Source organism: Moschus berezovskii, chromosome 4, assembly GCF_049115385.1.
Source record: "Moschus berezovskii isolate FMDL1 chromosome 4, NW_MosBer_1.0, whole genome shotgun sequence".
NCBI classification, from domain to species: domain Eukaryota; kingdom Metazoa; phylum Chordata; class Mammalia; order Artiodactyla; family Moschidae; genus Moschus; species Moschus berezovskii.
Window position 1 is genome coordinate 88739291 of NC_142463.1, and position 128140 is coordinate 88867430.

Consider the following 128140-nt stretch of genomic DNA (forward strand, 5'->3'; position numbering starts at 1 on the left):
TCCTTCAGTTCAACCCAGTGCATAACTGCTGAATACCCCACTCTCTGGGACTCACACAGATTTAGAGTCAATGCCTTCAAGGAGTGCACAGTCTTAATCTGATCAGGTACCTTGTTTTATATTTTGACAGAGCATTCACATATAGTAAAGCATTATAGAATTTTAGAGAAGTATATTGAAAAATATGTTCATGGTTCTAACTTGAGAGTTCAGCCCATTGCAGCAAGATGTCTACATGGAGGCTTCCTGCAGACAGGAAAGTGTGGGGGTTGCAGATTAAACTATAGTTGAAGAAAATGATTTATTAAATGAAATAGGGCAGCTTTTTCTCTCCAGATCTAGATTTTCCAGGTTTCTGTCTTCCTACTGCTAGACTTATTTTAGCACAAGGCCTATTGCACTGAGGAGTTCCCTCAGATAATGTATACATCGAAGAGAGTCTTTTGTGATTGAAGGCATGTTCTCCTCCACTCTCTCATGAGGAATCGCATTTCTAGATAGGGGAAAACATCCAAACATCACTGATGAACTAGTAGACTGAGCGTTGCCAGCAGGTGGCAGTGTGAGTCTAGTGGAAATAGGAAAGATGCCTGTAGGTGGGGAGGGGGAGCATTGCCTGGCAGCCATTTTAATTTATTTTGCCTTTTCCTTTGACTTTGCCCTCCAACCCTTCCTTCACCATACTTCAAAGGAGAAAATCTTGAGTGCAAGGATATTGCTAATTTAGGCTGAAATTTCTTGACACTGTGACCTCACTGGCATTTATTATAGAATTTGACATATGCTGGTTTATTTGCATTTATTTTTCTCTGAGTTGATCATGAAGGAAATAAAATTTTCTCTTCTATTCTGCTGAGAACTTTCCCAACAATTTCTGTCATGACCACCTTCCAGGAGTATTCTAATCACCAGGATCACTTGGTAAAGTTCCATATGTAATTCTTAAGCTTGTGAAAGCAGTTCCTAGGCAAAATTTGACTTATAAATCCACTGAAGAAATCAACAGTTTGAGAAAATTGTGCTCTCAAGTTATTTTTTCTCTCACCCTAGTGTTGTTGGAGTAACTCTCAATCCTAAATGAAAAGCTGTAGTCAGGACTCCCAGGTAACACCTTATAATGGCATGGTAGAAAAGGAGTGAATTTGGAGTCAGATCTACTTACTCACTGTGTGAACTTGGAAAGATGCTTAATTTCTCTGAGCCTATTTGTTTATCTGTAAAAATGTGGATAACAACCCACAATCACAGGGTTGTTGTGAGGAATAAACGAGATGACACATCGAAGTACCTAGCCATACTTGGCAAATAGGTACTCAATAGTTTTTTCTCCCCTTCTTCTTGCCCTTTCCCCCCATAAGTATTGATTATGGCAGAGCAGCCCCCTGTATTCTAACAGTCACTAGGAAGAGTAGGAGACTTGGAACTTTGAAGAACTGGCATTGATAAATTAAGGTGCATGAGGCTATTTAATGTGGTTTTCACCTTATATATCTTTCTGTTGGGATCTTATATTCTAAGGTCTAGGTTCGATTGGGGAAATAATATTTAATCATAGGGAAAGGTCTTGGGGGCTGCAAGAGTTCCCTTCCCTAGAATGTACGGTGAATGTTTTTGTGGGGCTCTTTGGAAGTAACGGTAATGTAGGGCTACTTTCACCATAGAATCCAGGATTATGAGTAAAAAGACTATCAGTGTGGGGCTTTCATAGGGGATTTATCAACTTCCAGGTGATACTATAGCTGAGAAACAAATTTTACTATGACTTCTCTTTTCGTGTGTTACCACAACAGGAAATTTTAATAGGAGATTCACAGGATGCACTGGTTTGTTTTAGGGTGTGGAACTTTGGTTGACTAATCTTGGTAGAAGTCCTAAGCCCTTAACGCACGACAATATATCAAAGCTAAATCTGGCTTGTGTGGGGCAAAGGCAGAATGGAAATATCATGGAAAAACCACATTCTTACCTTATGTAAGATCTGTTACAGTAACAGATCAAGAGATCCTTTACCGACATAGTAGCTGGGCAACTCTCAAGCCCACTGGGTACCAGTAGGTGAGCCAGAGGAGAGGGCAGAAAGGGACTGCAAAGTCCCAGGCATGGTGGGTCTTAACTTATTCCAGATGTGGAGCGTGACAGCGGCGAGGCCCAGACTCTGTAATTCTCATCCCATAGCTCTGGCTGGGACGACGCCAACAGACAAACTATCCTACATTTGGTCTCAGATCTCCACAGCCAGAATTTAACTGGGTTTTCTGACCAGTGAGGAATTCCCAGCAGAAATTCCCGTGCGGGTTGCGGGCTTTTACTTGGGAATTCCCATTCCCCATGCCAATCGGGCGTGCGCCCTCGGGAGGGTGCCTTGAACCGGAGAAACCAGTCCCTGGTATCTCTGTATTCATCCAAATAAGACAGCCAAAAAGGTGGAAGGGGACTGAAGTCGGCGCCCGGTAAGCTCGACAGGGCCGCCCTACATCACGGAACCGACACTGGGCGTCCTGGTCTCTCTCTCTCCGTACTTCCGCTTTTGGTCACGCCTCCTTTACCCCAGCTAGGGAGGTCGAAGAAGTAACGGCCGCGGGCGTTGCCGGAAGTGTCGTAAAACGCCGGATATCCGGTTCCTCTGGGCGCTCCGGGAGCTGACGGAGAGGGCCGCCGCCCAGCAGTAGACTGTCTCCGCCTGCCAAGCCGCAGTCTCCGCGGTTAGCGAGTGAGCCCCGGCCCGGTCCCTTCTTCCGCCGCCGCCATGGGGTGCACGTTGAGCGCCGAAGATAAGGCGGCGGTGGAGCGAAGCAAGATGATCGACCGCAACTTGCGGGAGGACGGGGAGAAAGCGGCCAAAGAAGTGAAGCTGCTGCTACTCGGTGAGGGGCTGGGGGCGGGGCTGGCGGGGTGGTTTAGAGGGCCCAGGCACCTGAGAGCCCTAATGGGGGGTCGGGCCGGGCGGGAGGAGAGGACCCCGAAGAATCTGGAGGGCGTGACGGACGTGGGGCGGGGTGTGGGGTTGCTGGCTGGTGCCGGAGGGCGTGATGAGGGGTGGGGTTTTGGGGTTGTAGGAATTAGGCTGGAAAGAGGGTGTGTGCCACCATGCTGGGATTGTGTTTAGCGAAGGAGCCTCGAAATGTGGTCCAGTAGGACATTGAGAGTATTAGGGATATGGGAAAAGCTCATAAAGGGAGAGCTGATGTTAGAGAAGGTTTTTCAAGGGAAGGGTTAGAGTGAGTTGGTGTTGAGGACGGGAGAGTGTGTTGGGCTTGTATAATGGATTGTGAGTTTGGAGTATGGTGATACTTTATGACAGATTAGAACTGGGGGGCTTGAATAAGTAATATAAATAGAGAAGGGGGCTTGGACAGAGTGGTCACGTAGGACCCTGTTGTTAGAGAGTGGACATTTTGAGCTCTCGCTGAGGGGGAAGAACCCTGGGTTATCCCGGAACATAAAAGGTGTATGGTTGAAATAACTGACAAGTTCTCAGGTGTAAACGAAAGGAGTTTGAGTGTGGAGGCTGTGTATACTTATCCACTCTTTCCTATCATTTTTGTTTTCTTAAGGTTTTTTTTATAACTCCTTCCATTGTTTTTGTAAAGGGGGAGCTGGTGTGAGCTGAGGATATTTAAGGACTGGCTTGTTTGAGGTTTGTGGCATAGGATGTGATGACAATAGGTTACACAGTGGGAGTTGATGAATATTTGCTGGGGATGATGTGCAGTGGGAATGCAGTTATCTTAGGATAAATTATGGGATTGGACTTACTGTAAAAGATGTGATCGTGACAGACTTCTGTTGAGCTGGGCTTTTTTGTTTGTGTCTTCAAACGAAAAATATTGGCTTCAGGAATTACTGTTTATTTTACTTGACATTAGTTTTAAGTAGTTTTTATGTACAGTAAGATGCATTTTACTCAGCCTGGTTAGTTTTAGAATTTTTGAGAGATTGTTTTCTAGAAGCTCAGTATATAAAATACCCTGATGTCAGCTTACCAATAAATCAGGCCACGTTTTTCTTCACTGTTAGTATTATTTTCTAGGGATCTGTTAGGGAAGAATAAGTGGTTTCTGTAAGCAATAGAACTTTGCTTTTTAAAACAATTGATTTTTGGAAAAAAGAAGTTGCTTTAGGAGAAGTGCCAGATTTTTATGGTGTGAAGCTCCAGAGGACAGAATGCACCACCATAACCCAGCGTTTATTTGGGGTGTTCAGGGAACCCATGCTAGTCTCTTCATGTTAACCTATTTGACAGTTTGTAGATTGCAGAAGCCCTGGTAACAGCTTTTTGAATAAAGAGCGGAAGTTATGCACTGGAGTTTGAGCCTTCAGTTTGGGTACTTGATTTTACAGAATGTATGAAAAAAAAAATTGAAGTTCCAAACTGCTGCTTTTCCATATAACAGGTATCGTTTGTGAATGAGCATGGTCCCTGGTACGTAGTAGATGCTTAAATATGAACTGTTAACCAGCATGTACCAGATACTTTTGGACATAGCTCCTTGGGACCTTTCAGATGTTTGATATAGATAAATTATAGTACTCAATGCATTAGCCTTGTTTCTGTTGATCAGTTGGTTATGAAAGTAAAGGTGTGTTTTTATCTTCTATGATTATTTTGGTTTACATTAATAATCAGAGATCCCCTCAGGATATTAGGCTGTTGTAATGCAGGACTTTATAAATAGTGTGTTTAATTAAAAACAAAATTAAATACATGATCGCTTAGGAAATTTCAAAAGCAGTAGGTAAAAATCAAAGTACTACAACATTTGCTTTTACTTTTGAATTTCATTGTTTTAAATAAGTTTTTTTTTTTTTTATTCTTGAGCAAGTTAAATGAACAGATTCAAGCAGGTTGCAGAGAGAGAGATGCATTTGCTTGAGTCATGACATAACACACATATGAAATTAAAGTTATCTTCCTTGCTTTTTCTATAAACAGAATGCCTTCATAACAGTATACAAATAATTTTGCTGTTGAATACCTCCTTTGATATACATGCAAGTCATTTTTACTTCCTCTCTGAAACTATCAAACTTGGTCTAAGTTGCAGTCATTGTTATTATTTTAACAAAATGAATGTTACCAATTAAAGTTACTGTAGAAATTCAGGAGGAATGCAGTATTGTAATTGTTTTGTTACTTTTTGTTTGAATTTCTTTCAGATGTGTTATTGAGAAGTTCTTGATATACTAATGTCTAATCATAATATTCTGTAAAAAAATTATGTTATACAGGTCTTGCTAACCAGAGTGTAGTGCATAGGATGGCTTGCAGTGTGCTGTTTGTAAATGTTTTATGGTTTTGAAACTTTAAATCATTTTTATGTTTTTAAATCATTTTGTAACTAACTTTTCAAATTTCACAGCAGTTGGAATGATATTTGAACATTTTTGGTATGATTCCACCAGTACACTTTCTGAATTTGGCAACTGAAAATATTTGATTTGGAAGATTTATACCAAGTAGTGTTTAATATCATCTGTAACATTTTGTACTTTATTTTTCAAGTCATAATTTTATAATATAAAGAAAAATGTATGTTATTTTCACCAGGTCCCTCCAGTTTACGTTGGTAGTCTATACAAGTATTATAATTTTAAGCGTGCAGCATGATGTGACCAAAGTTGGGAATCACTGGTATAATGGATATGAGCACTGCTTTTGGAGTCACATAAAACTGAATTCAAAAAAAAAAAAAAAAACTGAATTCAATTCCCACCTCCATTTACTAGCTGTGAGACCCAGAGCATGTACCTTAACCCTAGGAGTCTTATTTTCACATATAAAGTGGGGGATGTGATACTTATTTCTAAAGCTCAAATGAGATATGTAAACTGTTTAGCAAATAAATAGTAACTAAATGGTGACTTCTGTTATTAAAATGATTGGAAAACATCATTTTAATTGCTTTTTTCAAGGGTGTTTCAGACAGATATTTGATTATTTTTCGAATATTAATGAACCCTTTTCAAAAGACCTGCAAAGAATTTTTATATAACTCTTCTGTGGTAAAAGGAATTAAACATTATCTTTTAGTTTTGTGAGTTATTGAATGATCTATTCCTGTGCTATCTTTGTCCATTTCTTGATAGTTCCCCTTAGCAGATCTTGAGAAAGCATTATTATAATGTTTTCTTCTTTAGGATTTTGCTGGTAGTGGCAGGGCAAAAATTAAATTGCATGCAGAGTATTGGAAGAAGAATAAGAATTCACTTAAACCCTATATTTTATAATTTATTTACATCTAAGTATGTGCATGTTACTGACTGAATATGCTTGTTATTGAAAATCAGACTGTCCTATGATAAATATGCTATTATTTTAACTCTCATAAGGTGATATTCTTTATAATGTTTGCTATTTATTTGGCATAAGATTCATAGACAGCTTTGATTTCTTGTGATTATGTATCTCTTGCCTGGGCAAAAGAAACTGGCATAAAAAATAGAGATTCACATGCAAAAATAGGTTGGATTATTTCTTGTAAGAATTTACTATTCTTTGTGTCTTTTATTTGCATTTCTATAGTCTGAAACTGTGGTATCCTTTTCAGCAGTTACAATATTGTGATCTTGCCTGAATATGCTAATTCTGTAGTAAGTATTATTGGAAGGACTGATGCTAAAGCTGAAGCTCCAATACTTTGGCCACCTCATGCGACAAGTTGACTCACTGGAAAAGACTCTGATGCTAGGAAAGGTTGGGGGCGGGAGAAGGGGACGACTGAGAATGAGATGGCTGGATGGCATCACTGACTCTGTGGACGTGAGTTTGAGTGAACTCCGGGAGTTGGTGATGGACAGGGAGGCCTGGCATGCTGTGATTCATGGGGTTGCAGAGAGTCGGACACGACTGAGCGACTGAACTGAACTGAACTGATAGGAATGACCATAGAGTTGGGTGCTTAGTACTTCTGGATTTGATGGGGCCTTTAACTTTTTAATTGTTGCTGCAACTGTGTTTCGTTAATTCCCCAGTGATTAATGAACTGCTCACTACTGCTTCCTCGAGTCAATATATCCAGTACAGAACTTGACTCCCCTCTTCACTTCTCGTCCCCAAATCCACCTCCTGTGAACCTTTCTGTTCTGGGTTTGTCATTCTCAAAATCACCTACCCTGAAAACTGAACTTTTTTTTTAACTCCTGGCTTGCTCTCATCCATATAACCAGTCAGTTGTGTGACTCAGTTGTTAACCAGATTTTTGTATTTCCTGGACCAGTAAAATTAATTTTTTTGTTATTGACTCGACTGATGTCTCCAACATTGTATTTTTCTTAGTAAATATATTTTTTAACTATCCCAAGCGCCATCGATTATGATTACTATTTTAGTTTCCTTTCCTCCATGAAACCTTTTTGATGATCTGAGTTGGATGTGATGTATCCCTCTTTTTGAAACCTCATAGTGCTTTTTGTGCTATCATCTATCTTGTATTATGATTATTTGTAAACTTAGCAGCTCCTAACTATGTATGGCCTTTGAGGGCTGAGTGAACTTGGTATTTTTATATCTGCTGCAGCACCTAATATGCTAAGGTGTTTTGCCTGTAAGAAATAGAAACTCATTCCTACTTGTTCCAGTCAAGGAGGTCTTTGTTGAAAAGACACAGTAGGCAACTCTATAGGCATCAGACATCCAAGGATAGATAAGAAATGAAATACAAGCAGGTCGAATGCACGTGGAATGTAATACTTGTCCCTTCCCCCACTTCTCCTAGAGTAGACTGGTCACTTGCTCTGCTTTGTTGGTAAGTCACCTCTTCAGATCAGCTTTCTCTGCTCACTCAAGACCTCTTTGCTCCTACTTCCCTTCCCCAAGTCTTCAATTTTGACTTACTGTGATACCTCTGGCTTACACCTTGTCTCATCTGGTAGTTCAGGTACTTCATATCATCTGACTTAGGTTCCCAGGATTCTCATTCTGGGTTCCTGGAAAAGAATATCAGATTGGCCCATCTCTGTCAGGTGCCTGCCTGTGGTGGGAATATGGCAGGGTTGTGGGGTATCATGAGTTTCATAAGGCTGACCCTTTCAGGAACTAGGTGGGCCAAGTTCTCTATTAAAAAGGCTTGGCTAGAGAGTTAAAGTTTAATAGATGATAATGCCTACCTAGAAGACACTCATTAAATGTAAGCTGAACTTAATGGAATGAGATTAATTGAAGAGCTAAACGTATCATTGTTTAGTTTTGCTTTAATTCACAAGAGCTTGGCTGCTAATTTTCAACGTCAAGTTGTCATTTTGTGTGGTTGGGAGATGTAGTTAAATTCAGCTTCAGGTAGATGCAAGATTTTAAACTCCCATTATCAACATATCCAACTCAGAGATTTTCTTTTCAGCTGTAGGGGGCTTGAGTTCAATCCCTGGTAGAGGAACTAAGATCCTAAATGGTGTATGGCGAGGCCAAACAAAACAGCAACACATCCAACTAGAATAGTTAATGTCACCTTAATTTAATTACCTTTGATTTTTAATTCAGGAATTAATTTTCTTAAATGCATATAATCAGTTCAGAATCTATGGATCATTGTCCCTACTTCTTCCTGGCTAACTTTTCCCCCTATTATTTTTATGAGCACCGGAAAATTGTCCAGAGCTAAGGGAGGAGGGAAAATGGACCATTTTCCTCCTTGTTAATAACCTCGCTTAGAGGTTTTTGTTAGGGAGTAGGTAAAAACATTTTGCAAAGAGATTGCTCTTAGATTTTAGTTATCCATGCTGTGTCTTCTCCTTCTATTTGGCTTTATATGGAGGTGGGACTTGTTAGGGGAAATGGGAAGGAAGATATGCTTTAAGTATTCAGGAGCTAGAATATTAGCAGTAAAGACCAAAAAGTTAAAATGTGGGTCTTATAAGAATTGTCTAGAGCAGTGGACACTAAATTTGTTCAGATTACCAGTTTGTGGTGTGTTGTTGTTGCTGTTTAGTTGCTAAGTCCTGTCTGACTCTTTGTGAAAGTCCCATCTGACTCTCTGCAACCCATGGACTTGTAGTCCACCAGGCTCCTTTGTCCATGGGATTTCCCAGGCAAGAATACTGGAGTGGGTTGCCATTTCCTTGTCCAGGGGATCTTCCTGACCCAGAGATTGAAGCAGGCATCTCCTGCTTGGCAGGAGATTCTTTATCACTGAGCCACCTGAGAAGCCCATAGGGTAGGATGAATTGAGAGATTGAGATTGACGTATATATACTATTGATATTATGTATAAAATAGATAATGAGAACCTACTGTGTGACTCAGAGAACTCTACTCAGTGCTCTGTGGTGACTTAAATGAAAAGAAAGGAAATCCACAAAAGAAGGGATATGTATATGTACCGCTGATTCACTTTGCTGTACAGAAGAAACTAACCCAACATTGTAAAGCAACTATACGCCAATAAAAATTATTTAAAAACATTTGTTTTGTAGTCAACAGAATGCAGTAGACTAATAAAATCCATCTATTTGGACTGGTAGTTCAGTTGAGAAATAGGAGATAGCATGTAATGTAGGGCACAGAGCAGAGACTGAAAACTGGAAGAGCAGTCCTCATCTCTGAGCTTCATTTTCCTTTTTCTGTACAGTGAGGTCCAGCCTCAGGGGTCCCTTGTCTGTGAAGTTAATATTGTCAACTAGATGAAATATTTTAGCAAGTTATTAAGAAGGCTGTATTTGTGTTATTTCTCTTTTTCTTGAGTTTGAAAGTAGTGTAACATAATAAAGCTGTTTAGGAAGATAGTTAACAAGTTTAAAACTTGAAAGACATAAATTCATGAAGTACTTGTATGTAAATATTCAAGAGGATATAAATAAATTCTTCTAGTATTTGATTTTCCCACCCATTTTAATTATCTTCATTTTGGTAGAATTCTTTATCAGTGTTGGGCAAGTTAGAGTTATCTTTAAACCTTTATCTATCCAGGCTATTGTTTTACCTACGTAGCAATCATCCCTTCATTTCTGTAATTCAAGCTGCTTGAACTGAATAACAGTGTGTTAGGATCATTGTTTAATTGTTCCAGTTTTGATGCAGCACTGTATGTAAATGGAATACACTATTTTCGATGTCTTGCTATTAGGTGCTAACAAATGAACATATCTGATAAGAACCAAGTAAAGAAAGGATAACAGAAAGACCAAGTTTGTTTGATTTGTACCTGAATAAGTACCTAGGTGATCTTTGAAACAATTTTCAGGAGGATATAGTCTTTTGTTTTCTTTTTGGATGTGCTGCACAGCTTATGGGATCTTACTTTCCAACCAGGAATTCAACCAGGGCCCATGACACTGAAAGTGCAGAGTCCTAACCACTGGTCTGCCAGGAAATTCCCAGATAAAGTCTTTAGACATGAGTTTCCTTTGATTTCTGAGTAAAACTTAGAAGATACTTAAGGATTAGCTGAGATACATTGTTCTGTTACTGTTTTTTTGCTATAGTCACATGTCTGTATCTCAAATAGGTAAATGTTTTAATAATCATATAAAAGTCTTAGTTTTTTGAGTGTCGTTAGTATTTTACATCTCAAAAAATTTTCATTGCTTCAAAGTAGATGGTGTCCTAACTTTTTCTAGCTGTTCATATAAATCTACAGCTGGCATGGCAGGTATGTCTCACCAGGATTGAAACATATACTATTTGTATATTTAAATTGTTCTTGTATTTCCTGCTTTTATTCACATGGCCTGCTGTTAACACTTACTACGGTTGTAAAATAGGGACCATTTAACTCAGACCTCTTTAAAATGAGCAAGATAACTTGATTCTTGTCATATTGTAATTAATCTTCCTGTAGTGATTGATCGTGCAACCTGTCTACACTTGGTTAAATACTCAAAATTTCCTTTATCCTTTCAGGTTGGATTTTAAAAGTAAAATAGTATTCCATTGAATTCTGAGAACTTGCGAACATGTTATCTTTAAACATTGTATTTGGATTTCTGTTTTAGTCATGTATTGAAATCCCTAGTTTTTATAGGTTTTATTTAATGGATACTATTTTATACTAAGATATGACCTTGGAACTTACCAATATAATTTTAGAATCATTAGGTTACAAATATATTAAAATCAGTTGAGAAGGGGCAAAGCTCCTCTTTTGAACTAATGAGGAAATGAATTTTGCCCCGACCTTGAAGTTATGTTTTACAAATTACTGTAAATTACAGAAGGATTGTTTTAGAGTGAGATACCTTTAATAGACCATTTCCCCCTCTATTTACTGCAGTTAAAACATGGGAATCATTAACTTCAGAACAGGACTCGGTTTGAAGGAATGATATAAATACTACAATGATTTATGTAGATATTGTAGTTCTGATGTATGTGACGTGATGGCACAGTCTTAACCTTTCTGTGCAAGTTATTTTAATATTGAGTTATGTATGTATTTTTGAAAATAAGAACTACTTCAGTTTAATGATGTAAGTTTTTTTTTTTTTAACCTTTTTGCAGCATTAATAAATCCTCACATGTTTAGGCTCATTTCAGATTATTGAAAATAATTTCCTTTCTTTGTCTATGTCTCAGAAGACAAGTATGTTTCTTATTCTTTTATTTTTGTTATTATAGTTGCAATTAAAATCCACATTCATGTTCTCATTTTCAACTTTTCTTGACCACTTAGAAGTTTATTTAGTAAGCTTTTTGTTTTGGAATAATTTTAGGTTTGTAGGAAAGCTGCAGAAATAATGCATGGAGTTCCTGTATAGTATTTGCTTGATCTTCCTTAGTGTTGATGTATTACATAGCTGTGGTTTATTTGTCAGAACTAAGAGATTAATGTTGATGCATTAATGTTAACTTCACACTTTATTTGAAGTTCAGCAGTTTTTCCATGAATGTTCTTTTTCTGCTGCAGGATCTAATTCAGGACACTGCATTGCATTTAGTCAAGGCTACTTTTCATTAAGCTTTTTGGTTTTCAGTGTTCAGAAGGAGGCTTGTTTATTGACTGTCTGATTGTCTTATGTGTACACAGGTACTTTGCTAGCCTGGAGATATAAATTCAAGTTGTGGAGATATACAAGTAAACAGTGGTAATGGAATGTTGTTATAGAAAGAATAGCCAGTTTTGGTAGGAGGGAGAGACATCTCAGGGGAGTCCTCTCCGAGGTGACATTTGAGATTGACTTTGAAGGATAGATAGGAACTCTTAAGGCAGAGAGTAGAGAGAAGCACATCCAGGCAGAGGGAATAGTATGTACAAAGACTCAGAAATATGAATGAGCAAATAGATTTGCCCTGGAGTAAAGGGTTGGCATGGGAGGAGTGTAGGAGGTAAGGCTGGAAAGGTATACAGGGGATTTGGAGAGTATAGATTTGAATTTAGATTTGTTGTTGTTTAGTCCAACTTTGCGACCCTGTGGACTGTAGCCAGCCAGGCTCTTCTGTCCATGGGATTTCCCAGGCAAGAATACTGGAGTGGGTTGCCATTTCCTTCTGCAGGGGATCTTCCAGACCCAGGGTTCGAACCCGCATCTCCTGCACTATGGGTGGATTCTTTACCACTGAACCACCAGGGAAGCCACTAGATAAAGATAAATACAGATAGAATTTGGGGGAAATCATCTAGAGACTTTGCATTCTCCTCCCTTTTATTACCTCTTTTTTTTGCCATTCTACTACTAATTCATGCTGTAATAAAGGTTAGTAGAAGGAAATACATGTATGAACCCAGACTTTTTGGGGTTTTGACTTATAGCATTGGTGAGCATTTATATGGTAAAGGAAATTGAAATTGTAGATATCCATAGGGATGTATAACTGAATTTGAATTGAAACTGAATTGAAATTATAGACAACTGAATTTATATTTTGTTATTGGTGAATTTTTAAAGTTGGTATTTGCATTCAGTTAAATAGGCATTTAGAAAAGTGCTGTATGCTGCCATCAATGTTTGAGACTTAGGTAGCGATATGAATGTAATATTTTTAGATGTGAAAATTTGATGAATGGATGTAACATTACAGTTAATTTTGTAGGACGTCACTGCTGTGAATTATTTGTATGGGTTAAATATGTATTTCACATTTCTGTCTCACAGGAAAATTTTGAGGCAGAGCTAGCTGGTAAGAAATGTGCCTATTCAGAAATAGTTTTCGGTCAGGTCACATGTACATACCATGTAATTTAGCCTTAGCACTACAGTGACTTTATGTTGCTCTGCTTTCAAAGAAATAAAAGGAAAGTTACTCACCAGAAGCCAGGATTAGAACATTGCAGCAGTCAGAAAATGAGCCCCCTTCTTGCTCACAAATGACTGATCCCTTAAGCACACTTGTTATATTTCATAAAAGTGAAGAAGAGAGCCTACCTCCCCCTTTTAATTGACTTGTTGTCCAAAGAAAACACATGATCTTTAGTAACACTGTTCATATTCTCAAGTGAAAATATTTTGAGGAGAGCTACTTGGCTAAGTGAGCTGCCTCTTTTTTCAAAAATATTTTGTCCCCATTTAGGTGGTTTATGATGGAGAAGGCAATGGCAAGCCACTCCAGTACTCTTGCCTAGAAAATCCCATGGACGGAGGAGCCTGCTAGGCAGCAGTCCATGGGGTCGCTACGAGTCAGACATGACTGAGCGACTTCACTTTCCCTTTTCATTTTCACACATTGGAGAAGGAAATGGCAACCCACTCCAGTGTTCTTGCCTGGAGAATCCCAGGGACGGGGGAGCCTGATGGGCTGCCGTCTGTGGGGTCACACAGAGTTGGACACGACTGAAGTGACTTAGCAGCAGCAGCAGCAGGTGGTTTATGAACATTAACTTTCTACTTTTTGATTTATAATATGGCTTGTAAAATGATAGGATCATGTCTGTGAAAGATGTGAAGCGGAACAAACCCTACACCACTGTGTAAGCCAGACATATTTTGGTTGTTAGAGATTTTAAAAAAATTCTCCCCATCCCTTATTGCATATTTACCGTCTGGAAATATTTAATGAAAAAGTAATTGATACTGGGAGGAGACACATAGGTAACTTCAGATAACTGGTAATGTTTAACTTTTTATATTGAGTGATAGGTACACATATATTTGTTTTGTCTCTCACATGTTATAAATATCTCTTTCATATTCAGTATTTAATTGAAGCAACTTAAAAAGGTTTAAAGGCCAGAAAAGGGGTTCAGTTAGGTTCAGTCGCTCAGTCATGTCCGACTCTTTGCGACCCCATGAATCACATCACGCCAGGCCTCACTGTCCATCACCAACTCGTGGAGTTCACTCAAACTCATGTCCATCAAGTTGGTGATGCCATCCAGCCATCTCATTCTCTGTCGTCCCCTTCTCCCCCTGCCCCCAACCCCTCCCAGCATCAGAGACTTTTCCAGTGAGTCAACTCTTTGCATGAGGTGGCCAAAGTATTGGAGTTTCAGCTTTAGCATCAGTCCTTCCAATGAACACCCAGGATTGATCTCCTTTAGAATGGACTGGTTGGATCTCCTTGCAGTCCAAGGGACTCTCAAGAGTCTTCTCCAGCGCCACAGTTCAAAAGCATCAATTCTTCAGCGATCAGCTTTCTTCACAGTCCAACTCTCACATCCATACATGACCACTGGAAAAACCATACCCTTGACTAGACGGACCTTGGTTGGCAAAGTAATGTTTCTGCTTTTTAATATGCTATCTAGGTTGGTCATAACTTTCCTTCCAAGGAGTAAGTGTCTTTTAATTTCATGGCTGCAATCAGCATCCGCAGTGATTTTGGAGCCCAAAAAAATAAAGTCTGACACTGTTTCCACTGTTTTTCCATCTATTTCCCATGAAGTGATGGGACCAGATGCAATGATCTTAGTTTTCTGAATATTGAGCTTCAAGCCAACCTTTTCACTCTCCTCTTTCACTTTCATCAAGAGGCTTTTAAGTTCCTCTTCACTTTCTGCCGTAAGGGTGGTGTCATCTGCATATCTGAGGTTATTGATATTTCTCCCGGCAATCTTGATTCCAGCTTGTGCTTCTTCCAGCCCAGCGTTCCTCAAGGGGTAGGAGAAGGGGACGACCGAGAATGAGATGGCTGGATGGCATCACTGACTCTGTGGACATGAATTTGAGTGAACTCTGGGAGTTGGTGATCGACAGGGAGGCCTGGCGTGCTGTGATTCATGGGGTCGCGGAGACTGAACTGAACTGAACTGAACTTTTTAAGGCAGTTCCATTCAAAGTGGTGGTCGTAGTGGTTTTGTTTTGTTGGGTCACAAGGGATAGAAACTCACTCAAACTAGCTTAGAGTTGAGGAGGGGAATTATTGTTAAACTAGAGATAGATTTATGAAAACTACAGGAAGAGCTGAAGAATCAGGCTGCAGAAACTGGAGCAGTACTGGCATTGGCCACCTGTTGTCTGCCTTTATTCTGTTTCTTTCTCATTGTCTTCATTATTCACTATTTCTGCCTCTTTTTACTTTGTCTTTACAATTCTCCTTTGTGTCTTCCTCTCTTTTTTGTCTCCTTGGTCCCATACATTCTCATTCTCTCTTCCCTCAGTTATTTTTAGTGTCTTCTTTTGTGCAGTGTCTCTCTCATGACATCTCTGAGTCTCTCTGTGCATTTGTTTATACTGTTCTCTCTCCAGACCAACTTTCTGAATCCTTTCCTTTATGGGGGACTTCCCTCATGTCTCAAACGGTAAAGAATCTGCCTGCAGTGCAGGAGACCTGGGTTCGATCCCTGGGTCAGGACAATCCCCTGGAGAAGGGAATGGCAATGCACTCCAGTCTTCTTGCCTGGAAAATTCCATGGACAGAGGAGCCTGGCAGGCTGCAGTCCATGGTGTTGCAGAGTCAGCCATGACTGAGCGACTAACATACCTTTATGGTATTGATGTGCTATAATGGTAGTCTAAATTTTCATACATTGTGATCTTGTAGTTTAGGGTGACTTTTTCTGTGTCTTCTAATGCAGAGTCCTCCAATAATTGATTGGTTCTACTCATCTTTTGGAACTAGGTCACAGAGGGTGTAGGCCTTCTGTCAGCCTGTGACTGGGTGGGTCCTGTGTGAGCTATTTACTGATTATCCAGTCATAGAGAGGGGCATGGCCCAGATCCTGTGGTCCCCAACCCGCAAATGAAATAGGGATGTCTCCAGAGGAGGTTATGGGCAGCCAGGTACTCTTAATATATCAATTAAGTTTAATAAAAATTTCTTAGTGCACTTTTAGTCTCTTTGGTGATTGGTATATAGTTACTTCCTAGAAAAATCTTTCTCAGAGAGGAGACCCTTTATCTTTGTCCTGTTCACAACTCACTGCCATCTTTAATTGTTAAGATATTCATTCATTCATGTAATGAGCACTCAACATTTGTTGCACTCTTCCAGGTATTGGATACAGAGTGGACAGGACAGACTGATACCATTTAATTTCGCTGAAGCGGATAATGGGTATAAGAGAGCTGGAAAAGGGTTTGAGAATAAAGTTTAGAGGGGAATGGGGGGAATAGGGGGCTTCCCTGGTGGCTCAGATGGTAAAGAATCTGCCTGCAATGCAGGAGACCTGGGTTTGATCCCTGGATTGGGAAGATCCCCTGGAGGAGGGCATGGCAACCCAGTCCAGTATTCTTGCCTGGAGAATCCCCATGGACAGAGGAGTTTGGTAGGCTACGGACCATGGGGTTGCAAAAGAGTCGGGCATGACTGAACGACTAAGCACAGCTTAGGGGAGAATAGGAGACTTGTGAGTGAGCCTGAATGTATTGTCAAGTATAGTTGTGAGGTGAGAGTTGAAGGCATAGCCACGAATGGGTGTGGGGATGACTAAAGATAGCAGAGGAATGGAAATGTCCTATTTCTGTTAACTGCCCACATTGAAAATTCCATCTATTGCAACTGGCATTTGCAAAATGTGATTAGGCAACGCTGAATCTCATAGAAACTCAAGCCATTTTTCCCACAGTTAATATGTGTCTACTCTGTCCTAGAATGTGCTCTAGATTGGGGAAAGAGACACAAAAAGAAGGCACTGTTTTTGTGCTTTCGAGGAGTGTGCTTTTGAGTTTAGGGCTCAGTTCAGTTCAGTCGCTCAGTTGTGTCTGACTCTTTGCGACCCCATGAATCAGCACGCCAGGCCTCCCTGTCCATCACCAACTCCCGGAGTTCACTCAAACTCATGTCCATCGAGTCGGTGATGCCATCCAGCCATCTCATTCTTGTCGTCCCCTTCTCCTCCTGCCCCCAATTCCTCCCAGCATCAGAGTCTTTTCCAGTGAGTCAACTCTTCACATGAGGTGGCCAAAGTATTGGAGTTTCAGCTTTAGCATCAGTCCTTCCAATGAACACCCAGGATTGATCTCCTTTTGAATGGACTGGTTGGATCTCCTTGCAATCCAAGGGACTCTCAAGAGTCTTCTTTAGTGCCACAGTTCAAAAGCATCAATTCTTCGGCGATCAGCTTTCTTCACAGTCCAGCTCTCACATCCATACATGACCACTGGAAAAACCATAGCCTTGACTAGACGGACCTTGGTTGGCAAAGTAATGTTTCTGCTTTTTAATATGCTATCTAGGTTGGCCATAACTTTCCTTCCAAGGAGTAAGCGTCTTTTAATTTCATGGCTGCAATCAGCATCCGCAAAAAGAGCAGCAAAAAGCAAAGGAGAAAAGGAAAGATATAAGCATCTGAATGCAGAGTTCCAAAGAATAGCAAGGAGAGATAAGAAAGCCTTCTGTGATCAATGCAAAGAAATAGAGGAAAACAACAGAATAGGCAAGACAAGAGATCTCTTCAAGAAAATTAGATACACCAAGGGAACATTTCATGCAAAGATGGGCTTGATAAAGGACAGAAATGGTATGGACCTAACAGAAGCAGAAGATATTGAGAAGAGGTGGCAAGAATACACAGAAGAACTGTACAAAAAAGATCTTCACGACCAAGATAATCACAATGGCGTGATCACTCACCTAGAGCCAGACATCTTGGAATGTGAAGTCAAGTGGGCCTTAGAAAGCATCACTATGAACAAAGCTAGTGGAGATGATGGAATTCCAGTTGAGTTTAGGGCTAGTGGAATACTAAACAGACCCCAACCCAAATAATTAATTTGTTCAGATGTTAGTGTTTTGGTGTTTGACATTAACCTGTGTAGGGTCAGATTGAACCTGGTCAGCGTCACTTTGAGGAAGAATTACAGAGATGTGGAAGGATTTTCAGGTTGTACCAAAAAGAGTTTCCATTGTAATCAAAATCAGGAAAAACCCATTAGCAGTTTATGAGATTAGGAGCTGGAAAGAGAGTCAAAAATTTTTTTCTTATAGAGTAGCCAGAGCTGGCTAGAGATAAAATGAGATGATGTGATTGGGAACGACAGTTTGGGGCTTAATCTTGGAAATTAACTTCTAGGGCTGATGCTGAAAGGGAATAATCTGTGCCAACCAGCAGAGCAGGGAGTATTAATTGACTGTGTTCAGAGGGAATAGGGGAGGCTTCAGCAAAGAGTTGAGTTTGAATTGAATAGTATTTTCAAGAATGTTTAAATGCAGAAGACTGGCATGCTTAGAGGAACAGTGGACTGGGTGAAAAAATTATATTTTAGGTTAAGGAAACTTGCTAATTTCATGAGGAAAAAAACTTCTCCTGCAAGACTATAAATTTCTAAACTTATTTGTCTCTGAAGTCTCAATGTCAAGCAGTGCCAGGCAATGCAAGATATGTTTGTGTGGTTTTTTTGTTTGTTTCAAAGGCTGAATAACAATTTTTGTTTGTTCTGTGACGTTTTCCCCATCTGTAATTTTGCTAACCATTTCTTTTACTGAGTTCGAAAGCTGGGAACTAGTCTTTGTGTTAAGTATTGTACCTTGAAAAGCATGTTGAATGAAATGTCAGTTTTCTACCTTAATCTGAATTTTTATTCTGTTAGCTACTTTTGCCTTAATAGAAAGGAATCAGTATGAACAATAGATAATCTTTTTTAAAACATTTATTTTTAATTGAAGGATAATTGCTTTACAGTATTGTGTTGATTTATGCCAAACAGCAACATGAGACCCCTCCCACAATAGATAATCTTATTGGAAATAGCATGAATTGTGCATCGGTGATCTTTAGTTATAGATATTCACATTTTTTTTATGAATAGTAATCATTTTGAATGTTATTCTAGTTTGAGACTGTATAAATACAGAATATCCTTGAGCATGATTATAGGAGCTTGGCTGCTAGACAGCTCTTACCTTCTCACTGTTGTTGCGCTCTTTAATTCTTTCTGCTCTTTGTTCCTTGACTAGAGTGCATAACTGGAGAACATGCTGATCACTGTGTTATGGTAGTACTGTGGATTGTTGGATTAATAGGAAGATGTGACTCCATGGTTTGATTTGAAGCCTCTGTGTGTCAGAATTAGTTAGTCTGCCTTTAGTATTGTAATACAGTCATTGAATATTAGCATACAGCCATAAAGCACATTTAGGCCAAAATCCTTCACCTTTTATGTATAAGGAAACTGGGCATTAAATTAGGTGACTTGCCCACAGTCACAAGCTAGTCATGGCAGAGCTAGGACCAAAGTCTCCTCTTGCATAGAGTGTGTTACTGCATGGCTGCCCTGGTGGCTCAGATGGTAAAGAATCTCCCTGCAGTGTGGGAGACCCAGGTTCGATCCCTGGGTTGGGAAGATCCCCTGCAGAAAGGCATTTAACTAAAAAAATCTTTTAAAGTGCCTGAGTTTTGAACTGTGGTGTTGGAAGACTCTTGAGAGTCCCTTGGACTGCAAGGAGATCCAACCAGTCCATTCTAAAGGAGATCAGTCCTGGGTGTTCATTGGAAAGACTGATGCTAAAGCTGAAACTCCAATACTTTGGCCACGTCATGTGAAGAGTTGACTCGCTGGAAAAGACTCTGATGCTGGGAGGGATTAGGGGCAGGAGGAGAAGGGGACGACAGAGAATGAGATGGCTGGATGGCATCAGCGACTCGATGGACGTGAGTTTGAGTGAACTCCGGGAGTTGGTGATGGACAGGGAGGCCTGGTGTGCAGTGATTCATGGGGTTGCAAAGAGTCGGACACGACTGAGTAACTGAACTGAACTGAACTGAGTTGTAAATGAAAGGTGAAAATAATTTAGAAAGAAAAATAAAATTTACTGACCAAGCTTTCAATTTGCTGTGGGAGAGATGATGTCTATACCTCTTCCTGTCATATGTTCCCATAGTCTGATTTTGGAGGCCTATGGAGAGTCCATGAGCTGTATCTTGGTCTAGCACTGGCTAGAGGGTTATTCAAAAATAGTGACATGCTGGCGGCTGTGCAGACCTCTAGAAAAGAGGTTATGCTGCAGCTGTAATTCTGGGCTTTTAGGAGTTTCATGATTTCACCACAGAAACAAGTGTTTGAAAGGAAAAGAGATTTTTCAGGTGCCACTGGAATAACTACTAGTATATGAGGTAGAAGGAGGTAGTAGTGCAGAGACCTGTGGGGAAAAGAAAAAGCTGCAGAGGTGCAGATGGGTGAGAAGTGTGGGAGAAGAGATAGCAGGCAGGAGTATCTAAAACTGAAAATAGATTTAAGGAAGAAAGTGTCTTTGTTTCTCAGGGTGGGGCAGAGAAAATGACTAATGCTTTGATGTAGTGTGCTGTAGCTTTTAGGTTGTAAGTTGCTGTTTAAGTGTGTGACTTCAGATTCTATCTATGGTATTGTTGTGAGAGAGCAGTTAAGTAGTTACACCATTTCTACTGCGATTTTGAATCAACATCAATATCCAGTATCCAACAAGTTTTTATTAAGTTAAGCTCTTTGGGCCTTAACATCACTTGGTGGTACTCAGAACAGAGAAAACAGCATTCACAAATAATGGCTAGTTAAAATTTATTGAATACCTCATATGTACTGGGCCCTGCTCTAAGAATCTCCTATGGACTCCTGTTTTATAGATGAGGAAATTTATTATGCCTGATGGCACACAAATATGAAAGAGCATAATAAACTCACGTACCTTCTTTGGGCGGACTTTAAAGCTTTCTTTTAGTCGAAAGAGAAAAAGAGGAGGTATCAGGTGACACGGTGTTTTTGAGCGTCAGCCATCTTTCAGGGTTAATTTTTAAAATCAGTGTCTATGTAAGCTAAATGTGTTTACTGATATATAATGATTTATTTATGCTAGCTATTCACTGACCTTAAAAAAGAAAACCTGCAAAGAAATCATCACCCCCTCTTACTTTCACACCCATAATATAGTATATGTTGTGGGAAGAAGTAGAGGGGGCCTGTGATGTGAAACCTGCTCTCAAGGAGCTCCTTAAAAGTAAAATTTAGAATATATTTAGGTAATTATAGTGATTTTACAGTAGAGTATATATTGGTAAATTGTTTTTGGTTTTATAGTGTTGGTGATTGTGTGCACTAAGCTGTACACGTTTCTTTCTTGTTCTGTTTGACAGTTTATAACATGATTTTTAAATTATTAATAATTTATTCTCTGCAGACTGCCTTACTTCTTTTTTTGAGAACAGGGCCATCTAACTTAGTTATTTGTCTTCATTTTCTCTCAAAAATCTCTATAACTTCAGCTCTCAGCCTTTTTTCTTTTTTATATAGGATGTCCCTTAGATAAATATCGTTAAAAGGATAAATCTTTTAAGCTGAACTTATCCCATTCCTTCCTGTCTCTGGAAACTTCCAGATTTTACCCCTGTGTATCCCATCACCTGCCCAGTTCTACCTCTTCTGCCTGCAAAGTCATCTTCAGTTCCTTCCTCTCCAAGGCATAGTTGGTCTTTGCAATTCTTTTATGTCTACTCCATTCTTTATATCCTTACTATTGAAGATTGGAGATAGTTAAGTGAATCTCTCCTTAAACTTGATGAATTTTGAAGGAAAATATGTAAAAAGATGTAGATAAAATTAGGAACTTTCAAACACCACATGTAAGTGGGGGAAGAAGGTGAGACAAGGGAAGCAGTTTAGGGAAAACCTAAGAGTGAGAAGTTACTAGAGAACTTACTATTGAAGCAGTGGAGCACAGAGGATTGAGGTGAAAGTATAGAGTTCAGACTCAAGAAAAAGGGTTATAGAAGATGTTATAAGAATTTGGAGAATTATTAGATAAACTGAATTTTTTAAAAAATAGAGCCATTTGGAGATGATGAGAAGGAAGAGGGGCCTTAAGCTAGAAGTTTGAGAAAATTATAGCAGTAACATACAATAGATATAATGTCAGGCTCAGACATGTGAAGAATAGAAAGCATTAATTTGAGAAATGCAAAAGAGGAAGATTTGTTACAGCCTGATGTAAAGAGAGAAGGGTGGGTGGCTTCCAGATGACTCTTAGATTTCGTACTTGGAAGAAAGATAAGATGGTGGTGCTTTTCATAGTGATCTAGAAACTGAATGGGTCAGACTTGGTATAAAGTGATTCTTTTCTTTACTTGTATGAATGCCCACTGAAACAGATCCTGTGTTTAGTTCTGTGGTAAGAGGTGCTTTCTTTTAAGAGATAGAACTAGATGCCTGATAAAAACCTGTATGTTGTGTGATAATGTTGTATGGTAAAGAGAAGACAAACTGACATTTTATCAGTAGCTTTGGAAAAACGAGAGAGAGCAACATTTAAAAAAATCAGCACCTTCATGGGGTAGAACTTAGTGGGATGAGTAGAAATTGATTCTGAGATTAATAAACTTATTTCACTCAAAATAATCCAACATCAGTGATTGAAATGCATTTTCATTATATAAAAGAATGGTATATATTACTTCATTAATCACTACTTTTCATAGTTAATTTTGTAGTTGTTGCTAACGTAGGATAATCTGGGAATCCTGTGTTTGAGACTATATAAAATATAACTGGTGTGCTTTTGTATTCTCTTCCTCAGAATGAAATCATTAAGGTTTTTTATATATGCATGGGCAAAATCACTTCTTTCCAACACTACTATTCAGTTCAGTTCAGTCGTGTCCAACTCTTTGCGATCCCATGGACTGCAGCACACCAGGCTTCACTATCCATCATCAACTCCAGGAGCTTACTCAAACTCGAGTTAGTGATGATATCCAACCATCTCATCCTCTTTCGTCCCCTTCTCTTCCTGCCTTCAATCTTTGCCAGCATCAGGGTTTTTTCCAGTGAGTCAGTTCTTCCCATCAGCTGGACAGAGTATTGGAGTTTCAGCTTCAGCATCAGTCCTTCCAGTGAATATTCAGGACTGATTTCCTTTAGGATGGACTGGTTGGATCTCCTTGCAGTTCAAGGGACTGTCAAGAGTCATCTTCAACACCACAGTTCAAAAGCATCAATTCTTCAGTGCTCAGCTTTCTTTGTAGTCCAACTCTCACATCCATACATGACTACTGGAAAAACCACAGCTTTGACTAGACAGACCTTTGTTGGCAAAGTAATGTCTCTGCTTTTTAATATGCTGTCTAGGGTGGTCATAGCTTTTCTTCCAAGGAGAAAGCGCCTTTTAATTTCATGGCTGCACTTAGCACCTGCAGTGATTTTGGAGCCCTCCAAAATAAAATCTGCCGCTGTTTCCATTGTTTCCCCATCTATTTGCCATGACGTGATGGGACCAGATGCCATCATCTTAGTTTTCTTGAATGTTGAGGTCTAAGCCAACTTTTTTACTCTCCTCTTTCACTTTCATCAAGAGGCCCTTTAGTTCTTCTTCGCTTTCTGCCATAAGGGTGGTGTCATCTGCCTATCTGAGGTTATTGATATTTCTCCCGGCAATCCTGATGCCAGCTTGTGCTTCATCCAGCCCGCGTAACACATGATGTACTCTCAATATAAGTTAAATAAGCAGGGTGACAATATACAGCCTTGATGTACTCCTTTCCCAATTTGGAACCAGTCTGTTGTTCCATGTCCAGTTCTAACTGTTGCTTCTTGACCTGCATACAGATTGCTCAGGGGGGAGGTCAGGTGGTCTGGTATTCCCATCTCTTGAAGAATTTTCCACAGTTTGTTTTGATCCACACAGTCAATGGCTTTGGCGTAGTCAATAAAGCAAAAGTAGATGTTTTTCTGGAATGCTCTTGCTTTTTCGATGATACAATTTGAACTCTGGTTCCTCTGCCTTTTCTAAATCCAGCGTGAACATCTGGAAGTTCACGGTTCACACACTGTTGAAGCCTCCTGGCTTGGAGAATTTTGAGCATTACTTTGCTAGTGTGTGAGATGAGTAAGGTTGTGCGGTAGTTTGAACATTCTTTGGCATTGCCTTTCTATGGGATTGGAATGAAAACAGACCTTTCCCAGTCCTGTGGCCACTGCTGAGTTTTCCAAATTTGTTGGCATATTGAGTGCATCACTTTCACAGCATCATCTTTTAGGATGTGAAATAGCTCAACTGGAATTCCACCACCTCCACTAGCTTTGTTCGTAGTGATGCTTCCTAAGGCCCACTTGACTTCACATTCCAGAGTGTCTGGCTCTAGGTGAGTGATCACACCATCCTGGTTATCTGGGTCATGAAGATCTTTTTGTATAGTTCTTCTGTGTATTCTTGGCCACCTCTTCTTAATATTGTCTGCTTCTGTTAGGTCCATACCATTTCTGTCCTTTATTGTGCCCATCTTTGCATGAAATATTATCTTGGTTTCTCTGATTTTCTTGAAGAGATCTCTAGTCTTTCCCATTTTATTGTTTTCCTCTATTTTTTTCCATTGATCACCGAGGAAGGCTTTCTCATCTCTTCTTGCTGTTCTTGGAACTCTGTATTTAGATGGGTATATCTTTCCTTTTCTCCTTCGCCTTTTGCTTCTCCTCTTTTCACAGCTACTTGTGAGGAGTCCTCACACAACCATTTTGCCTTTTTTCATTTCTTTTTCTTGGGGATGGTCTTGATTACTGCCTCCTTTACAGTGTCAGAACCTCTGTCCATAGTTCTTCAGGCACTCTATCAGATCTAATCCCTTGAATCTATTTGTCACTTCCGCTGTATAATCGAAAGGGATTTGATTTAGGTCATACATGAATGGTCTAGTGGTTTTCTCTACTTTCTTCAATTTAAGTCTGAATTTTGCAATAAGAAGTTCATGATCTGAGCCACAGTCAGCTCCCAGTCTTGTTTTGCCTCTGCATTTTTGGCTGCAAAGAATATAATCAATCTGATTTCAGTGTCCACCATCTGGTGATGTCCATGTGTAGAGTCTTTTCTTGTGTTGTTGGAAGAGGGTGTTTGCTATGTCCAGTGTGTTCTCTTGGCAAAACTCTGTTAGCCTTTGCCCTGCTTAATTTTGTACTCCAAGGCCAAATTTGCCTATTACTCCAGGTTATGTCTTGACTTCCGAGTTTTGCATTCCACCCCCCTATAATGAAAAGGACATCTTTTTTGGGTGTTAGTTCTAGAAGGTCTTGTAGGTGAGGTCTTCATAGAACCGTTCAGCTTCAGCTTCAGCTTCTTCGCTACCGTGAGAAAGTTCTTTGTGTGCTACTTGATTATTAAGTATTTTAATGCCACCCCTGATTGTCAATTAAGTAGTAAGAACAGAGATGAAACCATATATAAATGTCCTTTTTGATTCTGTAAAAACGTAGATATCTGACATTTTAAAATGATTTGAATGTTATTTTAACCAACAGTTTTGGTTGATAAAGAGAAATACTATCAACGGATTAGAAAGGATTATGCTTTTAAAGCAAAGTTATTCATCTGTTCAACATTACTTACCTATGTAACCAATTTATATCAAGCGCAGTTCTAGACCCTGGGAATACAAGGATGAGTAAACATTCATGGAGCTTATATTTTGTGGAGAAGACAGGAAATGAATAAATAAATAATGTGAAGAAGTGATTGGTAGTTTGTAAAATATAACAGAGTAAAGGGAGAGAATGTGCTCATTTGGGGGCTGTTTAGATAGATTAGTCAGGGAAGGCTGTTTTGAGGGAAGCAGAAACCTGGATGCAGAAGATATTGCAAAAATTTATTCTAGGCAGAAGGAATGGTAAAAGTGAAAATCATGAGTCAGGATCTAGCTCATTGAGAACCAGTTTGGTGTGTTGGAGGAAAAGCAAGAAAGCTGGTCTGACAAGTGCAGAGAACAAAGTGGAGAATAATAGGCATTGAGGGTGAAGGAGGAGGCAGGGGCTGGAGCATATTGGGCCTTATTGCCTGTGAATTTTATTTTGAGTGTAATTGGACATTATAGGAGAGTTTGAGGACAGAGTTGTGACAAGGTCTGATTTACATTTTACAAAATTCATTCCAGCTGCTGAGTGGAAAACTGACCATAGGAAAGGTGAGATCCGAAACATTTAACCATTTGGGAATCTTTTGCAGTGATCTAGGTCTGTGATTTTCAGTGTATGCTCAATACCATCCATTGTGGTGCAAGAAGAAACTGTTAGAGCTGTATATTTATTTTTAAAATCTCTATGAATTCAGTATACATATCTGTCCTGGCACCCACATTCCATCTGTATATTAGCTACATGTCACCAGTTTTGGACTGAGCAAGTGGGTAAATGCTGATGTCATTTACTGAGAAGAGAAAACACAGTAGAGCGAGGTTTGTTTGAGGTTAAGGGTGGGGAAGCAGTAACTCATTTTGGACATTTTGAGATGTCTACTAGAAATACGAGGTTATCAGGTAAGTGATTTACATTTATGACCCTGGAGTCAAGGTTAGAAGCCAGGATTTAGATTAGAGATTGAAATTTGAGAATCATTAGCAAAGAGGCAGTGTACAAGAACTTTGGAACCATCCTGTGTAAATGTAGTTTTCAACTTTGGCATTCACTGTGTAATGGTGGACAAGTTAATTTGACATCTCTATAAAATGGAGATAGTAATAATATGTACGTCACTGGGTTATTGTGAGGATTAAATAAGTTAACACAAGCAAAGTGTTTGAACAGTGTCTAGCATGTAGTATTCAGTGGATGTTAACTGTTACCAATTTATGAATGGTGTTTAGAACTGTGAGGTTAGATGAGATGCCCTAGAGAGTGAATAGGTAGAGAAACCATCCAGGGAAGGAGCCCTGAAGCAGTACAGCCTTTAGAATTCAGGGACAGGAGGGAGGACACTGAGAAGGAGTGGGATAGGAGTCAAACCAGTAGGATGTGGATTCTGGTAGGTTGCCTAGTGAAGAAAATATTTCAGGAGAAGTCATCAACTTGGACAGATTCTGCTTTTGAGGGTTTGCGTAAGATGAGGGACTGAGAATTAACCATTGAATTTGTTAAGATGGAAGTTACTGAAGACGTTGAGAAGTGGTTTCAGTTGAGTAGTGCATAAACACCTGATTGGAATAGGTTAAGGAGAATTGGGAATACAGTATGGACAACATGTATATATATAGACAACTCAGAGGGGTTTGGGTATGAGAGGAAGAGAGAAAATGAAGCGGTAGCTAGAGAAAGATTTGTGGAGTCAAGAAAAGGTAGGAAGTGGGGTGTGTTTGAGGGACTTCCCAGGTGGCGCTAGTGGTAAAGAACCTGCCTGCCAATGCAGAAGACATGGGTTCGATCCCAGGGTGAGAAAGATCCCCTGGAAGAGGGCATGGTAACTCACTCCAGTATTCTTGCCTGGAGAATCCCATGGACAGAGGAGCCTAGTGGACTACAGCCATGGGATCACAAAGAATTACACACAGCTGAAGTGACTTAGCATGCATGCATGCATGGGTGTGTTTCTATGGATTATAAGATGGAAGGTAATATAGCAAGTTTGTATACTGATGAGATTGAACCAGTGGGTAGAGAAAACTCAATGATGTTTGAATGACATGGAATAATTGTAGCAGCCAAGACATTGAGTAGGTAAAATAAGGTGGATAAGTTCAAAGTTGGAGGGGTTAGTCTTAGATATACGGGAAGAGATAGTTCATCCACTAATGAAGGTAGAGAAGATTAATGAAGGTGCAGATAGACGAAGCGGCAAGAATACACAGAAGAACTATACAAAAAGATCTTCATGACCCAGATAACCAGGATGGTGTGATCACTCACCTAGAGCCAGACACTCTGGAATGTGAAGTCAAGTGGGCCTTAGGAAGCATCACTACGAACAAAGCTAGTGGAGGTGGTGGAATTCCAGTTGAGCTATTTCACATCCTAAAAGATGATGCTGTGAAAGTGATGCACTCAATATGCCAACAAATTTGGAAAACTCAGCAGTGGCCACAGGACTGGGAAAGGTCTGTTTTCATTCCAATCCCATAGAAAGGCAATGCCAAAGAATGTTCAAACTACCGCACAACCTTACTCATCTCACACACTAGCAAAGTAATGCTCAAAATTCTCCAAGCCAGGAGGCTTCAACAGTGTGTGAACCGTGAACTTCCAGATGTTCACGCTGGATTTAGAAAAGGCAGAGGAACCAGAGTTCAAATTGTATCATCGAAAAAGCAAGAGCATTCCAGAAAAACATCTACTTTTGCTTTATTGACTACGCCAAAGCCATTGACTGTGTGGATCAAAACAAACTGTGGAAAATTCTTCAAGAGATGGGAATACCAGACCACCTGACCTCCCCCCTGAGCAATCTGTATGCAGGTCAAGAAGCAACAGTTAGAACTGGACATGGAACAACAGACTGGTTCCAAATTGGGAAAGGAGTACATCAAGGCTGTATATTGTCACCCTGCTTATTTAACTTATATTGAGAGTACATCATGTGTTACGCGGGCTGGATGAAGCACAAGCTGGCATCAGGATTGCCGGGAGAAATATCAATAACCTCAGATAGGCAGATGACACCACCCTTATGGCAGAAAGCGAAGAAGAACTAAAGGGCCTCTTGATGAAAGTGAAAGAGGAGAGTAAAAAAGTTGGCTTAGACCTCAACATTCAAGAAAACTAAGATGATGGCATCTGGTCCCATCACGTCATGGCAAATAGATGGGGAAACAATGGAAACAGCGGCAGATTTTATTTTGGAGGGCTCCAAAATCACTGCAGGTGCTAAGTGCAGCCATGAAATTAAAAGGCGCTTTCTCCTTGGAAGAAAAGCTATGACCACCCTAGACAGCATATTAAAAAGCAGAGACATTACTTTGCCAACAAAGGTCTGTCTAGTCAAAGCTGTGGTTTTTCCAGTAGTCATGTATGGATGTGAGAGTTGGACTACAAAGAAAGCTGAGCACTGAAGAATTGATGCTTTTGAACTGTGGTGTTGAAGATGACTCTTGACAGTCCCTTGAACTGCAAGGAGATCCAACCAGTCCATCCTAAAGGAAATCAGTCCTGAATATTCACTGGAAGGACTGATGCTGAAGCTGAAACTCCAATACTCTGTCCAGCTGATGGGAAGAACTGACTCACTGGAAAAAACCCTGATGCTGGCAAAGATTGAAGGCAGGAAGAGAAGGGGACGAAAGAGGATGAGATGGTTGGATATCATCACTAACTCGAGTTTGAGTAAGCTCCTGGAGTTGATGATGGATAGTGAAGCCTGGTGTGCTGCAGTCCATGGGATCGCAAAGAGCTGGACATGACTGAGCCACTGAACTGAACTGAGATAGATTGAAGGGTTTGGTTATGGGAAAATGAGATAATTTTTTCAGAGTGCTTTACTTTTTCCCATAAGAAGGAGGCGGAATCATTAGCTGAGAGTCAGAGTGGGAAAGGGTTTGTAAAGTTTGAGAGAGAAGAAGTGGTGTCAGCTAGGCATTTTGGGAAGTAAGAGAGTGAGTTCACTAGGGAAGTGCAGGTGGAATGTCAGGGAGTTCAGGGGCCCCATCTGAGATTATTAAAGTGATTCCAGGTGGCTGAGGAGGGAAATGTGATTTTGAGGGAATATACAGTGGAAAGGTGGTAGAGACAATGCCCTCTCTGCTTCTGTTTTGAATTCTTTAGTCATGGCCAAGAATTGACCATTGGATTTGTTAAGATGGAAGTGTCTTCTCAGGTTCATGGATATAGACAGGAATTAGTGAAAGTGAATAAGCCAAAAAATAATCATTTCCTTTTTGCCTGTATTCAGTATCTATATCATGCATGGTGTTTCATGTAGATGATGAGTTTGTAGAGGTGTTTATGTTGCCATATCTCCTTTAGAGTGCCTGCTTTACACAAGTTATATCAAGATGGCACTGGGACACTTTCAATGAAGTATATTTGGTTGCTGAAAAAAGTGTGTGTGTGTGTGAAATCTCTAATGGAGAAGCTTTGTAGTTTTTCCTGATAGAAAAATCTCATCAAAGTTTTCCCTGGGACCTGTGGTTTCTGTTAATCTAGAATTATCACTCATGTTGACTTCATACTTTTCAGCTGGATTACAGATGAATTCAAAGTCTGGTTTTCTTTTCTTTCAGGTGCTGGAGAATCTGGCAAAAGCACTATTGTGAAACAGATGAAGTAAGTTGGAACATGGTTTTTTTTTTTAATTTTCTTTTTTTTTCCTTATTTATTTATTTATTTGCATTACAATAGTTTAATATGAATAATCAGAACTAATTAACAGTATAACAATATTTTACAACTGAAATAATTAAAATAAACTATAAAATTACTACATAAAACAGGTCTGATCTAGCTTATTTACTTTCTATAATCTCTTCAGTGCTGCAAAACCATTTATTTCTTTTTCTTTTTTCATGTTTTAATAAACACTTCGTCTTTTTGTATTGTTTTCTTTTTCATCACAATAATAGAAATATAACACCATATATCACTGTAAAACACATTTCCACATAAATGCTGATAAGCACAAAATATTTTTCATCATTTACATTTTAACTGTAATAATATATGGCAGGATTAAAGCTGCATCCATCATGTGTCTAACTAACCTTGCTGTAATGAATATTTTTTTTAAACTTTTAACAATATATAAAAGACTGTGCTGTTTATTTTTTATTTTTTTTTAATCAAATAATCCAATTTTATTTATTTATTTTTTTTCAAGTTGAACAGACTAAATTTCTTTAAACAAACTTACTTATACTCCAGAGTCCTTTAAAAACTTAATAGCATTTATACATTGAAGGTATTTGATTTTCTTGTAACTAGCACTACAAATGCAACAAGCATTTGAAGCAACAAGCATTTGACCCAACAAGTAAAACTTCCTACAGTTCATAACTTTAATGGAACATGGTTTTTTGTAAAACTGTTCAATACATTTCCTCAAAATGCGTACAAGTCCATAGTGTCTTTCATTTTAGTTCCATGGTAATGATTTGTGGTTTTCGTTTTTTTAAAGAATCATTCATGAAGATGGCTATTCAGAGGAAGAATGTAAACAATATAAAGTAGTTGTCTACAGCAATACTATACAGTCCATCATTGCAATCATAAGAGCCATGGGACGGCTAAAGATTGACTTTGGGGAAGCTGCCAGAGCAGTAAGTGTTTCTCATTTCTTCTTTACTTGCTCTTTTTCAGTAGATACAGTTAAACAAAATCTGCTTCATGTTTTAGGGAAATTGACAAGGTGTAGCAAAGTACTGTCTGCTCATTTGAGATGTGTTAACAATCTACTTTAAGAGATATTTGATTACTGCCACAAATATAAATCTAGGAAATGGGATTCTGTGGATATACTGTAGGTTTTTGTGGTAACTTTTATTTATTTGCTGCTTTTGCAGTGCTGTTGACATTTGTAGTAGTAAATGACAATAAATTAAAATGATCTAAAAGAGGTTGTCATGATAAGTAGCTCTGCTTTCTGAGGTGTAGCAATTAAAAACAAATATCAGTCTCCAGGATAAACTTGATAAGGACATGAACACTAAGTCTCGATTTTAGGGGCGATTTTCCGCTATTCAGGAATACTGTATCCTTATACTACACTGTACTATAGGCTATAGAATTGAGTTTTACCATGTCCTAGTATAATTTTTGAAATGTCAGATATTCAGAAGTTGTGTTGATTGATTATAGTACTTATTGGGCCCTGAAAGTGTAGTTTGTAAATTAAGATATTTGATACAGTGGGGAGAGGGCCAAAATGAAGGTGCAGGATTTTTTATATCATCATTAGGAAAATTCCAAGAGAAGGCTGGGAATGTATGGAACACTTTCCTAGAACTAAGGGAGTTATCAGCTGTGTTCTTTGTCATACTTAGGTGCTATGGTCAATAAAAGGAAGTGACTTCGGCAGACTGCCTGGAAAGGCAAAGCCTCTATGTCTGTAAAGTGGCTTAGGAACTCTTCTAAGCAACTGTCAACTTTTCAAATAAAAATTAATATTCAGTAAATAATTGTGAAAAGTATTGGAGGGAATCATAGTAAAAGAATGGTTATAATTGATAATGTTAGACTAGGAAGTCTAGAGGTGTCATGAAGGAAGGGAAGCTGTAATAGGGATTGTAAATTGATTGGAGAGAGGAGAGTAAAAGAAAAAGTGAAGAGGAATGTGTGGGGCATGACTTCGACATTTTTGTAGAAATTCCATATCACAGAAATTAGAGACTCTTTCTAACCCTTTGAGCAGGAAAAATGTGGTGGCTGAGACAAGAATAAATGAAGTTTTTATTTTTGTCTTATTCCTTTCTCTCCTTTCTCTCACCAGCTGAAGGATACAGGCTGTCTTCTTCCTTCTTCCCCACACCATCTACCAGGTTTTTCTCGTTTTCTTTCTTCTTCCTCTCTTTTCTCATTCCTTCTTATCACCCAGCTCTGTTTCTCTGTCATATTTGCTGTGTCCAGTAACTGGTTAGTAATACTCTCCTCCCTCTCTTCATTGGCTTTCTCTCCATCTCAGTTTCTTTCTTTCTTTCTTAGTTTCCCCCTTTTTTCTTTCTCACACTTTATCCGACTCCTTTCTGTCCTCCTGGCCATTCCTTCTCCTTTCCTTTCTTTCCTCTGTCAAATTAGTTGTTATTAATCTTTGGGTCCCATCATTCCTTTGTCACCAGATGCAGTTGACATTCTGTCTTAGAATGTTCAGGCTGCTATAATAAAATGCCACAGATTCAGTAGCTTATAAATAACTGAAATTTATTCCTCATACTTCTGAAGGCTGGAATCCTGAGAACTGGGTGCTAGCATGGTCTGATTAGAACTCTATTCCAGGTTGCAGACTTCTTGCTGTGTCATCACTAGGCAGGAGGGGAAGGGATCTCTGGAGTCTCTTTTATAAGGGCATTCACCCATTCGTGAGGGCACCACCCTGATGACCTAAGCATCTCCCAGAGGGCCTACCTCCTAAAACTATCACTTGGACATTAGGATTTCAACATAGAAATTTGAGGGGGATACAAACATTCACACCATACTAGCCCTCTTTCTTTCATTTCTTTCTTGATCAAATCAGTACCATTAATCTCCAGGTCCTAACACTCCTGTGTCACCAGAAGCAGTTGCTTTGTTAATTCCTCTCATGCCTGCTGAATCACCTAGCCCTCCAGCATCTACTCATAATCTACAACCCTATATAATTTTTTGAAGTTTCTCTTTTTTTTTCTTTCGTATTTAAGGATTTATATTTATAGCTCCTCACTTATCTTTTGATAGATTTTTATAGTTGGTGGGAGGATGAATGGAAAAGCAAAGGGGTGTGGGATAGGTTGCTTTTTCATAGCTGCCTTATAGGTGGACGTATGATGATCACTGAAAAGAGGGACCTCTTTATGAACCTGTAAAAGAGGGTTTATTGTGGACAAGCAGGAGTAAGTCTCTAGAAGGGGTTAAGGGAAAGATATTTCCTCCTAAAACTTAACAAAGTCAAGACAGCAAAAATATGTAGCAGTATCTCTGTTTTAAAGTTTCTAAAATTAGAATCATGGTATTTAAAAAAACTAATACTTATTGAGGTTTTTGAATACTTGCATGAGTGTATGTCAAATTTCAGAACCAAGGGACTGTAAAGTCTTTATTTTTTTAAACTTTTTTTTAATTAAAAAAAATTTAGTTTTATTTTTGGCTGTGCTGGGTCTTCCTTGCTGTGTAGGCATTTCCCTAGTTGCTGTGAGTGAGGGGGTACTCTCTAGTTGTGGTGCATGGGCTTCTCATTGCTGTGGCTTCTGTTGTTGTGGAGCATGGACTCTAGAGCGTGTGGCCTTCACTAGTTGTGGCTCCCAGGCTCTAGAGTACAGTAGTTGTGGTATAAAGGCTTAGTTGCTCTGGCAGCATGTGAGGTCTTCCTGGATTAAGAATCAAACTTTTGTCTCCTGCATTAGCAGTCAGATTTTTTACCACTGAGCCACCAGGGACGTCCCTATAAAATCTTTAAATGTTAAATAAGGCAGTATACCATATATAACTTCCTTGGTGACTCAGCATCTGCCTGCAGTGTGGGAGACCCAGGTTTGATCCTTGGGTCAGGAAGATCCCCTGGAGAAGGAAATGGCAACCCACTCCAGTATTCTTGCCTGAAAGTCCCATGGACAGAGGAGCCTGGTAGGCTACAGTCCATGGGTTTATACCATATACGTAGAAGGACATGCCCACTGTTGAGTACATTACCAGTCTGTGTAATTTTTGAGCTTTTCTCATTCGTCCCTTTTTTATAAAATTATTATCTCTGAAAATAGAGGGGAATATAGATATTCAGTTCAGTTCAGTTCAGTCACTCAGTCGTGTCCGACTCTCCGCGACCCCATGAATCACAGCACGCCAGGCCTCCCTGTCCATCACCAACTCCCGGAGTACACTCAAACTCATGTCCACAGAGTCGGTGATGCCATCCAGCCATCTCATTCTCTGTCGTCCCCTTCTCCTCCCGCCCCCAACCTTTCCCAGCATCAGAGTCTTTTCCAGTGAGTCAACTCGTCGCATGAGGTGGCCAAAGTACTGCAGTTTCAGCTTTAGCATCAGTCCCTCCAATGAACATCCAGGATTGATCTCCTTTAGAATGGACTGGTTGGATCTCCTTGCAGTATAAGGGACTCTCAAGAGTCTTCTCCAACACCACAGTTCAAAAGCATCGATTCTTCGGCAATCAGCTTTCTTCACAGTCCAACTCTCACATCCATACATGACCACGGGAAAAACCATAGCCTTGACTAGACGGACCTTGGTTGGCAAAGTAATGTCTCTGCTTTTGAATATACTATCAAGGTTGGTCATAACTTTCCTTCCAAGGAGCAAGCGTCTTTTAGTTTCATGGCTGTAATCAGCATCTGCAGTGATTTTGGAGCCCAAAAAAATAAAGTCTGACACTGTTTCCACTGTTTTTCCATCTATTTCCCATGAAGTGATGGGACCAGATGCCATGATCTTTGTTTTCTGAATGTTGAGCTTCAAGCCAACCTTTTCACTCTCCTCTTTCACTTTCATCAAGAGGCTTTTGAGTTCCTCTTCACTTTCTGCCATAAGGGTAGTGTCATCTGCATATCTGAGGTTATTGATATTTCTCCCAGCAAGCTTGATTCCAGCTTGTGCTTCTTCCAGCCCAGCGTTCCTCATGATGTACTCTGCGTATAAGTTAAATAATCAGGGTGACAATATACAACCTTGACGTACTCCTTTTCCTATTTGGAACCAGTCTGTTGTTCCATGTCCAGTTCTGACTGTTGCTTCCTGACCTGCATACAGGTTTCTCAAGAGGCAGGTCAGGTGGTCTGGGATTCCCATCTCTTTCAGAATGTTCCACAGTTTATTGTGATCCACACAGTCAAAGGCTTTGGCATAGTCAATGAAGCAGAAATAGATGTTTTTCTGAAACTCTCTTGCTTTCTCCATGGTCCAGCGGATGTTGGCAATTTGATCTCTGGTGCCTCTGCCTTTTCTAAAACCTGCTTGAACATCTGGGAGTTCACGGTTTACATACTGCTGAAGCCTGGCTTGGAGAATTTTGAGCATGACTTTACTAGCATGTGAGATGAGTGCAATTGTGCGGTAGTTTGAGCATTCTTTGGCATTGCCTTTCTTTGGGATTGGAATGAAGACTGACCTCTTCCAGTCCTGTGGCCACTGCTGAGTTTTCCAAATCTGCTGGCATATTGAGTGCAGCACTTTCACAGCATCATCTTCCAAGACTTGAAATAGCTCAACTGGAATTCCATCACTTCCACTAGCTTTGTTCGTAGTGATGCTTTCTATGGCCCACTTGACTTCACATTCCAAGATGTCTGGCTCTAGGTCAGTGATCACGTTATCGTGACTATCTTGCTCGTGAAGATCTTTTTTGTACAGTTCTTCTGTGTATTCCTGCCACCTCTTCTTAATATCTTCTGCTTCTGTTAGATAAAGTTTATTAGAGAGGGATGGGTCTCATATTACTGGGAAAAATACTGGAAAGAATCGCAAAAGAAAAATATTACCGGACTACTTATAATGTAGTTGATTGCTTCCCTTCCCCCTTTACTACTTCTTTATGGATTTGTTTAGCAGTTGCATTCTTCAGTTCAGTCGCTCAGTCGTGTCCGACTCTTTGCGACCCCATGAATCACAGCACGCCAGGCCTCCCTGTCCATCTTACAGTTAATTAAAAATCTCCTGAGACAGATAAATATTAGATTCAAGGCAGATCTGTGTTTATTTTTAAAGTATCTGACAAGCTGGGCTGGGTAGAACAAGCAGTCACAATTCTCACAGCCCTTTCTGTCCTCTTTCTCTCTCACATGTTTTGGTTTTTAAAACTGTAACCACTTAGAAAGCTGTGCCTGTGACTCAGGAAGTTTTGATCAAATCTCTTTGTGGTACTTTCTTTTTCTTCGTCTACCTTTCTTCCTCTTTCTTATTTAGAAGATTATTATACTTCGGGGAAACCTGGAGACTCTGAATTTTTCCTTTACGGATTTATTTCCCCGACTAGACATCCAGACTCCGTAAATGCTTCAGTCTCTTCTTCTTCCTGTTCTTCTGTCTGAGATTTAGGGGGGAAAAAGAGAACAGTGTTGCATTAAACTTGATTAATGTTTTATTCCCTTTGATGTGTTTAAACTTTACCTCTTATCTGTTAGTCTTTTCATTTCTATTTTTATTGTAGGCTTCCTTTAACAGAATGGGGATATATTCCATGTGCCTGACCAGTTTTTTCTGTCAAAGAAATCACGAGTAACCAGCATGGAGATTTGTAGGACAGTCAGGAGAGATCTTTTCAGGGAATGGTGGTATGAGAAGTGGTAGTGGGAGTGAAATCATTCCTCAGCTCTGCTCTGCACTTCTGACTGTAGTGGAGTTAGAAGGGAGGAGACAGGCTTCATTGTAAATTCTCTCAAACTACACTGCCAAGAAAGGTCTCTTTCATGTTTCTTTCTGGAAGTAGTTACCATGTATTGTATATTTGCATGTGTGTGTTAACGAGACACTTATTAAGTCTTCAAGAAATAGGGAATCATCTGTCTCTCTCCCTTAAATGCTTTCCTCAGGACGATGCCCGGCAATTGTTTGTTTTAGCTGGCAGTGCTGAAGAAGGAGTCATGACTCCAGAATTAGCAGGAGTGATTAAACGGTTATGGCGAGATGGTGGGGTACAAGCTTGCTTCAGCAGATCCAGAGAATATCAACTCAATGATTCTGCTTCATAGTAAGTAATTTTTCCCTGTGAAACTAAAACAGAAAGTATCTTGGTGACCCTGTCAAAAAGTTCACTGCCTATTCTTAAGGATATATTTTAGGAACTGACACTCTTAGAATTCTGTAGGATATATTTATAAAAATTGTTTCAGTTTAGGGTTATAGAGCCATTGGTCGTTTTGTGTGGCTTGGAGAAAAATATTTCCTCTTGGAATGTAAATGGGAGACTTGGCATCATTAGAGTAGCTCTGTGGTCATTTATAGTAAATAAGTGAGAGGAGAAAAATCAGTTGAAGCTGAGTCCTGAATTTCTTTCAACTCAGTAAGTTCTCTCTGCCTAAGGGCTTTACATTGATTGCCAGCTAACAAGAGAAGTTAAAATTGTGATATCCCGTTTATGCATACAACTCTCTGTGGCTGGGCTGCACTATGGATTTTTCTGGTACTAGTTACCGCTTAAAAATCTTTTGTCTAGATCACAATAATAGACTTTGTATAGAAGGAGAATGTTGAGTCTTGGGACAAAGTTGAAGCATCTGTTTGTTAAGAAAGTTCTCTGGAGTGTTACATAGTTTTAAAAAATTTGTAATTAATACTTCTGTTAAGCTATTACATGTTGGCCTATATTGCTTCTTTTACAGTGTGTTTATAAGACCTGTATTCAGAATGTGTGGGTTGTTTTCTTAATGTTGTTTTGGGGTCTTGGTGTGCTCTTGTTACCTGTATTCATCTCTACTAAATGAAGGAGTTCTTAGCATTAAGGTATTTTTTCCAATATAATATTCTCCTACTTTTCCTATCATTCTAGCTTAAATTGTTATAAGAAGAAATTAAAACATATTTGAGAAACATATTTTTTAAATGAAAACTTGACTTTAGAAATGTGTCTGGATTCTATAATTCTCTCCGTAGTCATCAAAGCTAGATTGTAATTTTTAAAACATGGATTCAGTAAGCTCTGAATCCTCCATACCTGAAGACACAAGATTTATAGAGTGTTTTTTTTTTCTTCATAATTGTTGATCTAAGCTTGACTGATTCCCTAACATTAATGATGGTATTTAGTTTTGTGCGTGTGTGCATGCTGAGTCGTATCCGACTCTTTGCAGCCCCATGGACTATAGCCCGCTAGGCTCCTCTGTCCATGAAATTTTCCAGGCAAGAATACTGGAGTTGGTTGCCATTTCCTACTAAGTTTTAAAGAGGATCTTTAATGATTCACTTACTATGGTATCAGCTGTTTTAAAAAAAAAAAAATTGGGGGGGCCTGAAATTGTGAAGAATTTAATTTAGCTTTGAAACAGTTTTTAAATTATTTCACTGAACAAATCAAGTTTCTTTGGAGGTATTTATTTGTTTTTGGCTTAGATTAAAAAGAAATCTTTAACTTTTCTGTTTCATGAATGAAAACAGGAGGAAATAAATACTCAATTCTTACTGAACTTAGTAGTTCTTTTTAATTTTAATAATTCAAACAGCATTTCTAATGTCCTGGCAAATGTTTAAACAGACAAACGACTCATTAATTTAAATGTCTGAGGGCTTTTGTTTGGTTGGATTTTTGTACTGTGCAGTGCACAGTTGATTTAGTATTAAATTCCATGAATCTTTATTAAGAATAGTGTTTTCATGTTTTTTAATTGGCTTTCACAGTTACATTTTGGTAGAATTAATACCACTTTTGTGTAGTGTATAAAGAATCTACCTTAATTGTTCTGTGCTCGATTCCCTTTTTTTCCCTCATCATTTCTAAGATACTGAACATCTGATTTGTTCTGCCACTTTAGTGACAGGTACAGATTCTGCTTTCAGCAAGGAACTAGTTTAGTCTGTTGACTTGCTCTGCACGTGGTTGGCTTCATTAGGTAAAAATAAATGTGTATTTTACTTACTTAGTTACCTAAATGATTTGGATAGAATATCCCAAACCAACTACATTCCAACTCAGCAAGACGTTTTGCGGACGAGAGTGAAGACCACAGGCATTGTGGAAACACATTTCACTTTCAAAGACCTATACTTCAAGTAAGTCACTAGCCTTTTTCTAGCTATGCCAAACACAAATATCTTTCCTTTAGTTAGTATATGTTAATCAGGGTATAATTTATCTAGGCAACTTTCTTTGATTCAGAAATTTATAATTATATTCATCTGCTAGTATTTGGCTGTTTTAAGTGAATGGGGGTCCAAGTATTTCTTCTTTCTCCAAATAGCATCAAATTGTTTTTCTATTTGGAGCAATTTGAATTCAAAATTAAATTTGAACTTACGTATCAATAAAAGTAATCATGTGGTTACCAATTTATTTTATCTTTAATTTTATTCTTTTCAGCTGCTTTTTTATTGGAATCACCAAAACAGGTATTGAATGTTTGTTGTTTAGAAGGGTAGCAACAATACTAAAAGGATAGAAAGTAGTGTTTTGGTTTAGTTTATGTGGCTTTGTTCTGGCATTTTGATATTAAAATAGAAATGCTTTTCTCACCAGTGTCAACCGTTTCTTACTGGATCTCACTTCTCTTTAAGTTTAATGGAATGAAGCTAATATTGTCATGGCCTTTGATTAGTGCACAGTATAATGCACTGCTTAATTCTTAATACTGTGTACAGAGTGGAATATTGATTTGGGGTAGAGTTAATTTTCAGAAGTAAGATGATTTATAAACAATTACTGTTTTAGAGAGAGAAAATTCTAGTATTCTAATACAGAGGATTTTCTCATCAGCATTAGTAATTCTAGAATAGGCTTCAGCTTGTCTCTGTGTTAATAGACCTGTCTTTTTGGTTCCTGTTTTCTGCTTTTGTGATCTTTGAGCTTAGGAGTAAACTTTCCCTCTTCAATATATGATGTCCTTTTTAGCTACTTTGTTATGCTTTTATGTAGAATGTGACATTCAGCATTATTGCATGCAAATGTAACTTCTAGCTCAGATTCTCTCAATTTTATTTTCTCTGAAAAAAATTGCTTCATAGAATTCTGTATGCAAAACATAAAACTTTCTTTGTAAACAGAGTTTACATAGAATTCTGTATGCAAAATCCATACAGAGTTTAGCTATTACTAGACACTAGTTGAGGTCTTGAAGTCTTAATACACCAAAATGGATTTGAAACCTGATGGAGGAAAATAGCAGTTCAGCTGAATATTTTTAGAGTAGGAGAGCTGCTTATCATAGTACTGATGAATTTATTAACAAGAATAGCAGAGTCTCCATGGATTATAAATCATGAAACTGTAAAAATGAGATGACTATGCTATAAGATTAGTAATCCATTTATAATTATATGTCATGACCTTTACTTATTTAATGTGGGAAACTTGTTGATGTCATAGTTGATCTTTAGCTAGGTAAATCCTATTGGTCTCTTTATGTCAGGATTAACAGCTTGATCTAATTAAGGTTCTGCACACACTTTATTGTTGGCATATAGTTATCTTGTTATGAAGTACTATTACTTCTTCCTTTTCCTCTTCTCTCTAGGCAAAAACCACTATCCATTTATTCAAACATTTATTGAGCATCTGCTATATGCAAGGCATTCTGTAATTGCTTACTTGCCTCTCAGTTATGAGGTAATGTTTATAAAGTGTTGATGTTAGTGAATGATACTGTAAATGTTAATATGTGTGAAAAGCCCACTTTGGGAACTTCACAGTGTTCTACCAGTTTTACGGATTTTATAGAAAGAAATGGTAGAGCATTCTGAAATTATTGGTGTACCAGTGTGTGTCTGCCCATGAAAGGTCCATGGTGAAATATGTGATGTTAACTTTTCTAAAACTTATGACGTTGTATTAGAGCCAACTTGTGATTACCTCATTTCAGGGGTCAGGACTAAAGTTTCAAAAAACTGTGTAAGAACAGCCAAAAGTGAAAGTTGGATCATGAAGAGATGAGATGACTGTTCTTTTCAAACATGCACTGAAAAATTACTCAACTATGCCTTAAATTTCTCTCAATCTCTATAGGAAATATTCTCTGGAAATAGACACCTGGTCTCTGTAGATCTGACACACTGAACCACCCTGGCAGAGTTTAACCTTAAAACATTTTATCATTGTCATCAAACATATATCTTAAGAGTAGCTATCTATTTGTATACATAACCTCCTTAGACCCTGGTACCAGTTAAAAAGCAAAGCAGTGCAGGTCCTCCTTTTACTGTAGGTGGTACAAGAGGATACTGCTGACAGAAGCAGTTTACTCAGAATATCAAATTAAGTCTCCTGGAAGGGATTAGTGGACTAAAACTAATCAGAAGTGGAACATAAGGTGTGTAAACGGTTTTGAGGCTTTGTTATTATTAATTAGGTTGAGACTTGAAGTTGGAAAATACTGGTTCAGTTTTGTGTTTAGACACTGGGTTCTTAGAGTTCTACCATAGAATATAATTTACTTTTTTCTGCAATAATCTTGAAAATATTTTCCTTAAAGTAAGAAAAACATATCTCAGTTATAACTCAATTTAAAGAAAGAAAAAGTAAGGAAAACAAAATTTTGAATCAGTAGAGTTATGGAAGCAGGATGCAAGTTGGAGATTTATGTTTTTTCATTGTTCTTTTTCTTTTTTATCTATTTTAACTAAAGAGATAAATCGTTTTGAGAAGTAGAGTGGTATTGTGGGTACCAGCTTGGGTACAGGAATTAGAGCTCCAGTCCCCATTTTTTAGTAGTGTTCCCTTGGGCAAAGGAACATATCTGCACCTCAGTTTCTTCATCTGCAAAATGGGGATAATAATGGTACTGACAGGAGTGTTATGAGGGTTAAATGAGTTAATGTACTTAAAGATGTTTAGGGTAGTGTCTGGCGAATGTTAGTTGTTATTTTTACTATCTCAGATTGTTCAAGTATTGTTCAGCTCTTCATTTTTCCTCTTTTCCCCCTCCTTCCTTTAATCTATTTCAGTGCTCACTCTGCTGACTTTTGGCACGTCTGGAACAAGCTTTGATAGAGAGGAGGCTCAGCTGTTTCTCTAAAATGAGAATCTTGATTGTTCAACTTTATTTTCTCATATTGTTCTCTTACATTTAACTACAGATACTTTTTATCTGCTTCTTGTTTGTCTTTTTTTTTTATTATAAATGGGGTTTTGAAAATGCAATAGTGGGAACTTCCCTAACCATTTCAGTTTAGAAATGTGTGTGTGTGTATGTGTGTATGTGTGCCTGACCTTGCTAAAATTGTGCATTCTTTCCCCTTATTCAGGATGTTTGATGTAGGTGGCCAAAGATCAGAACGAAAAAAGTGGATTCACTGTTTTGAGGGAGTGACAGCAATTATCTTCTGTGTGGCCCTTAGTGATTATGACCTTGTTTTGGCTGAAGATGAGGAGATGGTACGTTGGAGCTTCTGGTAAATAAAAGACCTGTCTAATGCAAGCAGGAAATGGAAAATAACTCTTAGGAAGACTTTTTGCATCCATTTACTCATTGAACCAGAACCTAATAGTCTTAATTTTTCTCCTTGTCAGTGAGATTAAATTTTCAAATTATACCCTATTAACTGTAAGGAGATAGGACAGGACATTGAGTATATGGACAGGATTAGGTTTCTTATTAGCCAGTCCTTGTTCCCACTTCCCAAGCTTCAAGAATTATAAAAATAAGGAATGACTCAGCTTTTGTATTATCAGTATCTGACTAGTTTCCATGATTGCCCATCAGTGGTTTTAAAACTTTGTGGTCTGGGACTTCTCTTGTGGTCCAGTGGTTAGGATGCCACACTTCCTCTGCAGGAGGCATGGGTTCAATCCCTGGTCGAGAAACTAAGATCTTGCATGTGTGGCATAGTCAAAGAAAAGAAAGAAACCCTTTTTGGTCTGTTTTTCATTAACAGTTAATCTACTTTTACTTCTTGCTACTGACCTATATCATCCTTTGTTTCTTTTTTAGAACCGAATGCATGAAAGCATGAAACTCTTTGACAGCATTTGTAACAACAAATGGTTTACAGACACTTCGATCATTCTGTTTCTCAACAAGAAAGATCTTTTTGAGGAAAAAATAAAGAGGAGTTCATTAACTATCTGTTATCCAGAATACACAGGTAAAGGGTCATGAAAGATTTTGTTGGAGGTATACATCTTGAATCAAAACCTTCATGACCTTCCTACAGCTGTCATTCATTTTGAATATTGTATGTATCTCCTTGTGGAGAGTGTTCATTTGTAGTGGTATCAACATTAAGCATGTGCTTAAGACCCCTTAAGTCTAAAGTGCTATTCCAGATATAATTATATTTATGATGTTTATATTTCTGTCCTCATTTTTTGAGGCAAAGAAAGAAAAATTTGGTATAAATATATTCACAAAAAACAAGGCTAAGATAGAGTTTTGCACTCAAGAAACTGACATTAGTTATAAAAAGAGAGAGAGACACCTGTAAAGAGTTTCATTTTAGTGTGAAATGTTCATTAATAGAAGAACCAGAGAAGTGGTTACCTCAGTGGGATCAGTGTAATCTTTTTCTAGAGGAAATGACACTTGGAGTGAGAGAATAGGAGGATGAACTAGAAATCATCAGGCAGGTGGGAGAGTAAAAACATTTTAGTAAAAGAAAATAGTATATATAAAAGTATGCAGTTAAAATTGACATGATTTGTCATAAGTGCCGTGACTGGTAAGGATATCAGTGGCTTCAGTTGAATTTAAACCAGCTCTAGATAGGAAAAAAATCTCAGTCTCTTCATTTGCTATTTCAGTGGAGAGCACATCTCATATTTTAGAACAAATAGGGGTGCCTTGCTTAAATAAAAATTGCACTTAATGTATAATTGTGTGAAGGGTTTATGGGTAAAGCTGTGTTTTTGCAGCATTGTGACAGTACCTTCTGCTTTAATATTAAACAGCTTGTTATTTAAATACTGGATCAAAATGGTTGGCTTCAAAATGTCATTAATAAACTAACTTCATGTGCAAAAAAAGAAAAAGACATGGTTTGTTCTGAAACCTAGGAGGAATTTGATATTGCTGGAGCTTAGACTGTGGGGAGAAGTAGTTAGAGAAATGGGCAGGGATGCTTGTAGAGGGCATTGTATGCCATGCTGAGACAGTGGGGAGCTATAGAAGGATATTCTTTGGGATACATGATGTAGTAGAAACTGATTTTAAAAGATTACATAATAGATGCCAATAAAGATGGATAGTAGGGGAGTTGAATTAGTAAGGACTTTCAGTATGCACATAGAAACTTTTGGTGAAGAAATATATCATAGAATTCAGGGACAAGAATGCAGACGGTTCTCAAGAATGCAGTTAGAATTAGGAAATATTGTCAGAAGTCCTGGAAGCCCTTCTTTCCCCATCTTTTTTCTCTCCTATGTCTTCTCTGTTCTTCTCTCTCTCCTTACCAACCTCTCCTGTTCAGTTTATATGATAAAAGTTGGCCCTGTCATGGTTACTGTATCTCCTCCATTTAAAAAACCAGGCGAGATTGGGATTGGTTGGCCCAAGGTTCAGATTGATTGGCCAAAGTTAAGTAAGGCAAAAACCCTTAGCTCAGTCAGCTGAGGTTAGGGTCAACACACGTGAGCGCTAGGGCTGTACCATTATGACCTTTAGATCAGAACTAAGTGTTTCTAGGAAAGGAGACCTCTTGTTAGCTGAGCAGATGCTATAAATGCTTTATATAATAAGGTGAAAGGGTGTAGCTAGGGTAAGGAAATGGAAAGAGTCAAAGGTACTCTTGATTGGTACTTGGTACGTTCCTAAATATAAATTCATTTAGGAATGTTAAATATGAGTTCATATTTTGGAATGTTGGTTTTGAAGTTTCTGAAACATCGTGATAGAGATATTTAATAGATAGTTACATATATGGCCTTGGAGCTTGGGGAGAGGTTAAAGGTTAGTAACAGATACTGATTTGGGATCATGTGTAAATACAACATGAAAATGGATGAGATGACCTAGGATGATAATATAGAAGGAGGAGAGAAGAGAATAGAATGGGAGCAAATACCAGCCTCTGCTGGCAGGAGAGAAATAAAGGTTTGTATTGGATATAAAGAGAAGAATCTGGAAAGCTAAAGTGCCATAAACTAAGAGGAGAGTTTAAATAGTGCGGAGTGGTCAACAATGTCATATGCAGACAAAGTAAATGCATTTTGAAAAAATGTCTTGTGGAGCTAGCAGTTAGAAGATCATTGACTGTTAATGGAGAGCATTATCAGTGGAATGATGAGAGCAGAGCCAGGACCAGTGAGTTACTGAGTGGGAAGTGAAGAAATAAAGACAAGTGTAGCCTCCTCTTGAGCAGCTTAGATTACAGGGGAAGGAGAGATCTTTAAATGTTTATAGGCTTAGAGGTACGATACTAAAGCAAAAGAGAAGTTGTTAAAAGTGGATGTAATTGATGGAGCAAAATTTGTAAGCAGGTGGGCAAAGAAGGAATCAAGAGACTAAGTAGGATGAATGGATAAGTAAATTAGTATATCTGTACTATGGAATATTATTTAGGTATGTGTGTGTGTGCTTGGTTGTGTCTTTCTCTTTGTGACCCCATGGACTGCAGCCTGCCAGGCTTCTATTTAGCTATAAAAAGGAACAAAGTACCAATGCTACAACTTTGATGAATACTATAAACTTTATACTAAATGAAAGAAGTCAAACAGAAAAGGTCACATTTGTTGATTCCTTCTATATGGTATATCCTGAATAGAGACAGAAAGCAGGTTGGTTGGCAGGGAATTGACATGGGGGAATGAGGAATAGTTGCTTAATGGGAATGGGGTATTTTTCTGGGGTGGTAGGAAAATTTGAAACTAGAGAAGAAGTAGTGATTGTATAACGTGGCTGCACGGAATACCACTGTCTTGTAAACTTACTGCATGTTATGTGAGTTTCATTTCAACTTAAAAAGTTGAGATGAAGTTTTAAAGCCCTCTTTTCTTGGGGAATTTAGAACTGCAGCCTCAGATAAGAGTGAGGAGGAAGAGTTGGTTAAGTTTATAGAAGGTAGCCAGATTTTAGAATGGGAGAAAAATCTTAAGACAAGTAAAGGATTGATGTTAATGTTTCAGCTGGGAATCTTCATACACAGCAAAGAGTTGTCAATATCTTATCCATTTTTCGGTAGGGGGTGGGTTGAATTTCCAAGCCCGTTTTCCATTGTCGTCATTCTTCTTGAGAATTTTCACAGTCCTGATTTTCCAGGTATCAGTACCTCTTCCTGCCAAACTAAAATCATGTTTTGGTCATCTGTCTAAATTTTTGCCTTTTCATATTCCTCATGGGGCAGAGAATGGGGCAGCAGAGGGATGAGGTAGTTGGATGGCATCACTGACTCGGTGGACATTAAACTCTGGATAGTGGAGGACAGAGGAGCCTGGCATGCCACAGTCCATGGGGTTGCAAAGAGTCAGACGTGACTGAGTGACTGAACAACAGCAGCTTCTTTAATTTACAGAGGTTCTGTACATCTCAGTAAATCTTATTCAAGCACCTACCAAGCTGTCTTCCTTCCTCTTTTAAAATATTGTTTAAATAATAGTCATTTTTTCCTTAAGCTTTCCTTTGTTATTTAGTCTTCTTTATATATTTGGTTGTTTATATTTTTTTTGTCATGCTTAATGTCTCTGAACATAGCCCCTAATTCTCAGGCAACTGTGTGTTGTCTTTGTTGAGTTTCCTTGGCTCTGCAGCCAATTTCTAAGGCAAAGACTCACAAGTAGACAAGATTGTTTCTGAAGCAGGTGATTAAGAGTGTTAATTTTAAATGTTATTGAAATATGGTTACTTTGGCTAACCCCCTCTTTGAAGAAATAACAGATTTATTGAGATCTTCACATACCATAAAATGCATCACTTAAAAAAGTGTGCAATTCAAGCCCCTTCCCGTTTGCATCTACTATATTACCTTTGTTATTTAAACTATTGCTGTAAGGCTCTGAGGCTCAGCTTTGTTAAAACTGGATGATTTTGAAAAGAGGCATGAGTTACCCTTTTGAATTGTTTATTTCAACATTGATCCAAGGGACACAAGTTCTCTAACTTTTTAAGCAATTGTGTTCTTCTGGAGCTGCATCCTCCTATTTCCCTAGTTTCTTTTTATACTTTCTAAATTTTTTAGCTAAAAAATGCAAATAAAAGGGGAAAAGAAAAAAGGAAAAAAGTTTTGTTTCCTAGAACTTTGTGATAAGTTTATTGACAGATTGTGCACTCAAGAAACATGTGATTATAGAAAAACTTAATGATTATAGAAAAAAAAATCTGTTTATTTCAAGTGGGTTATAGTCCCTCTTTCCATAAGTAAATGGTGATGGCCTGACTTTTGAGTTCAGGCAGCTGTTATAATTTGAACTGAGAATATTGGGTGTCTGCCTCAGGTTCCAATACATATGAAGAAGCAGCTGCGTACATTCAGTGCCAGTTTGAAGATCTGAACAGAAGAAAAGATACCAAGGAGATCTATACCCACTTCACCTGTGCCACAGACACCAAGAATGTGCAGTTTGTTTTTGATGCTGTAACAGATGTCATCATTAAAAACAACTTAAAGGAATGTGGACTTTATTGAAGAGTGTGGATGTTAATAAAAGGTAAAACTTTGAACAGTTTAGTTATAGTGCTGTAGTGATGTCTCTTGACTTTGTAAGCTTTTTCTAATTACAGCTGTTTTTCTTTTCTAGTTATTACGGTGTGGAGTATTGAAACCAGACTTCCTTTGCTGTCTCATTGGGCAGCTGCAAGCATGAAGGGGACCAGGGAATGACAGCAGCATGCAGAATCCTAGCACTCTTTTAGCACAATCTTCTGTATTAGGGAACTCTTAATTGACATGAGATGCTAAAGTCAGACATTGGAATTGGAGCAACTGTAAAGTATGATTTGATCATTGAGATGTGACTTGGATTTCATAGTCTCAAACGTTTAGGGCAGATGTGAAGTTGAGGTGCTGCATTCCAGAACTTCAATATGTAGCTTACTGTTTTTCTTCTTCCCTCTTGACAAACCACCAGTAGTTCATTTTTTCAAGTTTTTTTTTTTTCATCACAGGAAGAATAACTTCACTGAATTTTATTTTTTTTGTGAACGAATCTTTATTAAAACACGATCTTAACTATGCACATGATGTGACCAGATCATCTTGAAAATATTCCTCTTAGTAGGAACTCTTTGTTTTTATCTCTAGGTATGGTCAGAATATAATATTTCCATAATAACTGAATTCTTTTCAGTTATTTGGGCTCTAATTATAGGTTTTTTGGATGAAATTTATGTTACTATCCTTCTCAGAGTACCATTATGGTTTCTAAATGGCAATTACATTGAAGAAGTCTATAATAAGATTCTAGCTCTCTTTTTTGTTTTTTTTTTTAAGCTTGTGGTTGAAGGTTAACCTAGTTTATGCTGATCACCAAATTACTAGATAAATGCTGATGTAGTATGATAAAGTCAGCTTCTTGGATACAGATACACCCAGGGCAGCTGTCAGTTAGAAAAATATATTGCTAAATTCCGAACAGAACCAGTGACTTTGCTGCTACATATCTGCTAAATTGATCACTTTGATTCTTGCTTGTTTGTCTCAGTCATAGGGAGTTCTGTAAAAGATGCCCCATGTTTTCCATCTTCCATTGGCCTTTTCTGTTGAGAAACATCTGAAGTGTATTAAAAGTGCATGCTTTTACTTTGTAAATGTGGTGCCAAATCCCTGTTTGCCATTGTTTTTACTGTAGCAATGTTGATTGTAGTAATCTTTAGTCAGTACCTTGTTTTGCTGAAACTATTGATTTTGGGACTTTTTTCTACTTTGTCGTGTGTACAGATTTTAATCTGTTATAGTTGGCAGCAGTATTAAAATGGTGAGTAAAGAGTCCAGGTTTGTTCCTGTTTGTAATTAGTCCTTTCTGGAAATATTTTCTTCTGCTGTTTTTTGCCCCTGCTGAGTGTGCTTAGGCCTTTGTCTGAGAATGGGTTTAGGTAGAAGGGTTCTCTGCAGGTCTTAAGTCTTTTGATGTAATAGTATTGTTGTTGAGTCTTGACCTGACTGAGGTTGTTATGTCACATCTGTATAAGTGATACACAATCAAAACCCATTTTCCAGATTTACATTTTGGTTGTGTGAAGAGCTCTTTTCACCTCAGCCTGCAGGTCCTTTTGTGCAATGTACTGCAAATGTCATTAAATACTGAATGGTCCATTAGGGGAAGGCAAATGAAGAGAATGCAGTTTGAGCATTCTAGATCAGTAATTTGAGCAGTGCCTTTTGGGGTCCAGTCTTTTTGGATTGAATTCTATTTCATCTTTTGATGTGACCTTTCAGTAGTTTTAAAAAAATAAGGTTGGTGGTCATCAAAGCTGGTTCAGAAAGCAAGCCACAGCACTTTAGTGCCTTTATTGGTAGTTTTTTTCTTTTTGCTTTCTTGGGAAAATTATAACTCTGCAGGTGGTATAACTGTATTATCTAACAACTTTTTTTTTTTTAGGATTGGCAAAACTGGATCTAAAAGAAAGAAAATTATCAGCTTCAATTGGTGATTGACTTATGCCCACAGTGTAAATAAGGGATAGTTCTTGTTCATTTTGAATATATCTTTTCCTTATTGTATTCTGTGATGTAGAATCATTTGGAAATGAGAACTGGTAGAATGTTACTTTAACTGTAGTTTTTCTATAGTCTGGGCTAGTGGGATTGGGTTGTTGATAACCCGAAACAAGAGATAATCCAAAAAAGTTAATTTAACTTGAAATGCATTTTGTATTTTCATTTGAATATGCCTATCTGATGTGTTAATTTTTTAGCCTTTTTGTTAATGAAAAATAGTAATTCTCCACTTTTTTGACTTTACACCATTTACATTTGTCCTATATTTATGTGAGGATCACTTCTAACCCCTCCATCCCAAATGATTTATCAAAATGCACATTCGTTGAGGACACAGTTTCAGTCATTGGTTTTCAAATATGTCTTCAGTCAAAATCACCTGGATCCATCTCAGAGATTGACTTTTGGCTGGTGGGCTAGCAGTCTATAATTTTTAAAAGGTGATTTTGACCTGATGAATCTGATGATCTGTCTTACAAACCACTATTGTGTTTTGAATTAAAAGATCTTTTCTTATAGCAGAGCCAAAATGTGGGGATGACACTTCGTATCTACTAGCCTGGAGATAAAGGATTGATATTTGTAATCAAAGAAATGAAAAACTGCCTGTGTCTTTTTGGTGGAGAATACTGGAAATTTGTGATGGAACATATTTCAGAATTTAGTTGGCCAGGCTTTGGACCCTCTAAGAAATCAGCACATCTAAGAAAATTAAAAAACATTTAAGAAAATTTAAAAATTAAATAACAGTAAATAGCCATTAGCAGGAAGGACTGTAACAGCAGCTTTATTTTGTTGACAGTCAGATCTTCGTCACCTGATTAAAACTCTGGGCTGTAAAATTGCCATCTGTTAGGCTCTATGTAAAGAGGAAGTATTCTCCTCCTTAATGGTCAGTCTTAGGGAATAAATAACCTTACAATTTCAGCCTTTCAACAGATTTCACCTCCTGGCGTGAAAATTCTAAGAACTGTTAGAGTTTTTCATAAGTGGATCTTGAAGTTTCATTTTCATCTTGGATGGTTTGAACTCTCGACCTCTAGTTCAGTGAATTGTGCCTGACGGGTTGTGACTTCACAAGGTTCTGCTTTCTAAGAATAGATGGACCACATTTTTAAAACCTGTTTCCTTGCCTTGTTTATTTTTTATTCTCTTATGTATGCTATTTGTGTTTTATTATATACACATTTTGGAGTATTTAAAAATAACTGCTGGTTCTTTGAATTTATTTGCTCACCTTATATTCTTACATTCTGGCCACTGATGTGTGGCCATTCTCTCTGATTTGTAGCTGTAACTTTGTTTGGACCTTGATGGTCTGCTCTGACTAGTTACTTTTTTGTATTTATCCATTTGCTTAGCGTAGTTCTATCATTTCCTATTGCGGAGCTCCTTGCTGCATTGGCAGTTACATACAAGGGGAAGTTAGTCTCTCAGTCAATAAGAAAGCTGCCTTTGAATGATTTTTTTTTCCTTCTAGATGTTCAAAAAACAGTGGCCCGATGCTCATTGATTCAAACCTAAAATATTAATCGTACTAATTCCTTTTACTGATTACCTGTGAAATCTTTCCTATGTGATACTGACTTTAAGAATAAAATTATCTCAGTTTCCCAGTACTACCAGGTAATTTTCTTCTTCCAGTTTAGGCTTCAAAGTACAAATCAGAGATCTGACCTGAACCAGCCACAGGTCTCCTTATAAATTTATGACTGTCCAAACACAAAAGAAAACCAAGCTGCTTAGAGACCTGGAACTTAGATAGATACCTCTTGCTATCAACTATCAGAAAGTAAAAGATTAAGTGAGGCATGCTGAAGAACAGACTTCCAGGATGGTCAGGATCTTTGTTCCTTTACCTTTGTTTGGGTTTTGAATCCCCGTTCACCCTCACCACCCACCCTCCAGTTTTCTCACAACCTTTTATGAGTTACTTCTGCTGAGGAGAGCATATTTCAGAACAAATCAGGGCAGGACAGTTATTTTCTGATACTATGTCAGGCCTGTACCTGGCTTTACTCAAGTCTTCTCAGGAATAAGAGATAATATGGAATATTATGCAGCAGTAGATACCTGTGGTGCAAGATTAACATAGAGATTCTTTGGCTAACCTCGACTCAATTAAAATGTCCAAACCAGGTTCTGGGAATATGTATTTTTAAAATAAATTCCTCAGGTGGTTCTGATGCGACTAACCTGGGCCGACATCCTGGGGACACATGGATAGACCTTATATTAAAGAACAACATGAATAGTAAACAACCTGTAAATCACTAGTGAATGACTTATTTTTTATTTGCAGTAAGTACAAAGCACCTCTTGTACGTAACTTAAAGTGCCTTTCACCTAAAAAGTTAGTTTGAGGACTGTTTAGCCAAAGAACATGACTGCATTTTGGATAAGAGTATTTAGTTTTTATACAAAATTTAGACAAAACAAGAAACTTGGGGTTTCTAAACATTTATTTCATTTATTTCACTCCATTTATTTTCAGTGAAAATAGAAAGATACACAAAAGTAAAGATAAAATCCTATAACAAAGATAACTATAATAACATGATTATCCATTTACAGATAAAGAACAGAACTAGCTATAGATTGAAAGTCTTTTGGGGATGAGATAGGTAAAGGGAATGATTGAGGAGTTAAATATATATCTCTGTATGCCCAGTGGTATATGTTTTCCCTTCCTGAAATCTAGTGGGAATCAACATGGTAGGAGAAATAATCAAATATTAGTAAATATACTTACGGGGTACACCATCTCAATGTGTTAGCATTAGCTGTAAGATCATTTACAGCTGGAATATTAAATTCTGTACAACCTTGTTGTACAGATATCCTGTCTTCTTACTCCCACCCCCTGGCCATATTCCTTTGGGTTATCCAAACATTTTTACCAAGATACTTGTTTATATGTAAGAGAGAATCCCAGTGGACATACAAATTATAAGAAATTACCTGTTTTTTCTAACTGTTCATCTTTGCTTATATAGGATGAAGGGTCCTCTTATGAGGTTGAAGAGTTGCTTGATGTGCTGGGTTCTGGTCTTTTCCCTGCTTCCAGCTAGCTATGAAATCTTTCAGTCTTTATTTATATCCCTCATCTAAAGACAGACTAAAGTACTCCTTCCAGCTCTGATATACTATAGTTCTGATCAAATAGAAATAACATATTAGAAATGTTTCATCAATATTCTTTATGATACTCAAAACTGTACTCCAAAAAAAAGTAAGTCTTGAGACAATACCTACAAATGTTGTTCATTATTGCCGGTTGTCTTTGCTCAGAATCACTTTTCCCTACTCATTTTGAAAACCTAAAATGAACTAAATTACTACAAATTCAACTACAAATTTTATTTTGTGAAGCAGGGTGAAAAGGTTTGTAAAGATTTTGCATTTAAATCCAGTTCTTTAATTCCTATTCAAACTGGTGTTTGCTTTTCCATGACCAAAGGGCAGAAGAGTTTCTACAATCTGCAGTTTATCTGTTTGACCTCACAGAGATGTCTTCACACTTCTGCCTAGCAGGATCACCAGAGGCTCTGGCACACTTGCAGTCCCTGGCCCAACACTGAAGTCCTGCTGGAATCTGTGCTCCGGGGGCTGTGCCGGGTAGAGAGGGCAGTGGGAGGTAAGAGCTCTTCACCCTTCACCACCTTCTCCACCCAGCAGGGCCAGCACACTTTGGTCTACGGCACATCTCCAAGTATAGCGTGGTTTTTGAAGGTTCTTATTTTTCACCTTGGGGATGGGGCCACCCCGATTTTGACTATTTGGGGTACATGTACGTGAATTTTTTTTTTTTAATCAGAGTAGGAACTATTTTGAGTAAATGTGTCTTTTATATGGTTCTTATACTGAATTTTTGTGCGCATTTTATCCATCCTTTAATTGACAGAAACATAAAAGCACATTTCCAGTTATATTTTTTCTATTATTTTTTTTATTGTAGTAAAATGTATAACATAAAATTTGCCATTTTAACTGTTTTTAAGTATATGGTTCAGTAGTATTAGGTACATTCACGTTTTTATGCAATATCACCACCTTCCATCTCCAGAACTTTTTTCATTTTCCCAAACTGAAACTGTACCCATTAAAGAATAACTCCTCACTTCCATTCTATTTTCTGTCTTTATAAATTTGACTACTTTAGATTCTTGATATAAGTGAAATCATACTGTTTGTCCTTATGTGTCATTTTATTTTTGTAAGAAAGAAAGCAGCTGTCATCAGATTGATATGAAATGGAATTTAATTTACATTTGGCTTACTTTCATCAATGTCTAATCATGTAATTCAAGGAAAACATGGTCTCTGCCCTCTAAGATAAGAACAGGAAATTACACCTTCAGCAAACAAAGCTATTTATATTTTTATTATTCTATGCTAATATCATATCCATTTTGAGGCCAGTTTGTATTTAGTTTGGAGATGGTTTTGTTAAATAGCTATGATTTAGAGTTGGCATAATTTAAAAATAACCAAGGACTTGTTTGGGACTAGAAGGAGCTTAGGCGAATGAGAAAATTGACTTTGATGTTACAGTGTTTGGTGCTCTGTTGGTATTGCACAGATAAAAAAACCACTGGCTTTGGATTCAGAAGACCTATTTTGGAGTTCAAGTTCTGTTACTTCCCAGTGGTGTGATCTTGATGAAGACACTCCACCTCCCTTGGCCTCAGTTTCTTACCTGTAAATTGCTAGTGATGGATCTGGAATATTTTGAGTTTCTTCTGGCTTTATCATCCTAAGCATTAAGGTTGCAGTATATGAAAACAGGGTTGAGTATTACTTTCTAACCTATCTTGTTATAGAAAAGAATTTATGATGACATAAAATTCAACGTATAATGTGAATTTAAAATGGAGCAAAAGAAGACTTATAGACAGCAGAGTGAGTATATGGCATAATTTTGGTTTTAAGCTTTCTAGCAGCTGTTTTAGGCAAAGAGAACTTTTCATGGACACAATCAAAATGTCCATGAGATAACAATAAGCCAGTAGGATAGGAGAAGTACCAATGTAGTTGTCTCTAGTAGTGTAAGGTTTAGTAGTCATCTCTGGGTCTGACAAACAAGCTGCAGTAAGGATTAATATGTTTCTTGGAAGCCTACCCAGAACATTTGAAGTCAAGTCCTCTTACCTTTACTCAGAGAAGAGCCTGGTGTTTGCTAAGAGCTTTAGGAAATTATTTGACTTTGTTCTAAGGAACAGGTGAGTGGATGACCAAGGCCCCCAATTTTTATTCTGTGTAGACTCACCAGAAGAGTTTTAGCTTGAAAGCATTATAAGATGAATAACCAGATTCTAACCTGAGTAAAGCAGCTGTAGAAGTGTTGCTTTTAAGTACTGCTACTTCCCTATCCAGCCTCCAAGATAACCTTTCTGCAAAGTGAATATAGGGCATCTTTTGGCTTGTGGGAATTTGTTTATAAACCAGTTAAAAGTTGGGATGTCTACCAGAGCAGAAGAAAACTAAAATATAACTGTGTTTTATTCTGCTAGAGATTGTTCTACCATAAGACCTGTCCCACTGACTCTGTTTTCATGCTAGTACTGATGCTAAAGCTGAAACTGCAATACTTTGGCCACCTCATGCGACGAGTTGACTTACTGGAAAAGACTCTGATGCTGGGAAAGGTTGGGGGCAGGAGGAGAAGGGGACGACAGAGAATGAGATGGCTGGATGGCATCACCGACTCGATGGACATGAGTTTGAGTGTACTCCGGGAGTTGGTGATGGACAGGGAGGCCTGGCGTGCTGTGATTCATGGGGTCGTGGAGAGTCGGACACGACTGAGCGACTGAACTGAACTGTAGGGCAAGTTCTATATGAACATTAATAACCAAGGAGTCTGTGTTGGGCTTCTATAGTTTGGCCTATAACCAACTCCTGCCTAGAGTTAAAGATTGAGGAAAAGGTAATTTAGAAAAGCAAACAATTTGGTGTGATTTGGGGGTAGGTGGGGTTACCCTACTTGAAGGTGGAATAAATGGGAAAAACTACATTTGAGCTTTGAATAGCTAAGATCATAGCTGTAGCAAAATTCTTAACCTGGGGCTTAGGAACTCCAAAGATACAACTGTTGTTGGTTCATTATGTTGGTTTCCTTTGTAGTTCTCTGAATTTTGTTTTATGCATTTTAAAGTATCCTGAGAAAGAGATCCATAGGCTTCATCAGACTGCTAGAGGGATTTATGATACCAAAAGGAAAAAAAAAAACACCTTGGAACCCCTGTAAGTTGAGTTAAAGCAAAGAGGTTAGTGAGCATTAGAGCGAGCCCTTTAGAATAGTCCCTGAACAGTGCTTGGATACAAGAAACCTTGCCCAGATTTTTTTTCTTTGGTTTAAGTTTTTTAATCGGCAGTAGACAGTAGTTTTCCTTATTTCCCTGGTAATTTTCCCAAGTTGGTTTCTTTTCAAAGACTCAGAAAGACTATTAAATGAATCCAGTTTTAACACCTGCAAATTTATTCTTCAGTGTATTTCAAGCTCATATGGCTCTCTAGTATCAATATTGCTAGTAGTAGCCTAAGTGTGAATGTGTTTTTCTGGCAAGGAGCAGATTTTCATTTTAATTGACACTTTCTTTTATATACTAAATCTTGGATGCCAAGAGCTTTCCTCACTAGTAGTTGTAAATGCTAAATCTATACTTGACTTCACCACCTCCTGTCAAGATAAATACAAGCTTTGTTTCCCCTCAAATGAGTTCAAGGGATAATTTAATTGTTGGCCTGTTTGGGGAGATGTTGTTTTCAGCCAGGCATCACATGGATCCAACTGCAAAGATTTTCAGTGCCTAAAGCAAAATCAGCTGCCTTTTTTGTTCTGAAACATGTAGCAGTTGAAATGAGGATTTTAGGATTTCTCACTTGTTCTAAATTCTGTGACAGAGAAGTAGCAGCAATACAATCATTAATACTCCAAGTGGGAGTGTGTTCTGTCCTCCAGGTTCATTCAGAAAGTGTCTTATATAGCTGAGAGTTACTTAGAGGGATAAGTATCCCTCTGGCAGTTTGGGAGCAGAGGGATAATATGATTTAATGAAAATCATTTTGGGGAACTCCCTGGCAGTCCAGTGGTGAGGACTCTGACCAGGGCCTGTGTCAATCCCTGGTTGGGGAACTAAGATCCTGCAAGGCAAGCCATGTGGCAAAAAAAAAAAAAAAACACAAAAAAACCTGGATGTGTGCCTTAGAGCTCACAAACTCACATCTATCTGGTGATTCAGATCTCTTAGCTAAGGCACATAAAGGTCTTATAGTAAAAAATGGTGGTAGGTTTATTGAAACTCTGTTTTTAACTAATTTAGGTTTTATGCAGATTGCAGGGAAGGTTTGCTTTTTTGTTTGGGATAATTCATCTAAACGTTGGTTGTTGAATTTCATTAGTGGGAGCTTTTATATAGGATTTCTTTGTGTCACCACACAGTTTTTATGTGCCTTCCTTCAGTTATGTTGTGAGCAGTAGAATAACCTTGGGAAGTAGTAGAGAAGTTACCTTCATTTTATAGATGAGGGGCTCAAGGCTTAGAGAAATGAAATATTTACATTTTTGCATCAGTAGTAAGTTGCAGAGCCAGTAATGGATCCTGGGTCTTCTGATTCCTGGTCTTGCATTCTTTAAACTGTGCTAGCTATCCCGCTTTTAAAAGAACGTATGAGACGCAGTTACAATCATACATACTCCATCTCCAAGGGAGAATAGATTCATTCTTGTCATAATATATTGACCTAAAATTTTCTGCTTAAAATTACCGATATTTGGAGCCTGTTTATAGAACATACTTGAGGAATGGTGAGAACTAGAAAAGTCCGCAGTCCTTGAGGTTTTCTTTGATGATAATATCTGTAACTGCATCAAATACAAATTTGACATTCTGTGTATCTGTAGCACAGGTCATGTGACTGTAGATTTCTTTGACATCTTTTCTCATGTTGAGGTCAAGGAACTGATTCTTGATATAATTCCCTGCATCCTCATAAGAGTTGTTCCCTGTTTTTCCAGAAAAATAGTGAAGAAGTGGGATAAATTAGGCCTTCTTAGTTGCTCACTTACTTTTTAAGTGACTGATTTGATCCTCAAAATGTGTTAGACAGTTGTGGTTGGGGGTTTAGTTTTGGAGGGTGGGTACTCTCCTCTGTTGCACTCCAGTGTTTCACACTTGAGCAAAGGAATTGAGGAGAGAGGTGTCTCTCTCTCCTTAGACACCTTTGATTTCTGGCAGGTATCATTTGAATAATCAGTGGCTCATCTGCATTTAATGTCTGCTCTATTCCAGAGATATCTGAATTTAAACCTTTAACTGAATACTCAAGTTTCTCAGCTTAGACATCCAAATAGCTCTTGGATATCATAAGACTCATAAGAAATATTAGAGAGATAAGGGATCATCAGCTCAACAAAGCAAAGGAGTTAAACTTACTACTTACTCCTTAAGACAAGTTCCTTAGAATACGAATTTCTTGGTATAGGAAATGAAGCAATTGCCCATCATTACTATGAAAGAATTGTCTCCACCCTTTGGCACTTACCATCATACTCCGGAAAACAAATGCTGAGATGGACTTTCTTGATTTTTTCCTCAAAAAGATCCTTCTTGTTGAGAAAGAGGACAATGGAAGTGGCCGCAAAGAACTTGTGGTTACATATGCTGTTGAACAGGTGCAGTGATTCATGCATACGATTCTAGTGAGAGGAAATACCATCAGAAATATCAGATTGGGCTTATGGTATACCTGTTTGCTTCCTGTTACTCCCCTTGAAGAGACCTGCATTCCAAATGGGAAAGGAAAGATAGGGAACAGCTTATCTCTGTTTAGTGTCAGAGTAGAGCCAAAGAGATCTGACTTCCTTCTGATCTTTATATCAGCTGTATGATTTGGAGGAAATTACTGAGTTTTTCTGAGTCTCTGTTTCCCTATTTCATAGGATTATTATGAAAGTTAAATGAGATGTGTTTGTAGTGTCCATGATGATGATGTTGTTTAGTCACTAAGTCATGTCCAACTCTTTGCAACCAGATTGACTGTAGCCCTCCAGGCTCCTCTGTCCATGGGATTTCCCAGGGAAGAATACTGGAGTGGGTTGCCATTTCCTTCTCTAAGTGTCCATGATAGTAGCTGGCATATAGGTGTACAATAAATGTTTTGGAAATCTTTGGCAGCCAGGGCACAGGTAAGGACTTTGATATCCTTAAGGGCTGCTGATTCAGGGTTGAAACTGGGTGCAGGTTAACATGTCGACTTCCATATCTAGGATGGTTTTAATAGGTTTCTGTTAGACAGTCCTAGATCTCAGTTTGGGTAGGAACATAATAGGGATTATTTGACCCTGGTGCCAAATGGTAAGGGCTAAAAAAATTTCCAGTGCCACTCCAGAAGCACTTCTGCTTTATTTATTTTTCTGATTGCCACTTGGAATGAGTGAGAAGTAGTGCTATAATCTGTGGAGTCCAGAGGTTACCCAGTGCCCCCAAAGCAGCCTTTCTTTAGGGAGCAGGCCTTTAGGGTCTGGGAATGTGCTCTTATCTGACTTGGGCTCAATCTTTTCACCTGATAAAACAAATTTAATTTGTAACCTTTGCTCATTGCTTTTGAACTGTGGTGCTGGAGAAGACTCTTGAGAGTCCCTTGGACTGCAAGGAGATCCAACCAGTCCATTCTGGGGGAAATCAATCCTGGGTGTTCATTGGAAGGACTGATGCTAAAGCTGAAACTCCAATACTTTGGCCACCTCATGCGACGAGTTGACTCATTGGAAAAGACTCTGATGCTGGGAAGGATTGGGGGCGGGAGGAGAAGGGGACGACAGAGAATGAGATGGCTGGATAGCATCACCGACTCGATGGACATGAGTTTGAGTGAACTCTGGGAGTTGGCGATGGACAGCGAGGCCTGGCGTGCTGTAATTCATGGGGTCGCAAAGAGTCAGACACGACTGAGCGACTGAACTGAACACTCCTACAAAATCCTTTAAGACCTTGTAAACGTTAAGGTTAAGAAGGACAGAAGAGTTCTTGGAAAATGAATGGCTCTCTAAGCATTTTGGCTCAAGGATATTCAGAGTGCTGTAATGTGCACCTGAGATACTAAGGAGAAGGCAGAAGACCTGGAGCAGGGGGTCGGAGGATAGAAGCTTTGCCTTCTGTCAGCTAACTGTGGGCATCCATTTGTGGGGCAAATGTTTATGTGAATTTGGGGTTTTCCATGCCTTTGACATCCTCTGTGTAAAACGTGGATGCTACCTGGATGGGCTGACACTATCCTACAGAGCTTCTGTCTTGTAAAACTCTGTAGGCTCAAGAGAACCACCCTCAGGTAGTTCTTCAGCTGCCAATTTAAGTGACATGTGAGAAACCTGGTTTGCCAGTCTCTTTGTAGTCCTGTTGACACTGAGTATATATTTAGGCTTCCAAGTGAGTTTACTAGTTCAACCCTCCTATCAAGTTGCATAAAGATGCACATCATACATTGTTCTGCTCTGTCATTTTCATCTCCTTTACTTCCATAGGCAGCCTGGGAAAGTACTAAGTGTTACTCTTCTGCTTTGCCAAGTTAGTGATCACTTATCTCTTTAATACTCGGTTTCTTTGATGAACTTTTTGAAGTCCCAAGTAGTACTTGGATGTCTCATCTGAGACCAAGCTCTCAGTAAATCTGGAGCTCTAAAGTGCTAACCTACAACCTACAGAAGAAGAGGTACTTCTAGAATTATTTGCCTGAGACATTGATTGCTAGAAGACTGCTCGACTATTAGTGTGAGCAGAGATGACCCAGGTTGCGCCATTGGAGTGACACAAAGCTTAGAGGAAGGGTCATGGGGGATCTATCTATCAAAGCTGCTTGGTGCAAAAGCCACTCACCACTTCGTCATCTTCCACCAGCACCATATCATAGGCACTGAGGGCTGCACAGAAAATGATGCAGGTGACTCCCTCAAAGCAGTGGATCCACTTCTTTCTCTCTGATCTCTGCCCTCCCACATCAAACATCCTGAGAGAAAAACACCTCTTCTTAAATGCATACCCAGCATATGACCCACATGCACTTGGTGTTTACCCCAGAGCGATGGCCATCTTGGGGCCAGTTATCAGTGAGATGGGAAGTGGAGAGCAAAGGGGGGGAGTAGTAGTAGTGCAGACTGGGCTTTAGTGAAGGCCAGGAAGCATTCCTAGGCTCCCTTTTTGGGGGTGTCTGACATGTTCGAGGGAACAGTGTACTCACCTGAAGTTTAAGTCCTTGACCGAAAACTTAGTCTCAATGATGCCTGTGGTTTTGACTCTGGAGCGTAGCACATCTTGCTCATTAGGGAGGTAGTCAGGGGCTGTGATTCGGTCTAATTGATTCAGGTAGCTGGAGAAAAGGGATTGTCAAATTAATTGATATTAAGTTTCCACAGCGGAAGTCAAGAAGGGTGAAGGGTGTTACCCAAAGGCATATAACTGTAATATGGTGATAGAACCAGCACGAGAATCTGTATTGTTAAATCTAGGAGTGTTTACTTCAAACCCTTTTCATGTATCCTTACAAAAGGAAGTTAGGTTGTCAGATAACTTTTCCTCATGTTTCATCTGACTACAAAGTTTTCTAGACTCTTGAATGAGACTAGGTGGTTTAAATCAAGGGTCCCCAACCTCTGGAATCTAATGCCTGATGATCTGAGGTGGAGCTGGTATAATAATTATAGAAATAAAGTGCACAATAAATGTAATGCACTTGAATCCTAAAACCGTATCCCCCTGTGCCGTGGGTCCATGGAAAAATTATCTTCCATGAAACTGGTCCTTGGGAGCTGCTGGTTTAAATGGGTGTCAAAAGTTCTGTCAGGAAGCAGGAGTAGATTAAAAGGGATTTCAGAAACATATGAGACATGAACCAGTGCAATGTATAGACGTTGTATATCAAGTTGAAGGGAAAACATTTGAGATAACTGAAGAAAGTTGAATGAACACTGACGTGGATATTTGATGACATTAAGGACTTACTGAATATTTAGGTGTGATAATGATGTGACTTTTTTTTAGGAATATATTTTTAGAGATACATAATGAAATTTTTAGGATGAAATGATATATCTGAGTTTACTTCTAAATAATCCAATGGGTAATGGATATAAAATAAAACAAGAGTCGGCATCAGTTGGTGCCAAGTGATTGACTGTATTCTTTTATATATGTTTGACAGTTACCATTAAAAGTTAAAAAAAAAGGCAGATAAGAAGTAAGACTACAGAGAAAGAAGAAAAATAAATACATGCCAGGGCTTTTCACATTTAAGTTCTCATTTAACCTCATAAACCTTCAGGTTTCATATCCCATTTTACAGATGAAGGAAAGATCCAGAAAAGTCCTCCAAGAGGCACTGTGGGTGTATTATAAAAAACCTTCAATTCTGTGTATTATAAAAAACCTTCAAATCTGTGGTTTAAATCTGACCACAGATTTAAATTTAGACCTAGATTTAAATCGTAACCTCTGCCATTTATCTGTGTGACTAACCTCAGTTTTTGTAAATGGGACTGATAAAAACTACTGTCTGCCATGAAGACATATTGTCTTAAATGAGATGTACCTAATGCACTGAGCAGTATCTAGGCCTGAGTGAGGGCTGCAGGGACACTAAATGATAACTTTATTATTAGACCAGGTGATAGAACAATGGCTAAATCGGGTCTTTTTGATGCTGAACCTTATGCCTGTCTGTGAGACCGTGCTGTCTGAGTAGGATTGATAATCTGTGTACCTTATATTTTGGAAAGCAGCTTTGCAAAGTTGGTGCTCTCTAACCCCCTGACCTTTGGTTTGCTGTGGCAGTTTGTGTCCTTTGTCCTGGCACCTTGACATAAGATACTAGGGGTGAAGGAGAGTTCAGGTTAGTGACTTAAGTAGAGCCTCTGTTACCCTGAAAGGGCCATCATGAATCATGCCTCCTAAAAGGAGTATGTGGCAGAACTGCCGGACTGTGTTAGTATTCATGATTCTGAAAGAAGAGGCTCTGTGTTTGACTTAAGACAGGGACTGAGGGCTGTTAACAGAGCATCTCTGTTTTGGATTTTGAGTCTTCAGCTTTGTAGGCTGCAGTGGACCAATGTTAAAGCAATACAGAGTGAAGGGAACTGGGGCAGAGGTCTCAAAGGCATTAAATTCAGAGCATAGTAAAGCACTGTTCAAATCCTAACAAGACAGGTATACAGGCTGAATTCAGTCCTTGGGTCTCCATTTTTCAGGGCCAGAAAATTTCAACTGGCTGAGATTTCTCCCAGAATGTTGCTGACACCTTATCCCACCCTGCCCCCAGTCAGTCTTACTAAGATGCTGAGTCATTGAGCTGGTACTCTGCAGCTCTGTCAAAGCAGGCTTGCACCCCACCATCCTTCCACAACTTCCTGATAACCTCCACTAGCTCAGGAGGCATGGTGCCCTCTTCAATGGAGTCAGCCAGGTTGTTGAGCTGTCGTCCATCATCCTGTAAGAGAGAAACCAGGATCAGAATTACATGAGAGTAATGACTTTCCAGGAGGCTTTTGGGAATTCTGAAAGGAAAGCATTTTGCATTTTATCAAAGCCTCAGGTGGAGGGGGTGTTCAGACAAAGATTCTAAGTAAACACACTGATTAGTTTCTGAGGGTGCTTCTGCGATGTGGAGGGTGGCAGTACATCCAGCCCTGGGATGTCTGGTAGATAGCAGAGATCCCAGGGGCTTCCTCTGTTGTATTTTCATCTTCCATCCTTAGTCCAAATGTGAGGGTCCTGCCAGGAAATGTGGGTCCTCTGCTCTAGGGAGATTGGTTTAAAGACCAGACTGACCATGAAGTAGACAAGATGGTAGACAGGAACTCAACCTCTTTGTTTCTTCAATCATTCAAATCTAGGAAAAGGATAATACTGGAACTAGGGATTTAGCTTATGAAAGTTCCACACTCAAGGCATGGAACCTGAGGGGAGCAATTTAAATGGTAAAATAAGACAAAAAGGCAGAGGAAGCTGAGCAGATTTTTTTAATGAACACTTACACTAAGGTAAGAACTGCATGCTTTGCTAGGACTGAAGTAAAGATTTGAAGCTCAGCAAATGAGCTTCCCTAGAGGCTCAGATGGTAAAGAATCTGCCTGCCAATGCAGGAGACTGAGGTTCAATCCCTGGGTTGGGAATATCTGGAGAAGGGAATGGCAACCCACTACAGTATTCTTGCCTGGAAAATCCCATGGAGAGAGAAGCCTGGTGGGCTGTATAGTCCATGGGGTTGCAAAGAGTTGGTCACGACCGAGGGACTCACACTTTCACGTTTTTCAAGTGGGATTTTTGTGACATAAACCTTTTTCTGATGCATGTTTTCTCTAGCTTGTTGGCCACTGGTCTGTTTCTTCTCCTCATTAGCCTTTCCTTCCACCCTTAACCATATACCATTAACCACGTACCACACAGCTCGCTTCAGCATAGTCAATGCCCAGTGTGGGCATGGCCCGGATGATAGCCAAGATGGATTGCAGCACATTGCCATAGATGATGGCCTTGTACTCCAGGCATTCTTCTGGCGAATAGCCATCCTGATGAATAATCCTGCAAGGAGAAGACACCCAGCCATTAGTTGGACCTGAATAACCAGACCTAAGGGATTGTGAATCGGGGAGGATTTAAAGGATTATAAGAACCCAATCTCAATTCATACTGCTGTCCCAGAGTGGAGAGTGAGGGACACGGGGCATGAAGATAACGGATGTTGGGAATAAGGTCCTTTATGTTCTTTACATCTGGGTTCCTAAAGGCTAAAGAGCCCTTTATCCTTGGCCTCTACTGACTCCACTGACTTCTTCACCCAACCTCAGTCCTGTGGGGCTTTGTTCCTACTCACTTCATCTGTTTGACGATAGTGCTCTTTCCTGACTCCCCAGCACCTGCAGGGAGAAATGCTTATGCTTCAGATTTCCACCAGTTCTCCCCAACCCTCCAGTAGATGGCCTGTGAGAAGTCTAAGCCACTGCTCACTGGGGAGCCTTTTTAGGGGAGAATGTACAGGGATGCTGACCACCTCAGTATGCACCAGCTTTGAGCTCAGGCCATTTGATCTGGAATTGGAGGAGAGTTTCTTAGCATCTGCATTGTTGACATTTTGAGTGGATGAGTTTTCTGTAGAGGGCTGTCCCGTGCCCCCAGCCAATACCCAGTAGAGCCCAGTAGCATTCCACTCTTCCAGTTGTAACCACCAGAAATGCTCTCGACATTTCCAGATGTCTTGCGTTAGGGGTGCAGGTGTGCAAAACCTTGTTGAAAACCACTGATAGATTCAGGGAAATTCCTTCAACACAGTTGTGCTCTGCCTTTTCTTACTCAGGAGTGATCTTGGAGCAGGAATGTGAAGAACTTGATCACTTCACTGAAACACTTTGTATTATCTTTCTGTTTCCCTTACTGATTAAAATGTTCTTATATCCTCATTCACACTTCACTGTCCCTCCATCAAAAACCTGCATACCCTTCAACCCTCTCCCCCAGGCTATACTATCCCTGATGTCTTAATACCCACACCCCCCAACTCCACCACTTATCCTGTGCTTGGTTCCTCTAAGCTTCTTATCCTGAATGTAGAAGAAAGCTGCTTAGGCTTAAAAGCTCTCTCAGTGGCCCTGCCGTCTCTTTCCCCTTGAGAGCCTCCTGGGCTTCTTGAGTCTGCTTAGAGAGGTGTGCTTTTCACTTTGTCCTTAGTGCTATGCCACAGATCAGCTGAGGAAAAGGAGGTGCCTTAGCTTGGGGCTCTAGTTCCTAGGCACCTAATGGACTTGGGCACCCAGCCAACCAGTCTTCTGCTATAAGATCTTAGCTGCTCCAGCTTGCCTACCTCTGTACTACCGCTGGGGTTTTTTCTAGGCCAGGTTTCCCAAACTCTGTTGTCTTAGTTCTATTTACAGCCATGATCAGTTTCTGACTGACTGAGGTGCTTTTCTTTTTTCAGCACAAACCTGTGATCTGCTTAGGAGCTCATCAAGCTGATGAGCCTCCCATCTGGCAGGGGCTTTAGAGGCAGTCACTGAATAGAAAGCCAGGAAAGGACTTCTGTAAAGACTCCATTCCTTCCCACTCAGGGCTCCTCACTTCTAACGTTTTTAAAGATTTCTTTTTTTTACTGAAAGCAAGGAGAAGGAACTGGTAAAAATCATATTCCTGAGTCTAGATGACACTGACTATATGGTAGGACACCTCTGTCCTCTTGAGTTCATTGACTCAGAGTTCTCTGACTGTAGACTTAAGTGTCTTCGAGCCCAGAGTTCATGGTAGTTGCTAAGGTGTTAGGTTTGGTAGATTTGGAGATGGGTGGGTCCACCCTGCCCCTTGCACTGTTCCTGGTTCAAGGAAGGGCAAAAAGATTCCAGAGTAACTTTGGTAGAACATCTTGGGGTGACTGTGCTCAGCCCTAGAGCTCCTGATCCCCTAGCCTGAGACTGCATGGGGGAAGGACAAATAAATAACCTTCCATCCCTCCTCCCCACATGGCAGGCTAGAACCCACCTACCATCCAGGATAAGCAGGAAGGAGCAGTACCTTCTCTGGCTCATTGTCCCATCTCGCTCACCCAGCAATAGTAGCTTGACGGTCTTGGCTTCCTTGTCAGCATCCTCCTGCAGCTTCTTTTCTAGCTCTTTGGACCTCTTGGCCAGTTCTTTGTCCTCAGCACTGGCTCCACTCCCCATCTTTCATCCGTCTCCTCGGCAGCTTCCTCCAGCCCTTAAGCTTCTCCTCCAGGGTTTCCTATCTGAGAGATGGGAAGATAAGGAAAAATAAATTGGGATCGAGTATCAGTTTCTTAGTCCTCCTTTTTAGCCAGTCTGTAGGGAACTGGTTGAAAGAGCAGGTGCTATGTTCTTGCACCCTGCCTGTCTTGCCTGAGACTCCCTACCCCAGCCGCAGACCTACTTAAGTCTAGGGATTGTAGCCTTTATATCTCACAGTGTGATGGGCTAAACCAATTAAGAGCTCAGTATGACAAAGGGCAAAGACTCAAGTGCTTCCGTAACTAGGGAAATGATGTGCTGGATTCTGACACAGTAGGTTAGGATGCAGATACTGGAACCCTCTGGAGTAAGATAATGGTTGTCTCCATACTTTGGCGGGGCTGATCTCCTAAAAGTCTCTTCCTAGATACACTTGCATAGAGCTGGAGATGAGAGGAGCAGAGGAAACGCTCCCCATGTTGTGACTCCAGAATTCATGGCTTCAAGGCATCAAAGCACTGCTTCCATCATAGCAGGCTGGTTCCTGGCAAGGAATCTTTGTTTAGGGTTTGCCCTTTTTTGGAAAGATTAGAAATGTTCCCTCCAGCTCCTCTAGTGGCTGCTGCACTAGGAAGCTATTAGCGTTCCTTTATGTTGGCTTGTCTCTTTTTACATCCTCCTGTTATTACCACTTAATCACTTCATTATTATCTGTTTTACAAACGGGTTTCCCCAGACCGAATTCCTCCCCTTGGAGGTCAGGTATCAAATCTGATTCATCTTTGAATCCTTCATAACTTGTGGTTTATTTGTGGATCCTCCGTGATGGTTTGATGGATGAAAGAAGGAGGAAAATGAGTATATGGTAGAATGGGTTGGTGGTGGTTTAGTCGCTAAGTTGTGTCTGACTCTTGTGACCTCATGGACTATAGCCTGACAGGGTCCTCTGTCCAACGGATTCTCTAGGCAAGAATATTGGAGTAGGTTGCCATTTCCCTCTCCAGGGGATCTTCCCAACCTAGGAATCGAAACAGGGTCTCCTGCATTGCAGGCAGGTTCTTTACCAACTGAGCTATGAGGGAAGCCCAAGAATGGGGCTGCTTAACCATTAAACTCACCTGAGGCCTATCTTCACTTGGCACATGAACTTGGTGTTTATCGTGGAGGGTTTGTGTTGCCTCACATAACAAAGTGCTTCTTTGGAAACTAGACTCTAGCCTCTGGCTCCTCAAATGTCAGGGCAACCCTTCCTCTGGCTCTCATCCCAGCTGCCCCTTCCCAGGGAGAAATGAGAGTGCGGCCTCCTAAAGTTGCCTCACATATTGAAGACTTTCCATTGGTCATCTTTCTCTAGGCCAATTATTTAAGTTTACTTAAATGAGTTGCTGTGGAATCTCCTCAGAGGGACATACTGTAGAATATCACTTACCCAAGGTGTTGTGCAAGGCCCCGCACACATCACCTGAGGGCTTCTTAGAAATGCAGAATCTTAGCGCTTAGCACAGACCTTCCGATTCAGAACTTGAATTTTAACAGGATCATAGGTGACTCAGGATACTAAAGATTGGAAAGCTCTGCCCTAGGGAGTCGGAGAAGGCAACGGCAAGCCACTCCAGTACTCTTGCCTAGAAAATCCCATGGACGGAGGAGCCTGGTAGGCTGCAGTCCATGTGGTCGCTACGAGTCAGATATGACTGAGCGACTTCACTTTCCCTTTTCACTTTCACACATTGGAGAAGGCAATGGCAAGCCACTCCAGTGTTCTTGCCTGGAGAATCCCAGGGACGGGGGAGCCTGATGGGCTGCCGTCTATGGGGTCACACAGAGTCGGACACGACTGAAGCGACTTAGCAGCAGCAGCAGCCCTAGGGAGTACTGCTGCTGCTGCTGCTAAGTCGCTTCAGTCGTGTCTGACTCTGTGTGACCCCATAGACGGCAGCCCATCAGGCTCCCCCGTCCCTGGGATTCTGCAGGCAAGAGTACTGGAGTGGCTTGCCATTGCCTTCTCCGGAGTACTAGAGAGCCGTTTTTTCCCTCTCAGACTGGCTAAATCATAAGAATTGCCTGAGATGCTTGTTTCTGTATTTCATCAAATCTTGGATGGCAGTGATTGGAAGATCACTTTGTATTCAAAGATATTAATACATACATGTTTTAGAAAGAGTGTGTTTTTGAATCAATAAGTTCCAGTTGTTATTGTTTAGTTGCTAAGTTGTGTCTGACTCTCTTGTGTCCCCATGGACTGTAGCCCGCCAGCTCCTCTCTCCTTGGAATTTCCCAGGCAAGAATACTGGAGTGGGTTGCCATTTCCTTCTCCAGCAGATCTTCCTGATCCCGGGATTGAACTCGCATCTCCTGCACTGGCGGAGGGGGTTCTTTACCACTGAGCCACCAGGGAAGCCCTGTGTTCCAGTAGTAATGCCAATCCCAGAGCCTGAGAAACTGAATTCTAAATTAACAGAGTTTGAAAAATCCTGATCTAGAACCGTGGTCTCAGCTTTTGGTGTAGATTGGAATTTACCCAGAAAGCCTTTTAAAAAATACTAATTTAATGAGTTTAGAGTGCAGTCCAGGTATGGAGTTTAAAAATTTCCCAGGTGATTCTAACGTATAGCCAGTGTGGAGAGCCACTGACCTTGAAGGATTTAACTTGCTTATTCCTCTTAGAGTGGAATTGTGAAGCAGTGGCCAGGTAGACTGAGAAAGTGGGAGGTAGAACCTAGGTCTTCTTGCCTGCATATATGGCTATCAGGCTGAGAAGCCCTGGGCCTTGGGCCCAGACTCTCGGGGCTGATGAAGAAGGAGGCAGCCGCCAAGGTGCCTTCCACAGTGATCATCTTTTCCCAATCAGAAATTGGCAAGTACTTCCTGAGGGGAAACAGGAGAGTCTTTGAAATTGTTACCGGCTTGGAATCTTGGCTATAAAGTTTCAGTAATTATACCTCTTCAGTCCTTCCTAACCTACCCACAATATCGGCAATGTATACCCAGGGCAGAGCTGTGCTGCAGCCTGCACTGTTCAGAGCAAGGGACTGCTGGGAACTGGGCTAGACAGTTTACATGGTTCATCTCAGTTAACTCATGCTAACTTCAAGGTAAGTGCTCTTGTCCCCAAATTACAGCCCAGATAACTGCGACTTGAGGGTTAAATATCAGTGACTTGTTCAAGGTCATATAGCTTCGTAAACAGACCAGGTGATCTTTCTTTCCACTGCCCCATAAAAGCAGCCACTGGAAAAATGTTGGGCAAAAAAGACAGGCAAATGCATGAGCTCAATAACAGCTGCACTTGTATTGTTAAAGGAACCACTAATTTGTTTCACAAGTGGGGAAAATGTGCTTGTTCCTTTTTCATCTGGGTTTCCCTGGTGGCTCAGATGGTAAAGAATCTGTCTGCAATGCAGGATACCTGGGTTCAGTCCTTGGGTTGGGAAAATCCCCTGGAGAAGGGAAAGGCTACCCACTCCAGGATTCTTGCCTGGAAAATCCCATGGACAGAGGAGCCAGGGGACAACAGTCTATGGGGTCGCAAAGGGTCAGACATGACTGAGTGACTTAACACTTTCACTTTCTCATCTACAACCTCTGCAAATGTCTGTGCTGCTTCTGCTTGTTTCCTAGCTTGCTGGGCTGTCAGTTTCCACTACTAAGCTGAGTATGGGAACTCCTGGCCCTCGCCTGCCCTCTTAATTGTGTAGACCTGCTGCTGTGCATGGACCACCATGATGCCTCCTGTCTCCAGCTCCAGTGCCTTTCCTGTGGCTGTTCTCCTTTATTATTGCATTTAGGTTTAATGTCCTGATGGAGTCAGTAAAGCATGTAGGTGCTATTCCCATTTTAGAGGTAGTGAACCGAAGCATGGAAAGGTGATCCTCATGTTAATAAACAAGTTAGAATCAGCCAGTGCTCAGATGTCCTAGTTCATAGCCCTTATAACTGAAACAAAATTTTTATCTTCTTTAGCAGCAGACTTTACTGTTTGAATATTTGTATAACCAAATTATACTGAATGGAAGAAAAAAAATCACCATTTCCCACCTAAGTCCTGCTTTCTGATTTAAGAGGAAATCTCAAGATCTGTCTTATACCCAGTGGTAGGGATTCTGGGTGAAGCCTTATCACCCAGCTGGAGTTTGGGGGTTGGGCTATGAAGAAGGAGGAACTTCCTTCAGGACCTTACAGTCCAAAGGAAGAGATGGTGTAAATTCACAGAGAAACAACATAGTTAAAGGAACACTCAGGCTAGTGCTGGAGAATTCAGAGCTGTTTAAAACCTAGCCTCGATTCCTGGTAGGAAAGAATTATACACACATCTCACTGGCAGATGGATAAATGCTATAGTAGAAGAAGGGAGGAAAGTTATAAAATAAACAGACTTCCAGCAGAAAAGCAGAACAACAGAAACGGAGGCTAGGCACTTGGAGGAGAGAAGAGATGAGAAGAAGCGTGGAGACGTGAGGCACTTGCAGAAGACTGGCGAGTTTGACGTGAGGGACTGGGGTAAAGGTGAAAAGCGCATGGAGGGACAGGCTGGGAGACGGAAGCAAGGAAGAGAGGCTAGCCAGTGAAGGGCCTTGAATGACAACGGTTTGGCTAAAGCTCATTGAAGACTTACAAACAAGGTTGGATATGCTGCGTGTTGCCATAAACAATGCTGGGTGTCTGGGAGAGGGGGCTGGCTTCTGGTAGAAGCTGAGAAAAAGCTGAACAGCTTGATTCTAGAAGGATCTAGGCATAAGGTATGGTTTGGGAAAGCGTCATGGCCAATGATCTCTTTGAGGTTGCCAGTGTTCTCTCCCAGGCCTACCATCTGCTGAGAGTGGTCTGGCCTCAGTAGGAGGCTGACGTCACAAGTGAGCATCAGGCAAGAAGATAAGAGAAGCAGTTCTTCAGAGATGTGTGCATTGTCAGTGAGGCCTGGGGCTCAGGGAGAGCCATTCAAGAAACCATCTTGGTTACAGGCTAGGAGGTAAGGAAGCTTGTTTCAAGCTAAGGAAGATTTCAGAGACTCAAAGACAACATTCAGTCCCCAACATGAAAACAGAGGTCGGAGAGAATGACTCACTCCTTCATTTCCCTGTTCTAGATAGACAGTGAAATCCCACTAAGATTCTTGCTGATAATGTGTAGGTGGGGAGAATGCTGCTTAACTGTAATCAGTGCAGGCTTCCTAGCAGGGACAGCATACCAAAAGGCCTAGAAATAGGATTACAGGGTGAAGGGTGTGCTGTAGATGGGACTAGGGAGGGACAGGAAGGGACTAGTGAACTGGTTTGCCTTGCTGCCTACGGGCTGGTTAGGTAGGTAGGTTGGATTAAGGGGGAGTCCTAAAAAGACCTGGTCCAATGCACGATACCTCCCCATAAAACTATGTCAAAATTTGCATTATATCAATAGAGATGATTTCCCAGGGACTTCCCAGGTGGCGCTAGTGGTAAAGAACCCGCCTGCCAATGCAGGAGATATAAGAGATCCCTGGGTTGGGAAGATCCCCTGAGGAAGGGCATGGCAACCCACTCCAGTATTCTTGCCTGGAGAATTCCATGGACAGAGGAGCCTGGCAGGCTATAGTTCATGGGGTCGCAAAGAGTAGGACACAACAGAAGTGATTTAGTGCAAGCACAATATAGATGACATTCTGTGTGGTTTACCTGGTCCTTGATTTTTCATTTTTTTTTTTTTTAGATTATTATTTATTGTTGAGAGCCCAGCAGCCTCAAAATTCTTAAAGGCCCCCAAACCAATTTAGTCTGGGGTTAAAACACAGAAGAGTATTAAGTGGGTGGGGTGTAGAGGCTATTACAGATTTTCATAGACTTCTGTTGCTTTCCATTTCCTTGATTATAAAAATAATGGATATGCATGGTAGACAGTTTTTTAAAATGCAAGTAAGCATAAAGAAGAAAATAAATATGACCCATAATTCCACCACTCACAGATAATCATTTGTTAAATTTGTTGATGCAGTTATTTTCTATGCGGATGTGTCACTTAATTAGGACCATACTGTATTGTACAGATTTTTGCACCCATTTTTTCTACCCTAATTTTACATTGTAAACATTTTCACCTTATTAAGAAATTCTTCAGAACAGTTTTTAATGGTTGTATTTCATTGTGTGCATATGACATAATTTAAACATTTTCCTGTTGTTGGGCTTTTAAGTTTCCAACCTTTCTATGTGATAAACATTGCAGTTATGAATAATTCTGTGCATATTTTTCTTGCAGCTTTTTTTTTTTTTAAGTACAAATTCCTGGAAGTGGAATTACTGTGTCAAATAATATGAACCTTTTTAAGACTTGATTATAGGTTGCCAGGTGGCTTTCAGAAAAATTCTACTAGTGTTTATGACCACCAGTAGGACATGTGTGTGTCCCATTTCACTAACCACACCCTTACCTGCTTTAGGACTCTTTTCCCATTAATCTTTGCTAACTTGATGGTTTAGCATGGTTTCTCCAAGTTCTCTTTTTAGTTTTGTTGATTCTTTGTGAGGTGAACTTTCCCCCCCCTTGTTTACAGAGGTGTTTTTTTTTTTTTTTTCAGTTGTCCAGGGTGAAGAGCACTAGGCAGGGATCAATGGAGGCAATACCAGATTCAGGTAGAGAATAGGGTTCAGGGTCCACAATCCAGCCTGGGCAGATGGAGGAGGAGGCAGAGTTTGGGAAGGAATTTGGCTGCAGGGATGGTGAGGACTGGGAGGAGCTGGACAAACAGCATTAATACAACTGGGTTTGGGGGACAAAGGGCTCCCACAAGGTGGAGAATAGGAAAAAGACTGAGCTGCTAATACATGAGGTCCTTTCCCCCACAGATTTGCTTTAAACCTGGTGGTAGGGTTCTCTGCCACTTGGAAGTAGGGGTGCTGGTTGGGTGGGGTATCTGCAGCCCCCAAAATAGCCCAACACACCTTTGTAGGCTACAGGTGAATCAACTGAGAGTGTAAAGGGGACCAAATGTAAAGGGGACCGAGGCCAAGGACACAGCAATAATAGGAAACATTGAGCGTAGCTAAAGCCAGGCACTTCTGTTACTTCATTTATCCTAACTACTTATAAAGTAGGGTCTCACACTCATTTTATAGAGGAAATAGAAGCAGCACAGAGAAGTTAATATTCCCAAGGGCAGTCAGGAAGTAGGTGGAGTGTGAAATTGAACCCAGGCATTCTGGCTACAGAGCCTGAGCTCTTGACCAACAAGTACACAAATAAATGTGGGAACGGGAGCCGATATTGCAGGGCACACCCTGCCCAGCTACGCCTGCCTGAGTAAGAAAACAGACGACCTAGAAATAAGAATGCGGGGAAGGGCTTCAGCTGAAAGAGAATCCTGGGACTATAATAATAGCTATCTGTCTTTTATTGGGCACTGGCTTTTTGCCCAGCATCGTGCAAAGGTGCTTAACGTTTAATTCTCACAATAACCCCTTTGAGTGAGGTACTGCGATTACCCCATCACTTTACCGGTGAGGAAGCTGACGCACAGAAGTTACCCAAGACGCTGCCGGGCGGATGCTGAGTGGCTGCTGCCCACGTGGCGCCGGGGAGAGGGAAAATGGCGGGGGCGGGGCCACGGACCTGGCGGGGCCTGGGGCTGCGGAGGAGAGTGCTGTCGCTGGGGCGGTCTTGGTGGGGTCGCACCTGTTGCGTGACTCCCTCACGGTCCAGCTACCGGAATCCGACCCCGAATACCCTGAAAGTGTGGAGAGAAGTCCAGACGAGTTCCGGGTCCCGCTCTCTGGGGAGCACGTGTCCTGCCCGCCTCCCGAGCGCCGGGCTGGGGGGTCGGGGCTCCCGGGTCTACAAGGCCAGTGCAGCGGCCCAGGTCGGCAGGGGGCCAGCCTCCAACCAGCCAGCGATTTTGAAAGGCTGTCTTACTTCTCCCGTCTCAGTGCCAGGGCAAGGGCCCTTGGAGCCACTTGGCAGGGTCTGGACCCTAGCCCTCCTCCCCTCCCTCGTGACCGGGTTTCCAGGTGGTGCAGACCCTGGCGAACAGACTCCCTGGTTCCCCCCAAGGCTCGGGCAGCATGGCCTCAGGTGAGTGTGTGCGTATGAAGGGGGGCAGGGTCTCTGGGACAGAGAAGTTCAGTGGCCTGAGTGGGGAAAGACAGAAGGAAACGTTAGGAGTCTCTTTCCCAGACCCCAGAGAAAGCCCCTGCCTCCTGGCCTCCCTGTCTTCTAAGAGGGCAGCTTCTGTGGACAGTGGAATTTTCCCAAGACAGGCTCCTCCCTACTGGACTGGGATTCTCAGTTCTACCCCATCCTCCCAGAACTGAGCCACCTGGGGCCGGGGGTTCAGATAAGGAAAAAACAGGATTCTTCCCCAGAGGAGCTGTGTTTTCACGGGGTCCGCTGACCCTGAGAGAAATGTGTTCTGAGCCTGGGGTACCTGCGCTGGATCCCTCTCTCTATTATTATTTTTTTTCTCCCAGACTGGCTGGACCAGTTAGCCTGAACTTTGACTATCTTGCTCCAGAGCCCTGGCTCATAGCGGGGTTAGTAGGGCGCTTGGGGCTGGCCCATCCCCATTCTGTTTTCTCACCTCCACCCCCTCAAGCCCAGTTACCATCAGTCACTCCAGGGATTGAGGAGAGGAAGGGAGGGATAAGGGGTAGGGATGGAGGCCCCCACTTCCTGAGGTTGCCTAGACAACATCAGAAATCGTGGCCAGGGCCTCTTCCGCCTGCGGGGCCTCTGCTTCCTGCATCAGTCACTCCCGCTGGGGGCGGGGCGGAGGAAGGGGTTGGATGTGGCAGAGCCAGGCCCAGCTGGTGCGGCTCAGACTACCCCCGCGGGCTCCGCGGCGGCCTGAGCCATGGCATCTTATTCATCTGGCCCTGGCAATCCCAAGGCCAAATATACCTTTAAGAAGCGGGCCAGCCTCCAGGCTTCCTTTGCAGTACCAGGTGAGTGTATGCCTCCTGTCCTCAGTCTGGCCCTGCTCCCCACGCTCGCCTCTCACCCAGGCCACTGGTCCCCTAAAGAGGGGGACTTCAACACCTTCTCGGCAGTGATGCGCCCTGTCCTCTTCCCAGGGACAGCTGGCTTGGGAAGCGGTTTGGGGACGGAGGTGGGTGCAGGGTGACTGGTTTCTGTGTCAGGGATGCGGTCCTCTGTAACGAGAAGTGGGCGTGGGTGTGGGTGCAGCAAGAGTGTATTTGCACACGTGTCCGTGTGTGGCTGTGCTAAGACTGTTTGCATGTGGAGTGTGTGTGGAGTGGGGGATGTGTGGGACTGACTGGTTTGCGGACTGGCCACACTGCTGGCGGCTGTGTGGTTACCAGGCAGACTCGGGCTGTCCTCCTGAGGTTAGTTTCTCTTTCCAGAATCCCAGATCTCAAGCCCTCTTACTGGGCATCTGACATTAGGGCACACTTACTGCTGTGGGCATCCGGGGGCTGAGGGCTCAGCTGTACCTATTGTTTGCAGTTTGTTCATTTCTGGTCTGTCTTGCGAGCTTCCTCGGAAGTGTGGGGTGCCCTTGGGCCGGGCCAGTGTTGGGGCTCAGGCTGGGGCTGCTGCCCGCCTGCGTGTGCTCCTGCACCCTTTGGTTCAGCTCTCACTCCAGTAGACATCTCTGCACCATTTGGAGCTGGCAGCATGGTGCAGCTGTGCCCATCTTCTTGAGGGCTCCACTGCCCAGATCTGTGTTTGCTGAGGGAATCTACCTGCTGTCTGCTGGTCTCAGGCCTGTGGCTAAGGGAAGCCCACCCCTACTTTGATGACCAGGTCAAGCCAGTGTTCCCCGTCCCCCCAGCAGCTGTCTGTACTCGTAGCCTGATTCTGTTTTTCTTATGCTCCTGAAGATGCTGGCCTGAGTTCTGTATTGGCCCGAGGGGCTCTGTTCTCTGTGCCCAGGTCTGTGCCCCCACAGGGTGTCCCCTGAGGCTGGATTTGTCCACATTCAGGTGGTTGCATGGTGGGAGCAGCTGATACTTGTAGGTCAAAGCCTTGAGTAGTCTCTGCCTACCGGGGCCACCTTGGCAGTGAGTGAGGGGCTCTGGTCAAGTGGGTAGGCAGGTTGGCAAGAATCTTGGAGTTAATGGGAATGGCTCGGATGTAGCCCCCTCTGACTTTTGACCCCCTCTCCCACGCTGTGTGTGTGTGTGTGTGTGTGGTGTGTGTGTGTGGTCCTGTGGCACAGACCCTGGGAGAAAGTGACCAGCAGGCAGCTGGTCCTCAGGAAGTGTGGTGGTTACTGCCTGTCTGTCACCTCTAGTGAGCCCTGGCAGTCCTTTATGGTGGCCCAACAGGCTGAGGGGATGGTGCTGCTTGCTAGGACCTGTCTGGGCCACCCCAGCATTTCTGAGAAGGCCCTGGGTCACCCTGCTAGGAGAGGTAGTTGAGATCAGGGCCTCTGTGTCAGTTCTGCTGACTTGATACAGACCAGTCCTGGGGGTCTGTGGCTGGCCTCTCTGGAGGGGTTAGAAAAGGGGAGGATTGTGTAGGATCAGGGTGTTTGGACGGAATGCAAGAACTTTAGGCTGCGCCTTAAACTCTGAGGGCTGAACTCGTGCCCATCTTTCCTTCCTTTTTCTGCCCTGCTGTCTTCCAAGTCAGAGATAGTGTCCCCACCCCACCCATTCTGTTCCCTTCACGCCCTCAGTCCTCTGTGCCTTGGTCTGAGCTGGGACCCCGAGATCCTCCCACCCCCAGTGGGTGGGACTGCATGTGGGAAGTGTTTGGAGGGTCCCAGGAGTTCCTAATCACAGATGATGGGGCTTTCCAGAATGCTTGCCGAGCCATATCTCTGTGTGCCGTATGGTAGCTGTGGCTAGGCAGGGCAGGACCCATTATCACCCCATTGTAGGCAGACTTAAGGCCTCCAGATGGTAGAGACTCACCAGTAATTGGGAACAGAGTCAAACTTAAGTCCTCCAAATTCTAGCCCTACGTCTGAACCTCTCCTCCCAGGCATTTTGTCCCCGACAATAGGCTTGGAGAAGAGTTGGAGGTCTAGGGGGCTGTGAACTGGTCTCTGGGGCAGCAGGGAAGCTCTGTAAACTGGTTGCTCCCTGTACTGTCTACCCCGGCTGCCAGCCAGCATGTCTCCCCTGCAGAGGCCCCGTCTCTCCCAAGGGACCCCATAGTCAGGGGCCCAGAGGACAGTGGTGAGCAAAACAAGGCCACTGGGCAGAGGGAGCTGACCAAGGGGTGTTGGGGTGTGGAGCCCAGGAGGGCTGCTGCCCGCTTCTGCCCTTTGGTCAGCCAGGCCCTGCATGCTATCCCCTAGGGCACCGCATTTTAAGGGGGCTTGTCTCTTCCCTGCCAACCCGCCCTGCCCATATCAGCCTGCTCTGCTCCTTCCCCTTGGGGGCCCCACTTTGGCCTGAGCCCTGGCACTGTAGAGGTTAAGGCCCTGTTCAGTTTGGGGGTTTCTCTTATCTCCCAGCAGTGCTACTCCTTCCCTTGATTTCTGTGCTCCCCTGAGCTTCCCCAGCCCCCTGCTTGCCAGCATCCCAGGGTCTCCCCTGCACGCAGCTGCACTTGGTACAGCCCGTGCCGGCCCCTGAGCTGTCCTGGGGGACTGGCTGCAGCTCCACTCAGCAAACAGGCGGGCAAGGGGCACAGGGCTGCTGGCCGGCGCTGCCTGACTCTGCAGGTAGGACCCAGGCAGGCAACAGGGTGTGTGTGTGTGGGGGGCTAGATCCTAGATCTGGGACAGATACCCCCTCTTCTTTTTGTCCAGCTGTGGGACAGGTTTCTGGGAAGCAGCCTGGAGACTTCAAAGCGCGCCACCTGGGTAGAGCCTCCAGTCCATCCCTGAGCCCCAGTGGGGAGGGAGAAGGAGGGTGCTGAAGGGGAGTACCCCAGAGCTGGCTGGAGAGCTTCCTGCTGGGGAGGGTGGGTTGGGGAGCCCAGGGAGGGTTCTTGAGGGTGGGCTGGGAACTCAGGCAGCCTCTAGACTCTTCAGCTTCAAGGTCTTTAGTGCCAGCCTCCTGTGGAAGCTGAGGAATCCTTCCCTCTGTGGAGAGAGACTCCAGCTGCCGATCCTCCCTTCCCCAGGCCCTCCCCAGGGCCTCCGGCCCAGATCCCAGGGCCTCTGAGTGGCGCAGACTGTTTGTGGCAGCTCCCTTTGGAGGGGCAGCCAGCAGTGGGAGGGGCAGGCTGAGGCCAGGCCACATCTTGGCAGCCCTGGGGTCCTGGGGGAGAGGGCAGGCCTCCCAGCAGGAGGTCAGGGTCCTGCTCTCAACCAGGTCCTCCACTTCCTCTCCTCTTCCCTCGGGGGCTGGTCCCCAGGCCAGAGCCGAGTGGCAGCTGTGGCTCCCCAGACACTGTCGGACTAGGTCAGCCTGCCCTCGAGAGGCCGTCTGCTCATCCAGAGGCAGGTCTGACCCTGGACTGTCTGCCGTGGAAGCTGTGCGCTGGGTTTCGCTGGTGTGGATGAGCGCCTGGCGGGGGAGAGAGAGAGTGTGCATATGTGTACATGGACACGTGGGTGCTGCCTGCAGCAGATACTCACCTGGAGGTTCTCTCACGGCCTGATGGAGTGGCCCCTAGTCCAGGATTCAGATTTTTATTCCTGGGATGAATGAGTCCATTTGTTGTAGGGGCAGACTCAGCCCCACCCCCGAACCTGCAATGGGTAAGGGGTCCCCGGGCCATACTGCAGGCGAGGTCCACAGGTAGGCTCACGCCTCAGCCTCTGAGCGGGGCTGGCCTCTCTCTGGGGCTGGCCTGGCGTAATGCCAGGGCCCAGGGCTTCCAGTGCACCCAGGCCCTGCCCTGCACCCTATGACCCTGCATCACTGTCTCCACAGAGGCTCGGGGTGGGCTGGGGGCCCCTCCGCTACAGTCTGCCCGATCCCTGCCAGGCCCTGCCTCCTGCCTCAAGCACTTCCCGCTCGACCTGCGCACGTCCATGGATGGCAAATGCAAGGAGATCGCTGAGGTATCGCTTGGCACCACCCCCTGCATTTCCCCCACCCACCCCCGTCGCTGCCTCCATGCCTGGTCCCCGCTCCCTGCACCCCTCCACCTCAGCTGTCCCCTTACTTTATATTTGGCTCTGCCCTGATCCCTAGGTGGTCCCAGGTACCCCCCAGCCCCTGTGCCCTCCCTGCATCCCTGGACCCTGACGGCTTGGCCACACTGACTCTTCCTTCCCTCCTACCAGGAGCTGTTCAGCCGCTCCCTGGCTGAGAGTGAGCTCCGCACAGCCCCTTATGAGTTCCCGGAGGAGAGCCCCATCGAGCAGCTGGAAGAACGGAGGCAGCGCCTAGAGCGGCAGATCAGCCAGGATGTCAAGTAAGCCCCCAGCTGAAGAGCCAGGCGGCCACGGGGTGGGGGCTCGGCCAGGCCGCTGCAGGGTGTGGGGGCACAGCCAGGCAGTGGCTGTGGGGTTGTGGGGAGGGGCACAGGGTAGTCTGCCCAGCATCCCTCTGTTTCCTTCTGGATGCTTTCAGAGCCCCATCGTTGTTCTCTTGAAACCAGTCCTCCCCTGGGAGGTGGCACAGAGTAGTGGTATTCAGAAGCATAGGCTTTGGAGTCAGGCTGCTGGGCTCTGTCTGGTTCAGCCCTCTGCCCACCAGCGTGTCCTGGAACATGTTGCTTAACTTCTGGGTGTGTTTTCTCATCTCTGACGTGGGGCAAGAGCAGCCCGCGTGGCCCAGGGTTCTCAGCCCTGTGAGTGCCACACGTGACAACACACGCACGGCACCTTGGACAGTGCAGGGCCCTGGCTAGGAGCACGGGCCTCATCATGTGCCTGCCCTCTCCTCTCACCTCCAGGCTGGAGCCGGACATCCTGCTTCGGGCCAAGCAAGATTTCCTGAAGACTGACAGTGACTCGGACTTCCAGTGAGGAGGGCAAAGGGGCATGGGGGCTGCGGGGCTGGGGCCTGTCCCTCTGCTGCTTCCAGCCCCTCCCATGTCCTCCCCACTTGTAGGCTCTACAAGGAGCAGGGTGAGGGTCAGGGTGACCGGGGCCTGTGGGAGCGCGACGTGGTGCTGGAGCGAGAGTTTCAGCGGGTGACCATCTCCGGGGAGGAGAAGTGTGGGGTGAGTGTGTCCGTCCTTGCATCCTGCTGGGCTCCCCCAGTCTGGGGCTATGGGGATAGAGGCTAGAGGGGCTGTTTCTCTTTCTAAAAGCTGGGGAGGCAGAGGCTCTGGTTGGGAGCTAGTCTCCCTGTAGAGCATAGAATGGTCTGAGTGTTTCTGGGGTACTGGCCTCAGGAAGGAGGTGAGAGCGGGCTGGGTCTGGGACTGAGGAGAGCGAGTCCACATCTCTGTCTCTAGGTGCCCTTCACAGACCTGCTGGACGCGGCCAAGAGCGTGGTGCGGGCGCTGTTCATCCGGGAGAAGTATATGGCCCTGTCGCTGCAGAGCTTCTGCCCTACCACCCGCCGGTACCTGCAGCAGCTGGCCGAGAAGCCCCTGGAGACACGCACCTACGAGCAGGGCCCCGACACCCCCGTGTCCGCTGGTGGGACCCCCCATCCCTGTCCTACTCCATGTGCCCTGCCATCCCAGCCGCCCTGAGCTGGGTGCCCAGGAACCTCAGCCTGCCTCCTCCTTCCCAGCCTCTTGGCGTGCAGGGCGGGGAGGCAAGGGCAGGAGCTGTCCTGCTGGGGCCTCTGGGCCGGGAAGCAGGTGGCCTGGAAGAGCCCTGGGCCCGACTCCACCTTCCTCACCCCTGCAGATGCCCCGGTGCACCCACCAGTGCTGGAGCAGCACCCCTATGAGCACTGTGAGCCGAGCACCATGCCAGGGGACTTGGGCCTGGGTCTGCGCATGGTGCGGGGTGTGGTTCACGTGTACACCCGCAGGGAGCCTGATGAGCAGTAAGAGGGGTGTAGGATGCGCTGGGGGCCGTGGAGGGGCGGAAACTAAGGGGGACGGTGTTGGCTCAGGAGGGCCCATGGGGCCTCCCGGCTTGCTCTCCTCACTCAAGCTCCCCTTACATACCAGCTGCTCAGAGGTGGAGTTGCCATATCCCGACCTGCAGGAATTTGTGGCAGATGTCAATGTGCTGATGGCTCTGATCATCAATGGCCCCATGTGAGTCCGTACCTGTCCCAGACACTCGGCTCTCCAAGCTCGGATTTTTCCAGTCTGGCCCCAGACACCTGTCACCCAGTCTCACCCTCTCAGAGTCCCTGAGTCCTAAACTTCCCCCGTCTTCCGCTACTGTCCCCTTGGCAGCCCCATTCCTGACCCTCTGGCTCCCTCCCTCGGCTCTGCCGCCGAGGCCCTCCCAGGTGCCTCCCTGCATGCCTGAACCCCTGCCTGGTTCTCCTCCTGTCCAGAAAGTCGTTCTGTTACCGCCGGCTCCAGTACCTGAGCTCCAAGTTCCAGATGCACGTGCTGCTCAACGAAATGAAGGAGCTGGCCGCGCAGAAGAAGGTGCCACACCGAGATTTCTACAACATCCGTAAGGTGGGCCCTCCCCACCCAACTGACCCAGCACCCCTGCCCAGCCTCCCCACTGACGGCCTGCCCGCCTCCCCAGCATCCAGTTTGGAGAGTCCTCTCCCATCCCGCCGCCCAGGCTCCAGCAGTCCCCATTCCGTCGCAGGTGGACACGCACATCCATGCCTCATCCTGCATGAACCAGAAGCATCTGCTGCGCTTCATCAAACGGGCGATGAAGCGGCACCTGGAGGAGATCGTGCATGTGGAGCAGGGTCGTGAGCAGACACTACGGGAGGTCTTCGAGAGCATGAACCTTACGGCCTACGACCTGAGTGTGGACACGCTTGATGTGCATGCGGTCAGTCCACGGCACGGGGGCTGAGGGGCTGGGCTGGTGTGTGGACTGGGGTTCGGGGGTGACCTGGGCTGGCCTTTCTCCCCCAGGACAGAAACACCTTCCATCGCTTTGACAAGTTCAATGCCAAGTACAACCCCATTGGGGAGTCTGTCCTCCGAGAGATCTTCATCAAGACCGACAACAGGGTTTCTGGGAAGTACTTTGCTCACATCATCAAGGTGAGGAGGAGGGCAGCCCTCCCTGACTGAGTGAGAGCCTGGGTGGCTGGGGGCTTGCGGGGTGGGGGAGAGGCATGAAGAGGCGTGAGGAGCGTGCCTCGTGGGCATGGGGACAGGGATGGGGGAGAAGCCTGTGGGTGACAGTTGCCCACGCGTGCTGCTCAGGAGGTGATGTCCGACCTGGAGGAGAGCAAATACCAGAACGCGGAGCTGCGGCTCTCCATCTACGGGCGCTCAAGGGACGAGTGGGACAAGCTAGCGCGCTGGGCTGTCATGCACCGTGTACACTCCCCCAACGTGCGCTGGCTCGTGCAGGTGCCCCGCCTCTTGTGAGTGTCCCTGGGCGTGGAGGGAACGTGGGGGGCAGAGGTCATGGGGCCAGGGCTGGCCTCCTGCCCTCTGGGATGGCTGACCCTCCCCCATCGCAGCCACGCCCTCGGAGCAGGAGGGAGCCCTGGCTCCACTCATGGCCTCTCCAGCCCCTCTCACTCAGTATGGCTCAGAAGTGCTTCTGTGGCTCTGCCCTGACCCACACCCGCCCGTGTACCTACATCTCGCCCTCAGCGATGTGTACCGGACCAAGGGCCAGCTGGCCAACTTCCAGGAGATGCTGGAGAACATCTTCCTGCCGTTGTTCGAGGCCACCATCCACCCTGCCAGCCACCCAGAGCTGCATCTCTTCCTGGAGCATGTGAGGGGGTGGCCCGGGTGTGGGTGTGGGGAGGACACTGCCTCAGGCCCGGCTGTAGCTCTGGGCCTGACCCAGCGTCCTGGGCCAGGTGGACGGCTTTGACAGTGTGGATGACGAGTCCAAGCCCGAGAACCACGTCTTCAACCTGGAGAGCCCGCTCCCTGAGGCTTGGGTGGAGGAGGACAACCCGCCCTACGCCTACTACCTGTACTACACCTTCGCCAACATGGCTATGCTGAACCATCTCCGCAGGTGCCTGCCCTGGGCTCCGCAGGTGCCTGCCCCGGGCTCTGCAGCTGCTGCCTCTGCCCGCCTGGCTAGCTCTCAGTCAGCAGGCCTTGCTCCGGGCCTGCCTGCTGGGGCCACCTGACCCACCTCTTACCCCTAGTCTTGGATCTGACGGGTTGCTTCTCTGCCCCTGGGGCTCTGTAGTTCAACCCTCACAGCCAGCAACCTACCCCGACCCCTGGTCCTCGGCCCACAGAGTCACTGGGTTGGGGCTCAGGAGCCTGGGTGCACCAGGCTTGGGACCCAACGCAGTCTTCTGGCCCCCCAGACAGAGGGGCTTCCATACGTTCGTGCTGAGGCCACACTGCGGGGAGGCAGGGCCCATCCACCACCTGGTGTCGGCCTTCATGCTGGCTGAGAACATCTCGCACGGGCTGCTTCTGCGCAAGGTCAGGCTCTGCACCCCTGCCTCCCCAATCCCAGAGGCTCCCCTCCTCCCTGCCCATCAGGCCTCTTCAGCAGCTGATCCTCCTCCTCACCCACCCCCAGCTGGGACCCCAGCCTCCACAGCAAGGCCCCAGTTTGGAACCTGGCTATAACTGACCCTCTGCAACTCCTGCCCAGCATGGACTGCCCCCCAACCTGCACTGTGGCCTGTACCCGCCAGAACCAGGTGTCCTCCCCAACCTGACAGGCCCACCCTCCCTGTCGCCCACCCAGGCCCCGGTCCTGCAGTACCTGTATTACCTGGCCCAGGTTGGCATCGCCATGTCCCCGCTCAGCAACAACAGCCTCTTCCTCAGCTACCACCGGAACCCGCTACCCGAGTACCTGTCCCGCGGCCTCATGGTCTCGCTGTCCACGGACGATCCCCTGCAGTTCCATTTCACCAAGGTCAGCACCTGGCAGGCAGCCAGGCAGGCGGGTGTCCTGAGGCTCAAAGTCCACCTGGGCTGAGGGGCCTTGGGGCTGGCGCTGCCCTCTGCTGGTGGAGTGCAGCATGCCTCGTGGTCAGCCCCCGGGACCGGGTGGGCAGCAGGTCCCGGTGCGCCTGCCTGAGGGAACCTGGCCCCTGCAGGAGCCGCTGATGGAGGAGTACAGCATCGCCACCCAGGTGTGGAAGCTCAGCTCCTGTGACATGTGTGAGCTGGCACGCAACAGCGTGCTCATGAGTGGCTTCTCCCACAAGGTACTGCACCCCCTCACCATCCCTCTCCTCCCTTGCTCTGCATTTGGGAAGGTCCCAGGGGTGCTGGGCTCAGAGGTGAAGAATCTGCCTGCGATGTAGGAGACTCGGGTTCAGTCCCTGGGTTGGGAAGATTACCTGGAGGAGCAAATGGCAACCCACTCCAGTATTCTTGCCCGGGAAATCCCATGGACAGAGGAGCCTGGTGGGCTATAGTCCATGGGGTCACACAGTCGGACATGACCAAGTGACTAACACACACAGATGCACAGGGCTGCTGGCCCCTCAGAGCGGGCTGCAGCCCTGCACCTTTCCCTGCCCCTCCAGGTGAAGAGCCACTGGCTGGGACCCAACTATACCAAGGAGGGCCCCGAGGGCAACGACATCCGCCGCACCAACGTGCCGGACATCCGCGTGGGCTACCGCCATGAGACCCTCTGCCAGGAGCTGGCGCTCATCACGCAGGCCGTGCAGAGCGAGATGCTGGAGACCATCCCAGAGGAGGCGGGCGTCACCATGAGCCCCGGGCCTCAGTGAGCCCAGCCCCCGCGGCGGCCTTCGTCTCGGCACCTTGCCCACATTCTGTCTGCAGACCCCCAGCCTGTGACGGTCTCTGCATGTGTCGTTCTTCCTTGTTCTGTCCTGCATGTTTCTACCTGTGTCTGTCCCTGTGCCGCCCCGGGCGAGTGGGGCCGCTTTGCCCTCGTCTCGGCTCACGTGGCACCTGAGGGCCAGGCTTGAGGTCTGCCCCACCGGAGGCTCTGTCCCAGGATCCTCTGAAGCCTGACCGGTCCTTCAGGCATCTGAGAACTCGGGATAGTTGTGGGGGGCTGGCCCCTCTAACCCTTGAGGTCCTGCTTGGGCAAATTCAAGCTCTGACTGGGGCTTGGATTTAGGCCCCCGTCTTGTTTACGTGGCCGGGGAAGCAGTCAGGTGTGGTCTGTACACGTATGCTGTTGTAGGCACGGACTGCCTGGGGTCTGTGAGCTCCAGCGGCTCCACGGCAGGTAGGGTTGGCTGAGTCCCAGCCTTGGCTGCCTGGACTCAGGCCCTGGAGGTGCTGGGCCACCGCCTCTGCCAAGTCACTGTCCGGCAGCTTTCTCTGTCCTCTCTGTGGCCTGTGTGCTCCTCTGGCGTCAGCTTCCTGTGCCTCTGTGGGAGGGGGCAGCTGCCCCGTGCCGTGTCCAGGGCCATTGTAGCGGGAGGGTCCCGGATCTGCCACCAGCCTTGAGGGTAGTAACCCCACTGTGGTCCCCAGAGTTTCGACCACACCTGGATCCCCCTCTTGTCCTCTGTGTTGTGATCTAGACTGAGGCCTTTGCTGTGAAATGCAGTGTTTCATACAATCCCATCTTTCCTAGTGCATGAGAAATAAAGATTATTTAAGTAATGAGGCAGGTGGAGTCTCTGTTGGGAGAGGGAGAGCCGTGGTGGACGATGGCTGAGGTCAGATCCAGGAGCATTGTGGATGGAGGGATAGCAAGTTCTGAGGGGAATGAATGGAAACTGACATGTGGAAACTGACAGAGGAAGTGGGGTGGGAGGAGAGGCCCACCAGGGACCCGACTGCTGCCCCTAGGCCCTCATCCAGCCCGGCCCACCCCCTCTGAAGTGGACACTTGGCTCCAGGTCTGGGGCACATCCATATCATGTCATTTTGGGGAGTAGCACCCCCTTTCCACTTTCTCCATCCTCCTCCCTCCCAGCCTCCAGTAGATACGGGAATATGCGCTTACATGCAACCCTGAGGCCAGTGGTTCTGCAACTCCAGGAGCATCAGGCTCTTCTGGGGAGCTTGTTTAAAATGCCATTTCCAGGTCCTGCCCTCAGAGACTCTGAGTCAGTAGGTGAGAGGTGTAGTGCAGAAATCTGCATGTTCCTAGCAGATTCTCTTCAATGGCTGGGAGCAAGCCTGTGCCTTCTGAATGCAGACTTAAGCAACTTGGCTTCAGTCCCACGGTTAATGCATGGTTTTTGGGAGCACCTCCTTGGGCACAGAGGTTGCTGGAGTCTGTTGCTGATGTAAGGAGGAGAGTGGAATGTGCCCTGTGCTGTGCAGGGTCTTGGGGTGGCGATAGAGAAGATGTTTCCTGCTGCTGCTGCTGAGTGGGAAGAAAGATGCGCTGCTCATTCTCTTCTGACTCAATTAGCCCTGGAACAGCATGAGCCTGTGTGACTGAGGGCCTGGTAAGGGAGCAGGAGGCTGGCTTCTTCCCTACTCTCCGTCAGCCTGCCCCTCTCCAGCCCCATCTCTCTCCCTGCAGCTGTACCTTTGGATAGAGGCTCCCTGATGCCGCTGCCTCCTGAGGGCTGTGGGCTCGCTCCTGGCCAAGACCCAGGGTCCTTCTGTCTTCAGAAGGTATCTCTAGCCAATTCATTACAGCCATTTATACAGTGGAGAGCAGAGCATTAGAGCTGGATGAGCAAGAGATTGTACAAGTCTGGCTGATTTCTGTTGGGGATGGAATGGGCTCAGGAGATGGAATGGGCCAGTGGCTGAGTCTGGGCTGGAGCCAGGGGAGCTCCGGGCCCATGCTGGGCCTGAATCTGCCCACTGGAGTATCTTTAACAGGCTGAAGGGAACTTACTTTTCAAGGAAGTGAATGTATTTAATAACAAACATGCTGTGTCTTCATTTGTAAGATAAAAAAAGGGTTTCTAGAAGGGTTCCTTAAAGGCAAGAGCTGCCTTAGGACAGCAAAGATTCCTTATTTACTCATTATAAATGAGTAAATGAACTTGTCTTATCATAGACTCCTTCGTTCGGTTTTTTCGTCTCTTGTACACTCTTCTCAGTGTTCTGAGGCCTCACTGTAAGCATACTACCAGTTTAAAAAGTTTCTTAGCAACTCCCCCCAACTATTTTTTTAAAAACAACTTACTAGTGGAGTTTTTGTTTCTCAGAAATTTCTCTTTTAAACACTTATTGAGAGCAAATAATTTTAAATCAGCCCTTAATACTTTTTCCTAACTGAAAAGAATAATTTTCATGAAAGAAATTTGGAAAATATAGAAAAGTAAGAAGAAGAAAAAAGTCCACTCACAATCCACCAGTTTCAACAGATATTTGGTCAACTTCTGAGATACATTTATATGTTTAAAATGTATTTTATATATTTTATACTACATATTTTTTAGCTCTTTTTTAAAAGACATTTAACTTTTTTTTTAATTAGAGGATAATTACTTTACAATACTGTGTTGGCTTCTGCCCTATATCAACACAAGGTCATACATGTATTATTTTGTATTTAAAAAAAAATATTTTAATGTCTTTCCACATTTCATTAATATTTTCATATTTATAAATTTTAATTACTGTACACTGTCCCATGGTGAGCCTCACCATAATTCACCATCAGGGCTCTTTGTTAGGAATAACTGCGGCCTAACATCATGGCTACCACTGTCTGCTGTGGTGCCAGACCACAACGGTTTGAACTTTGGCTCCACTGCTTACTGGCTGTGTGACTCTGGACAAGTTCCTTCCCCTCTCTGTGCCTCCATGTCCTCACTGATTTCATAGGGATAATAACAGCAAGAATAATAATAACCCTCACAGGTTGACTCTGGATTCATCGAGTCTCTGGATATAAAGCATTAAGTGCTCAATAAGTATTAGATATTATTATCTCTGCATATAAGGCTTTGGGCTTCCCAGGCAGCTCTCGTGGTAAAAAACCTGCCTGCCAATCCCAGAGATGCAGGAGGCCCAGGTTCGATCCCTGGGTTGAGAAGATCCCTTGGAGAAGGACATGGCAACCCACTTCAGTATCCTTGCCTGAGAAGTCCTATGGACAGAGGAGCCTGGTGGGCTACAGCCCATAGGGTCGCAAAGAGTTGGACACGACTGAAGCGACTTACGCAAATAAGGCTTTACAGAATATTCTGAATCTCGATGCCCATGAGTAAAATGACCAGGTCCAAGGTATCTATCATCTATCTGTCTTACTGCTTCTTGACAAAATGAATCAAAGCATGTAAACCACAGTTAAAGTTCTTTCCCACCCTGTGCAGTCCTGCCTCCTTCCCTTTCATGGGATCACGTTAAGGCTGCATCTTCCCTCCTTAGGGCTTCTGCCTCTTGCCTGGAGAAGGGAGTGGAGTGATGGTGGATGGTAGAAGGAATTTCAAAAACTAGTCTGCTCTGAAAGGCCCCAAACAGAATGCAATAAAATAGGCAAGTCAGCTTGCCTTGGCCAATCTGCCTTGAATGGGGCCAGCCCTGAATAAAGTCTGCACCAGGGGACTGTCCCTTGTCAGTCACAAAACACTGGTTGGGCAGGTTGTACCAGGACACATCACACCCTGGCCTGCCCTACTTCACCTTCCCATGCCCCATCCTGCGGGACTTGAGGGGACCAGGGGGGCCACTGGCTGTCCCCCTAGATGGGAGGGGCTGGTAAGGCTTGGTTAGGATGACAGTGATCCTAATTTCCAAAGCTTTTATAAGAACGTTCACTCCATCAAAGCATTGCCTCATTCATAAATGTATTTATATGGAATTCCAATAAAGATTTAAGCATTAAATCACATTTAACCCAACATTTGGCAAATCATTCTGCTTTCAAAATGAGAATAATCTATGAAGAAAGTGTTAGTCACTCAGTTGTGTCTGACTCTTTGCAACCCTGTGGACTGTAGCCCACCAGGCTCCTCTGTCCATGGAATTCTCCAGGCAAGAATACTGGAGTGGGTAGCCATTCCCTTCTCCAGAAGATCTTCCCAACCCAGGGATCAAACCCAGGTCTCCTGCATTGCAGGCAGATTCTTTACCGTCTGAGCCACCAGGGAAGCCCAAGTTGCCCAAATTAGAATGCCCTGGACCATCTTGGGTGGGTGGTCTTGCAGCTGGACCTGCTGGGGCAGCCTGCGTGTCTGGAGATGGGGAGGAGCCAAATGTCCTGGCTTTATGAGCAACCAATGGCAAGCCACTCCAGTACTCTTGCCTAGAAAATCCCATGGACAGAGGAGCCTGGTAGGCTGCAGTCCATGGGGTTGCTGCAAGTCAGACATGACTGAGCTACTTCACTTTCACTTTTCACTTTCACACATTGGAGAAGGAAATGGCAACCCACTCCAGTGTTCTTGCCTGGAGAATCCCAGGGACGGGGGAGCCTGGTGGGCTGCTGTCTATGGGGTCACACAGAGTCGGACACGACTGAAGTAACTTAGCAGTAGCAGCAGCAGGGCTTGACTTAGCAGCAGCAGTAGTAGCAGGGCTTCCCAGGTGGCGCTAGTGGTAAAGAACCTGCCTGCCGATGCAGGAGATGAAACACGGGTTTCATCCCTGGGTCAGGAAGATCCCCTGGAGGAGGGGCACAGCAACCCAGTCCACTCCAATATTCTTGCCTGGAGAATCCTGTGGACAGAGGAGCCTGGCAGGCTACAGTCCATAGGGTCGCAAAGAGTTGGACACGACTGAAGCGACTTAGCATACACCCTCCTATTTAGGGGCCAGGGCGGACTTCCAAAGGCTCAGGAATGTTGGAGATTTGAAAGAAAATCTTTGAGGGCTGCAAACTATGAAAAAGACAATGTCAAAATTGCTGAATGTTTAACAACATGCCTTCAGAAAGTAACATCAACTTTAATGTTTAAGTTTGGTATCCATACACATGTCATTATATTTGAAAACAATTTGTAAGTTGGATTTTTGGCAAGAGTTCCAGACTGTGCAGGATGATTGAAGAGAAATCATAGCCAATAGTAAATTGAATGAGTTACTCAGAGGCAAGTCATTTCAAAAGGAAATTCATGAAAATCCTTTCACATTTCAAGCAAAGAGGTTCTATTTAGTGAGCCCTCCAGGCCTCACCCCAGGGAGGCAGTGCCCGTATGGCCTTCAGGACACTGACCCCACACCAGAGGATGAAGGGGAGATGCCCCCAGCCAGCCCCAGGATGCCTTCCTCCCTCTCCCTCCTCCATACAGGTTTTCCCCGTCCTTGCAGGGCCCAGTCAAAGCCCACTTCCTCCTTGGAGTCCAGAGCTTCCTCCTTGCTGACCACCACTGCCCACACCCGGCTCTGCCAGCACTCTTAGCAAGAGCCTTGTCTCCTTGACTAGGACCAGGGTACAGCCAGAACGTGTCAGGGACATAAATCTTCCTCAAGTTCTGAAGGTTACAAGAAAATCCACTCAGAGATGAGATGAACTCCTGCAGTGCTCAGTTGATCAGTCATGTCTGCCTTTTTATTATTGCCATTTACAGAGGGAAAAAGCGCAGAGTAGTTAAGTAACTTTCCCAAGGTCACACAGCTAGGGAGTGGTGGACCCAGGATGCCAACCCAGGATATCTGGCTCTATCTGTTGTGTCCTACTACCTTCTTCCTTTGGCTTCTGTGGATGAGGTGACTGAGGAGCCCATTATGGCTAAGGTGGGGGCAGGTCCCTTTCTCTGTAAGAGAAGGGTGGCCATGGCAGGCCCCCAGAATGAATTTTCAATGTAGGATGTGTTTGCAGCCCTGGACCTGAGCAATGACCTCTACCCTCTGTGATGGCAATTTGGGGTTGCCCTGTCTCTGTAACCCAAAGTTAGAGTCAACTCTTTGTCCCCATTTTCTGTCACATACCTACCAAGCCAAACTCCATCCCCTGGACTCCCTGTGAATGTCCCACCTACGTACTTCTTCTGGCCCCTAGGTCTTTGATTTCCTTACTGCCTCCTGGCTCCTGGGGAGAATTTTTTTTCTGCTAGGGACTACTTACCATTTGTATGGCTATGACAGATACAGTTCTAAGTGCAACCCTTATCCAAAACCTGGAGAAAACAGAATGCCTTCCACTTGCTCCTGTGAGTCAAAGAGAAACCACTGTTATTACTTACTTGAAAACTGGGGGTCAGGAAAGGATGGCTTTTTCAATAACTGGATATGCATAAAGAAACAAGGCCAACTTCACCCTCATGCTATGTATAGAAGTCAATTCTACATGTCTTGAAGATCTGCTTTTATCTTGATGACTCCGGAGTTCAAAGATGTCTTACACAGGAAACTAAAAGCTCTAATCATGAAGGAAAAAATGATAAATGAAATTTATATTAGGAAATTCTACTTATCAAAAGCCACAGGATGAGAACAGAAAATAAAGGGCTTGTATCTAGAATAAAGAACTCCTAAAAAGCAATAATAGAAAGGTAACAATAGAAAATAAACAGAGGTCTTGATAGTCAGGCATTTCACAGAAGAGAACATCTAACTGACCAATAAACACATGAGGTGTTCATCTTCATTTGCCATCAGGGAGATCTGAACTAAGACCTCAGATTGCTACTACTGGACACCTGCCAAATTGGCCCCAAAGGAAAAAGCTTGGTGGTGCGCCAAGCATTGATGAGGGTGTGAAGCCGCTGGAACTATCCTGTGTTACTGGGGGGAGTGTCAATGGGTGTGGATACAGAAAGCTGTTTGGTGGTATCTGGCAAAGCAGGACAGGCACGCCCTGTGACCAGGAAGCCCACTCCTTGGTAGACTGTCATGGCTGCACCATCCAGGCAGCTCAGCAAGGAGTCCGCTCAGTGCCAGTCAGCTGCAGAATAAAGAAATGGATGTGGCTGAGTCACACAAAGGGATGCCAGACAGTGAGGGAAATGCGCAAACCACAGTCACATACAAACACAGAGGAACACCACACAAGCAGTGCTGCTGAAGAAACCAGACACATATGCTGAGTGACTCCATTTATGAAAACCTCAAACCGGGCCAAACCAACCCATGGTATTAAAGGTCGGGTTAGTGGTAACCCGTGGAGGGGTCAGTCAGTCAGTCAGTTCAGTCGCTCAGTCGTGTCTGACTCTTTGAGACCCCACAAACCGCAGCACGCCAGGCCTCCCTGTCCATCACCAGATTCTGGAGTCCACCCAAACCCATGTCCATTGAGTTGGTGATGCCATCCAACCATCTCATCCTCTGTCATCCCCTTCTCCTCCTGCCCTCAATTTTTCCCAGCATCAGGGTCTGTTCAAATGAGTCAGCTCTCCGCATCAGGTAGCCAAAATATTGGAGTTTCAGCTTCAACATCAGTCCCTCCAATGAACACTCAGGGCTGATCTCCTTTAGGATGGACTGGTTGGATCTCCTTGCAGTCCAAGGGACTCTCAAGAGTCTTCTCCAACACCATAGTTCAAAAGCATCAATTCTTTGGTGCTCAACTTTCTTTATAGTCCAACTCTCACACCCATACATGACCACTGGAAAAACCATAGCCTTGACTAGACGGACCTTTGCTGGCAAAATAATGTGCTGTCTAGGTTGGTCATAACTTTCCTTCCAAGGAGTTAGCGTCTTTTAATTTCATGGCTGCAGTCACCATCTGCAGTGATTTGGGAGCCCAGAAAAATAAAGTCAGCCACTGTTTCCACTGTTTCCCCATTTATTTGCAATGAAGTCATGGGACCGGATGCCATGATCTTAGTTTTCTGAATGTTGAGCTTCAAGCCAACTTTTTCACTCTCCTCTTTCACTTTCTTCAAGAGGCTCTTTAGTTCTTCTTCACTTTCTACCATAAGGGTGGTGTCATCTGCATATCTGAGGTTACTGGTATTTCTCCCAGCAATCTTGATTCCAGCTTGTGCTTCCTCCAGTCCAGGGTTTCTCATGATGTACTTTGCATATAAGTTAATTAAGTAGGGTGACAATATACAGCCTTGACGCACTCGTTTCCCTATTTGGAACCAGTCTGTTGTTCCATGTCCAGTTCTAACTGTTGCTTCCTTACCTGCATACAGGTAGTACAGACTTTTAGGGCTGTTTGGGGGTGTAAATGATGTCCTATTTTTTTCTCGATGCTGTTATCCAGAGTCTGGATTTTCTGAAAACACATCGAATTATATACTTGTAACTTGTGTACTTTTTCTATACATATTTAATACATATAGGAAATAAGAATAAGAAGTTAAAAACCAAAATCATGGGGAGGGGTGGGACTAACCCACAGACTTGCCCTAGGAAACCCTGTGATCCGAGTCAGGGTGTTCTCATGCACAGGACCAGGTAGAGCCTGCAAAGGAGACTCAGTCTCTGTGGTCAGGTCCCTGGTATTAAGGTGGGAGACACAATGATGGCCCTTCTACCCAGAGGAGATTTGCCTCAACCTGGGGCTCGCCTCGATGTAGGGGACAGAGGAGATTCGGAGACTTCTTGCAGAGTCAGGGTTGGGTTTGGCATTGGGGGTGCTACAGGGGAGGCAGTGTGAGCCAGTGGAGTGACAAACCAGCCTTACCTACCCTGTCCACAAACAGCCAAGCTATTCTTTTCTTAAAATTGGTTTAAAATTAATTCACGTAAAAAACCAAAAAACAAAAACGATCTCAGGATTTCACTAGCATTCCAGTGGTTGAGAGTCTGCACTTCGCATGCAGGGGGCACAGCTTTGATCCCTGGTTGGGGATCCCACATCAAAAAGTTAACATTGTATTTGATGAAAAAAAAAATTAAAATAATCTGTCTCAGTGTAACTTCACAACCACGAGGATGGCTATAATTAGAAGGAAGAAATAGAAAATAAGTGGAGAGGTTGAAACCCTCATACATTGCTGGTGGGAGTTTAAAATGGTGCAGCCACTGTGGAAAACAATTTGGTGGTTTCCCAAAATATGAGTCACAGGATTACCATCAGACCCAGCAATTGCAGTCCTATAAACATATTTGAAAGAATTGAAAAGTGGTATTTAAATACATGAACATTTATGTTCATAGCAGCACTATTCATGATAACCTAAAAGTAAAAATAGCCCAAAGGTCCATCAACGGAAGAAGGGATAAACAACAGCGGTATATCCATGCAATGGAATATTATCCAGCCATAAAGGTAAATATCCATCCTCCAAAATAAATCAATAAATTTAAAAAAGAAGAAGTGGAGTACTGAACCATGTGACAACATGGATGAACCTTGAAAACACTGCGCTAAGTGAGAGAAGACAGATGCAATAGGTCATATACTGCATGACTGCGTTTATGTGAAATATGCAGAACAGGTGAACCCATAGAGACAGAAAGCATATTGATGGCTGCCTGGGGCTGAGGAAGAGGGACAATGGGGAGCAGCTGCATCAGAGGTATGGGGCTTGCTTTTGGAGTGATAAAAACCTTGGAACTAGATGGAGGTGGCAATTTCACAATATTTTAAATGTACTGATTGCCGTTGAATTGCTCACCTTAAAACGTTAAATTTTGTGTTAGGTGAATTTCACCTCAATATAAAACAAGTGTGAGAAGAAATAACCAATCTCCAGTTTTCTTACTGGCAAAAAAGAGGCTAAAATACTACTTACTTCATGGGCGGCGGTAAGGAATAAAGCGGTGCGTACACAGAGGCTCCTGTTCAGCTCTTTAGTAAGAGGTGCCTGTTGTTCTCTGAATGCCACTTCCTAAGGTTGCATCAGGGATGCCCCAGTCTCCCTGCTGGCCCCTGGGAGCTGTGGCTTACCTCCCTGGGCAAAAATCACGAAGAGCTCTAGCTGTGAGATGGCACCTAATGGGCTATCATTCTCATGTGGATGAAGATACGCCCCTTGCAAGAGTAGTGGAGTCACTGGGGAACAAGCGAGTGTCCCATGGGAGGTCCAGAGGGGCTGAAACTGGGCATTCTCAGGGCAAGAGGTAAGGCGTGGCTTTTCCCCTGCCTGGGACCTGCAAATTTGACCACCAGGAGATGGACCAAATATCAATGTATATATCCATATACCTGGGCTTCCCTGGTGGCTCAATGGTACAAGAATCCACCTGCAATTCAGGAGATGTGGCTTCGATCCCTGGGTCAGGAAGTTCCCCTGGAGGAGGGCACGACAACCCTCCAGTATTCTTGCCTGGAGAATCCCCATAAACAGAGGATCCTGGTGGGCTACAGTCCATAGGGTTGCAAAAACGTCAGACAATACTGAAGTGACTGAGTGCTGTCGAGTTCATATACCTAATCTTGCCTTGCTTTCTTTGAGATTCTTCGTACGTATGTGGATTGCCTGCATGCACATAATAAACTTGATTTTCTCCTGTTAATCTGCCTTATGCCTGCCAGAAGAACTGAGAGGGGAAATCCCTTCTCCCCCATGGTCAGGCAATCCCTCCAGGCTCCTCTCCTCTCCTCTTGCATGCACCCTGTATAGAACAGAGGTTGCCTTGTGTTTGGCAGGAAGGGAGGTGGGCTTGGAGTGGAGGTCAGGCCGTGCCCAGGCCCACCCCTCCATCCACCCCATTCAGCTGTTGCACTTCTGGCCTTGCCCCTGACTCCAGGGCCTGGCCAGTGCTGAGGCAGGACCAGTGTGGGAAGGCTCAGACCCAGGAACTGGTGGGTTGCAGTTGGTCTCCTTGCTGGAGGTTCAGGGATCTGGGGATGTGAGGGGTGTCTGACCCCTCTGTGTCCTGAAGCCACAGCCTTTCCTTCTCTCCCAGCCACTTCTGCATGAGTCTGCGTCACCTCTGCTTCATGTTTAATTGGTTATTTCTCAGCCAGGCTGGAGTTGACCTGTCCCAGATTGCCCACTGAGACCACAGCTCTCATTGCCCCTCCTCTGGGGCTATCCCCAACTCCTTTTGCTCTACCAAGGGCAGAACTCACTGAATGAGACCACCACCACTATTCCATCATCACTACTTAGGGATTCCTGCTTCTCCCACCTCAGCTCAGGCCTTCTGAATGCACATAAGGCCCAGTTCCAGTCTGCTGGAGCCAAGCCTACAAGCTGCTTTGTGCTCCCGCAAGACCAACTCATTGCTGCTGTTGACCGAAAGAAAAACTCATAAGGCTAGAGTTGTGAGTGTAAGTTTTATTTAGCACCTGACTGAGGACTATGGCTCAGAAAACATTTGCTCAGTAAATGAGTACTCGACTCTGAGGAAACCGCCGGTTTTTTTGTGATTTTTAGCTAGAGACTATGTGCAGTCAGGCGTACATCTGGGTGAAAGATTAACGCTAGTCACAAAGGACACATATCTCAAGTTAAGGATTGTAGTGTTTGCCTATGCGTGAAAGAGTACAAGAACCTGAAGTCATTAAAATTGTTCCTGAGATGTGCATTTAACTATGGGCCTAAGTGTCCACAGTGCAGAACATCCTGTTATTATTATTATTGCTTCCTCTGCCTGAAGCACAAAGCGCCCTGTTGGTCAGTGCAGTGGGTTAATCCTTGTAGAAATGGGTGATGAGCAATGCTGTCTGTTTACTTATAGTTTCTCCCCTTTTGGTCATAAATTCTACCAAGGTTTGAAAGACATTTCCTGACCAATTTGTCCCATGGTGCTAGGAAGGCTCATTCCTAGATCAAATGAGGATTTTGTTGGCAGGCCACCTGATGTGTTATGGTTGGACTGGGCCCTTCTAATGGTAGCCACAAAGGTCTCTGCACCATTTGTCTCGCTGTTATGGTCTAGGACATGATTCTGCCTTGCTGCTTCTTCCCATCCCAAGAGTTACAGTACTACAATAATTTTAATCTTATACAGAACTGTATACTTGATTGATGATTTCAAGTAGCTTAGTCATCATTGTTTTGTCAGAGGTTCACTTACACATTGGGAAATACAAGAAACTATAATCTTGGGTTTTCCTGGTGGCTCAGTGATAAAGAATCCATCTGCCAGTGCAGGGGGCATGGGTTCAATTCCTGGTCTGGGAAGATCCCACGTACCATGGGACAGCTTAACCTGCACACCACAACTACTGAGCCAGTGCTCTGGAGCCTGTGAGCTGCATGCCCTAGGGCCTAGGGTTTCTCTCCACAAGAGAAACCACTGCAATGAGAAGCCAGTACCCCACAGCTGGAAAGCAGCCTGCACAGCAGTGAAGACACATCACAGCCATAGATAAATAAATCTTAAAAAAATGAAACATCTTGTAAAATAGAATACAAGTCTGGTAACATTAATAAAGTCATAAGTGAGAATTTAAGTCAAGAACTCCCGTTAGGTGCAGCCTAGTATATCCCTGGTTACCTGACCCAGTCTGTTCTATACCAAATACTACCTTTATGGCTAATTATATATTGATATGGTTCATAAGGTGGGGCTTGCTAGGTAGCTCACCTGGTAAAGAATCGGCCTGCTGTGCAGGAGACCCTGGTTCAATTCCTGGGTTGGGAAGTTCCCCTGGAGAAGGGATAGACTACCCACTCCAGTATTCTTGGGTTTCCCTGGTGGTTCAGATGGTAAAGAATCTGTCTGCAGTGCTGGAGACCTGGGTTAGATCCCTGGGTTGGGAAGATCCCCTGGAGAAGGGCATGGCAACCCACTCTAGTATTCTTGCCTGGAGAATCCCCACGGACAGAGGAGCCTGGTGGGCTACAGTCCATGGGGTCACAAAGAGTTGGACATGACTGAGCGACTAAGCACATTGTTCATAAGCTGCCCAGTCCAATTTCCTACTATTATTAAGCTGATGTATGTATTAAACTTAGTATGATTTAAGGAAACCTTCAGCCCTGTGTAACTAGTTCTTGTTGATATTAACCTTCTGTTAACAGTTTTAGGAAACTATCAGGTCCTCCACTGGAGTTCAGTAATTTCCAATCCCGTTCAGTGTTCGATCTAAAAGTTATCAGAAACCTCTACTTGTCAAGTTCTTTCTATGAATTGTCTTGAAGACAAAGCATTTTGTAAGAGCATCAAAGTAAAATAGTAACTATTTATAAATGTCAAAATGGCATGGTTAAAGATTGGATTACAATGTGATTGATAAAGAAATTTGGTTATTTCTATGACATATGACTTTTTAAGATAATAACTAGAACTGTGATTGATAACATTATGCCAGAACAGATGCAAATTTCATATAATTCCTAGAGCATTTATATTAATAACATTTATCCATAAAATATAAATTAAGGTTTATTATCACTCATTTGACAGTGCTTCCCATGTAATTTAATATATCAAATAAGCATTGCTTAATATCTTTCTTTGAGATGTTTGAGTCCTGCTAAAATGCTTCAAAGTTAGTTAGAAGTTGAAAGGGCTTCATTTAGAATTTGATTTGGGAAAGTTTGTCAAAGATATCAAAAGATTTTAAAACACTTGGCTAATTAGGATCATGGGTCATTGTGAAACAATGCTTATTCACTTAACCAAAGTGACAATAAAGATTTCAAAGGCAAATATAGAAAGTTACAATAGGTTACTTAAAAGATGAAGAAACTGTACAATCTGTTATCAAAAGCAGATTGATATTCCAAGAAACCTTTGTCCTTTTAACAGAGAGAAAGCCAGTTTCTAGTTTTGCACTATCTTACTTTTAATATAAAAAAGTCATTCATTCAATCAAATTTTTTCTCACCTTACCCAGTCCTGACCATGCACAAAAGTCTTTTCTCAGGGTTTCTTCCACAAACTTTTTACGACTTTTTTACCTTCAGATTTTGTCCTATGTTTTCCCTTTCTCTCTCTTACTCTTTTTAACCTTTCTTTAGGATAAAATTACTTTTTTCCCTTAACAAACACATTTTCATTCCTTGCTTACCAAGATGTTTTTCCTTACTAATTTTAGTAGTTTTCATCATACATATTGATTGGAATTCTTAACCTTTAAAAATCTTAATGTCTAGTGAAAACTAAGAAGTAAACAATTGTAAATTTACTTTCACATTTGTTATTAGTGGCTAAAGTTGTGTCTGACTCCTTTGCAACCCCATAGACCATAGCCTGTCAGGCTTCTCTGTCCATGGGATTTCCCAGAGAAGAATCCTGGAGTGGGTTGCCATTTCTTTCTCCAGAGGTCTTCTCAGCCCAGGGATCTAACCCCTGTCTTTTGCATCTCCTGCATTGGCAGGCAGATTCTTTACCTCTGAGCCACTGGGGAAGCTCTCACTCACTTTCACATTAGCAGTGTGAGATTGGCAAGCTTATGAACACATTCCACAGCCTCTAGAAACACACATGTCCTCCCAGCATAATTTATTTCCTCACTGTGGTACAAGATGTGTGTCTGATAAACCGAAACATATTTTTTTTCTCCACTAAGAAGATAAAAATAGGTAAACTTAGACTTGTTTAGCAATTAATGCCTAAGTATTTTGTCTTATTTTGGAAGTAACCTAGACATTCAATGAATTCCCATAATTTAATTTAATGTAGCAAAACTCCAAAGTTTCAAGTTACTGTAAAGATTTGGAGAAATTTTTTTTCAAATTCAAGATCTTTCTTTTCTTTTTTTTTTTGGCCATTCTGCGTGGCTTTCAGGACTTTAGTCCCTAACCAGGGATTGACCCTGAGCCTGTGGCAGTGAAAATATCGACCAGGGAATTCCCTGGAGAAACTATTTTTAAGTAGATATGCCATGCTGCTGCTGCCAAGTCACTTCAGTCGTGTCCGACTCTATGTGACCCCATAGACGGAAGCCCACCAGGCTCCCCTGTCCCTGGGATTCTCCAGGCAAGAACACTGGAGTGGGTTGCCATTTCCTTCTCCAATGTGTGAAAGTGAAAAGTGAAAGTGAAGTTGCTCAGTCGTGTCTGACCCTTAGCGACCCCATGGACTGTAGCCTACCAGGCTCCTCCGTCCGTGGGATTTTCCAGGCAAGAGTACTGGAGTGGCTTGCCATTGTAAGACATAATTATTTTCAAAAGTGAAATTGCTCAGTCGTATCCAACTCTTTGCAACCCCATGGACTTTAGCCTACCAAAGTCCAGGCTCAGGAATACTGGAGTGGGTTGCCATTTCCTTCTCCAGGGGATCTTCCCAACCCGGGGATCGAACCTGGGTCTCCCACACTGCAGGCAGATGCTTTATCATCTGAGCCACCAGGGAAGTTATTATTCTCAAAAGTTTACATCAAACTCTTATCTCACTTACATTTAGTTTACTTATGAAAATACCATCATACCAAGTTATTTTTCTTGCTGACAAATTTTGTTAGAGATAACATGAACTTATTTCACTTTCAGTAAACCTAGGTAGAATGAAGGTTTTAATACTGATAACTCTGTAGACAAGATAGGCCTATATAAATTAAGCCAAGCAACAAACTTGTTTTTATTTACTAAGTATTAATCTTAGACTGTGCGTGTGGGCTGGCACAGTCGCTTCAGTCATGTCTGGCTCTTTTGTAACCCCATGGACTGTAGCCCACCAGGCTTCTCTGTCCACGGGATTCTCCAGGTGAGAATACTGGAGTGGGTTGCCATTCCTTCCTCCAGGGGGTCTTCCTGACCCAGGGATAAAAATGGCATTTTTTTATGTCTCCTGCATTGGCAGGCGGGTGCTTTACCACTAGTTCCACCTGGGAAGCCCCAATCCTAGATCACATAATCTTAAAAACAATGTATTGGTTTCTATTACATTTAGAAATAGTTAATTCATAAGCATTTACTTTTAAGTCAATTAAATAGAGCTGCTTTACAAATTAAGATTGGCAGTAGCGTCAGGAGTTAGAAACATAACTTATCTATAAAATATATAAGACATAATCGACAGACACAACCAGAGATCACATAGCTTTCACTTTAAGGCTTTAGTCATGAATCAGGTATAAAACAAAACCCACTAGTTTATCAATAATTTTTTAGTTTATAGCTGTGCCGGGTCTTTGTTGCTGTGTGGGCTTGTCTCTAGTTTTGGAGAACAGGGCCACTCTCTCGTTGCAGTGCACAGGCTTTTCACCGCAGTGGCTTCTCTTGCTGCAGAGCACTGGTTCTAGGGTACACATGTTTCAGTAGTTGCAGTGCTTGGGCTTAGTAGTTGCAGCTCCCAGGCTCTAGAGCACGGCCTTGGTAGCTGTGGGGCACAGGCTTAGTTGCTCTGAGTCATGTGGGATCTTCTTGGACCGGGAATTGAACTTGTGTCTCCTGCATTGGCAGGTGGATTCTTTACCACTGAGCCACCAGGGAAGCCCACTAGTTTATAAATAACAGCTGGAATAAATTAAGTCTCTCGCCTAAGTTTCAGTTCAGTTCAGTTCAGTTCAGTCACTCAGTCATGTCCGACTCTCCGCGACCCCATGAATCACAGCACGCCAGGCCTCCCTGTTCATCACCGACTCCCAGAGTTCACTCAAACTCATGTCCACAGAGTCGGTGATGCCATCCAGCCATCTCATTCTCCGTCGTCCCCTTCTCCTCCCGCCCCCAACCTTTCCCAGCATCGGAGTTTTTTCCAGTGAGTCAACTCGTCCCATGAGGTGGCCAAAGTATTGCAGTTTCAGCTTTAGCATCAGTCCCTCCAATGAACACCCAGGATTGATCTCCTTTAGAATGGACTGGTTGGATCTCCTTGCAGAATAAGGGACTCTCAAGAGTCTTCTCCAACACCACAGTTCAAAAGCATCAATTCTTCGGCGATCAGCTTTCTTCACAGTCCAACTCTCACATCCATACATGACCACGGGAAAAACCATTGCCTTGACTAGACGGACCTTGGTTGGCAAAGTAATGTCTCTGCTTTTTAATATACTATCAAGGTTGGTCATAACTTTCCTTCCAAGGAGCAAGCGTCTTTTAATTTCATGGCTGCAATCAGCATCTGCAGTGATTTTGGAGCCCAAAAAAATAAAGTCTGACACTGTCTCCACTGTTTTTCCATCTATTTCCCATGAAGTGATGGGACCAGATGCCATGATCTTTGTTTTCTGAATGCTGAGCTTCAAGCCAACCTTTTCACTCTCCTCTTTCACTTTCATCAAGAGGCTTTTGAGTTCCTCTTCACTTTCTGCCATAAGGGTGGTGTCATCTGCATATCTGAGGTGATTGATATTTCTCCCAGCAAGCTTGATTCCAGCTTGTGCTTCTTCCAGCCCAGCGTTCCTCATGATGTACTCTGCATATAAGTTAAATAAGCAGGGTGACAATATACAACCTTGACATACACCTTTTCCTATTTGGAACCAGTCTGTTGTTCCATGTCCAGTTCTAACTGTTGCTTCCTGACCTGCATACACGTTTCTCAAGAGGCAGGTCAGGTGGTCTGGGATTCCCATCTCTTTCAGAATGTTCCACAGTTTATTGTGATCCACACAGTCAAAGGCTTTGGCATAGTCAATGAAGTAGAAATAGATGTTTTTCTGAAACTCTCTTGCTTTATCTGTGATCCAGTGGATGTTGGCAATTTGATCTCTGGTGCCTCTGCCTTTTCTAAAACCTGCTTGAACATCTGGGAGTTCACGGTTCACATACTGCTGAAGCCTGGCTTGGAGAATTTTGAGCATGACTTTACTAGCGTGTGAGATGAGTGCAATTGTGCGGTAGTTTGAGCATTCTTTGGCATTGCCTTTCTTTGGGATTGGAATGAAGACTGACCTCTTCCAGTCCTGTGGCCACTGCTGAGTTTTCCAAATCTGCTGGCATATTGAGTGCAGCACTTTCACAGCATCATCTTCCAAGACTTGAAATAGCTCAACTGGAATTCCATCACCTCCACTAGCTTTGTTCGTAGTGATGCTTTCTATGGCCCACTTGACTTCACATTCCAAGATGTCTGGCTCTAGGTCAGTAATCACGTTATCGTGACTATCTTGGTCGTGAAGATCTTTTTTGTACAGTTCTTCTGTGTATTTCTGCCACCTCTTCTTAATATCTTCTGCTTCTGTTAGGACCATACCATTTCTGTCCTTTATCGAGCCCATCTTTGCATGAAATGTTCTCTTGGAATCTCTAATTTTCTTGAAGAGGTCTCTTGTTTTTCCTATTCTGTTGTTTTCCTCTATTTCTTTGCATTGATCACTGAGGAAGGCTTTCTTATCTCTCCTTGCTATTCTTTGGAAGTCTGCATTCAGATGCTTATATCTTTCCTTTTATCCTTTGCTTTTCGCTTCTCTTCTTTTCACAGCTATTTGTACAGCCTCCTCAGACAGCCATTTCGTTCTTTTGCATTTCTTTTCCATGGGGATGGTCTTGGTTCCTGTCTCCTGTACAATGTCACGAACCTCCATCCAGAGTTCATCAGGCACTCTATCAATCAGATCTAGTCCCTTAAATCTATTTCTCACTTCCACTGTATAATCATAAGGGATTTGATTGAGGTCATATCTGAATGGTCTAGTGGTTTTCCCTACTTTCTTCAATTTAAGTCTGAATTTGGCAATAAGGAGTTCATGATCTGAGCCACAGTCAGCTCCTGGTCTTGTTTTCGCTAACTGTACACAGCTGAGTTTAGAAAGGCCTTTTTCCCTCTTAGTCTCAGGAATTGAAGATGGTCTGGATAAGAGCTTCCTGAGAAGACTTGGAGAAACATCCATATCTCACAGGCACAGGAAGATAAACGTAATTTCCTTCCAGAAGGACTTTTGCTCCCCTAGGGTCAGAACTTGGAAAAGATGTTTTTCTCAAGCTGACTTTCTTTAGCTGCATACACAAAAAAACCCATTTGGAGCCTTATCTTGACCATTTCAAGGCCAGATCTTCTTTAGTTCCCATTTAAGTAAGTACTTCTAAGTATATTCTCTGTTCATACAAAAACCCGGCTAGGGTGGTCAGGGTTTGACCATCTGTGTGTCACCCCTTTTCAGTTCAATCTGAAGCCTTTGTCTCCCATTTCAAGGTGGTTTGTCAGGACAGAAATATCAATAACCTCAGATATGCAGATGACATCACCCTTATGGCAGAAAGTGAAGAGGAACTCAAAAGCCTCTTGATGAAAGTGAAAGAGGAGAGTGAAAAGGTTGGCTTGAAGCTCAACATTCAGAAAACTAAGATCATGGCATCTGGTCCCATCACTTCATGGGAAATAGATGGGGAAACAGTGGAAACAGTGTCAGACTTTATTTTTTTGGGCTCCAAAATCACTGCGGATGCTGATTGCAGCCATGAAATTAAAAGACGCTTACTCCTTGGAAGGAAAGTTATGACCAACCTAGATAGCATATTCAAAAGCAGAGACATTACTTTGCCAACAAAGGTCTGTCTAGTCAAGGCTATGGTTTTTCCCGTGGTCATGTATGGATGCGAGAGTTGAACTGTGAAGAAAGCTGATCGCCGAAGAATTGATGCTTTTGAATTGTGGTGCTGGAGAAGACTCTTGAGAGTCCCTTGGACTGCAAGGAGATCCAACCAGTCCATTCTAAAGGAGATCAATCCTGGGTGTTCATTGGAGGGACTGATGCTAAAGCTGAAACTGCAATACTTTGGCCACCTCATGCGAAGAGTTGACTCACTGGAAACTGGGAGGGATTGGGGGCAGGAGGATAAGGGGACGACAGAGAATGAGATGGCTGGATGGCATCACCAACTTGATGGACATGAGTTTGAGTGAACTCCGGGAGTGGGTGATGGACAGGGAGGCCTGGCGTGCTGTGATTCATGGGGTCGCAAAGAGTCGGACATGACTGAGCAACGTGTCAGGACAGAATTACTATAGAAAACTGCAGGGCTGGTGTGCTGTTTTGAGATTAACTCCTCTAGGTGTCACTCAAGAGTCATTTCTTCTCCCTCCAGCAGTCTAAAACCAGCATGGGCTCTCAGAGCCAATCTCAACATGGGTTCTCACATGACCCATCTTAATGTGTGTGTCCCTCAGACAAGCAGTTTTTAAACTAGTGAGTGGTTTTCCCTCTGCACAGGTATGGGACTCATCTCCACCATTTCTCTAAATTTCTCAGTTGCCTGAAAAATCTGTACCTGGCCAAGAGGAAGTCTGTCCCTTATCTTTGGAGCTGAAAGCTCTCATGTGATATCTTCACTTTTATTCAAACAAACTCTGTTAAAGTAGCTAATTAACAAAGAACACCAGGTCATCTTTAGCCAGGTCACCCCCACTACTTAAAAACCTTCTCAATGTCTTTCCACTGAGTGACCTTCCTTCCCAGTGTCTTTCAACTGAAAGTCCAGGTACCTCTTTCTGAACTGCTTTAAGTTCAGAGAAACTTTCTCCTCATAGTGAGGAGTCTACCAGTGAAGGGCACAAGGAGACTTTACTAGTACCAATGCTCTGGATCCTTGTAGATTCAGGTGAAGAAGAGAAATTTGCTCTGGGTCCCTTTGTGGTCCCTAAAACTGTTAACCAAAAGAAAGACACCTAACGTAAGAGCTGTGAGTTTATGTTTTATTCAGTATCTTACTGAGGACAATAGCCCAGCAGAAAGTTGTTCAGTAGCTCTGAGTAAATCAAACCAAAGAGGTACACAGAGAAGCCAGTGTATGTGTAATTTTTAGCTAGAGGCTATGAGCAGTCAATCACTGAGGAAGGCTTTCTTATCTCTCCTTGCTATTCTTTGGAACTCTGCATTCAAATGGGTATATCTTTCCTTATCTCCTTTGCTTTTTGCTTCTCTTCTTTTCACGGCTATTTGTAAGGCCTCCTCAGGCAGCCATTTTGCTTTTTTGTATTTCTTTTTCTTAGGGATCCACGTCCAGTTGTAACTGTTGCTTCCTAACCTGCATACAGTTTTCTCAAGAGGCAGGTCAGGTGGTCTGGTATTCCCATCTCTTTCAGAATGTTCCACAGTTTATTGTGATCCACACAGTCAAAGGCTTTGGCATAGTCAATGAAGCAGAAATATATGCTTTTCTTGAACTCTCTTGCTTTCTCCATGATCCAGCAGATGTTGGCAATTTGATCTCTGGTGCCTCTGCCTTTTATAAAACCTGCTTGAACATCTGGAAGTTCATGGTTCATATATTGCTGAAGCCTGGCTTGGAGAATTTTGAGCATGACTTTACTAGCGTGTGAGATGAGTGCAATTGTGCGGTAGTTGGAGCATTCTTTGGCATTGCCTTTCTTTGGGATGGAATAAAGACTGACCTTTTCCAGTCCTGTGGCCACTGCTGAGTTTTCCAAATCTGCTGGCATATTGAGTGCAGCACTTTCACAGCATCATCTTTCAGGATTTGAGATAGCTCAACTGGAATTCCATCACCTCCACTAGCTTTGTTCGTAGTGATGCTCTCTAAGGCCCACTTGACTTCACATTCCAAGATGTCTGGCTCCAGGTGAGTGATCACGCCATCATGATTATCTTGGTCATGAAGATCTTTTTTGTACAGTACTTCTGTGTATTCTTTCCACCTCTTCTTAATATCTTCTGCTTCTGTTAGGTCCATACCATTTCTGTCCTTTATCGAGCCCTTCTTTGCATGAAATGTTCCCTTGATATCTCTGATTTTCTTGAAGAGATCTCTTGTTTTTTCTATTGTGTTGTTTTCCCCTATTTCTTTGCAATGATCGCTGAGGAAAGTTTTCTTATCTCTCCTTGCTATTCTTTGGAACTCTGCATTCAGATGCTTATATCTTTCCTTTCCTCCTTTGCTTTTCACTTCTCTTCTTTTCACAGCTGTTTGTAAGGCCTCCTCAGACAGCCATTTTGCTTTTTTGCATTTCTTTTCCATGGGGATGGTCTTGGTTCCTGTCTCCTGTACAATGTCACGAACCTCTGTCCATAGTTCATCAGGCACTCTATCAGATCTAGTCCTTTAAATCTATTTCCCACTTCCACTGTATAATCATAAGGGATTTGATTGAGGTCATATCTGAGTGGTCTAGTGGTTTCCCCTACTTTCTTCAATTTAAGTCTGAATTTGGCATAAGGAGTTCATGATCTGAGCCACAGTCAGCTCCTGGTCTTGTTTTTGCTAACTGTATAGAGCTTCTCCATCTTTGGCTGCAAAGAATATAATCAATCTGATTTCGGTGTTGACCATCTGGTGATGTCCATGTGTAGAGTCTTCTCTTGTGTTGTTGGAAGAGGGTGTTTGCTATGACCAGTGCATTCTCTTGGCAAAACTCTATCAGCCTTTACCCTGCTTCATTCCGTGCTCCAAGGCCAAATTTGCCTGTTACTCCAGGTGTTTCTTGACTTCCTACTTTTGCATTCCAGTCCCCTATAATGAAAAGGACATCTTTTTTGGGTGTTAGTTCTAAAAGGTCTTGTAGGTCTTCTTAGAACTGTTCAACTTCCGCTTCTTCAGCGTTACTGGTTGGGGCATAGGCCTGGATTACTGTAATATTGAATGGTTTGCCTTGGAAACGAACAGAGATCATTCTGTCATTTTTGAGGTTGCATCCAAGTACTGCCTTTCCGACTCTTTTGTTGACTATGATGGCTACTCCATTTTTTCTAAGGGATTCCTGCCCACAGTAGTAAATATAATGGTCATCTGAGTTAAATTCACCCATTCCAGTCCATTTTAGTTCACTGATTCCTAGAATGTCTATGTTCACTCTTGCCATCTCCTGTTTGACCACTTCCAATTTGCCTTGATTCATGGACCTAACATTCCAGGTTCCTATGCAATATTGCTCTTTACAGCATTGGACCTTGCTTCTATCACCAGTCACATCCACAGCTGGATATTGGTTTTGCTTTGGCTCCATCCCTTCATTCTTCCTGAAGTTATTTCTCCACTGAGCTCCAACAGCATACCGGGCACCTACCGACCTGGGGAATTCCTCATTCAGTATCCTATCATTTTGCCTTTTGATACTGTTTTTGGGGTTTTCAAGGCAAGTATACTGAAGTGGTTTGCCATTCCCTTCTCCAGTGGACCACATTCTGTCAAGAAAGGCAATGCCAAAGAATGCTCAAACTACTGCACAATTGCACTCATCTCACATGCTAGTAAAGTCATGCTCAAAATTCTCCAAGCCAGGCTTCAGCAATATGTGAACCGTGAACTTCCAGATGTTCAAGCAGGTTCTAGAAAAGGCAGAGGCACCAGAGATCAAATTGCCAACATCCGCTGGATCATGGAGAAAGCAAGAGAGTTCCAGAAAAACATCTATTTCTGCTTCACTGACTATGCCAAAACCTTTGACTGCGTGGATCACAATAAACTGTGGAAAATTCTGAAAGAGATGGGAATACCAGACCATATGACCTACCTCTTGAGAATCCTGTATGCAGGTCAGGAAGCAACAGTTACAACTGGACATGGAACAGCAGATTGGTTCCAAATAGGAAAAGGAGTACGTCAAGGTTGTATATTGTCACCCTGCTTATTTAACTTATATGCAGAGTACATCATGAAGAATGCTGGGCTGGAAGAAGCACAGACTGGAATCAAGATTGCCAGGAGAAATATCAATAACCTCAGATATGCAGATGACACCACCCTTATGGCAGAAAGTGAAGAGGAACTCAAAAGCCTCTTGATGAAAGTGAAAGAGGAGAGTGAAAAGGTTGGCTTGAAGCTCAACATTCAGAAAACAAAGATCATGGCATCTGGTCCCATCACTTCATGGGAAATAGATGGGGAAACAGTGTCAGACTTTATTTTTTTGGGCTCCAAAATCACTGTGGATGCTGATTGAGGCCATGAAATTAAAAGACACTTACTCCTTGGAAGGAAAGTTATGACCAACCTAGACAGCATATTCAAAAGCAGAGACATTACTTTGCCAACAAAGTTCCGTCTAGTCAAGGCTATGGTTTTCCCCGTGGTCATGTATGGATGTGAGAGTTGGACTGTGAAGAAAGCTGATCGCCGAAGAATTGATGCTTTTGAACTGTGGTGCTGGAGAAGACTCTTGAGAGTCCCTTGGACTGCAAGGAGATCCAACCAGTCCATTCTAAAGGAGATCAATCCTGGGTGTTCATTGGAAGGACTGATGCTAAAGCTGAAACTCCAATACTTTGGCCACCTCGTGCGACGAGTTGACTCACTGGAAAAGACTCTGATGCTGGGAGGGATTGGGGGCGGGAGGAGACGGGGACGACAGAGAATGAGATGGCTGGATGGCATCACCGATTCGATGGACATGAGTTTGAGTGAACTCCGGGAGTTTTTGATGGACAGGGAGGCCTGGTGTGCTGTGATTCATGGGGTCGCAAAGATTTGGACATGACTGAGTGACTTAACTGAATCTTATCATTGTGTGCAAAAGCCCAGAGGTTAGTTAGGTTTTTGGGCCCTGGTGCACTGTTTTGAATCTTTCTAGCACATTCTTTCTGGCTTATTATGGTCTCCCTCAGGTGTATCAGTTACCTTGTTCACACCACTCCAAGTGTTTTTAAGGTCTACTAACTTTCACATATTCTGACCTTGTGAAGTTGCATTTCTTGCCGATAAGGAATACAAAAGACACACAGCATTCTAAGAAACACCCACTATGTTTGGTGTGAGGGGCCCTTTACTTACTGCCAAGTTTGGCTAGTGTCAGCTCCCACGGTGTCTGGAAACACTCTCGAGTTGTTGTGGATCTTCTGGTCCCGTGGTTTCAGTTACAGCCTTTGTGGGCAGGGTGGTGTCTTGGGTAGAAATAGGCCTTGGGGTGGTCTGGTCTGAGCCAAATATACTTCAGTGACTTCCTAGCTATGTGTCCTTGGGTAAGTTAGTTAATTTCTGAGGCTTTGTTTCCTCATCCATAGAATGGGAGAAGAAATATGTAATTTAAAGAGATGTTTGATGATTATCGATTTTAAATATAGCAGTGTGTACACGTCCATTCCAAACATCTTTAAAATGGATAGCACAGGACCTCTATATAGCACAGGAAGCTCTGCTCAATGTTATGTGGCAGCCTGGATGGGAGGAGAGTTTGGGGTGGAATGGATACCTGTACATGTATGGCTGAGTCCCTTTCCTGTTCATGTGAACCTACACAGCATTGGTAATCAGCTATTATTGCTGTTCAGTCACTAAGTTCTGTCCGACTTGTGGCAATCCCATGAGCTGCATCATGTTAGGCTTCCCTGTCCTTCATTATCTCCTGAAGTTTGCTAAAACTCTTGTCCATTGAGTCAGTGATGACATCCAATCATCTCATGCACTGTCACCCCCTTCTTGTCTTGTCCTCAGTCTTTCCCAGCACCAGGGTCTTTTCTGATGAATTGGCTCTTTGCATCAGGTGGTGAAACTATTGGAGTTTCAACTTCAGCATTAGTCCTTCCAATGAATATTCAGGATTGATCTCCTTTAGGATTGACTGATTTGATCTCCTTGTTGTCCAAGGGACTCTTAAGAGTCTTCTTCAGCCCCACAATTCGAAAGCATCAATTCTTCAGCGCTCAGCCTTCCTCATGGTCCATCTCTCACATCCATGCATGACTGCTAGCAAAACCGTAGCATTGACTATATGCACCCTTGTCAGCAAAGTGATGTTGCTGCTTTTTAACACACTGTCCAGGTTTGTCATAGCTTTTCTTCCAGGGAGAATGTGTCTTTTAATTTTGTGGCTGCAGTCACAGTCTGCAGTTATTTTGGATCCTAGGAAAATAAAATCTGTCACTACTTTCACTTTTTCCCCATTTATTTGCCTTGAAGTGATGGGACTGGATGCCATGATCTTAGTTTTTTGAACGTTGAGTTTTAAGCCAGGTTTTTCACCCTTATCAAGAAACTTTTTAGTTCCTCTTCACTTTCTGCCATTAGAGTGATATCATTTGCATATCTGAGGTTGTTGATATTTTCCCCTGAAGTCTTTATTCAAGCTTGTGAGTCATCCAGCCCAGCATTTTGCATAATGTACCCTACATATAATTTAAATAAGCAGGGTGACAATATACAGCCTTGACATACTCCTTTTCCAATTTTGAACCAGTCCATTGTTCCATGTCCAGTTTTAACTGTTACTTCTTGTCTTGCATATAGGGTTCTCAGGAGACAGGTAAGGTGGTCTGATATTTCCATCTCTTTGAGAATTTTCCACAGTTTGTTGTGGTCCACACAGTCAAAGGTTTTAGCATAGTCCCAATGAAGCAGAAGTAAATTTTTAAAAAAATTTCCTTAAAAAAAGGGGCAGTGCTAAAGAAGGTACCACAAACTACCACACAGTTGCACTCATCTCACACACTAGCAAAGTAATGCTCAAAATTCTCTAAGCCAAGCTTCAACAATACACGTACCATGAACTTTCAGATGTTCAAGCTGGATTTAGAAAAGGAAGATGAACCAGAGATCAAATTGCTAACATCCACTGGATCATTGAAAAAGCAAGAGTTCCAGAAAAACATCTACTTCTGCTTTATTGACTATGCCAAAGCCTTTGACTCTGTGGATCACAACAAAGTGTGAAAAATTCTTCAAGAGATGGGAATACCAGACCATCTTACCTGCCTCCTGAGAAATCTGCATGCAAGTCAAGAAGCAACAGTTAACAGTAATGTAAAGTAATTAGCCTCCAATTAAAATAAATAAAATTTTTTAAAAAAGAAGCAACAGTTAGAACTGGACATGGAACAACAGACTGAATCCAAATTGGGAAAGGAGTGTGTCAAGCTTGTATATTGTCATCCTGCTTATTTAACTTACATGCAGAGTACATCATGCAAAATGCCAGGCTTGATGAAGCACAAGCTGGAATCAAGATTGCTGGGAGAAATATCAATAACCTCAAATACGCAGATGACACCACCCTCATGGCAGAAAGTGAAGAAGAATCTAGAGCCTCTTGATGAAAGTGAAAGAGAAGAGTGAAAAAGTTGGCTTAAAGCTCAACATTCAGAAAACAAGGATTATGGCATCTGGTCCCATCATTTCATGACAAATAGATGGAGAAACAGTAAAAACAGTGGCAGATTTTATTTTTTGGGGGCTCCCAAATCACTGCAGATGGTTACTGCAGCCACGAAATTAAAAGACGCATGCTCCTTGGAAGAAAAGTTATGACCAAACTAGACAGCGTATTAAAAAGCAGAGACATTACTTTGCCAACAAAGGTCCCTCTAGTCAAAGCTATGGTTTTCCCAGTAGTCATGTATGGATGTGAGATTTGGACTATAAAGAAAACTGAGCACCAAAGAATTGATGCTTTTGAACTGGTGTAGGAGAATACTCTTGAGAGTCCCTTGGATTGCAAGGAGGTCCAACCAGTACCTCCTAAAGGAAATCAGTCCTGAATATTCATTGGAAGGACTGATGCTGAAGCTGAAATTCCAATAGAGTGGCCACCTGATGCAAAGAGCTGAGTCATTGGCAAAGACCCTGATGCTGGGAAATGCTGAAGGCAGGAGGAGAAGGGGACGACAGAGGATGAGATGGTTGGATGGTATCACCGACTCAACGGACATAGTTTGAGCAAGCTCTGGGAGTTGGTAATGGACAAGAAAGCCTGGCAGGCTGCAGTCCACGGGGTTGCAAAGAGTTGGACATGACTGAGCGCCTGAACTGAACTGAACTGCTTTTCCTATGATCCAATGGGCTATACTCAATTGGCGATACCCCAATACAAAATTAAAAAAAATTTTTTTTCAAAGAAATGTTTTGAGAATTCAGTGAGAAAGTATATGTAGTAGATGTGATTGGCACTCAGAAAAACATTGGTTAGGGTTACTAGTTAATTAGTAATTAGTACTAGGATTACAGGCTCCTCCTTTAAAAGGAACATATACTGTACTAAACACTTTGCCAAGAAGTTGTTGTTTCCCCAGACCACACACACACACACACACACACACACACACACACACGCTGTTCACATGTGAGCAGATTCGATGCCCCAAACCACCCCCCATGCATGCATTTTGCACAATTTATATCTTCTGTTCACTGTGGAATTTCTCAAGAGTTCCTGCCATGCAGTAGATACCTGATACACATTTGGTGAAGGAACAAACCCCATGAGTTTTGTCAGCAGCGCTGCAATCAGGAGGAAGTTCGAGTATGCAGGGAGATGAAGTAACTTGCCCAAGATTCCCCGGCTGGTAAAGGGCCAACTTGGCATTGGAACCCAGGCCACAGGGAGAAACTGCCTGCAAGCCTCCAGATCCCCAGTCTCCCCTCTGCCTGTTTTCACAGAGTGTCTGACCAGCTTCTTTTCTTTCTTGTGATCTGCTTACCTGGAGTTTTTCCTACCTTGCCTGTCTGTAGATGTTTGTAAACTTAGACAAATTACCTTTGGGGCACTTATTTTCACCCACACTTGATTTTCCATTTTCACAGCATATATGTCCCTGTACTTCAGTAAAAGAGTCTGGTTTACATGTTTGCAAACTCTAGTTTTTCCTGATGATGAAGGTATTCAGAGAATTAGATCTCCAGGGTTGAAGGCTGGTGATTTACACCAAATCAGAAAGCCGTCTGGACTGTCCAGGCATGTTCTGCACATTCAGTGATGTGAGAAATGGGAGTGATGGTGTCTGAACCTGCCCTTCTTCCAGGCCAGCCTGGAAAGAAATCAAGAACAAGCTGGAAATAAAGCAGCCATCTTCAAGGTGTCTGGATCTCGGCCTCGGTTCAGCAGCTCTTCTGCTCCTTGCCTTTCCCACTCCTCCATCCTCTTTTCACTGTTTCCCCTCCTGCCTCAGCCTCAGAACTGCTCTTAACTCTGGTCTGAAGCTGGAGGGCTTCGGGCCTTGTCCTGTCCAGACTGAGGATGTCCTCTCCGGTCTGGGGCTCTCAACCCTTGCTACCCATCAGCGGCACTTGTGGGTCTGGAATAAATATATGCAAGTGCCCTGTACCACCGCCCTCCCCAGACTCAAATTCAACAGGTCTGGTGGAGGGTGGAGGGGTCTGCATTCACAGACTCTACCCACCAATGATTCTCATCAAGCTTTGATTGACACATTGCCCTTTGATGTTGCCAGGTATCCTTAACTTGGGGTGATATGAAAAAGAAATGAAAGGATATATTTGAGTTACTGTGCTGTTTCTGTGAAAAGAACTGTTGTGCTCAGGAAGTTTACTTGGAATATCCCCCCAACTTTATTAAAATAGATGTAACTGACATAAACCACCTAACCTGCCTCCTAAGAAATCTGTATGCAAGTCAAGAAGCAACAGTTAGAACTGGACATGGAAAAACAGACTGGTTCCAAATCTGGAAAGTAGTACATCGAGGCTGTATATTGTTACCCTCCTTATTTAACTTAATGAAGAGTACATCATGTAAAATGCTGGGTTGGATGAAGTGCGAGCTGGCATCAGGATTGCCGGGAGAAATATCAATAACCTCAGATAGGCAGGTGACACCACCCTTATGGCAGAAAGCGAAGAAGAACTAAAGAGCCTCTTGATGAAAGTCAAAGAGGAGAGTAAAAAAGTTGGCTTAGAACTCAACATTCAAAAAACAAAGATCATGGCATCAGGTCCCATCACTTCATGGCAGACAGATGGGGAAACAGTGGAAACAGCCACAGACTTTATTTCTTTGGGCTCCAAAATCACTGCAGATGGTGACTGTAGTCACGAAATTAAAAGACACTTGCTCCTTGGAAGAAAAGCTATGACCAACCTAGACAGCATATTAAAAAGCAGAGATATTACTTTGCCAACAAATGTCCATCTAGTCAAAGCTGTGGTTTTTCCAGTGGTCATGTATAGATGTGAGAGTTGGACTGTGAAGAAAGCTGAGTACCGAAGAATTGATGCTTTTGAACTGTGGTGCTGGAGAAGACTCTTGAGAGTCCCTTGGACTGCAAGGAGATCCAACCAATCAATTCTAAAAGAAATCAGTCCTGAATATTCATTGGAAGGACTGATGCTGAAGTTGAAACTGCAGTACTTTGGCCACCTGATGGGAAGAACTGAATCATTGGAAAAGACCCTGATGCTAGGAAAGATTGAAGGCAGGAGGAGAAGGGGACGACAGAGAATGAGATGGCTGGATGGCATCACCGACTCTGTGGACATGAGTTTGAGTGAACTCCAGGAGTTGGTGATGGACAGGGAGGCCTGGCTTCAGTGCTGCAGTCCATGGGATCGCAGAGTTGGACATGACTGAGTGACTGAACTGAACTGATACAAACCATGGCATAAGTATAAGGCAGACAGTGTGATGAATTGATAGGTGTATATATTGGGAAATGATTACTGCAACAAGGTTAGTTAACACATCCATCACCTCGCATAGTTACTGCTTTCATGCAGTGTGTGTTGAGAACATCTGAGATTGACTCTGTTAGCAATTATGGCCATGATGCTGTGCATTGGGTCCCCAGAGCTTGTTCCTCTAACAGCTGTAAGTTTGTACTCTTCGACCAGCAATTCCTCACCTCCTCCACCTCCTGGCTCCTGGCAACCACCAACCTATTCTCTTTCTATGAATCTGGCATTTTTAGATTGCACATATCAGTGGGATCATACAGGATTTGTCTGTCTTGGTTACTGTAAGTAATGCTGCAATCAACATGGGAGCACAGGTATCTCTATGAGGTAGTGATCTCATTTCCTTCGGATAAATACCCAGAAGTGGGATTGCTGAATCATATGCTAGTTCTATTTTTAACTTGTTGAAGAGCCATCATATTGTTTTCCATAGCAGCTATGCCAATTTACATTCCCACTAACAATATATGAGGGTTCCCTTTTCTCTGTGTCCTCACCAGTAATTTCTGTATCTCTTTGATGATAGCCATTTTAACAGGTGTGAGGTGATATCTCATTGTGGTTTTGTTTTGTATTTCCCTGATGATTAGTGATGTTGAGCATCTTTTCATGTACCTGTTAGTTACTTGTATACTGTCTTTGGAAAATAAAAACTGTGGGCTCACTAATGGCTCAGATGATAAAGAATTTGCCTGCAATGTAGGATACCCGGGTTCAGTCCCTGGGTCAGGAAGATCCCCTGGAGAAGGGAATGGCAACCCACTCCAGTATTTTTGCCTGGTGAATTCCATAGACAGAGAAACCTGCCAGGTTAAAGTCCATGGGGTTGCAGAGTCATACACAATTGAGTGACTCATACTTTCACTTCAGTTTTGGAAAATGTATCTATTCAGGCCCTTTGCAAGTTTATTTATTTATTTATACCTTTTTCTTTTGTACTGGGGCATAGCTGATTGACAAATAATGTTGTGGTAGTTTCAGGTGAACACTTTTGCCCATTAAAAATTTTCTTTTTTTTTTGCTATTGAGCTGTGTGAGTTCACTATGTTTTGGATGTTAACTTCTTATCAAATATATGACTTGAAAATGCTTTCTCCCATTCTGTGGGTTGCATGTTCATTTTGTTGATTGTTTCTTTTGCTGAGCAGAACTACTTGGGTTATTGTAACTTGTATGTTCTCTTTCTGATTACACTGAGGTAACGCTTCATTTTCACACTGATGGGTGAATAGCAGGAGCCTCTTTGACCCAAGTGCCAGATCACATATACTGTCTCTCTGCTAGCTGCCCATAGCACTGCTTCCCCTGCTCTGACCCCAGGTGATGGCCTTGAGCCAGGCAAAGCTGCTGACATCCTTGATAGCCCTGTGTTTCCACCTCAGAGCCTAGAAGTAAAAACAGGTGGAAAGCAGTTAACCAGACTTTCCTCCAGGTGTGAGGAACAAGGACAGAATTACCATCATCGTCATCATCATTGTCATCTTCACAGCTCACATGTGTGCCAGGCAGCTCCAACTGCTTCACTACATTTCATCCTCCCAGCAACCCTCTGGGGTAGGTACTGTTGCTAACCCCATTGAACAGATGAGGAAACTAATCTCTCAACATCGGGCAGCTAAGTAAAACTAGTGTGTCTTTAGAGGGGCTTATTTGTAGCATCCCACAGACACGAACAGTACTGAGAGTCCCATGTAACTCCCAGAAAACGTAAAACCGGAGATGCAAATTCAACCTCTGTCAACACGGCCCCACAAATCTGGGATTCCAGGTAAAACTGCCTCCCTCCCCACTTCATCCTTGTCCCATTCTTCCCTTCTGGTCTAATACAACCTTCTCTGACCACAATACATGAACTGTGAACTTCCAGATGTTCAAGCTGGTTTTAGAAAAGGTAGAAGAACCAGAGATCAAATTGCCAATATCCGCTGGATCGTCAAAAATGCAAGAGAGTTCCAGAAAAACATCTATTTCTGCTTTATTGACTATGCCAAATTCTTTGACTGTGTGGATCACAATAAACTGTGGAAAATTCTGAAAGAGATGGGAATACCAGACCACCTGACCTGCCTCTTGAGAAACCTGTATGCAGGTCAGGAAGCAGCAGTTAGAACTGGACATGGAACAACAGATTGGTTCCAAATAGGAAAAGGAGTATGTCAAGGCTGTATATTGTCACCCTGCTTATTTAACGTAAATGCAGAGTACATCATGAGGAATGCTGGGCTGGAGGAAGCACAAGCTGGAATCAAGATTGCCGGGAGAAATACCAATAACCCCAGATATGCAGATGACACCACCTTTATGGCAGAAAGTGAAGAGGAACTCAAAAGCCTCTTGATAAAAGTGAAAGAGGAGAGTGAAAAGGTTGGCTTGAAGCTCAACATTCAGAAAACAAAGATCATGGCATCTGGTCCCATCACTTCATGGGAAATAGATGGGGAAACAGTGGAGACAGTGTCAGACTTTATTTTTTTGGGCTCCAAAATCACTGCGGATGCTGATTGCAGCCATGAAATTAAAAGACGCTTACTCCTTGAAAGGAAAGTTATGACCAACCTAGATAGCATATTCAAAAGCAGAGACATTACTTTTCCAACAAAGGTCTGTCTAGTCAAGGATATGGTTTTTCCAGTAGTCATGTATGGATGTGAGAGTGGACTATAAAGAAAGCTGAGTGCTGAAGAATTGATGCTTTTGAATTGTAGTGTAGGAGAAAACTCTTGAGAGTCCCTTGGACTGCAAGGAAATCCAACCAGTCCATGCTAAAGGAGATCAGTCCTGGGTGTTCACTGGAAAGACTGATGTTGAGGCTGAAACTCCAATACTTTGGCCACCTGATGCGAAGAGCTGACTCATTTGAAAAGATCCTGATGCTGGGAAAGATTGAGGGCAGGAGGAGAAGGGGAAACAGAGGATGAGATGGATGGCATCATTGATTTGATGGACATGGGTTTGGGTGGACTTCGGGAGTGGGTGATGGGCAGGGAGGCCTGGCGTGCTGCGGTTCATGGGGTTGCAAAGAGTCAGACACTACTGAGCAACTGAACTGAACTGACCATTAGTGAAGACAAATATCCCCTTTGGGGAAATTCTCTCCAAATGCAGGAGACATGGGTTCAGTCCCTGGGTCAGGAAGATCCCCTGGAGAAGGGAATGGCAACCCACTCCAGTATTTTTACCTGAAAAATCCTATTGATAGAGGAGCATGGTGGGCTATAGTCCATGGGGTCACAAAGAGTTTGACACGACTGATCACTCACATACACATCGTTCATCATTACTTTTCTCAAGATTTGAGCTGGTGACTTAAGTAGACACCAAAAAGGGACATCCCAGGCCAGCTCTGAGGCCCTCACCTTCTCTGGGACACAAAAACTAGCCATAATATTAAAGCACAAGCACCCACTAACTCCAAAGTATGCAAATGAAGGAGGGCGTGCATTCCATGTTAAACAAATGATCTTTTTAGTCAAAGAGGACAAACAGTTTCTCATGGGAGTTCTTTTGTTTCTGGTCTTCAAAGTTTCTTTAAAATGCTTAACTAAAAGTCCATGCAGTGGAGTGATTTGCCAATTTTGGTTTACATTTTGACATTAAACAATCAATAAAAAAGTGGAAAGGGAATTAGAATAGCTTCAAGAGCTAATTCTGATTAAAGTCTTAAGGGGATTATTAGGGAGACAGTTTCTCACATTTTGTAATTGCTTTAGCTAAAGAATATTTTGGAGAGGCAATTTTTGAGTCTGAATTATGTTTAGAAGCTAGCTTCCTATTACCAATGAAAGAAAGCCAACTTGTGGACAGTTGTTTTTTTGGACAGGGGCTTTTGTTTGTTTTATTTGAAGGTGCCTCTCAAATGAACAATTTGTCCATCTTAAAGTTCCCCCAAAGTGGCCAGTGTAATTTCAAATTGTCACTGATGAAACTGTGTCAGTTAGAAAGATACACAGGAGGGAGAATTATAGTGAGAAGGAATGAAGGGGGCAGGTATCTCACTTGAAAAGCGGCACAGTTTCAGACGGAAAAGCCCCCGTGAGAACTGTGCTGTTCATAAGAACGTTCCATAAGAATGTTCAGTGTGACCTGCATCTCTGGGACTTGGTCAAAGACTAAGAATCACCCAGCTGTGGTCAGACAAGAGCTCCCGATACCAGAGAGACAGGAATAAGGTGGTTTCTAAGCAGAGAGGGAAGATACAAAACATTCGTTACTAAACATAATTTTAATTTGTCTTTATTTCTTAAAATGCCAGACAATAGCACAATATGGATAATAATGCATATGCAATAAAATATAATGTATATTTCCTTTGACCGTCTCAAAGCTTTTACATGCTTTGAGATACATGCTCATTTAAAAAACAGCTGTATGGTTTCTAAACTTTCCTTTGTCTTAGTGTTTCTTCTGTCTAAAAATAAGAGAAAATACTGATTACTATAATTAAAGATAATAATTAGTGTAGATGGTTAATTGTCCTGGTTATTGTAATTGCAGAGAGATATAGGTATACGTACAGAATAAGAGATGATTTTCTGCTTAATCAGAAAAATTCTTACAATTTATTCAAATGATAAATTTAATATGACACATTGTTTAATTTAATATACTGAGAAGTTAATTATATTTTAAAGCTATAGTTAAAAACTTTAAATTATCATCTGTTTCATTTGCCTAAATACATACAAATAAAGAAAAGTTAACAGATCATTTACTATAATCTGTTACAAAAATAATGTATCAAAGCAGTAAAATTAGAATATGGATATTTCATGTAAAAATGACTAAATTATTTTATGTCCAGAAGAGCAAAGTTTCTTTAAAAAAAAAAAAATCATTCTCATAACTTTCAGTGCTTTTCTCATATTTTGAAATAATATTGTTAGAAATTCTCCTGGTCAATGGCAGGCCACTCCAGTACTCTTGCCTAGAAAATCCCATGGATGGAGCAGCCTGGTGGGCTGTGGTCCGTGGGGTTGCTGGGGGTCGGGCACGACTAGGCGACTTCGCTTTCACTTTTCACTTTCGCACACTGGAGAAGGAAATGGCAACCCACTCCAGTGTTCTTGCCTGGAGAATCCCAGGGACGGGGGAGCCTGGTGGGCTGCCGTCTAGGGGGTCACACAGAGTTGGACATGACTGAAGTGACTTAGCAGCAGCAGCAGCAGCAGTCCTTACATAATTTTGTTTGTTTGTTTGTATTTTAAAATGCTATCACAGACCTAAATTCACCCTTAAAATATAGACCAGCCCAGCAATTAAATCAGCTCCAAAGACTAAAATAATTGCCCTCATCTGAGTCTGCCAACTGATAAAACGTAAAAGAGCAAGCATGTATACTAATAGCAGGTGTGCTTTGGGAGTAGTCTGTAAATTTGGAATTCCTTAGAAATGAAGTGTCTTCTAATTTTGAAAAAACATATAAAACATATAAAACATATAAAAACATAGCATCACAAACTTAATGGACATGAACTTGAGCAAACTCCGGGGAGATGGTGGAGGTCAGGGAAGCCGGGTGTGCTGCAGTCCATGGGATCGCAAAGCATCAAACATGACTTAGTGACTGAACAACAGCAACATAAAAGTTGGACAAGTTAAAAAAAAAAAACTTTTAGCTGATTTGCTATTACCTAAAAAAATAGCTATGATAAAAGTAGAACCGTTCAAAGCACCAAGACCCACAATCTCCTGGTAATGCTTTAATTGGCCATTCTTCTACATAAGCAGTGGTAACCAAGACAATGGCTCCTGTAACTGCATAGAAGAGGGAGATCCTGGAGGAATTCAAAGAAGCTATTCTTTTTTTTAACATTTATTTATTTATTTGACTGCGCCAGGACTTAGCTGTGGGATCTTTAGTTACAGCATGTGAATTTTTAATTGTGGCAAGTGGAATATAACTCCCTAACCAGGGGTTGAACCTGGGTTCCCTTAATTGGGAGTTCAGAGTTTTAGCCATTGGACCATAGGGAAGTCTCAAAGAGGCTATTCTTAACTGTCAGAGACAAATCTCTAACTTGGAGAAGTGGAAATTGGAAAAATTGAGATGTGGGGAAAGTCACATAAATATAACTTTTGGTGCTCTCAGAATGGCTGACTGATAACACCGAACAATTCAAAATGGAGCTGAGCAAAAATGCTTCCCGATATTGCTTACAGTAGCATATACACTGCCAACAGTACTAAACGTACAATTGGTGGGGTAACTTTAAAGCTATTGACAAAGACCAAAGTCTGATTCTCCAAATGGACTTTATACAAACGCCCTTTGCATTGGATTATAAATACCATGTTCTAGTTATTTTCTGGTTTCTTCTCAGAGTAGGTTAAAGTTTTGCCTTATCAGAGAGCTGTGGCTCTAATTGTTGTAAAAAAACTTTTTTTGCTTGATTTTGTTTTCTGGCCTGGAGAACTTCTACCTATCTCTCTAGTAATGATACTCTCTTATTTTACTGGTACCATTATTAAGGGAAGCTAAAATGTTTGCCTTTTACCCCCCAAATCTTACTGTTTTTTATCATCCACTGTCTTTAAGAAAAATAGAGAACTGATAGAATTCTAAGTACTAAAATTAACAAGCTCCTTTGAATGTCCATGGCCTAAAATATTGCCATTGACTTTAAGGGGTATAAGATCAATCTCTGGGACTCACAGTTTATCTCCTTATGAATTATTTAAAGTCTAGTCCATGCCTTTGAAAATTTCATGCTCAGTCTCACTTCTATCCTATAGCAATGATATATGATCAAGCACTGGGAGGAATGCATACAATACCTCCAGCTTTATCATCAGTGATTACAAGCTACATTTCCAAACTACTCATTTGTCATTTAGGGCTTCCCTGGTGGCTCGGATGGTAAAGCATCTGCCTGTAATTTGGGAGACCTGGGTTCGGTCCCTGGGTTGGGAAGATCCTCTGGAGAAGGAAATGGCAACCCACTCCAGTACTCTTGTCTGGAAAATTCCATGGACGGAGGAGCCTGGTAGGCCCAGTCCATGGGGTCACGAAGAGTCAGACATGACTGAGCAACTTCGCTTTCTTTATTTTATTTGTCATTTACAACAGGAAATTAAGTATTCTGGAAAAGATCTGTGAGATAAGCTGCCTTGATCTTTGATAAAAAAAAGGACCTATTAAGGTATTGTTAACAACTGACTCACTAATGAAACTCCAAAGTATTGATCCTTAGGTTAATATTTCCCAGTTCAAAAGATTAAACACTTCCTTCTGACTATTCCACCAGAAATCTTAAACTGAGATTATGAGGAGATCCTGACTTCAGGAGTAGACAATTTCTGCTCAAGACTTCAGATCAAGATTATCATTCTGATACTGGGAGTTCCCTGGTGGTCCAGTAGTTAAGATTCTGTGCTTCCACTGCAGGGGTGTGGGTTTGATACCTGGATGGGGAACTGAGATCCCTCATGATGTGCAGTCAAAAAAAATTTAATATTTTGATATCAATTTATCAACTTATATCAATTAAAAAACTAGCAGGTAGCTCAGTGGTAAAGAATCCGCCTGCAGTGCAGTAGGTGCAGGAGACTCAGGTTTAATCCCTGGGTCAGGAAGATTCCCCTGGAGGGGGAAATGGCAACCCACTCCAGTATTCTTGCCTGGAGAATCCCATGGACAGAGGAGCCTGGTGGGCTACAGTCCATGGGGTCCCAAAAGAGTTGGACATGACTGAGTATATATACATATATATATAGATGAACAGAACTTAGAAAATTCAAAAGCTAATAGCATCAATTCTATTTAAGAGGATAATTTAATTCCTTTGTTTTCCTGAAAAGGGAAGTAGCCCTTTACCTTTCTGTTTGGAGATGTATTATAAGGACCAAAAGAAATTTAGTTTCTGCTGCTGCCTATTTGACAGTTGGCTGATGTTCATGTACTGAGTCTTAAATGTGACTACATAGCCATTGTCACATCATGTAGTTCAGCTATTCATCCTGCAACAGAAGGAGAGGAAAAGAATAACTTGGTTTAATTAGACTGCTCTCAATGTACACTATTCTGCTCTTAGCAAAATCTTGACACTGGAGGAGCTCTGGAATCCCTGGATAAACATCCTGTGGTCTGACTTTGTCTGTCTTTGGTCCAAAGATGGGGACAGGGAAGGCAGAGGGGTGGTGCTGAGAAAGAAAGGAAGCAGTCCCTGGTGTCTGGAACTGATCTGACGTTTAGAGCAAGGCCTCAATGTTACTGCAAGCTGCTCTGATGCTCACAGCAGGGACCTGTTCTCCTCTTGGACAAGTAACCCCACAGAATAATAGTCTCATAGTTACTCTGAGATCATGATAAAATGAAACAAAACAAGACCACCCCATAATTTTACCTAATCACAGACAAAAACAAGATCACCGTGTAACCCACAAAATACCCAATCACAGAATCCGCTCCCCCCTTTCTGACAGCATTAAATCTAGAGGTAGCCCCTGCTTCCTTGGACCTCTCCCAAATAAGCCAAGCAGAACCCAAATTCTGTGATAGAGTCTTTCTAACCCTCTTCCTGAGACACTCTCTGGCTTTCCGAGGGTTTTCCTTGGCTGCGAGGGTCAGTAAACCTGTCTTACGACCATGGCTGTGTTCCTGGTTGTCTCTGGCTGCAGCGCAGGGAAGGGACAGTGTCCGCCAGTTAAAACTCCTGGCCTGTCTTTCGAAGCGTCTCTGTGTCTGGTGATGTGCGTTGTCCAGGGCTGCTTTCTCTTGTACTGGTTGTTCTGCTCAGGTGCCCCTGCCTCTCTCTCTCCCACTCTGGTCCCGCCTTGTTTCCAAGAGGCATTTTCAAGAGACATAAAAAGACATGGAATTTTAAAAAGTGAGGTAACTGGGGGGAAAGTACAACAAAAGGAAAAGAAATAGCTGAGTGAGAGGCCAGATTAATACAGAATGAACAACGTGAGACCTTGTGTTCTCTCCAGATGACAAACTTTGGCTGTAAATTTCCTAAAAGTAAAGGCAAAGAGGGAAGTACAATTTGTTATCCAATTCTGGGTCTAGAACATTTTTTAAAAATGAACAAGCGGCTTGGGCAAAGTACCCTTGTTCTGATAATGACCCCTTAGAGGAACGTTTCCTGGAGGATCCTGTTAGAGTAAATGTGCTCCACATTTCTCACAAGGGAAAATTCAGTGACAGGTTTCAGGAGGCTATTTCTTCCAACATCTCTAAAGAACTGGTTTAGCATCCACCAAGATGCCTCTCCCTCCTGGCCAGGCTGTACTGGGCCTCTCATAAGCACAATGCCCAGGGCATCACAGGGCTCCTGCCACGAGGGCCAGTGCCCACCCTGCCCTCTCCCAGGAGCTGCAGGATGATCCAGGCCTGACTCCATCCACTGGACTTTGTGGAGTGACTGGTCCCTCCCTGTTGTGTCCAGGCCTCCGCAGGACACCCTGGGCAGCTCACAGAGGCGGAGGACTGTTGGTTTCCTTAGCAAGCATTGTGGGCAGCAGGTGACAGCCAGTCACACGTCCCTCACTTCCTCCTGGGCTCTGAGCTACAGTGTTCACCCTCTTCTCTGAAGTAAACACACAGAAAGAGTGGGACTGAAAAACACTTCAGTTTACTGCTTTGTCAAAAGTCTATAATAAGCAATCAGGGAAGGGACACACAGGTCTTTGAGCACCTTTTGTAAGAACAGTAACTCACAGCCACAGGCTGTGCATCCCTTCTGCTTCCCACAGCAGAAGCACCTGTCTTGTGGTGATATCAGAGGGTCTCCAGTCCTTAGAGGGGACTTTCCCCAGGTTCTCCCATAATGGCAGGTGGACAACAAAATGCCAAAGCTCTGCTGGGTTAAAGCAGTTTTATGACAGAGTAGTGTGGTCAAGGTTAAGATGGTGAATTTTATATTAGGTGCATTTTACCTCAAGTTTTTAAAAAGTGTGGTCTAAAGACTCACTTTCTGAAAGTCCGTTTTAATCTAGCATTATCAGTATTTAAAGGAACGAATATAGTACAGAAATAATCTAAAGAACATTATTTCTTGCAGTGGAGCATTTGATAATTATCAAGAGGGTTTAGACTGACATCTGGCAAAATCCTGGAGTGCAGATATCCCATGTTTCTGATGAGGACAGCATGCTCTGTGAAGCAACTAGTCAATCCTGGCTCACGAGAGAATCACCCAGAGAGCTTTTAAACCTACAGATGCCACCACATTCGGAGATTCCTACTTCACTGGCCTGTAACGTTGGACCCAGTATCGTTTTAAAAGTTCTTCAGGTAATTCTTGTGCAGACAGGTTGAGAATTATTGCCTTTAAAAGTCAGAGAGATTGAGGAAAGGCTGATAAATTGAAAAAAAAAAGTAAGCATAGAACTTCCCTGGTGGTCCAATGGTTGAGAATCCACAACCCAATGCAGGGGGTGCAGGTTCAATTCCTGGTCAGGAAACTCAGATCCCACATGTTGTAGGGGAACTAAAGCCCCTGTGTGTGCAGCAATTACTGAGATCTCAAGTCCCAACTAGAAAGAAGTCCACGCATTGTAACAACTAAGATCTGACATAGCCCAAAATCATAAATTAATAATTAAAAAAAAAAGTTAAGCAGTACATACAGGGCATGTGGGTGGATTAGAGGATCAAGGATTGCCTGTGTCTCTCTGATACAGTTTCTATCTTTTAATCTTAGTCGAATCTACTTAAATGACAACTTCCTTTGCTTATACTGTAATTGGGTACAACCTTTCAGAGTTTGCAGATCACTTGATTCAGATAGCCACCTTGTGAGACAGGATGGGTTTATCGTCCTTATTTTCCAGGTGAAGGAAATCTTTATTTGCCTGAAGGCACCAGTTAACCAATTAGCCACCAGGTGTGTGTGAGAGCTGAGATGGAGACACCCCCCTGATGGCCCGAGTCCTAAAATCTCGTGACACAGCCCACTGTCTCTAGCTTGGGTAAGTGCTCCCCACACCACTGTGGGCCTTGGCCGTTTGGTCCACTAAAGGAACCTGTGTAGTTCTATGTCTACGCTGAAGTGTTCTTTTAGGCCCGACACACACTCTGCATAACAAAATATTAGCGGAATACACACATCTGCTCTGAGAAGCAGACTGTAACCAAAGATGTCAAAGTGGAAGGAAAAAGCACACAGACTCTATTTCCTCAGTGGTGAGATGCACTGTTACTTTATGGACAAATAAGAAGTTTCAGAAACCCTATGGCAACCCACTCCAGTGTTCTTGCCTGAGAATTTCATGGACAGACAAGCCTGGCAGGCTATTATAAACCATGGGGTCACACAGAGTCAGATAAGACTTAGTGACTAAACAGCAACAGCAACGATGTAAACAACAAAGTGTTGCTGACTGTAAAACATTTTATTTTAGAGATGTTAGAATGTGGGAAAAATAAGTTCATTAAAATATTTCATTTATTAATATTTTTGGCTGTGCTAGGTTTTAGTTGCAGCATGCAGAATCTGGGATCTTCAGTCTTTGGTGTTGCTTGTGGAATCCTTAGTTGCGGCATGTGGGATCTAGTTCCCCGAATCAGGGAAAAACCCAGGCCTTCTGCATTGAGTCTTAGCCACTGGACCACCAGAGAAGTCCCAATGAGTGAATTTTAGAATCAGTAAAATGGGTACTTCTCTTTTTATGCTCTGTAAAGAATGTGATCTATATTCCCAGGGCCCAGAATAAAAATAGGGTTGCAGAGACTCCAAGTACCTGCATTTTATGAGTCTGGTTCCCTCTGGCCTCATAAAATGCAGGAATTCCGACCGTCATTCCTGGGGTCTCCACAGCACCTCTGCCTTCCCACTCGGCCCTGTGGCAGCCGCTTCTGTGAGGCTGCTGATGGTTCTGAGTGCTGCTTTCCCTATGTAGCCTCTGAAAGCACTTCAGCTTAACTTGCCCTGGAAGTTTGGCTCAGCTTGCCCTGGAACTTGCTCTGGAAGACACAATTCAATGGACTTAGTGTTCATTTCAAACGCTACACCCGAGAAGTGGAATTCATCTCTGTCCCCCGCCCACCCCTTCCCTGCCCCGTGAACAACTCAGAAAGTACATCGTCTTGTCATCTTGGTGACTGAGGCAAGGTTTTGGATTTTCTTGATCTCAAGCCAAGATCCCTGCACTACCTTTAGACATAGGGAGCCCAAGGAGAGCAGCACAAACATGCTCTCAGATCGAGGGAAGCCTAAGTGTGGGGGCAGAGGGGCAGCCCCCTACCGCAGCATCTGCCATTGCCTTTGCTTTCCTCAACTGCCTCCTTGATTATGGGCTGTGGCTGCCAGTGTGGGGTGAACTGAAGAGCCCTGCCTCCTCTCTGGCCATCACTCCCATCCCCCTGCAGTTCCTGAAAGGGCCTATTGTGTTCTGTGTGTCCTTCCTCCCTCTGCTCAGAAGAAGTGTACCTTCCGAAGTCCCACTCATAGTTGGCGTTTCAGACTTTCCTGACTATTCTCTCCTGGTACTCCAGACACTGCCACATCAGTTAGCCCTTCTCGGATTTCCTCAAGCTCTCTACCAGCACCATCCTGAGGAAATGCAGACAGTTTGTCATTTATGTTGGTTCGATGTTACGATAGTAGGAAAGCCATAAGGGTCCACTGGAAACGGGGCCTTTTTTTCCTTTAAGATTTATTTCTTTTCGGCTGCACTAGGTCTCCATTGCTTTCTCTAGTTGCGGTGAGCAGAGGCTGCTCTTCGTTGTGGCGTGTAGGGCTACTCATCACAGTGGCTTTTCTTGTTGCAGAGTGCAGGTTGTATTGTGTGGGCTTCAGTATTTGCTGGGCACATGGGCTTAGCTGCTCTGAGGCATGTGGGATCTTCCCAGACCAGAGGTCAAACTTGAGTCCCCTGCGTTGGCAGAGGGATTCTTAACCACTAGACGACCAAGGAAGCCCAGAAATGGTGCTTTGAATTTTGTATTTTGCTCTCTTCTCGGGCTAGTGATGCGAGGTATGACACCCTCTTGTGATGCTGGGCA

General features: G+C 43.0%; 3 protein-coding genes across 7 annotated transcripts; 2 read left to right on the forward strand and 1 right to left on the reverse strand.

Annotated features, from left to right (window-relative positions):
• The first annotated feature begins 2608 nt into the window (after window positions 1-2608).
• Window positions 2609-48618, forward strand: GNAI3 (G protein subunit alpha i3). The gene is made up of 9 exons (XM_055403813.2): window positions 2609-2864; window positions 30177-30219; window positions 31067-31208; window positions 37122-37279; window positions 39166-39294; window positions 42478-42607; window positions 43164-43317; window positions 47597-47809; window positions 47900-48618. The coding sequence occupies exons 1-8, from the start codon at window positions 2747-2749 to the stop codon at window positions 47785-47787; spliced, it is 1065 nt and encodes a 354-aa protein (XP_055259788.1). The 5' UTR covers window positions 2609-2746; the 3' UTR covers window positions 47788-47809; window positions 47900-48618.
• A 2464-nt stretch (window positions 48619-51082) lies between these two features.
• AMPD2 (adenosine monophosphate deaminase 2) lies at window positions 51083-85969 on the forward strand. Of its 5 annotated transcripts, none has more exons than XM_055403812.2 (18): window positions 51083-53455; window positions 79303-79433; window positions 79659-79789; window positions 80273-80341; window positions 80431-80542; window positions 80780-80966; window positions 81183-81324; window positions 81452-81541; window positions 81790-81919; window positions 82059-82253; window positions 82340-82471; window positions 82637-82800; window positions 83036-83162; window positions 83251-83414; window positions 83719-83839; window positions 84111-84284; window positions 84469-84579; window positions 84904-85969. In XM_055403812.2, the coding sequence occupies exons 2-18, from the start codon at window positions 79404-79406 to the stop codon at window positions 85111-85113; spliced, it is 2289 nt and encodes a 762-aa protein (XP_055259787.1). In that variant the 5' UTR covers window positions 51083-53455; window positions 79303-79403; the 3' UTR covers window positions 85114-85969. The 5 variants fall into 5 exon arrangements, 4 of the variants coding, with proteins under 4 accessions (XP_055259787.1, XP_055259784.1, XP_088691678.1 ...); XM_055403809.2 differs by lacking the exon at window positions 51083-53455 and adding an exon at window positions 74438-74578; XM_055403807.2 differs by lacking the exon at window positions 51083-53455 and adding an exon at window positions 75275-75447.
• GNAT2 (G protein subunit alpha transducin 2) lies at window positions 57636-66517 on the reverse strand. Its single transcript, XM_088835553.1, has 8 exons — window positions 66340-66517; window positions 64684-64726; window positions 64250-64391; window positions 63140-63297; window positions 61057-61185; window positions 60696-60825; window positions 58366-58519; window positions 57636-57826 (listed from the first exon to the last, which is right to left on the reverse strand). Exons 1-8 carry the CDS (start codon window positions 66515-66517, stop codon window positions 57636-57638), a joined length of 1125 nt encoding a protein of 374 aa, XP_088691679.1.
• Window positions 85970-128140: the final 42171 nt, after the last annotated feature.

Bases quoted from the DNA above. Each gene is read 5' to 3' on its own strand.
- GNAI3 (XM_055403813.2), top strand. From the start codon at position 2,747: ATGGGGTGCACGTTGAGCGCCGAAGATAAGGCGGCGGTGGAGCGAAGC. The intron at 2,865-30,176 runs GTGAGGGGCTGG...CTTTTCTTTCAG, and splicing joins AGTGAAGCTGCTGCTACTCG to GTGCTGGAGAATCTGGCAAA. The intron at 37,280-39,165 runs GTAAGTAATTTT...TTACTTACTTAG, and splicing joins CTCAATGATTCTGCTTCATA to TTACCTAAATGATTTGGATA.
- GNAT2 (XM_088835553.1), bottom strand. From the start codon at position 66,517: ATGGGGAGTGGAGCCAGTGCTGAGGACAAAGAACTGGCCAAGAGGTCC. The intron at 64,392-64,683 runs GTGAGTAGGAAC...TTCTCCTTGCAG, and splicing joins ACTATCGTCAAACAGATGAA to GATTATTCATCAGGATGGCT. The intron at 61,186-63,139 runs GTAAGACTGACT...CCTTTTCTCCAG, and splicing joins CTCAATGACTCAGCATCTTA to CTACCTGAATCAATTAGACC.
- AMPD2 (XM_055403807.2), top strand. From the start codon at position 75,357: ATGGCATCTTATTCATCTGGCCCTGGCAATCCCAAGGCCAAATATACC. The intron at 81,325-81,451 runs GTAAGAGGGGTG...CTTACATACCAG, and splicing joins CGCAGGGAGCCTGATGAGCA to CTGCTCAGAGGTGGAGTTGC. The intron at 82,472-82,636 runs GTGAGGAGGAGG...CGTGCTGCTCAG, and splicing joins ACTTTGCTCACATCATCAAG to GAGGTGATGTCCGACCTGGA.